Source organism: Notechis scutatus, chromosome Z (genome assembly GCF_049901735.1).
Source record: "Notechis scutatus isolate UNSWTSFEM ecotype Mainland chromosome Z, rNotScu1.2, whole genome shotgun sequence".
NCBI lineage: Eukaryota > Metazoa > Chordata > Lepidosauria > Squamata > Elapidae > Notechis > Notechis scutatus.
The window spans coordinates 41,662,608-41,764,202 of record NC_142025.1 but is presented as its reverse complement, the minus strand read 5'-3'; the positions used below and the strand labels follow the sequence as shown (position 1 = coordinate 41,764,202).

Below are 101,595 nucleotides of genomic sequence, written 5' to 3'. Positions count from 1 at the left end.
GAGAAAGCCCTAGTTTGTGAACTAATTGTTCAAAGGATAATCTTCAGATCAGTCTTGAATGTCATAATTAAGGTGATGACCAATCATTGTTTAAAAACTATTGCAAGTGCAACAATTTGAACTAGAGCTGTGATGTCACACAATATGCAGTGATGAATAACTAAACACAGAGTTTTTATTAGAGTAGAGGGGCACTTATTCCTACATTAACCTTTGGAATTGTATATAATAAATATTTTTATAGAAACTATAAAAGACCTTTAAAATAGAGGAGTTGAAGCCAGGGTCAAATAATTCTTTCTGGAACAATCTGCTCCTTGAGATCAGACAGGCATTTCCCTACTGAGTTTTAGAAAGCCAGTAAACCAATACTGTTCTTCTGAACCTTTGAAAATGAGCAGAAACACTCCATATGTTTATTTTTAATACATTTTCTAATATATTTTTGTATTACTGCAAATAATATACTAGTCAATCTTAAGGGCTCCAAGCAGTTTTATGATATTGCCTTAATTCTTGTATCTTTCTGGATACAAGATTTGCTATGAGGAATGAAATTATACAGAAAGACTTATCCACATATATAAATGAATTGGGATAAATGTAGTGTTTTCATTTCACTAAGGCAGTTCAACACTGGATGAAAAAACTTTATGCAATAAATATAGATCAAAGAAGGTTCAACACTTCATGTTTTTGGTTGTGTTTTGAAATTATCAGGTAACACTTAAAATAATGTGCAATCATCTCAGACTAAAATCATTTCATGTCATATACATTTTTCCTGCAAATGCAGGGTCTGCTTTTTAAATTTCTGATCATCCAATGTAACAGGAATTGACAGGTTTGTTATCCAAGCCTTACATCACAGGCTGAGAGTGTATGACTGGCCTAAAGTCAACCACCCAAACTAGACCGCACTCTCATCGCTTTCTACCAGTAACGTTTTTACCGTAAATCACCTAGGAGTCAATTGGATGAGATGGGCAGTGCAGAAATGTGATAAAATATTTTCGATTTGATTCTGTGTACTCTATCTAGTCATCATTTTGATTGTTTAAAGAATTAGCAAAGAAAATCGTATCAAAAAAGAATGACATCGGAAGTTGATGTCATTCGCTTGCTTCATTTCAGTTTCCTGGGCCATGTAGTCAAACTGCATTTCCTCTTTGATTCTTCAGCATTCCAACTTCCAATTTACAAGCTGCACATACCAGTTGCATGCAGTGTTATGGTGTTCTTATTTTAACTAATAAGCATTATATCTGCTAAGCAGACATAATTTCTTTGGACAATGAAAATGCTTTTTATATAGGTTATTGGAAATGTTTGATATGGTTTTTCTGTTTTTAGGTTTCCTGAAAGTTTATATTTTAGCTTAATATGATTTACACAACCTTTTAAATCTAGGTAATTATTAATGGAATGTCCTTTCTTTGATTAAATTTATATTAAGATTAACCAAAAATACCTCATTTCTCTCTTTCTTCTATTTTTTTTTAGAACTTGTGTGTATAATTTGAAAAACTGAAAACTTACTAGACATTAGGAGAACAGCATAATTTTTACTATATGTTGCCAATATCTTATGTTTTGCAGAAGGACATAGGGAAAATAGGAGGAGAAAGGGGTGTTAGGCTGCCTTGAGTCATTTATAAAATAAACAGAAATTTGTGTGCCAAATCTCATTTAGTTAATATACATCTAGGTGGTTACTTTACTAATTTAACAAGTAAGTCAGACTTGATATCGTTGGGCCATAGTAATGAGATTACAATGGAGCATGTAAATATTGCCTGTGATCTTGTCCTGTGATTTCCCTACCTAGAGGCTGATAAACACATTTGGGATACTGCTGAGCTGGAGCAGACAAGGGTTTTTCATAAACAGAAGGGGGAGTTGCGGGGTGGGGGGGAGAAGAAATTGGAAAACTCCCGCAGGAAAAGGAATATTGTTGTAGTTAGGGAACTAGAGAGAAGATTTTGGTTGATAAACAAAAGTGGATTTAGAAGATTTGGCTGGTGAAAATCTTCAGATTTGAAGATCACCAAAGAGTTCCTGGTGAAGGAAAAATCACTGAAGATGGAACAGGACTGGACTCTGAGGAACAAAAATATACCCAGCTATAGGAAGAGAAGATTCAAAGATTTCCATAGAAGACTGATTGAGCTGGAGTAGTAGTAATACTTCAATTACAATGTACAATAGCAAAAGCATTAGATTTGTAGACAGGGAGATAGTAAAGCTTGAAAAAGTAGAGCAATAAAGATCCATCAAGTTACTGCTTTCCAATCTATCTTCTAAAGTCTCTATAGGAAAAGAAGGAAGGGTATGTATTGGAATATCTGCTTAAATTTAATTAGCATTACAAAACTGAAACAAAAACCAACAAATCTTTATGTTATGTTAAGTCTTTGCATGACTGAGTTTCTCTGGTTGGATCCTGAGAATATTAAAACAGTGCAATATTATCTGTTGTAAGAATTTCCAGGAAACTTTCTAAACTGCATTTTGACTCTAAATATTTATTTTATTTTATTTGTCAAGCATGTATTAGATAACAGATATAAGTATATATTTTGTACAGTTGTATGCAAAAATGAATCCATTCATACATTCATACAATAAATGCCATTGCAAAAACCAATCCCAACCACAAAAAACTTCATTCAAGACCAGATTTATCCATACTGCAAAGAATCCGCTCCCGTGAACTCTGCACAGAACTCAAAAACCGTCTAGACAATGGAGAAAAGGACCTATACATCGACTATAGAACTGATTGCATCAAAAGAAAGTCACACAACCCACAACTCCGCATCCAACCCCACCCCATCCAATCCAACATCACCCAAAACTAGGCATGCATGCACCTAACTACCTCTATTCCAACCACAACTGGCCTTAAATGCAAGCTACTCAATGCAAGAAGCCTTGTAAATAAAATACCTGAATTTCTCCTCTTACTAAATACGGCTAAATTCGACATTATATTTGTCTGTGAAACATGGCTCAACACATCTCTCCCTGACTCCATTACCACAGTAAGAGACTATCATGTTTACCGATCAGATTGTGAAATCCGTAGAGGAGGTGGTGTTGCTATCTTCTATAAAAAGTCCTTACATCTAAAAAACATCCAAGTTACCCAGGAGCTTGCTCTTCCTGAGACCATCGTCTGTGAACTGTCCTTAAATATCACATTTTGGTTCTTACTATGTTACAGAGCCCCTGATTATGACATCGAACATGCAAACAAGCTAAATACACTACTAACATGGGCAGCATCCTGCCCACACGCTTTTATCTTTCTTGGTGACTTCAATCTACCTCATATTAACTGAACCCTTAACGAATGTACAACTGAACCCATACATGCAACCTTCTACAATGCAGTAACAAATCTGGGACTAGAACAACTAGTAACCAACAACACTAGACTTAACAACTGCCTCGATCTCATCTTCTGCAATAGTTTGAATTCAATTTACGGAATACAAATTAAAGAACCCTTTTCCAACAGTAACCACAACATGATTGACTTTTGTCTCAACATATGTCCACACACAACATCACAACGACGGAATCCCCAAATCATCACAATGACGGAATCCCCAATTATAACTTCAAAAAAGGCAACTATGATCTTATAAACAACGATCTCTCATCCCTTGATTGGCAATTTCTATTCTCTGCATGCAATACTGTAGAAGACCACTACAACGTATTTTTACTTGAAGTCAAAAGTGTCATCAAACTAGATGTACCATTAACAAGTCCAAAAACCAGAAAAAACAAGTTACCCAAACCAATATGGAAGCTTCAATCCAAAAAGAAATCACTTTGGCAGAAAAACAAATCTAGTCACGTTGCCAACTTCAAAAGCCAATACAAAAATTTATGCCACCAGATAAAAACTGAATGCATCAATTATCACATTAAACAAGAAGAAAATCTTCTATGCACCAATTCCACCTGCGCTTTCTACAATGTTATAAACAACAAATTAAAAGACTCAAGGTCCATCCCACTCCTGAAAGGACTGAATGGTAAAGACTACAACGATTGTTGTAATGACGAGGCAGTCGAGTTGTTTGATCATAAGCAACTGAATCATGATGATCTTTATTGGAGTATAGTCTTGTATTTATATACATTTTTAGTTATCCTCCATCATTGGTTAACTTTGGTTACTGCTTAACTTTAGTTACTGTTTAGTACAGTAATCCATACAATTAATTATCTCTAGTTAAAGTCTAACATATGTCTACTTCCCCTCTCTAATCCTCCTTTATCCATAGATTAGTGACTTTGTTTGCCTGAGTTGTATTTGCTTGGAAACATTCTTTATCTGAGGTTTGCCATCCGAGATTGGAACATTCCCGCAGTTACAACTCTACATATCCTCGTTTTTTATTTTAAATGGAGAATTCAAAGATTTATGAATGTATCGCAATTGAAGAGGATTAAGAGAGGGGGAAGCAGGATGAAACAATGCAAATAAATTTGGAATACATTGAATAAAACAACAGGTTGTAATTAGTACAATAATAATAATTATAGCATAAAAGAAAAACTGTCTGAGCGAAGACCAATCAGAGAGCCAATTGGTTAGCCACTCAAAAGGTGAGTAATGAGCATGGATATTATTTTGAATGTATGATTGTAAATTGGCAAGCTCATCCTCAATAGTTTTATTCAAAGAATGAAAATGCACAGCACATCCACGGCGTCCAACTAACGTACAGAACCCGCCTTGACGGGCTAAAAGATAGTCTATGGCAAAACGCTGCTGTAAGACATCTTGATTTAAGTCTTTTATTTCATGCTGCAAATCACGAATAATAGCAGCTGTAGCATTGATGGATTTTTCAAGTCTGCAGGTGAGATCAAGAATAGATTGTCTGTTTTCTTGAGCAATTATGCCAGGATAAGAGCCTAGAGTAAGGACTCCTGTAATGGCCCCTGCCAATGCATGGCCAAATGTAGAACCAGAAGACAACTGTGTGTCAATAATGATTTCATCATTATATGTAGGCCCCAGAGAGGAACGCCGCTGTCGAGTTGATGGGAGTGTACCTATTTGAACAGGTAGAGTAAAATAACCTATAGTTGCACATTGATAATTCTGAGGATGAACATTAGTAGCATATTTATCAAAAAAGAACCACATATTAGGATCCTTAAGCTGCCAACCAGCGCATATCGATCCTGTATTAGATTGATCAGAGGCATTAAAAATAGGAAAATTGTCAGGATACATATCAGGAGCTATATTAATTCCATGCAAAGAAGAATTAAAGGTACCTGACAACCAATAGTCAGAACAATAACTATAATTCCCTAGCTTTTTTAATATGTGCTGAGCAGCATCATAATCAGACCAATTATGAAGCCAAGTGTGTTTAGCATGACAACAGAAACACAGACCCCTTGTAAATTGACTAACTTAACGCCAACGGACAGAATTCAATTGCATAGGGAGTATAGAAAATAGCCAGGAGTGTGAAACGGATTGTAGTTGTGAGACAATAAATGTAGAAGACATGATCAAGTTAGGGGTAAAAGAAATTTGACCAAATGCCATTGGGGGCTCATAGTATATAGTAATATTTGTGCCATGGGTCATAAACATGTATTGGGCATGACGAACCCACAAATTAGGGTTAAGATGAACCATAGAAGTGTCATTTTGAGCAGAAACACCATTAACTATAAACAAGAAAATACAAAGTAAAATGGTAACAGAGTTAGCAGTAATAATAGCAAAAACAGCAGCAACAAGATTTTCAGGAGTCTGAGGTAATGAGGCCTGTTGCAGTTGTTGTTGAGCTTGATATGTAGATTTAACCTGGCCTCAAGTGATGGGTTGTGGGCGCGTCGACCTTGGAAGACGGACTTCCTTGTTCAGATGAAGATTGAAACCTGGAATCGGGTTGTGAAGGCCCTGATGCCATGCCATGATACAGACGAACACAGCGCACTGGAATCCACACTGCTTGTCGAGTAGAAGGATCTTCCACGGCGGCGTAACCGCGACCCCAGGTGATCAGCGGTGTAGGGTCTTTCCAGGTTGGATCTGGAGCTTGGCGATACTTTACCAAAGGCCTTGCTAAAGATTCAGTAATTCGAAAATGCAAATTAACAGGTGAGTCTGCAAGAGAATCTAAAAAGGTTAAATAATTCCAAGTATATAATGCTACAGCAATGAGATTTTGAATCTTTCGCAGATGGTAAGGGCCAGACTCAGTTTGTAATTGTTTCTGAAGCAATGCCTTAAAAGTACGATGAGCTCGCTCAACTATAGCTTGACTCTGAGAGTTGTAAGGAATTCCGTGCACTAAAGTAATATTCCATTTCTGACAAAAGGTTTGAAATTCCTTACTAATATAAGTGGAGCCATTGTCAGTTTTAAACTGAGAAGGCCGACCCATTACAGCAAAAGAGGATAAGCAATGAGAAATAACATCTGAAGTACGTTCATGTTTTGAAGCAATAACCCAAAGGAAGTGTGAATGAGTGTCAATAGACGTATGAAGATAACAGTATGGCTTAAAGGTTGAAAATTGAGTTACATCCATTTGCCAAATTTGATTAGCTTGGGTTCCTCGTAGGTTGACACCTACTGGAAAGGGAACTGCCAGTTGCTGACAAGCACGGACAATATCCCGGGCTTGAGATAATGAAATTTTAAATTGCTTTGCAAGCGATTTGGCATTTTGATGAAAATAAGAATGACTAGCAACAGGATCAGCAAACAAAGACGCAACATCCTTTAAGGATTCATCTGCCTTCCGATTTCCTTCAGTCAAGGCATTAGTAAAGGGAGTATGACTTCGAATGTGTTCTACATACAAAGAATACAAGCGAGTTTCCAAACTATTCTTTAAAGATAAAAACAAGGATAACAAATTCTTATCCAAAGACAGAGCACAATAAGAAAAGGGAAGAAATTGCATAGCTAAATACACATATTGAGTATCAATGATCAAGTTAATAGGTTGGTCATTGAACAATCGTAAAGCCAAAATCACAGCAGCCAGCTCAGCACGTTGAGCTGAAGTCTGTGTGGCAGTAAATTTAGAATACCATTGTTGTTGAATCTGCCAGACAACCACACCTCTTGTAGGTGATCCATCAGTAAAGACTGTAAGAGCTTTAGAAATAGGATTTCGCACAAAAATGGAAGAAAAGGCCGGATTTAAAGTAGTAGTAACCACTATTCTAGGATCCTTGGGTAAAGAATACAACAAGTTTCCCACATATTGAGAAAAGGCTATCTGATATGATTCTGAAATCATCATCAAATGCTCATGTTCAACTTTTGTACGAGTGAAAGCTATGCTAATGAGATCCTGTCCTGTAAGATGTAAGGCTCGTTTACGACCTTTAATAATCAACTCCTCTAATGCTGATTGATAAGGACAAATGTTTCTATGCGGAGTAGCTGACAAATTAATCCATTCATTAATGTTGACCGCTTGCGGGGATGCATTAGAATAAAGACATCCCGTGGGTAAGGGTGTAGTGGGAAGAATAGCTAAGCAAAGTCCTATTGTTAAGGATGTTATCCTGTCCACATATCGATGCTTAAACTTATTCAATATTTCTTGAAGGCATGTTCTTTGAGGATCAGTTAATACAACTAGATCTCCTGGTGATTGTGCTCCCTTCAAAGACTGAAATAAGGGCAACATATCACCAGTTGTAATGTAGAAGAATGGGCGTGCCCAATTAATAATGCCAAGTAATTTTTGCGATTGTACTAATGTATATGATTTCTGTACTTGTAATTCAGGAAGAATTGGAATGGAGGAATTGTGCAACATTCTATGTCCTAAATAGGTATAAGGTTCTACCTTTTGAATTTTGTCTGAGGCTATATACAATCCCTGTTGTGCCACAATATCCATTAACTCTTTTAACAACTTAGATTCATCAAAATCCGGGGCTGCTATCAATATATCATCCATATAATGATAGACTAAATAGGAAGGAAATTTATTCCAAAAGGGTTGAAGGGTATTATCCACGAAATATTGACAAAGTGTAGGGGAATTAAGCATTCCCTGAGGCAACACTCGCCAATGATATCATTTTGTGGGCATGCTATTATTAAAAACTGGGACAGTAAATGCAATTTTTTCTTTGTCTTGAGGCTGCTGTCCTTGGTGTCCTTTCTGAATAGCAGCTGCTAACATATGCATTTTATAAGTTTGTGATCCAATATCCTGGCAGACTCGCAGCATATCTGCCAGAGTGTAATGAGCAGTAGCCTTTAACGTCTGTAAAGCTCTTTTGCAATCTGCATTAGCATTTTCAATAGCTAACTGGCGAAGAAGTTCACCAGCAGCTTCCTGATGATCAAACTGCTGTCTAATTGCTTTGGACAGACGCTCAACAAAGTCAGCATAAGGCTCATTGGCATTCTGTCGAATGTTTGAAAAATTTGCTCTAGGTTCTCCAGCTTGGGGTACCTTAAGAAAAGCACAAAAGGCACATTCAGAAACAATAGTTAATGTAGCTGGAGGAAGAACAACTTGAGTAGGAATTGTACCAAATGGTCCAGAAATAAATAGCTGCTCAACTGTATATGCTCCTCCTCCTCCTAAAGCAGCAGCTTGAGCATGTCTCATATATTCACTCTCCCAAACCACATATTGCATGGATGTTAAAATCATGCGAAATATTTGCTTCCAATTTTCAGGGATCATTGTATAACCATTTATTATTCCTTCTACAAGTCCTCTTGTAAAATTACCACTAATCCCATAGTCTGTAACTGCCTTTTTTAAAAACTCTCTTAAGATCTGATAAGGCAGACCCTCCCATTCTGCTACTTGCAGTCCAAGCTGTGGCCCCTGACCAGGACGATATTGTACTGGACAAACAGACAGTAATTCTGCAAGTTCTGTTCCTGAGACAGAGGCATCCCTTTTACAAGTCTCTACCATTTTCTGAAAAGAAGACTGAACAAAAGAGTCAGGAGGCTTTTGCCCTATATCTGCAGGAGCTGAGGGAATTGAAGACATATATTCAGGTGAAGAAGGGGGACAAATGACAGCATTAGTATAATGTGAAGGTGGAGGTGTTAAAAGAGAAAATTCATTGTGACCAAATTTTTCAATTGCATGCCGACATAAATGCCACACATGCAAAACTTCTATTTTTGCTCGAGGTTCAGTATGCAATGTTTTCCCAATACGGTCCCAATCAGTTAATTTTAAAGACCCCTTTTCTGGGTACCATAGGCACTGAGCTGCAATCTCCTGGACCAGCCTTAAGAGATTTCTCTGTGGTACCTTAGCATTATTTTTCTTCAACAAATAGCCTAATTCATCTACATGCTTCCTTTGTTCCTCAGAAAGCGAAGACCCCATACTTACAGAAACCAAAAGGTTGAAGAAACCACAAAGGGTTGAAGGTGCACCAAATCCTTGCCGGACGAAGTAAGAGGGTCCCTGTTCATGCGCCACTTGTTGTAATGACGAGGCAGTTGAGTTGTTTGATCATGAACAACTGAATCATGATCTTTATTGGAGTATAGTCTTGTATTTATATACATTTTTAGTTATCCTCCATCATTGGTTAACTTTGGTTACTGCTTAACTTTCGTTACTGTTTAGTACAGTAATCCATACAATTAATTATCTCTAGTTAAAGTCTAACATATGTTTACTTCCCCTCTCTAATCCTCCTTTATCCATAGATTAGTGACTTTGTTTGCCTGAGTTGTATTTGCTTGGAAACATTCTTTATCTGAGGTTTGCCATCTGAGATTGGAACATTCCTGCAATTACAACTCTACAAATGATGACACTATTAAAGCCAACCTCTTTAACACATTCTTTGGCTCAGTATTTGTAAACAGCAATGGATCATGCCCAGTATTTCCTAACCAAACCATAGAAAACTACAATGATCTAATACATATTGATTTTACAGAAGACATTGTTGAAAAAGCACTGCGCAATCTAAAACCATCTCTGTCTATTGGATCGGATGGAATATGTGCTTACTTCTTAAAAAAGCTATCCACTGCCATAGCTGAACCTCTAAGCATAATCTTTGAAAAATCTTTCAGGACCAGCTCCTTGCCAAAACTATGGTCACAAGCCACAGTCATCCCCATCTTCAAAAAGGGAGACCCCAGCCTAGTTGAAAAGTACAGACCAATCTCTTTATGCTGCGTCACCTGTAAAGTCATGGAATCAATTATTAACCAATCCATCATCCTCCACTTAGAAACAAACAACCTACTCTCTAACAAATAATTTGGTTTTAGGAAAAAAACTATCATGTAATCTGCAACTCTTACACTGCAAAAACATATGGACTACACAACTCGATCAGGGCAAAGCAATAGATACAATCTACATAGACTTCTGTAAAGCCTTTGATTCTGTGGTACACGACAAACTACTCCTAAAACTAAAATCTTATGTTATCTCTGGACACCTGCATTACTGGATAGAAGCATTCCTGTCAAACAGACAACAAATGGTCAAAATTGGGAGTGTCTTATCAAATTCTGTACCTGTCAACAGTGGTGTCCCCCAAGGCAGTGTTCTAGGACCAACTCTTTTCATACTCTACATAAATGACCTCTGGGATCATATCAAGAGCAACTGCATTCTCTTCACTGATGATGTAAAGCTATTCAACACCACAGACAATACTGCTACCCTTCAAAAAGACTTTGACTATGTATCAGAATGGTCAAACAAATGGCAACTTAAAATCTCAACAAATAAATGCTCTGTCCTACATATTGGCAAAAAAAAACCCAGAAAATAAAATACAGGCTGAATAGTCAAGACCTTGTTGATGATCCAAACTCTGTCAAGGACCTTGGAATTCTCATCTCAAATGACCTAAGTGCTAGAGCCAAATGTAACTACATAGCTAAAAAGGCATTAAGAGTTGTTAACCTAATCTTATGTAGCTTTTTCTGTGGTAATATTACACTAATAACTAGAGCATACAAAACATTTGCTAGACCAATACTTGAATACAGCTCATCAGTCTGGAACCCACATTACGTATCTGATACTAACACAGTTGAGAAAGTCCAGAAATATTTCACAAGAAGAGTTCTCAACTCCTCTACTTGTTGCAGAATACCTTATGCCACCAGACTCGAAATTCTAGACCTAGAAAACCTAGAACTATGCTGCCTTCGGTCCGATCTAAATATAGTATATAAAATCATACATTGCAATCTCCTACCTGCAAATGAATACTTCAGCTTCAACCATAACAACACAAGAGCACACAATAGATACAAACTCAAGGTTAACCGTACCAAACTTGATTGCAGGAAATACGACTTCAGCAACAGAGTGGTCAATGTCTGGAATATTCTACCTGACTCTGTAGTTTTTTTCCCCAAACCCCAAAAACTTTAACCTTAGACTGTCTACTATTGACCTCATCCCTTTCCTAAGAGGTCTGTAGGGGGCGTACATGAGCGCACCAATGTGCCTACCATCCCTGTCCTATTGTTTCTTTTATTTTTTTTATTTTTCTTATATGTATCCATGTGTTCATAACTATGTTTTTATTTATACCTATTATCTTGTAAGCAATTGACAAATAAAAATAAATAAATGAACATGATTAATACATGAAATGGATAGGAATAAAAGGGAGCATAGACACTGTGTGGCTTATGATTTTTAAAAGAATACATAATTTTAAAAAAAGAAAGCTGACCAACCCCATAAAACCAGATGAATAACAAATTTAGACTGCCAAAAGATATGGACCTATTCTCAGGCATAGAGTTAGGATACTTATAATCCTAACTCTATGCCTTGGAATAGGTCCAGATCTTCAGCTAGGTCTTAAGGTCCTGGAACATTTGAAGGGTGGGAATTGAATGTATTCATGGGGAGTTCTTGTTTCAGAAGGCAGGTATTGGGGCAGAGAAGGCAGGTTTTCATGGCCCCACAACATTATGTATATCTATAGGGACCCCATCTGACCTACTCTGCCTTGTACTGGATGGACAGAAACAATTAGAGAAGAGAGATGAAAAAGAACCTCTTCTACAAAGATTAGTTTGCTAATTTGTTTGTATGCTTGCTTCTTTTCCATGACAGTCATCTGGCACCAGGTAGTTGGACACTATAATTAAATAAATGCCTGAGATAATTCATATTGATAATAACTCTTCTTTTTTTTGTTGAAAATTTTATTGATTTTTAAAAACAAACATAAACAAACAAAATGTAGAACATAAAAGCATAAAATGTCTTTTTTGAAAGCAGCCTAATCCCGGGTTACATCTGTTCGTGCAGACACAAATTTCAAATTCATGCTCATTTTTATATTCCATTCCATATCTTATTACCATTCTACATTTTCTATATAACTTCTCCCCTCTTTCAACTTTCTTAATCTTATTTTAATTATTTCATCTCAATTGAAATCATCATACTTATATTCTTTGTCTGTCTTATTTCAGCTGTCTATTATCTTTTCTCATTAAGCAAAATTTCTCGTGTGATCACTGATTGGAGTATGACGCCTTTATATCTTTCCCCTAAAATTATAACACTTAGTATAATACATAACTTCCGTTCGGATTCTGCTTGGTACTTTCTAAAACTACATACTGTATTTTAAAAAAAGAAAAAATTATAAATATATAACATAATTAAAACAAAAATCCATACCAATTCGATTCTATCATTAATATTAATATTCATTTAAATCTTAAACATTTTACACATTACTTTTCAAATAAGTGTCACATTTCTATAGAAACACTTATAAACTTTCCATAATTACTTCCCTCTCACTTCACTTATATTTTATAAAACGTTGAGTAGTTAAAATGTTCCCATTCCTTCCTAGTTCAAATCTCTAATTTATTTCATTTCGTTTATTTTGTTCACAAAAGTTTCACTAAATTACACTATTTTATTCCACTTTTTAATCATATGTTGTTTCCAATTTTCTAACATTATTTCTATTACAAATATAACAATGCAATCTTATGTACCTTTACAGAATCCCTTTTTCGGTTAAATTTTCACCCATTATCTCTGAATAAATCATGTTTCTTTACATCTTGCTCCAAACCTTTGTAGCTTCTCTTCCCTTCCTTTTTCCCTTTCTTCTCTCTCCCCTTTTTACCCCCCTGTCTCTCCACCTCCATTTCCCTCTTCTGTATTCCCCTTTTCTGTTGCTTTCCAACATTATATCCCCTTTTCACATTATTTTTCCCTTTTTTGGCTGTTTTTTTGGGTTGTAAATTCTCCATTCTCTTTCCCCCCCTTTCCCTTTTCTTCCCCAGGTAGAATTACTTGTTCATTAAAAATGGCTTCTTCTTTGTCCCAATCTTCTTGTTGCGCAGTCTTTTCTTGTTGTTTCTTGTAGACACCAATCGCCATTTCTAAGAATTGAAACATAGAGCCAAAGGAGCCCTTCCCTTCTTGTTCCTCTTCTTTATATTTTTAAAATTTGATTTTCAATTCATCCAGTTCATCCAGAGGTGATGCCATTGTAGTTTTTTTTTAAAAACAACAACAACAACAACCACCCAATTGTTTTTAGTCATTCAAATATGATTTCCAAAAGTCCCAAAATCACCAAGCAATCCAAATACACACAAGCTATTTCTTTTAACACTTTCTTCTTTTTTTCACTTTCTCTTCTTGGGGTTACTATTTAGTTGCAAAGTTCCAGTTAAAATGTATCCTTTAGAAGTCTTGTTAAGATTTAACTTTAAATTCTTTTGAATTCCAAGCAGTCTCCTCCTTCCAAGTCCTGCCCTTATTCTTTTCCTCTCCCTTCCCACTTATAGCAAAAAAAAAAAGGATTTTTTTAGTGTTCAGAAATCTTTATTGTCCCTTTGGCATTTAATTATAATTCCAGCTTAATTACCTGTTGGTGCCAAAGCGGATTTTTCCGATTTCTTTATTCAGATCTTCTCGTTATCAGCGTGAGGAAGGAGAGTGAAGAAAAAAAAACTTTCCCTTTTCACTTTTGTTCGCTGCTTCCGACTTTTTGGGAGCGATGTATCTTTTGCAAAATTTAAATTCCAGGGTACCTTGGTTGTTACTTTTTGTCCCGGTCAGCCAAAAACTTTCACTTCTTAACTTCCTCCTGCACTTTCTTTTCTGGCTGAGTGCTTCTTTGAGGCGGCCATTTCTGACCGCCGCACTTACCGCCTTTGGAAAAGGGAGTTTAGCCAGCTGGGGAGGAGAGGTGCGGCTCCCATCAAACCCTGCTGGGTCTCCCCCGTCTTCACCACCTCTACGGGGTGGTTTAGCCCCGAAGCCCTGCAAACCGGAACTCCTATAATAACTCTTCTCTTATGAGCTGCTATTTTTTCAACAATAAAATTAATTTTAAATTTCTGACCACAAGTGATAGTATTTCTATCATTTTAATTTTTTATGTTCCAATGGATAAAAAAGATCCTTTACACATACTTTTTGTCAAAACCATCTTTATTAAAGAAGAGTGTTACAACAGGCTTAAGAATATGGTTGTATGAAACCAGCTACAATGAAAAGAGCCTTATACAAGAAACGAAGATTATCATGAATGCACATGGTGGCAAAGGCAATAAAAATCTAGTCTCTTTTATAGCAGAAACTGCTGGCACAAAAGAACACTCTAAAAGTATGTAGTCTTGGCAGTGGATTTGAACTTATGCCATGCTATTTAATAATTTAAAATCAGAGAGTGAGCAGAAGATTCATACTCAACTATAATTTTCTTATGATTAGTCCCAAAGTATAGATTTTTCATTACTGATACTAAGAATAGAAATTTAGTTTATATTCTGCATTTATTACATATTATTCTCTTTCTGATTCAATCCATGCAACTTCCAATTATATGATTTTCTTTTCTGATTTAGGCAAAGAATAAATATACAAAAATAACCTTTCTTTTACATTTTACCTTTTTATTTACCATGTGACTGCTCTGTCAAGATAATCAAGTGACATCAAGTACACTAATCTACTTAGCAATTCTCTTTAAACCAAAATTTCGTTCAGTACATCTACTTACAAAAATGGGTGTAAACTGTTTATATAAACAAGAGCTAATAATTGTAACCTATAGAAAGGGAAAGGTCAATCCTGTGATTTTATTAGAATGGCACAAAACTGAGAAGTTGTACAACAATGCATTGGTTCAGTTTTAAATTTTCTTAAACCTCCAAGACAGTGTTAATGATTGGTGAATAGAGATTTACCATAGGTAGACAAGTCATGCATTGAGCAATTCATGTTCTTTATCTGTTTTCCCAACAGCATCTGGGTTGGACAAAGGGTCCAGATCAGCAAAGAGGCTAAACCAAGCTGTTAGATCTTTAGAAGAACTTCCAGCTTCTGCAAAAAAGAAAGCATAGACAATGTTGACCAAGTCAGTATTTGTGTTTGACTGCAGTTTTGAAGGATGACATATGAACAAATGGATTTAGGAGACATTACTCAAGAAAAGATTTTAGACACATCTAAGAACACTGTTTGCCACATGTGTACTTTTATGGTCAGAAAAGTATTCTGCATTTCTTTCTTTATATATTCAGTGTGTATGTAAATTTGAAGCCTGTCTTTCATGAGACTCTTCTCAAAAATAATTTACCACACAGTCAATGTAATTGCAAATACAACATTAGAATGGGCATGTGAAATCCAAATTATGTACATATTTGTACATGTATTCCAAGGATGATGAATACTTAGTCAGAGTATAGTAAAAATAAAATATAGCCTCAAAGGAAACTATTATTTGTAAATAGACCTGAGAGTATGCAAGATTCTGGAAAAGTCTGAGCTCAAAGGTAATATGTTTTAAAATTTATCTTTATCAGTTACCTTTCATTGGTGTCTTGTTGACATTTGGGTTGAAGGTGTTGGATTTCTGTCCTGTCTGCACTGCAGGTGATGGGTTAATGCTGCTGGCTGCCCAGCCTAAAATTCAATAAAAGAATTGCATTTCTATAAATCAATAGGAATTGCTTAACCATTTTAAATCATGCAAGGCAACAATACCCAAACCATTTTCTGAAAAACCAAACTCTTGACATGTTGTGAAATGCTGCTTTCATTTTGCTTTGTCATGTCATTGATTTAGGAGCTAAGGTTACCTTAAGCCTGTACATTTTTCTTTGTATTGTTTTAATGTTTCACAAGTTTTCTTGTGTATTTTAATTTTGCTTTCATATAGGATGGTTCTAAACCTAAGAAAGAGATCTAGCAACAGACTTGCAGTTCTTCTGGGATAAGCTGTTATTAACAAATTAGAACTAAATAGAGTTAAGAAAGCAAAAGCCTTTCTGTTAAGATAGCAATATGGGGAGGGGGAGGTGCGTGATGTCTCTGCAGTTAAAGGCACTGAGTTTGTCAACTGGAAAGCTGACACCCGGGGTTCAAGATCTAAGTGCTGTGCACTGGGCTGAGCTCATGTTCTTGCCCCAGCTCTTGCCCACCTAGCAGTTTGAAAGCATGCAAATGCAAATAGAATAGTAGGTATCATTTCTGTGGAAAGCATTCTCTGTGCCTTTTGGTGGTATAGTCATGCTGGTCACATGATCATGGAAAATGTCTTTGGACAACGCCCGCTCCCTTGGCCAAGAAACAGAGATGAGCATTGTGCCCTTGAATCAGACATGACTAGAGAGGGAAACTTTTAACTTTAGCAATACATGTAGTCCTCAACTTATCACCATTTAGTGACCATTCAAATGTGACTTACAATTTGTCCTTGAAGTTAGAACTGTCACAATGTCCCCATTGTCACATGATCCAACATGATTCAGACACTTGGCAACTGGCATGTATTTCTAACTATTAAAGTGTCCTGGGATCACCTGATTGCCACCTGCAACTTTCTTAGCCTGCTTCCAACAAGTAAAATCAATGGGGGAATCCAGATTTGCTTAACAACCTTGTCTTTACTTCACAACTGTGTTTGGTCCCAATTGAGATTGTAAGCAAATTGACTTTTTAAGAGGACGTATTTTAGTTTTATAGAAATGTGATATGATTACTCTCAGCTTCAGGTATGAAATGAGCTAAACAGCAAGCTGAAATTGGTTTTTAGTCCAGTGCATAGCTAGAGTGGATTAAAGTAGAATGCTTTATTAGTTTTATAGATTAATTTTTCAATTTGCAGAATTGTAGCAAAATGCTATTGTTCTCTGCCAATGAAATACATAATAAGAAATAATAGTTATTACAGTTAGCATTTCAGTCATGCAAATGGCATGTTGTGTGCATTTGCAACACTTCCTCAATTATTTAAGGAACATTGGGATCAGCCATGATACAATGAAACAAGTTCCCCCCAATTTAGGATTACTAAACAATATTGACGTAAAAAAGCAAGCAGAGATACCAAGTTTCATCTGAGAGGAAGGATGCTATCTTTGAATAAAAGGGATAACTTATTCTTTTACTGGCGTTTTGTTTTTTCAATCTATTTATCTTCAATTATGGAATATTAACTATTTTTTCACCATAAAATAACTATTATTTATAGGAAAGAGCAATGATTGTGCTGCAAACTAACCTTTTAAGAGACAAAGGTCTTTTAAAAGACTAAGGAATAGAAACCATAATTCTACCAAAGTGCTCAGGGACTTCAGAGTTTTGGAAAATATGAACATATGTTATAATATACTGCCACCCCGTGAAAAAAAGAGGCTACTGTCATTTTTTGATTAGCAGACACATTACATAAAGAAATAATCAACTATGCTTTCTATTAGACTAAACATGTGAAAACTGATTTAATACATTCAATTTTAAGGAAAGTTGACAAAGTTTATTGCTAACGTGGAATATATGGCAATATAGTAGTCCATCAGTAAAAACATTAGAGTGATGGAAAAAAAATAGAATCAAGGCAGGACTCCCCAGTAAGTACATTTATAGCAAATTTGGTACTTCTGTGACTACAGCGAGTGTTAAGAAACACTATGGAATTTCTAACATGGACATTTTAGTTTACTCTAAAATATGTTCATTACAATGATATATAAGTGGTTGTGCTTTGTTTAAATAAAACACCTGATAACAAATATTGGTGTTACAATGCAACAAAAATGAATTATTTCTGAAGAAATGTTTAGTTTAATTTATTGTCATTGCACCTCGTACAACGAAATCAAACACCATCTTCAGTGCACATCATGATCATGAAAATAAAAACATCCTTCACATTTCACACATTGAATTGAAAACCTCAGACACCTCACCAACAGTAGAATTCAACAGAGCTACTGCCCTGGGATAGAAGCTGTTTTTTAGCCTATTTGTCCTTGTTTTTATTATCCTGTTTTACCTATAATACCACTGGGCAATTTTCAATTCTGCTTTCTCCAATCTGCCAGCCCTTTTTCATTATTTCAGTAATTACTCAAAAGCAAGTCACATATTTTTGTTTGTTTTTTAAAATCCAAGCCACAAAAAATAAGGGAGGCAGAAAGGTAATCCACTGTTGAAAAAATTATCTGCCTCTGTTCAATAATAGAGTTGAATTGTTTATACACAAGCTGCTGAAACAAAGCAATTGTAAGAACATGTTTAATTGGATTGACTGATCTAATACTTTTATATTTATTCTTATTTAAGAATATTTGATTCTAATGTCAAGCTCCATTTTCCTATTAAATAATGTTGGGATCTTCATTACACTATCTTCTTTGATTCTAGTTCTCTACTTCAAAAGACCATGGAGACTATTAATGAGAGTTGACTGGATAAGTTCTTGAACTTTTATCAGTAAAAAGTAAAAAGGCCAAACACTAGTAAATCAGTAAAAAGGCCAAACACTATATTATATGTAACTCTAAACAGTTGCCCCCTTACTTTTCAATTTATATCTAAATCCAATAATTCAAATGCTTGTTGATCCAGCCCCATCATCTGGCCACTCTGTCTGTATGCCAATGTTATTATTATGTCTACCTCACAAATGAAAATGAGAAAAGCACTTAGGAAATTACTTTAGTCTGCAGGAAACAAAAACTATTAATAAAATATCAGAAAACCAAGGTTTTTTGCCTGACACTATCATAAAATCTTATAAAGTAAACAAACAGGACTCCAATCAAATAGGTGCACATCTGTAATTTTTTTGCAGTACAATTTCATACCTCCTTATCCTGGTATACTCATTTTTCTTACAGTACAAATTTTATACAAAATTTTATACATTTATATAAATGGGAAGATGGGAAGATTTTACCATTCAAAAGGAGTCCATTATGCTCCTGCAGCCTGCAAGATATTCCAAGTTAAGGCAGTCCTACGGTTTCTTGATGGCTCCCAAATATGCTCTCCTACAAAGCTACTTTAATGGGTCACTAAACAAATAGTTGTAAGTCGAAGACTACCTGTACAGTGTGTTTATGTTGTACATGTGCACACACAAACAGAAAGCCACATATTTATAGTGATTTTTTTTTCAGCAACCATATAAAATGTTCTATTATTTATTTCCATCACTGCAGCGAAATATATATCATTTATACCTCCCAGACAATTCAGCACTAATCATACTGCCTGAAAAATAATGGAATTTGAAATGCTTCTTCTTCCAAAAGTCTTTGTTAAACAGGTTACAGAAGGACATACATGTCTCCATCCTACAGCTTTTAATTTTAATTCTTACCTTCTGTCATTTAATTGCTGCTTCATGGAAAGCAGTCATCACTACGAGAAATGTTATATATATATTTCTTGCTATGTTGAGATCCTTTTGATTTTTTTAATACACTTATATATTAAATTTGTTTGCTGCCCATCACACGTCAAGGCATCTCCTATCCAGTATCAAGGTAAATCATACCAACTAAAATATTCTTGTCTTTAGCATTTTCCCAGTATTGAGAAAGCAGCTATTTTTCTATTCAGACTTATTAAGCCAAAGAATCTGGAATAAAACCACTGAAATTCTAATGACATATTGATATCATAGATCTGCCAATCCTAATAGTGTCCCTTTAAAAACACTCTTTTTATTGCTACTCCAAACTGTATTATTTCTTCTACCTGAGCAAAGTCAGAGGAATAATTTTCCCATCAACAAATGACAAGCAACCCAACCCACATTAACACCCTGGAGGAGTTAAGTACCCTTCACACATGTCATCCCTTCATTCTAAAAATAATATGACAATTTTTCCTTTCACCCTTTACGCCTCCCTCCCACAGCCACCATCTGCCCAAGAAACAGCAGAGAAATTAACAAAATGTTGGCAGCAGAGAAGATGTCCCACTGTATGGAGAGAACTTAAACAACAAGAATGGTGATTTAATAAAGCATGTTTTCTTTTAAATCTTGTCATAGAGATACATGTTTTTAAGTGTCACAATAATTAATCAATATTCAATGAGAGCAAAACTGGTTATGACTTTAACAAAATTTAAAAACCTATCGATAAAGTTAGAGTAATATAGGGAATGGAATCACCACTTCCTAGAAATTATATTTACAAACTTCCCAAGATATGTATTCATGTAATCACATTCAGGTAAAATGCGAGACAGTAGTTTTAAGTTTTGAAAGCAAACTTGATTTCCCTAATATTTCTTCCCTTGGCATTTATTTACTAAACAAACTTATATAGGCATCCATTTTCCAGAAGGAATTCTTGGCAACAAACAAAATTAAAACATAATACAATAAAGACCATTTGAAATAATAAACATAATTGAGACCATAGTAAAACTCAAATATATTCACCAATTGCCCCATACCATCAACTACCCAGTGCCTAAGAGAAAAGCCAAGTCTTCATTGGTCAGAAAATAAATCACTGCTGGTTCTGACCATCTGCAATTTCCTATTCCCATTATCTGAGCTGCAGCATCAATTGCATATTGCCCAAATAAGTATAGTGAATCCATATTGCTTGATAAAAAAATAGTTTAAAGTACATTTGTTAAATTCACATAAGATAGAAAACTATGACTATTTCAAGTAGATGTGGAAATTTAGAAAATGTTTCCTTCCAGTCGCTTCAATGGAAGAACATTGTTACATACTGTACTAGAATTTGGCACTAAACACCTACATTCATTCCTGTCTTACCTTCGGCCAAAATGATGTAACCAGAAACAACAACTACTAATGACTAATTTAGGATTATAATGGCAGGTATGAAAACAAGCTTACCTTGAAGAGAACGTTGCAAATTATTCATGTTTTGGTCTAAAAGCTGAGAAGGAAGGAAGCCTGATGGTGATTGACTGCTCTCAATTTCTCCCACAGAAGAGTTTGCCCCTGTGTCAGCAAGGGTAACTTCTCCAAAGACAGCTGCCCATTCCCTGCTGAATTCGCCATCATCCAAAGAAGATGCATTGAGAATCTCATTTAACAATACCATGTCATTCTTATCAGTAGGTTCAGGTTCTAGGGAGCTCACAAGCTGGTCCTTTGATACTGCTAAAAGAATAATATACAGATTGATAGATTAGTTAAAATAAGAACAAATGTAAGGAATAACCATCCACACCTATCCAAAGAGAATGAACACAAAAGTAGAGTACATATAAAACTGTCAGATAGGAATGAGAAAGGTTCCTGCCTGAAACCCTATAGAGTTGTCATCAACTAAATAGATAACCCTGGGCTATATGGATAGTTCCATCTACAGTGTGCACAATTATTTAAATTTAAATGAACTAAATAATCTTCTTAATATAGTTCTCCAGTTTTATATTATGGAATCATTATGTAGTCTGAAAATTTCTGATCTCTCATTTTTCAAATTAACCTTAACTATCTTAGTTTATGCAAGAAAGCATGTTCTGACTAATGTTAAAAAGAGACATTGTAGTAGTATCCTTCCCAATTTTTAAAAGGACCCCCAAAATTGCACCAAATACTGGAGATTTAGATAGTAACCATCTTGGAAAAGGTTAATTTAAAATGCATTTAATGTATTTATAAGGCTACATATTTCTAAGATGACTCTGTCTTAAACAATAAAAACAATTTTAAAAGAAGCAGAAAAGAGAAAATGTATCTGAAGGAGACAACTATCCAATGCAGCAAACGAACTGTTATGAAAAGCTCATCATCCACCAAAACCAAAGGGGTGGGGGTGGAGAGCCAAGGTTTTACTGTGCCTGAAGAAAGGTACAGTAGGTGCCACATAAATCTCTGAGAAAATTCTATTCCAGAAGGCAGGTGCAATAACAGAGAAGATATATTTTCTGGGTGCCATCAGATGACATTATTTGAACAATGGTGTTTAGAACATAGGAGTATTAAGCCAGTTTGGTGTAGTGATATGAGACCAAGGCTAGAAACGAGGGGAACATGAATTCTAGTTCCATTTTAGGCTTGAAGACAACTGTGTAACCTAGGGCCAGCCATTTTCCCTTGGCTGTAGGAAGCAGGTAGTGGCAAGTCACTTTTAAAATCTTATGAAGAAAAATGCACGGACTTGTCCATGCAGTTGCCAGGAGTCAAAAGCACACGCATGCGCACATGCACATGCGCACACACATATTACTGCAGATAATGTTGAAGATATAAATAGAGAAATAAAAGAATGAAATCTGGATTGTTAAATAAACCAGAAAATGAATTAACTAGCAAGTTATAAGGCTGTACAAAATCCTTAAAGCAATCAATTTCATGAAGGTTTTAAGAAAAGACTTCCTTCTTTGTGAAGCAATGTAATAATTTGAAACTAAAACTAAAGTGGAACTTGAGTTTCACCCACACTCCTGCCTGCATTTGCGCTGCAGCATCCACAGCACTTTGGTGCCATAATACCAAAACTAAACTAAACAACATGGAATTCCATGTAATACCAATACACTTTGGGTATTATGGCACCAAAGTGCTGTGGATGCTGCAGCGCAAGTGCAGGCAGGTGTGTGGGTGCTGCAGTGCAATGCAAATAGATGCCCCAGCATGGTGCATAGGGGGATGGGCAGGGGCTGCAGTGTAGCATAAATGTGGAAGTGTGATATGGGATGATAAATGTATTCGGTATTGTGGCCTGGTATGAATGCAGTTGGACGAGGATGGTACCTGTTACCACCTGGCACTATTGCATTCAGGTGGGCAGGGTCCCTTTGGAACAAAACAACTACTTGCTTTGCTGATATTTTGCTCTTTTTATTTTGGTAATTCTTCTTCCATATATTTATTTTTCCCTTGCCATATTGAACAGGAAACATCTATATTCATTTTCTCAAATTCATAAATTATTCTGCAAAGCAATCCAAAAAATATGGAAATTATGTATTATGATTAGAGTACCTTTTTTTTCCATTCAATGAAATTGCAGTGTTTGCAAATGAGAATGGCCATTGGTGAAATGTCTAAAGAACCTACAGCTTCAGCTTTTATGATTATTCATGCTATTGAATTGATAGCCATGTCAGTATGCATTGAGCTTCATGCAGCCTAAAGTTATGCATTCAGATTTTTTTTTCTTAAAACAATTATACATGTGATGTAAATTCACAGTTTCATTTACTAGGGACAAGTTGGATTAGATGATGCAAATGCAGGTAACAACAGGTGATATAGGAGGATCTAAGGAGAGCAAATATGAATATTAAACGTTAATACTTAATTTGAGTTAGCATGGCCATTTCCTATATATGTAGTTGCTTCTGGTAATTGATAAGTAATTTACTATTATCTTCTGAATTGTAAAATAATATTTTTGAATCTAACCTAAAACTCTGGTATTGGCCTGTTGTTTCCCATCCAAGTCTTAAATCAGTGTTAGATCAGTGTTTCCTAACCCTGGCAAATTGAAGGTGAGAATTCTCAGCAGTGGATATGCTGCCTATGGAATTCTAAGTGTTTAATCCATATTTTGGAAATTGACAAGTTTGGAAACTCTGAGTTACACTACTCAGCCTTCTGAAATCAATAGTCCTTGACCTAGATCACATTTAGAACCAGAATTTCTGTAAGTAAGCAAGAAAGTTGTTAAATGAGTTGTGCCTGAGATTATGACACTTTTTACTGCAGTTGTTAATTGCTGCAGTTGCCCAAATTCTGACCAAGTGACAGTGGGGATGACAGAGAGAGAGAAAGGGGAGAGAGAGGGAGAGGGAGGGAGGGAGGGAGAGGGAGGGAGAGAGGAAGAGGGAGGGGGGGAGGGAGAGGGAGAGAGATTAATAATCCCTGGCACTGAACATTTACCAAATAAATGTTCATTACAACTGTTTATGATTATTTATACTTTTATTCTGTTATTTACCAGTGATTTAGTTATCTGATTTTCTTTATGCTTCCTCATAAACATCCTTTGAAATTGACAGGGTTTGGAAACTCTGAGTTAGACACTACTCAGCCTTCTGAATTTTGAAAATCTATTTTCACTGATTGCTTATTTCTCAAGAGAAATAATTCACACTTTGGGTATTCACTGATATCAAATATTATTTTATAATTTGTGTTTTTATAACTTTCATTAGCTCTGAATAGCTATGGGATTTAACAAGATGCATATTTCTTAAAAATATTATAGGCTGCAAAAAGCTTAAAATATATTGTAGGCATGTACTACAATATATTTTTCACCATACATTGTATATTATGCTATTTCTTACAAATATAACATTTATAGGATAGGGTAACATTTATTCAGACAGAGAAAGTTGGAAAAATAGCGGTTATCTTAAATACTAGTCATTGTCTTGGGTCTGAATCAAGTGAAAATCAATATTCCAAAAAATAAAAGAATGTGAAATGAGCCAAAACCAAATATGATGAAGATAGACAACGATTTTATGATCAGGGACACATCTGAATTTGGAAAGCATGTGGTGGGTGTACTCAGAATGGGTAATTTGTACTCTTTACAAAATACTGTCATATTGGGCATGAATAGTTGTGGAATACCAGTTACCCGAAAGCAAACTACCAAGATTCTCCCTACTCAAATGCATCCAGAGATTCCAGTGTTGTTATCAAAATGACAATAACAGTATTGTACTGCTGAGATGCAAACACTGTCCTTTTGTACATGGATGGGACATCATATCACATATACAAGAAAGATAGAGCTTGCATAACGGCAGCATGACATTACTTGCAACATTTATTCCCCTGCCACATAGAGATGTATCTACCTCAAGAGTTTTATGATGCCAAAGCGCAATGCTTAAATAAATAATATATTAGAATATGATGTTTTACCCATTTCCAACTTTATATTTTATTTAAAATCATTTTAATTATCAAGATCAGGTAAGGTAGGAACCTTGTGGGACACCAAAACACTATCCAGAAATATAGCAAAGTTCAAGCAATTGAAGTCATCTACTGCTGAAATAGGAGAAACAAGCTTTGGATTTTACTAGTTAATACTGCAGAATAACACAGAATATAGAATAATAGAGTTGGAAGGGACCTTGGACCTTGTGTCTTCTAGTCCAATCTGCTGCTCAAGCAGGAAACCCTATATACTATATTATCCCTATATAATAGTCTCCCTATTCAGCAGATTACTATACTATACCTTATTCAAATGGATGTTGTTCTTAAAAGCCTTCAGTGATGAAGCACAGCTTTTGCAGGCAAAATGTTTCAATACTTGCCAGGATAAGTATGAAACAAACAAGCTTTCTACAAACTGTGTTATGTGGTCCACAAAACGTGCCTTGCGGAAAGCCCAATGGGAGAATAGCTAATGTATAAATGAAGTTTGACATCAGAGAAACAAGTGAATGTTCTTTTGTTAATACTTAAGCATTCGGCCAATGAGCACACTGAAAAGCACTTAGCATCTGTATAAAATTGATGTTCTAAATAAAACATTTACATACCATTTTCTCCATGCTTCATTTCTAATAAGTGATCCATAACTTCTAAAAAAGAGAAAACTTTTCTGTAAATTTCATACTTAGAACAAGTAATCCTATTGAAAATTATCTGGAAACAGCTTACACTGAACTCAGTGAAACTTACTTCTGAAATATTTATATAGTTGCAGTGCATTTCTAAAAAACATACCTGAATTTTCTCTGTGATTGAAGTTCTCTCCAAAAGTACTCAGCATGTCATTAGCATCTTCTGCTGTAATCAAAGTATTTTCTAGATAAAATCAAATCCAGCAAAGAAAAGAACAATACTGAAGATGGCCAGTGCCTCTTAGATTTTTCTATCTGATCATTTTACTACTGGGACTTTTCATTTAGCCTGAAATAGTTCTGAAGAAAGAGTTAATCAGTAAAAGGGGTTTTATTAACCAGAATATATTTTTGATAAATCTAGATTAATAGGTAATTAGTTAAAGTATAGAGAGCTTTAAAATGATCAACTTACAACAACTTAAGGGATTTCAAAATAATATATTCCATTAAAAAAAAACCATGCCACATTTGAAAAGGACACTGAATTACTACTATTTACTACATTATATATATTGTTGAAATTTACAGATGTTTAACAGTTTATAAACATCAACATTTAGCTGGGAGATCTACCATCCTCCCAATTAAACACTAATACAAACTGCAACATTGTGCTGTTGCAAAAATAAACAGTAGGCTCTTTCTTCTGGTAACTATGGATAAAATATCATTTTAGTTTTTTGTTCTTTGCTCTCTCTGCAACAGAACTCTGGTTTCTCTCTGAGAGATTTCAATTCAAATTAAGAGTGGGGCTACTACAAAATCATTTTAGGAGCACTGTTTAACTTCCACTTTGTAAGGCATTCTCTGTGGGTTAACAGTATGGATCCATACAGATTATATATGGAATGGGTTGATTTTGCTCCAGTGTTAAAGTAGTTACCAATTGTTTTATTGTTTTTGTTACTCAATTTATTTTATCAATTTTAACACAGCTCTTAAGCTAAACTTTTTACAACTGTTTTAATGTTTTTGTGCTATTAATATTCCATTATGTAGCTGTTGCTGGATTATATTTTTGATTACTGCACATTACTGTGGTAGTTTTTTTATAGAAAGACAGTACAGTATGGAAATATACTTATATAAATAGTTTAATTAAAATGTCCCAATAATTTAAGTTTTGTTGCTCTCATGCTTATAAAGAATAAATTTTCAACCAAGTCCAGATCAAATTACATGTATATTATTTACTGAGAAATAGCACACAGGAGATGTCTGATTCATTTGCAAAAGAACAACAGAGTATTCTAGCTGCTTTAGTAGACATTACCTTTTTTATTGGACTAACACTAGCCTTAGCACAATGCTATCTCTAGCTTGAAAAACAGTTGGTCATTTGAAGCATTAAGCTGAAATGCTGTAATAATTATTTTATGAGAAGACTTCATAATGGGTTAAATAAAATCTTAAATGAATTGCAAATATCTTATCTTAAAGAATTTCTGGTACTTTAAATGTTTAGAGTTGGGATGAAAGATCCTGAAATGACCCATGGTATTAATACTCTAAAGTAACCTGTTAGAACAAAATGTTCACAGCTTTTATTAAGACAAGTGGGAATTTGGAGCATGCCTGGCATTTGCAAAACATAATAAAAAATAATACCTGAGTTGGCTGTTTCGTTGGTGTTGCTTTCATCATCTAACGATATCAACCTTAAATTGAAAGGGGTGAAAAAGAGCTTACTTCCTCATTTTTAAGAAGAACGTTAAAAAGCTATGATATCCTTATGAATTTCATCAAGACCTTCTGAAGATCTGTTGCTAGCATTAGTATTCTTTTAACAAAAAAACCTCACTACATGCAAATGTATATATTTAAGAACCTAAATCTCAGATTTTATCGTGTGTTGTAGGAGTTAAGTTTTCTGACTCTGGCAAAATAATGTTTAGTATGATATGTTACTTAGTGTTACAGAGAAATAGAACTGATATTTCTGCCAGAAACTGTTGTAGTATTAGGGCTGTAGGAATAAGACTGCATTACACATGTTATGTGGACAGTAGGGTCTAGTATAGGATTGATATGGTACCCTTAATATTGCTATCTATGAATGGATTACATGTCTTGACATTGTTCAAAATAATTACTTCCATACTTTATTATCACCTTTTGATGTTATTGGACTTTCTCTCCTGTCTCATTAATTGCTGTTTAGAATCAGACATTCACAGAAAACTACAGGATGAACCACTGTGCCTCTCGTACTACTACTAATAGTTTTAACAATTAAGTCAGGACCAATTCTTGATAACTTTACAGGCAAATCTCTCCATGCTACCCTGTCAAACACAGCTTCTTTACAGTTGTTGCAGTGGTGGTATTCGACGGGTTCGGTCCGATTCTGGCAAGCCGGTAGGAGTGATTAGCAGCGGAGACCGAACCGGTTCTCTCTGTCGCTCTGCTATTGGGCCTGCCCACCCGCCCGGGCTCCCATACTCACTTTTATCTGCTGAATTTGAAGTGCAGCTGCTTTGCGCGGCACAGAATAGTGCCATGCGGCAGCTGCTGAAGTGACCGGGATCGTGCAGGCTTGCAGGAGATGAGTTAAAATGCCTCTGCGCCTGCACAAATGCCTCTGCGCCTGCACAAAATGCATTTTTGGCACGCACATGCACGCAAAGTGAGTGCACGCGTGCAAAGCGTGCCCACCAAGCCACACCCACTGAACTGGTGGCAACAATATTTGAATCCCACCACTGAGTTGTTGGAAGTTCATCCTTGTATCAGCTTTAATGGTGTCAAGCCAGCAAGTTCTTCTAGATCCACTAACCATTCCTAGCATCATCTATTTTCCAATTAATTTGATTGCATTACATGGCCAAAGCAGATCAGATGTAGTCTTATGATTCTGGCTTTTAGTGGTGTTTCTGGTTTTATACGATTCAGCAACTCTCTGATGGTTGTTCTGGCTGTCCATGTAATTCACAATAATTTATACCAGCACCATAGTTCAAAATGACAATTCTTCTTTAATTAGCCTTTCTTAGTATCAATCTCTCAAATCCATTTATCATTATAGGTATGGCCCTAACTAGCCTGCTTTTTGTATTTATATCAATATCTCTGCTTTTCCAGATCTTTTTCATGTTAATCATTGCAGTACGGTCTAAAGTTATCCTGCGCTTGATTTCATGTATAGAATTGCCATTTTAAACATTTTTTGATCCAAAGAAGATAAATTACTGAACTAATTCAGTTGCTTCCTTGTTGATTTTAAATGTAACTGTTGTCATTATTTTTATTTTCCTGAAGTTAAGACTCATTCTTATGCATCTCTACAACAGTGTTTCTCAACCTTGACAACTTTATGACTTGTGAATTTCAATTCTATGACTTGTGGATTTCAACTCCCAGAATTCCGCAGGCTCTTTGGGGAATTCTGGGAGTTGGTCCACCCACCATCAAATTGCCAAAGTTGAGAAACACTGTCCTACTATATACTTATATTTCAGACAGTAAAAATGCACACGAATGAATGAACCTTATGAATAGAAATGATTTTGAGGAATTCTCAGCATTTTAAAAAGTTTTTGTATAATTATTCCATAGAGTACACATATTTTTAGGTTTATGACAAACCTAAAAATATGGGAAATGTTTTTTTTCAGATTAAATGAAAAAGTAATACTGTGTCTGCCTACTAATATTGCTTCTGCTACTATATAGATTGTTATTATATGCAGCAGCATAATAAAAAGGAAGACGTTTATGTCTTCATTCATGCAATAATGAGACTGATAAGAGGCTGGCATCAGTCAAATCATTTGTCTCTTCTTTTAAAGGTTCTTTATGCTTGGTTTCAAGTGGTTTTGCTGACTATGTTGGGAAAGAAGCTAGAAGCTTTCTTTACAACAGCCATTCAAAATTGTTCTTATACAAATTAAAATGACTGTGTTTGCTAGAGAATTCCTAGGTTGCATCAGTGGTACATAACAGATGATTCAATGTGAACATGAAAATAATAGCTTAAAAGATACTTCTCAATAATACACTCTCTCTGAAGCTACTAAATAATACATACTTTTAAGAGTCCAGAATAAAGGAAGTTTTAAAAAATAATTTCTGAAAGAATAGAAATAATTTCATCAAGATTTTTGGGGAAAAATTCAAATAAAATCAAACAGCCAGCTCTAAAAGCTTTTTTTTTCCTGGTGTATTAATAATTTGTTTCCACTGACTTGAAACAGATGACAATAAGATTTTTGCCTTTCTGACTGTTTCCACAAGCCATCTATTACTGCAATATGGATGAATCAGACAAGATGGTGCTCTAAGGTGAATAAAATACATCCACCTGAGTTTCAAGTGTTGCCTCAGTCTAGATCCAAAAATGGAAGGGTAGAGAAGTACTTGTTTATCAGGAGAGCCCTGTTCCACAGATGACTGGATGCAAGGCCATCTTTGAGCAATTGGGCCACTGGGAAAAGCTAGAAATGTTTCTCTTGTGTCTTATATTCAAATGCAAATTGGCATTCCTGCTGAGGCTGGTAGTTTGTATGTTTAGGCTGCTGATTCTAGGTTGATACTACCAACTTACACTGTGGTTGTAAAAATGATGAAGCCACTTCTCTATTCTCACTGAAGCTGTAAAATGCCACCTGGTAACAATTTTTAAAGTGTCCTAGTGAAAGACAAATAAAAAATTGCAAACAGGCTGCCATATAGTGCTGTGGATAAAATTACTTGCATTCTTTTGGAGTTGCAAGCTAGCTGCACTTCAAAGTCTGAATACATGCCAAATATGATCTCTTGTAAAGTTACCTGGAAAGAGATTGAACCCATTGATTTGGAGGAAGTGGAAGTGCTTTTAAAATGAGTTTGTGTCTATCTGTTACATTCCTACTTGTATGGGCAAATCTGGATGTGGACAGGAATTAGAGTCTGGGCCATTGTGAGGGCAAAAATGGGAAGATAGCAATCCCATTAGTTTTCTTGGAACCATCAGCGCTATTTAATTCTGTAGAACATAGTATCTTTTCAAACTGTCTGCATGTGTTATGAGCTAGGGTGCTATTTTATAGTGATTCCATTCTTTTCTGAATATATGTTTCCAATTGGGTATGCTTAGATAGCCCTAGGCCTAGGGCATTCTAATATGGGGTGCTCTGGGGTAGACTCATTCCCCATTTAGCATATATATATCGAACCACTTAGATAAGACTCTTCAACAATATGTGACATAATATCATCAGTACAAATAATCTTCAACTTATGATTGTATTGCTTTAATTTATGAATAATGTAAGACTTACTGACTCTCTTGATCATCCTCTGATTTGGTATGGTGCAGTTCCTCCTCCTTTTCTTCATTTTCCATTAATTTATTTACAGGTTCTTGTAAGTTCTAAGCCAGCCATTAACACAAACGCAAAACAATATACAAAGTCAGTAATAAAGAATGCTAATATTTTTAAATGTTTAATCAAATTGTGTAAAACAAAAATATAGTAACTACTTTGATCAAAATGAGAGAAAAACATTGCACTTAAGAGATCAGTAGCTAAATTTTATTATAAGTATTATAACAAAAAGAAACAGAATGCTTGTTGGCACAAGTAGTACAATAATTTGGCAAAGCAAAAACTAAATGTGAAAGCTTAGGAAAAAGCAAAAATGTTTTATTTTGTATCACAAATTCATTAGACAGAAGCAATATTAATTGCTTAGTTGTTGGAACATAATTAAGTTGTGAGGTGTCCCAGAACAATCACAAGATATTTCATCCCTTCTTTTATGTGTAATCACATTACACTAATGATTATACTGGCTCTCATTATATAGAATTAGATACATTGGTCCAATTCAAAGTCCCGATTTTAACCATTAAGACTACAATGCCTTAAATAATTTGGAAGTAGCATGTCAGAAAATGGCCTTTCACATTACACACACAGTACCTTAAACTGACAATTCTTTATAAAAATCTAGCCCTGATCTGATGCAATAATGACTATTTGAGAAAAAGGCACCCTCCTTTTATTCCCTGGTTATAAATGGTGACTTCTTGATTCTCTTATTCACCATCATTGTGGCAACACAACAAATACGTACTTTTTAATTCTTCCAGAATCTTTAAATCCTAGTTTTAGTATTTTGAGTTCCTGAATATTATATTTTAGTCAATTCTAAACGCTGTAATGATATTTTAACAATACTATTTTTGTTTCTACAAATTATATTTTGTGTATAGAAAATACATAATATAATGCAGTAAAATTTGCAGTACTGCTGCATTATGATCTTAATGATTCTCAGAACATAAATATTAATTATGCTGGGGGACATTTCAAGTATCATCTTTGTTCCAAAAACATTCATGTATATAGTCTAATAAACTGTGCCACTGATTTAACTATAGCCCAGTATTATAGCGGGCTAAATCAAAGTTAAATCAATGGCACAATTTATCACATTATACATAGCGTCTCAGAACTCTAACACTGTCTTTGAAAATAAATGTATAGTTTAAACCCTTGTGGAATATAAAATCACCTAGTGACTGCTATTCTATGGACCAAACAGTTAGCATTATTGTGGGAACATCATTTATTCATTTTTGGAAGAGTTATTTATTTTTAATATAAATTTATACAGTTATTTAACTATTCAGCTTATCTTTGACTTTGATAGAATCATGCTCCCATAAAAAGGCACATTGCATTTTCAATCTACATGAATAGTGTTCTCTTTTAACTCCCCTTTTAACTTTTTGCTTTTTAATTCTTAAAAACAGTTTACTCATTTAGTTATTCCTAGTCTGATTCTGTAGTCCAAAAATCTGGTTTATAGGTAGCAGGTCTCCCATCAATATTTATTTGCATCAACCACAGCAACACACAAAAGAACAGAGCCAAATATTTGTGTTATTTTTCTCATAGAGAAGGGGTTTGGGACAATATGCCTCTCTAGTTTGTGGAAATTTACAATTCTATTCCACAGCTGAAGAACCCAGAAGAAAAAAAGATCTTAAAATTAGAAACCTAGTAGGAGCTCTTCCGGGTTGAGCCCTCCTTGCTGACGGACCATAGGTCACGACTGTCCATGGCTATGGCCCGTACTCTTTTGTTGGAAAGCCGCGATCATCGCGATTAGGGGCTGAAGCTGCCTTGGAGGGGCGGTGGAGTAAGGGGAAGCTGCCAGCCAGGTTGAGGGGAGCCGCATCTCCCCTACTGGGCTTGGTCTTTTTCCCCTGAAGACGACTGAAGCGGTGGTCCAAAATGGCCACCCCGAAGAGGAGGACTCAGCTGGACTAAGATTTGTGCAGGAGGGAAGAAAGAGGTGGATAACATTTGAGCCGGGACAATTGGGCGAAACAACTAAACAAAAAGTACCCCAGGATTAAGGTAACATTGAACTCTTAAGAAAAGAAAAGTGAGTGGCAAAAATACAAAGGGACAGGAAAAAAAAACCACAAGAAAATAATTTTGACAGCTAAGAGGGGCTTCGAACCAGGAAAGGAAGAAGCCGGAATTAAAGACTTAATTAAATTGGATTAAAATATTTTGGCTACAAATAGGCATAAAATAAAGCTGGACTTAAGATTGTCAAAAAATAATAATAATAAAATTTACAAATTGGAGACTGGACTGCTCTGGAATACTGAGGTTCGAAAAACCCTAAATAATAAAATAGGGGGAAAAGGTGAAGACTTTGTATAATGGAGAGTGCCATCTTCTGGATAAAAACTTAAACTCAAACAAAAGGGAAATCAGCCTGTTTCTGTATGAACTTGTGTTGATATAATGTTAAAGAAATATTGAAACAAAGTAAGAATCTTAGAAATGGAAAGCTGAACCAGAATAAAGAAAGAAGCAAGGAAAGACTGACTGTGGGATTGATTGATGTTTTTGGTATAGACCCTGGGTTGAGACAATTGAGAACTTTAGAAAACTTGAAGAAGAAAGAAGGAAAGTAAAAGTGTTTTTTGTGGACTTTAATGATTATAAAATATAAGAGTGTCTAATGATGATATCTCTTTGGGAATTAAAAATGGAACTTAAAAATATGAGAGAATTACTACAGGAAAGAGGCGAATCACTTTGTTCTGTGTTGGAAGAAATGGAAATGGCGATTGAACAAAAAGAAAGAACTTCAGAGGAGGAGGAGTCGGCTCAAGGAGAAGCCATCTTAAATAGACAATTAACACAAAGAACACTCCAAAGACAGGGGAAAGAAGGAAGGTTAAAAAGTTGAGAGTTAAGAAGGTAATCAAAAAATCAGGAAGGTAGAAAGGTGCAGCAGAATAGGGGAAAGGAAGATATCAAGAAAAAGAGGGATATAAACTGGAATGAGAAAAGATATGGGAAAAAGAGGGGAAGGAGAGGCAGTAAGAAACAGGGGCAGGAAATAAAGAAACACGGAAATAGTAAAGTGATGAAAAGAAATTGTATTTTTAGAGATAATGGTTGATGAATTAAAAAGGGGATTCTGCAGGGTGACAAGGGGTAACAAGAATATATTTGCAATTAAAAAATACTTAGAAAATAGGGTAATATAGATTATTAAAGGAGGTAGATACTGATAACTCTTATTAGATGAATATACATTTTTATTTTTATCTTTAAAAGAAAAGTTAGGTTTATTGAAGAAATTGTAATAATTGAAATGAATGTGAAGATGTTTAAAAATGAGGTCAATATCAGTAACCAGGAATTTAATAGTCAATTTTTCCCTTTGACCCTTTTGGAATTAGAAATAAAATTAAGGGGGGGGGAAATATATTGCGGAATCCAAATGAAAAGATGTAATGGTTATTATTGTAACTACTTAAAAATAAAGGTTTATTGGGAATTAAGATGAGGGAATAAAGGTATATTTTAACCACTGAGGTGTCACACTCAAAGCAGTAAAAGGGGGGGAAACCTAAGTTTGTTTCTTTTTCTCTTGTGTTAAAACTTGTATTAATCTAGAATTTATAGAAAGAATGTATGATGAAAAGAAAATATGACAGATTAAAGAACTATTTAAATTAATAAGCTAATACAGACTATTAAAAGGAAGGAGAGACATTGGTAACCTTTTTTTTCTTTATTAGGCAAACATATATTGTTATTTTTACTCTTAAAAAATATTAAAGGATTATATTTGAAATAATTGAAATGAAATGAAAGGATGTTTGGGTTGAGATTAATGTAAGAGATTTGGATTAATTTGTTTGTTTTTCTCTTTTCTGAAAATTTGGAATGGAAAAGGTAATAATAGAATTAAGTTTGCATATATTAATGTATAATTATTGTCATATTTGTATGTAAAATACGTTGTCCACTAAAAAGAGCCTTTTGTTTTTATGTGAAAAATTGAATAAAACTTGTTTAAAATTTTTTTAGAAACCTAGCTTTGCCCACAGAACCTGGCATGCCATACAAAGCATGGTGTTGTTTTCAAGCTAATGGACATTATACAACCATTTTAGTACTATATTTCTGATTAAAATGCTTTTAAAAGAACTTGTTTTGCCATTGTAATAATGGCATAATATATAATAATAATATATAGAATTTCTATTTTTTGGAAAGACAATTACAATGTTACCTTATTTTTCTTCTTAAATGCTGTTATCAAGTTCACAGCAATCAAAGTAACAGACAGTAAAATTCTATTTCACACATCCTAGCTATCACAGGACTTTTTATTTGCATTGTGCAAAATTAAAGACAAATCTTTTTTATACGGTACATTCTCAGCTTTTCTGTTCCTATATAGTTTAGTGGACTAATTTAATAGTGGAGACGGAGCAGTCTTGCAAATTTAATTTTGTTTTTTGTTTTGCTAACACGCTTGTATTTACATTACCCTTGATATTTTTAAATAGATTTGGTTAACAAATTTGCTATTTTATTTTCTAACCATTGCACTGAGTCTTCCTTGAAATACTGACATAAATTACAAGCCTAACATATGCATGTTTCCCTAAAAATAACAATTATCATAACTGGCAAAGTAAACACAGGTTTAGATCTAGAATTTAAGAAAAAAAGGATTTCTTATTATTTAGAATTATATTAGAATCACATTTTGCCTTTCCTCTGGAAACTTAAGACAATTTAGATGGTCTTTCTTTATTTAAATCCACAAATTATTTGGTTATAGTCGTGCTAATTCTATGCAATTCATCTCTGACATATGGTTCACGTTATCAAAGTTTATGCTGTTTACATATTAGGATTATTTTGAAAAATTGCTGTGTTTAATTGTCTTAGTATCCTTGCTGCATCTGAAGAAGTTGATTATAACCTGCAAGGTTTATGCTAAATTAAAAGTTAGTCTAAAATTTATTGAATTTATTCTTTAAAGCAATACATGTTCAAGCATATGAAGAAAAATCCATCAAAATAATTCAGGAAGCAGCAAGGTCACAATGATATTCATTACTCTCTAAATGTAGGAAATGAGTTAAGTCTAAAATTAAATGGAAATTATTCCAAGTAGAACAAAAAGGTATTGTAATGATCATGCAAACAACGTAATATAAACATGTATAATACACTGTATTTCTTCATTTCTGCAATTTAGAGAGGAATTAGCTGATCATAAATATGGTTTATTATAAATTAAGCATATATGAGTAGCAATAACAGGTGGTAACTGTCATATAATATAAAATCCACAGAAACAGATTTTTTAAAAAAACAACAGGCATTATAATTAAAAAAAGTTCTAAAGACAAAAACATTTCTCAGAGACTTTGTAGCTGGTATTATGTCTAATCTTACTTTGTTAAAGTCATTTAATATATCATTTTTTTGCAAGGTATATAACAATATCAATTGTCAAACACAACTCTTCCAATTCCCCTTTCCATTTTTGGAAAAAAAATGGTGAGGACAGCATAAATCATAATTACCAACGTTAGCATTTGTTCAAAGTTTTCAGATTGATAACTTTCATGAAAAATCATCCACTAGAATAATTAAAATATCCAGCATAGAATAAGCAGTCTCCCTCACTTAGCTTGTATCAATAAACCAGAATATGTTCTCCTAGGCAGCTCTGTTGAAGAAGGAGATGTCAAAAATGTCAAGAAGGCACCACAACCATGTGTGATTGAGGTCAACTGTTTTGATCCACTTCCCTACCTCCCCCTGCCCGATGGCTCTGCTTCCAGATTCTATTCTCTGATTTTCAGGATTTGTGTTCTGGTCCCCTTCTTTCAGCACTTAAAATATTCTATCTTATTTCTATCTTTCTCCAATATTCCTTAGTATTTGACTGCTCTTTACTAGATAAATAGAGGAATAGAGGAAAAGACTTCAGAAGTCTAGAAGGGCAAAAGTAAGAAGGCACAAAGATCACTGACAAAGAAAAAGTTTACAGTATTGAGAAATCTGTTCATATGTCTATTCTGCTTTGTTTCTCAGTTGTATTTTCATTCCCTGCTGTTAATTTAGTTTTGCAACACTAGCAGCAAATTAATGTTTCTACAGGATACATTTTAAGTAATTCTTTTTCATTTTAAAGAAAGTAAAATAATTAATATTTTCAAAGCACTGGATAACCCCAACGAAACAATCCTTTTCTCAACAGGATTCCATGATTTGCTAATGCATTCAAAATATTATTTCAAATATAAACTTGACTATGAGGAAAAACAGCTACAATTACATTACTTCCACAATATACCCTGAAGTAAAGAAAATAATCTTTTATTAGACTGTTTATTAACAGACATTAGCAAAGAAGATACCCCTCTAAAACAATATTTTATTTCCAAATAAATCCAAAACACAGGAACCTTACAGATCTGGATGTAATATTTTCCCATGAATAAATCACCAGTTCTTAACGATGTTTTCTTTAAGTAATATTATTAACTAAAATAGAAGAGTGGAAATAAACCTGTATTTCATTAAAGGCTACATGATTAATTTAGATTTTAGACAGTACAACATAACCCAACCCTTTGAGTTGCAGTGAGCGAGTAGGTGGCAATATAAAATTTCCAAACAAACAAACAAATAAAAAATATTAAGTGTTTCTTAAAGAACAAGGGAAGGGGAAGAATATACTGTACAGAAAAATTTAGATCTTATATAAACTAGTATCAGAGTTCAATATTTATCTTTTCAAAAAAGGAACAGACTTCACCAAAGCTAGTATGGCATAAGAAATATATTGGAAAAGAGGCAAATTGGGAGACTCCAAAGACTGCAACACATCATCTCTCATTCCTGGCAGGATTCGCTTATTACTAATAATATCAGACATAATTCTTATTCATATTTTTTATTCAAAGACATAATCAATGAAGCTCAAGGCTAAACTAGATAATTTATGCTGCTTTCCTTTGTTTTTTAAAAGACTGGCATTTAAGAAATAAGTTAATTCAGAAGCATGCCACAACTATATTAGGCTTTTTGCTTCTAAATTATTTTATTTATTTATTTATTTAATTTATATTGCCACCTATTTGCCCATGGCGACTCAAGGTGGCTTACAGAATGTAAAACCATATTTAAAATTTAAAAAATAAAAATAAAAACTAACAAAAAGAATCAAAAACATTAATAAAGTACAATAGAACAAAATCTGGGAAAAATAAATAAATCATCCACCACCTCCCACCCCAACGACAGCAGATCACACGAGCCATTTGATGGGCTCCATCCTACTCTGGGTTCCCTAGGCCTGCTGGCAGAACCAGGTCTTCAGTGCCTTCCAGAAGAGTGCTAGAGTGGGGGCCATTCTAATCTCTGGGGAATGATATTCCAGAGAGGGGGAACCACTTCAGAGAAGGCCCTTCTTCTGGGTCCCACCAAGTGTATCTCCCTTAGGGATGGGACCCGCAATATTTCTTGCCTCTCCATTCTATTGGGTTGGGTAGATGTGACCGGCAAGAGACGTTCCCTCAGATAACTTGGTCCAAAACCATGAAGGGCCGTAAAGGCAGAATTTCCTGTTATGTTTCAATTGGGGAATTACAATTTAGTTGTTACTGGGATTAGAAAGAAAAAATGAACCTACTCTCTCGGTATACTGTGGTCCTAATAAAAATCTTAACCAATCACATCTCTTTGTTGTTGTTTTGTTCTTTTTGCATTTTACTAATGAATGTAGGTTAACCTCCATACTGAATAAGCAGCATCCAACGTTTCTGTGAGCAGGCAGAACAAATGATGGTCTTGCTACATACCAAAATTCCAAGTTAGAATGAGACTTCACACTCCATAGCAAAGAAAGTGAAGCAGTTTAATTTGTGAATTTTGATAGATTAATAACTAGGTTCTATGAAAGATAATTAAAGAAATGCTGCCAAAATAGTTTATTTTCTTCTACTTTTCCAGTTAGGATAATACTGCCATGGTAGGAAGAGGGAGACAAAAGGAAGCTTAGAGCCCAAATTTGCTTTCTTTGCAATGCCAATGTGAGGTGATTCCCAGTGATTGATACTTACCTATACTGGTAATACAATGACTGTCATACATAATAACCAATATTTCTAATATGCCACTATAAAAATCAATGTGAATTTTTATTAGAAAATTATGGTACATACTTTTACAGAAAAAGGAACAAAATAATTAGTGCCACTTCCTTATAATATCACAGCTTTACGGTAAGCCAATGTCTGATTGCAGAATTATAAAAGCAAGCAATAACATAATTTAGAATGCATATATAGGGACCACCACAGCAACTGTATTTTACAATAGATTTCATTTGTTAAGATCACACTATTAAAATAGTACTATATAAGCTTAGGCAACTTTTCTTTACCTTCAACATAGTGAATTGGTATGGCTGATAACCTTTGAAACTTTCATGGATAGCTGCCATGGTATGAGATGTTTTTTCCCAAAAATGAAGAAGAGTTGTCTGTAATGGAAAGAAATATAATTCTTCAAATGACATCTAATAGTTAACATTTCCATTTTTGTTGGACAACAAAAATGATCCAGTTGCAGATATTTTATTACATAAAGTTTACCTCTCTGTCACATAAAAACTACATGATTCCATACCTAAAAATAGCCCCTAAGTTTTATAGATCCTTTCATTATTAATACCTGGTATGTTGTAAGGATGTGAGACAGAAGATTACATCTACTTGCTCCAAGAAGATCCACTTTCTGACAGACATCAGTTTTCAATTTGTCAAAATTCAATTTTGTATGACGGACTTGTGCTTGAACCTATCAATATAAAGGTTACTTGAAAGAATAAGAAATTCTAAAATATCAGACCATCCAGAATGCTTCCCTTGGTTCCAAAATAACATTTAATTATATTAATTATATTTAAGTAATCATTATTTTATCATTATTTTATATTATACACCTATTTTAATTTTAATATACTTATGACATCCTTTAATAAAAAGTTTTCACAGACGTTTCCTGGACTTATTAGGAAATAAATATAACATGTTGAGAAACAGTGTACAGTTCACTTAGTTCTTAACTTCTTTATTCTTGGTAAAAAGAGATAAAATCAGAATGTTCAAGAATCTGATGACTCTTAAGGGTGTGCCTTGCTGGCTAACTGAGGACTCTTTTCTATAAACACTGTGAAGTTATTTTTCCAGTAAAAAGCAAGGAGTAGAACTCAGGGAGGAAGTGAGAATTAAAATCAAAGGCTTCAAAATTGCTGGGAGAAAAATAATCAATAAGATAAATTTGGCAAGCAATTCAGCAAAGAACCCATGATTTCATCCTTGAGGGATCTGTTACTTTTTTTCAGTGCTGCTTTGTTCTGTTTGGGATAATTTTATATAGTATATATTACTAATCTCTCTCTTTTCGTTATGATTACTTCTGTTAACATGCATATTTCAGCCTATTAAGTTGAAGCAGCTAACATAGGTCTTTTACTTTGATATCTCCCTGAGTATAATCATATTTGGAAGGATAATATGGCAGGCTTGCACTAATATTTGTGTGACACAGATACTCACTTCCTCCTTGCTACAGATGCATAATTGTAATACCAGTAGACCCATTGGTTATATATATGCTACTTGGGTAGAAATGGCCTGGCGAAAAATCTATAAAAGGCAAGGCATGTAAGTAGTTTCTTTCCAGACCATTTGCATCATTTCTGAAGCTAAACAGGAAAGAGGCATGATACTTGTTTGAAATATATTTATTTTCCTCTCAACCTATTAGGAACATATTTCAAATGAAACATTTTCACATAAGCCACTTTCAACTAAACTGAATGATTCTCAAATGTTCTCCATTTAGACACTCCTGATTCTTTGGTGATCTTGATAACATCAATCAGAGAACAAGCATCTACTGCAGTAAAAAATATGGAATATGATCATTTGGAAAATGCTTCTCTTCAGATTGAACAAAATATCTATAATGTGTATAGTTAGTGGGTCAACAAAAATATTATGTGATAAAATGAATGACAGATGAATTGAACAGTGGGAAAAAGGGAAAATTAAAAAAACGAATGAAAAAAAATAAAAAGAAATACACTTGTTGGGGGTATACTATTTTCTTCTAAACAGAGTGTTAAGACTGTCACTGTTACATGTCAAACAGCCCTTATTTAAATAGACTTTACTTTCAAGAAGTTGAATTAGACACTGCAGCTTAAATACTTTAGAGTTTTAAGAACTTATGGTCCAATTCAAAGGTTATCAGTTTAAAGGGAGATGTTGCAATTGTTCTCCTTTCTATAATCCACAATTTCTACCTCTGGCTGTATCCTAATTTCAGAAAATCCCAAGAGAATTCACAGTAAAGGACAAATATGGACAGTGTGGGTAGCTTTTTGGATATGAAAGATCTAATTAAAGAGCCTTCCCAGCCTACTCAAATGCTCCAGATTCATGAGCAAATTTAGAATAACCACTTGATAGTTCTAAATGATTCATTTATGGTTGCTTGCAGTGGAAAAACAATAGTAAAACAAAACAAAATAGGAAGTGAATGAAAGATATGGCAACAATTTTAAAAAGACAGAGTGTGCCAATATTATATTACTCTAACTTTCAAATAGGATTGTTCTCCATTCTTAAAACCAAGCTGAGTAATTTGCAATCTAATACTAAAAACCTATCTACAAACAAAAAATAGAAAAGCAATACTTCTGGGGGAACTCTACCGCCAAAGAAACAGGACATAGAGTTCGGGAGCATAGGTAGGGATGCTACTCCATTGCAAGAAGAAGAGAAGTGAGCAGCATCAGAAATAACAACAGCCACTAATCCTGCCCAGAAATCACAGCTAGCGTTACATACAAAACCAGGAAGAACATATTTCAGAAAGAGCAGATGCATCCCCTGCCCAATGTCAAATCAGGTTTCAGAAACTAAGGCTTGGTCAACCCTCTCATCCATGATAAGGTCATGGATGAAGGTTGAACTAGCATTAAGTATCATGCAGTAGCAGGTGTCCAAAGCTGCTGAGGTTCTAGAAACCATGTCATGGAGCTGAGTACCAGGCGCCAGAGTGCACTATGAATATAGAAGTAATAGACTCCTATATAAACATGCAGAAAAGGGATACTGATGGAGAAATCGACTCAATCATTCTTTATGTCATTTTTTAATTTTAAAATGCCAGTTTATTATATAAGAATAAAAATAATGAACATTGTGACATTCAATATAAAGATGATGGTTTGTTTAACTATACATTTATATCACATCTTAAAACTTTGTCCAACTTATTTTTTGAACTAGAATTAATCTATAACTGTCCAATCTAATCCAATCGTTGGAAGAGCTTTATAGCTCCTGCTGCCTTAAGAAAGTTCAAAACACTTTTAAAGACCCATCTCATCCTGGGCACCCTTTTTTTGAATTATTACCATCTGGCAGATGGTACAGAATAATAAAAACAAGGACAAACAGGCTCTAGAACAGCTTATATCCCAGAGCAGTAACTATATTCTACTGTATTATTAATGCAATATCGGGTTTTCGATTCAATTGTATAGAATGTGAAGGATGTGTTTTATTTTTATAGTTATAATGTACACTGAAGATGGCATTTAATTTTATTGTATGAGGTGCAATGACAACAAAGTAAACTAAAATTAAATTTAGTAATGGTTTTAATATAAAATGTATATGGAGATTCTCAGTCATCCAGTTCATAGTTGTCCCAAAGATTTTTGAAGATGTTTCGCTTCTCATTCAAGAAGCTTCTTTGGCTCTGAAGCTTCTTGGATGAGAAGCAAAACATCTTCAGAGAAAAAATAGAAAGTCCTGTTTAAATGTAAACATTTAAGAAGGTGAAGAAAAGTATAATAAAATAAGCTGATTATTAAATATAAATTGACCTAAAAGAACTATATATGTATCCCTCACCAAAGCTTATATAGATGAACATTCCAACTGACTCTTTAATTGTCCCTGGAAGGCTACATGACACATCAATAAGGAAACAATTGTTTCTAATCAATCAGAATTCAGAGAAAGAACTCATATTGAGATTTTCTGAGAGTCTGCTGCCTGAAAGTTTTGTTATCATCTGGTTAGGACCCTAAATGAATGAAAATTGCAGCAATAGACTATATATAATAGAAATAAAACCACTGCAGGAAATTTGTATAACATCCACAATCCCTCTGTAAGGGAGTTGGGAGGTTTTAAAATTTGGTAGCTAGCTACCATAAATGTCCTTTAATAGGGTGTTTTAAATGTTCTTTAGGTATTGCCTACTGTTTATTTGAAAAAAAGTATAATAAACTAAATGATCTTGTACAAATATATTATTATGTAATATATGTAAATATATAAATACAAATTAAAGACCCTAAACAAATGTACAACTGAACCCATACATGCAACCTTCTACAATGCTGTAACAAATCTGGGACTGGAACAATTAGTAACCAACAATACTAGACTTAACAACTGATCTCATCTTCTGCAATAGTTTGAATTCAATTTACGGAATACAAATTAAAGAACCCTTTTCCAACAGTGATCACAACATGATTGACTTTTGTCTCAATATACATCCACACAAAATCATCACAACAACAAAATCCCCAATTATAATAACTTCAAAAAAGGCAACTATGATCTTATAATCAACGATCTCTGTTCCCTTGATTGGCAATTTCTATTCACTGGATGCAATAATGTTGAAGACCATTACAACATATTCTTACTAGAAATCAAAAGAGCCATCAAAGTATACGTACCGATAACAACTCCCAAAACCAGGAAAAACAGATTATCCATAACAATAAGGAAGCTTCAATACAAAAAGAGATCACTTTGGCGAAAAAACAAATCTGGTCACGTTGCCAACTTCAAAAGCTGTACACAACAAACTACTACTGAAACTAAAATCTTATGGTATCTCTGGACACCTACATAACTGGATAGAAGCATTCCTGTCAAACAGACAACAAATCGTCAAAATTGGGAGCGTCCTTTCAAATTCTGTACCTGTCAACAGTGGTGTCCCCCAAGGCAGTGTTTTAGGACCAACCCTCTTCATACTCTACATAAATGACCTCTGTGATCATATTAGGAGCAACTGATGATGTAAAGCTATTCAACACCACAGACAATACTAATACTACTACCCTCCAAAAAGACCTTGACTATGTAACAGAATGGTCAATCAAATGGCAACTTCAAATCTCAACAAATAAATGCACTGTCTTACATATTGGCAGAAAAAAATCAGAAAACAAAATGCAAGCTAAATAATGAAGACCTTGTTGAGGATCCAAACTTTGTCAAGGACCTTGGAGTACTAGAGGCCACTGTAACTACATAGCCAAAAAGGCGTTAAGAGTTGTTAACCTAATCTTATGTAGCTTTTTCGCTGGTAATATTACACTAATAACTAGAGCATACAAAACATTTGCTAGACCAATACTCGAATACAGCTCATCAGTCTGGAACCCACATTACGTATCTGATATTAGCACAGTTGAGAAAGTCCATAAATATTTCACACGAAGAGTTCTCCGCTCCTCTACTCATTGCAGAATACCTTATGCCACTAGACTTGAAACTCTAGACCTAGAAAACCTAGAACTACGCCGCCTCCGGTCCGATCTAAATATGGTATATAAAATCATACATTGCAATCTCCTACCTGCAAATGAATACTTCAGCTTCAAACATAACAATACAAGAGCACACAATAGATCCAAACTCAAGGTTAACTGCACCAAACTTGACTGCAGAAAATACGACTTCAGCAACAGAGTGGTCAATGTTTGGAATATTCTACCTGACTCTGTGGTTTTTCCCCCAAACCCCAAAAACCTTAACCTTAGACTGTCTACTATTGACCTCACCCCCTTCCTAAAAGGCCTGTAGGGGCCGTGCATAAGCGCACCATCGTGCCTACCGTCCCTGTCCTATTGTTTTTTTATTTTTCTTATAAGTTTCTATCTCATGTATTCAAAACTATATTTATTCTTATACCTGTATTTTGTAAGCGATTGACAAATCAAATAAATACTAAAAATATATATATTTTATGTGACCTGAAATTTTGTGTTCCATTTTATTTATACAGTATTTGTACATATATTTGTACAGGAGCATTTAGTTTATTATACTTTTTAAAATAAACTAGACAGTACCTAAGAAAACATTTAAAACACCCATTTAAGGGTATATATGCCTGTATTATATCCTTCCTCCCTCCCTCCCTCCCTCTTTCTTTCTTTGTTTCTTTCTCCCCCCCCTCCTTTTCTTTTCTTGCATCAATTTTGGAAATTTCTGTTTGTAAACCTGAGACCGAAACAGATAAATTCCAGGCCTGAGCTTTTAAACAGATTCTTGACATGGTTATATTTCACAAACATTATCCAATTAAAACATTTCACCGTATCACAGTATTTTAATGTCAGTAAGGAATGAAAGAAATGAAAAGAAGTGTAACGTAACAGTAATAAAGTAATGAAATAGAATAAACAGTGAAAAAAAAACAAGAATATAGCAGATATGAGAATAAAAGATTGGAAAGTGGGGAATTTGGGAGAAAGCAGGGAGGTGGGGCTTGCTATCAACCTAGTAGTGTCCTCCAGTATGGTACTCCCCCATTGGGTTCCCAGGCTGAACTGCAGAGCCAGGTCTTCAGGCTCTTACTGAAGGATAGAAAGGTGGAGGCAGATCTCCCTTTGAAGGATAGGGTGTTCCAAAGGGCCAGCCTTACCATTCATTCCTGCATTTTCGTTGAAATCTGAAGTTAATTCTGAAGGATTGGCAGCATAACTGGCCACCTCACAGGTGGAGGAGGGGAAGAATCACAAGTCATTTGCCATCTTGAATCATTCATAAAAATAATAAAGATGGGATAAATAAATCTAAAATATCATCTGCAGCTAGAAGAAGATTGGGGTTGGAAAAGAAGACTTATGGAACAGCTTATTTATTAAGACAGTAAAGATAACTACTAATTGAAATGGCTTTAATCCTTTCATAAAAGGAATGAAGAATTTACTGTTAAAAAGAGTGTGACAGGGATAAATGTGGTTTTATTTAAAAGCTATTTTTACAAGAAACTTCAGATGGTTTTATTGGAAGGCAAGTTAGATTCTCATAACTGCCTGTTTTATTTACTGATTCTATTTATACATATGTTTCTTCCTTCTTATTTTAACCCTACCATCACTTTGTAAGGTAAGATAACCTACACCTACAGAGTGTCATGGATAAACAAAGACTTGAATTCAAACATAATCAAAAACTTAAATCACTGTATCTTACTTAAATAATACATAGGAACTACCATATCAAAACAAAATGCTTTCTTTATATATTTTAAAGAAAACCATAGTATATGTTTTTCTATTGCTGAAGAAAAAAGATAGCAGGTTTATCCTTGGAAGTTAATATGTCATTGGTACCTTTTATTCTACAGTTTATATTGATATACTGTTAAAGATGTAGATAATTGCTCTTGATCATTAATAAGAAGGTCAATTCAGGCAATGCAAACCAGTGTAGAAATCATTACCTGACTAGGGGTGAGAGTTCTTTCCTCTCTATAACAGACTACATTATCTCTAAATAGCATGTGACCTTATGGCAAGGAAGACTTTTTACATAGACATATTTCTGGAACTTCTCATTGCTACCAAATTAAGCAATTTAAAATTGCTCTACACTGTGAATTTTATTTAAGGCATTAAGGGAATATTGGTGGTCCTCAACTTATAACCACTGCTGGGACTGAAAAATTATTGTTAAACAGTGATGCTGTGATGGTCAAAACTGAGGACATTAGTTTTTTTGTACTGAAATAACATTGTATAACTTGCATATATTTTGCAGGTTTGCATATATTTTAATAATTCTGCTTATTCTAATACGTGGCATGATGAAGTATTACAGAAGACTCCAAAGGCCCACACCTCATCAATATTCATCCTTCTGGCAGCACCTGAGATATTTTTTCACCAAGCCTTTTCTATCCTACATAATCTTCAAGAATAAACTTTAGATTTTTACTAGTAGTATCAAAACTAGCAATAGTTCAATATAAATAAATAATACATAAATAATAAATATACATAAATAATAAACAAGCATAAAAAACTATTATGCAGTGCTCCCAATTTTATCTTCACAATCTCAAGAATGATGGTATTGAAATTGTTAGGATGATGAAATATATGTCAAAAATTAGTTTAATACTCGCACAGAACAATGGAGCAATAGTTTTGGGTCTTGTTATCAATGTGAAATGTCTACTAGGACACCACTCAAACATTTCATCAGCTTATTAACAAAATGGCTGCCTGAAAGATACAGGAAAGAAAAAAGTATATTTCACAAATATATATAAAAAAAAACAGCTTAAGACTTTCATTTTTACTCTGTAAACATAGCTGATGGCAGCTCGATTCAAACAACAAATTTCCATCTGCCAGCTTTACTCAACTGACAGGTAGCATAATCTAAATTGATGATGGTAAGTAAAATCAGGAACAAACAGAGCAAAGAATTTTACCCACTGATGTACATAAAAACAGACATGCACAACGTATTTTCCAAAATAAAGATGCTAGATTTTCTAGTTAATTACAAATTCTAATCACCTGAATGCTCCCTGTTCAGTAACACTTATATATTTATTGGCCAATTGTTGTTACATTTAGAAGTAGATATTCTTTGTGTCAAAAAAGAGAATAAGCAGGGAACATATAGACACATCTCTAAGAACAACAAAAAGATCATTAAAATGTACTACATATGATATATAGGCAATCCTCAACTTACAACAGTTCATTTAGTAACTTCAAAGTTACAAGGGCATTGAAAAAAGTGACTAATGACTGTTTTTCATACTTATGACCGTTGCAACTTCCCTATGATCATGTGATTGGATGCTTGACAATTGACTGACATATATGACGGTCGTAGTGCCCCAGGGTCCTGGGATCACCTTTTGCAACCTTCTGACAAGCAAAGTCAATGGGGAAACCAGATTCACTTAACAACCATGTTACTAATTTAACAACTGCAGTGATTCAGTTGATAAAAGGGGCAAGAAAAGTGATAAAATGGGGCAAAACTCATTTAACAAATTTCTCACTTAGCAAGATAAATGTTGGGCTCAATTGTGGTCATAAGTCGAGGACTACTTGTATTACTACTGAGAACAAATAGACAAAAGAATAAATTATACCTTTTTGGTATTTATCCTAATCTGACACAATGTAGACAAGGAAAGCAGAGGCTCTTTAAGTATTTTCCACCATTCAGCTACAACCCAGAAGGTGAAAATATTTGATTACCTATATGCAACTTCCTTTCCTCACATATCCAAATGTACAAAATAAATAATATCTAATTTTCAATTTTCCAAAAAGCTTAACAGTAAAAATTGCATTGGCATAGACATGTTCATCATCATCTTAAACTTCAAATAGAAAAACTGTACAGGATAAAAGCTGAGAATTCTTAATCTGATGATGGAGGTTCCTTCTCTGAGCTTGTAGGTAGGTTTCAGAACTATTTGTTACCAGGCTAGGTAGGTAACATTGTGTGATCAGTGGGTCTTCTGATGGGACACATCAGGTGAAGGTCATATCTGGTGAAGATTTTGTGATGGGTCAGATATGGATCATGTCAGGCGAGGATCTTGTGATAAGTCTTGTGATGGGGATGTCACATCAGATGAGGGTCCTTAGACGGTGATGCTGGGGGGTGGGGTGTTGCATGGGTTATTAGTTGAGGGTTAGTGCTGTCTCTGGTTGGCTGTGTGTTTGTGCTGAATTCTGGAGGGTTTTTAGGCTGCTTGTGGGTCAATGTGTTTGTTGATGGAATTACTTGTGGAGTCTGGTCTTCAATAAACTCACGAGTAAGGCTGGTGGTAGCCTGACCAATGATTCTTGTATTGAATTGGTGTTGTTTGGTGTCTGGGTGGGTAGAGATTAGGGATTTGGGATCATGGCGACTGACTGCCAGCTGGTGTCAATGGATACTGATTTTCAATTACATAAAGATAATGAAATGTTCGGAAACCAACCCAGAAGCTCAGAGAACGAACTTCCACCCTTACCTTATACCTGAGCTACAGATATTCACCACTATAGCAATTCTTAATCCTGACACTTTTATTAATAGATAACAAACTGGAGATAAAATGTTTCTAACATAATACCTGGACTGTGGAATATATGGAGTACCGAACATAAAGTAAATAGCACTTCTCAAAAAAAAAAAAGTCTCATTCCATGAAAATTCTAATGCTGACTTACAAGTTCCAAAACATTTTTCAGTAGATAATTATTAATCTTTATATAGCTTATGATAAATGCATATGTATCACTGCATTCAGATATTCATTTGTAAACAATAATTTCATATCCAGAACCTCATTCATAAATAATAATTTCGCAGCACATAGTTAAATATGTTTAAATCTAGATCCACCTTTCTATGTTAGATTATGTCACAGATTTACAATAATTTGTGTAACAAATTTGTGTATACTAGCTAGCCTTTATATTACTAAATGTCCTAAATATAATAAATATTTACAATATTAAAAAAATGAAATGGTCACAAAGACACCAGTACTAAAATATTCTATAAATATAATGCTATACAAATTCTACTTACTGTCACATATTCATTATATCCCCATCATATCATAAAGATAATTTCAACATGGTTAATCAATTTTAGACAGTGCTATATAAATTTACAGATGTTTTCCTTTGTTTGATAAAAAAGGTTTATACGTCTGTTTCTTGGATTTAAAAAAATCCTCAATTTATATTGTAGTCAGTAAAATACTACCATACAGTGGCAGCATTTAGAATTGCTTCATTTCTTGTAATATTATCTACAAGTATATAATTAAATATACACTTCCTAATATTTTCAGTATTGATCTGTCAAAGGATCTCACAAAAAAGCATCATAAATCTATTATAGAAATATTCTATATTTAACATATATAATTACCAAACTTGAATGTTTTCACCAATTAATATTTAATCAAACATTTGAACACAGGTGTTCAATATAGTTGTCCACATATGATAGCAATGGAACCTGCCCATTACGGTCACATTGTATGTCAGGGGTATGTTAAGTGAAACTACTTAAGTATTAAGTGAAAACCACCCTGGCTTTATATGAATGCATGGGTCATTAAATGCACATGGGGTACCTCAGAGATGCCTACTTTGGACCACTCAGGCCTTCCCCCACCATTATGCAATATGAGCATAAATGTTTATCAACATTCCAAGACCAAGACCTCCCTAGTTTCTGAAAAGAATATTGCATGCTTTCCAATCATTTTAACTTTCCATAAAGCAAACTATGATGAACTGTCTGATAGATATCTTGAATATAAAGTGGCACAATTGTTACTTTTTCACTGCTAAAGACCACAAAAACAGATTCTTAAAAACATATAGAAGTCTTCACTGGATTGTTACTTGTTAAAAAAGAAGTTATTGAATTAAATAGAATAGAAAAAGAAACTAATGTAAAAATCTCTCTATATCAAACATCCACATCTGCCTATTCCAGGTACTTAAGAAGGACTTGATAAGCAGATAAAAATGCCAAATTCAATCTGAACATCTGTCTGACAGTACAACAAATTTATAATGAAATATGATCATCCTTCATTAAAATTATCTATGCATGTCTTCAATAACTGAGTGGTTGGTAGAACCTGAAAAACTATCTTTAGAAATGGCCAATTTATACATGTAGGCAACACTGGTAATTTTTATTATCTTGATAGAATCTAGTTAAAATATTTATATCATCCTTTCCTTTAAATAACCAAGTAGCTGATCTAGCATCATTACATAGATACCTATTAATGAGATAATAATATATTTACACAAGCATACACATTGTATATAATTCAAGTAGGTATAACAATATATTTGTTGTCAAACCTTTTAGCAAGGAAAAATATATTCTTAGCCAGAACTGCTCTGATACATAGAAAATAATAAGTAGAATTATACATTTCTCAGAAAAATTAAATCCATTATCATCGACTATTATTTAGTAAATTGTGGAAACTTCATACCTTCCTAAATTTTTCCATCTGCTTATAAAGATCAGGATCCAGTTCTTGAGAAACATCTTTCATCCATAACAGAGCTCCTCGGTATTCAGTCCGACATTGTTCCATTCGGTTGACTGTCAACCATGTATCAGAAATAGCTCTGTATCTAAATGTCTCCACTTCTTGGTACAGTCTGCACAAAGGAGTGCGCAATGCCATTCTGTAACAAAAAGATACAAAAGTGAGCTTAGGAGAGCTGTCTCAGAATTATTTTTTTGAAGTTGATTACCAAGCTCATAAAATATGAGAACTATATTTTTAATATAAGAAACATATTCAAGGTAATTAGAACAGCTGTAGATCTTCAAGTCTCATTTCAAAACACAGTATAGAAAACAGAATTTTCACAATAAAAACACAATCCCACAACTACTTGCAATGCTTTCAGGGTTGCTGCCTTTAATTAAGTACATTTAATTGTAACACACTAATTATAAAGGATTTAAAATTACATTAAAAGTGAGTTTCTGATTGTTCAATCTCAGAATTCTTAAAAATTGACCTTGAAAGGTAAACTGCCAAACACAACACACGTTTCTTTATTTGCAGTGAATAAAATACCATCTTTAAAGTATTTTGGCTCTAGAATGAATATACTATGGATTTTCTCTAAACAATATAAATCAGATGTAAGTAGTATTGACTAAGTGAACACACAATTGCTACAGGTAGTCCTTGACTTATGACTACAACAGACATTTCTGTTGCTAAGTGAATTTTGTCCAATTTTTTTTTAACCTTTCTTGCCACATTTGTTAAGCGAATCACTGCAATTGTTAAGTTAGTATCGGTAACACATTGTGTTAATTAATCTTGCTTTCCCACTGATTTTGCTTATTAGGAGGTCAGAAAAGGTGATTAGATGACTCAGGGACACTGCAACTGTCATAAATATGAATCAATTGCCAGGCATCTGAATTTTGATCATGTGACCATGGAGATGCTGCAGCAGTCATAAGCATGAAAACGGTCATGTCATCTTTTTCAGCTCTGTTTTAAGTTTTCTGGTCACCAAATTAACTGTTATAAGTTGAGGACTACCTGTATTTGTAAACAGTAGATTTTGCTTAATATTGGTAGTTTTAAAGCATTTCAATTCAAGTATTAACAGAAATATCAAACTGGTTTGAGCCTTTTGTGCTACAAGAATATTTTTGTAATCATTATTTTATTAATATTATTTAAATGTTATTTTTAATAAATTGTATTAACCATCTCTATTATTTCATTAATCATTACAGTTTTTTAAGTTGAACCTTTCTTTCATCAGGACAGAAAATGGGAGATAATGAAACCCTGCCTTAGCCATGAAAGCCAGGTGGGTAATTTTGGGCCAGTCACTCTCTCAGCCCACTAACCTCACAGGGTTCTTGTTGTGGGGGAAAAAGGAGGAAGGTGTGTTGGATACATTCGTCACCTTGAGATATTTGTAAAAATAATAAAGGCAAGATACAAATAAATAAATGTATTGATGTATTAATTACAGTATAGTGACATTTCTACCTAGATCAAAATTGAGATCGATTTCCAGTTAAGTAATAGATGGATACTAAATATAGCATTTAGGATACCAGTGAATATATCATTGAATTTATCTAGTAGGTTAATGATAACAGTATATCATTGGGGACCTTGGAACTCTTCTAATCCAAACCCTTGCTCAAGCAGGAAACCCTATATCATTTTAGACAAATAGGTATCCAATCTCTTCTTAAAAACCTCTAGTAATAGAGCACAACTTCTGATGGCAAGCCATTCCATTTGTTAACTGTTCTCACTATCAGAAAATTTCTTCTTAGTTTTAGTTTGCTTCTTTCCTTGATATGTTTCCATCCATTGCTTCTTGTCTTGCCTTCTGGTGCTTCGAAAATAGGTTGACCCCCAACTTCTTTGTGGCGGCCCCTCAAATACTGGAACACTGTTATCATGTCATCCCTAGTTCTTCTTTTCACTAGACTAGACATACCAATTCCTGCAATCGTTCTTCGTATGTTTTAGCCTCCAATCCCCTAACCATCTTCCTTGTTTTCTCCTTTGCACTCTTTCCAGAGTCTCAACATCTTTTTATATTGTGGTGACCAAAACTGGATGCAATATTCCAAGTAGGGCTTACTAAGGCATTACAAAGTGATACCAACACTTCACATAATCTTTATTCTGTCCCTCTGTTAATGTAGCCTAGGATTGCATTGGTTTTTTTGGTGGCTGCAGAACACTGCTGGCCCATATTTAAGTGATTGTCCACTAGACTCCAAGATCCCTCTAATATTGATCCAAGTTTCACATATTCTGTACATGTACGTTTGGTTTTCTTGCCTAAATGTAAAACCTTACTTTTCTTTCTGTTGAATTTCATTTCATTAGATAGGGCCAAGGATTCAGCCTGTTGAGATCCTTCTGGATTCTTGATTCATCTGGGATATTGCGCTATCCTGTCAGCTTGGTGTTATCTGCAAATTTGATGAGTTTCCTTTCTATTTCCTCATCTAAATTATTTATGAAGATATTGAAGAGTACTGGACCTAAGACAGAAGGCCCAGTATTCTTCAATTTGGGGTAGCCTACTGCTTGCTGCCCTCCATGTAAATATTTCCATTAATGACAAAATGTTAAATATGGTTTGTCAGCCAGTTATGAATCCATTGGATGGTGTTGCTGTTTATCCCACATTTTCTTTAATTTACCAAGAAATAGATTGGGGTCTACTTTGTCAAATACCTTACCGAAATCCAAATATACTATGTCCACAGCATTTTGCTAGTCAATCTATTTTTAATAAACCCATGTTGGCTTCTCGTTATAACTTTGCTTGCTTTTAGGTGTAAGTAATCAGATCTGTTGTTTGATTACCTTTTCCAAGATCTCTCCAGATATTGATATTGGGCTGATTGGTCTGTAGTCCTGGATCTGTTTCCTCCATCCTATTTTGAAGATGGTTATCCCATCATCTCTTTTCCAGTTCTCTGATAATTCTCTAGTGCTCCAGGATCTTTGAAAGATATAATTAAATGGTTGTGAGATAAGGTCTGCCAGCTCCTTCAAAATTTTGGGATCTAATCCATCTGGTCCTGCTGATTTAAACTATCTAGCATAGACAGGTGTTCTTTTACCATTTTCTGTTGTTCTGTGGTTCTGTTTTTTTTGGGGGGGGATAGGTTGGGCTATTTTTTCTTTCTGCATGAAGACAGATGCAAAGAATGAATTAAACAGCTCTGCGTTCTCCCTGCTGCATGTCACTTCTTTGCCATCTTCTCCCGTTAGTGGAACAATTGTTTCCTTGTCTTTTTTGTTTTTTACATGTTGAAAGAAACCTTTAAAAATATTTTTGACATTTGTTGCAAGTCTTAGTTCATTCTCACCCTTAGCTTCCCTGACTTATCCTTTTTGTCTTACAGTTCTTTATGCAACCATGCTGGTTTCTTCTTGGAATTTTTCTTTTTCGATAGTAGTGTGCTGGACTGGACTTTTATAATCATATTTTTCAAAGTTTCCCAAGCTTGAGTTGTTCTTCAATTGTTTTCACCTTTAAGATTTTCACTCATTTTCATCCTTTCTGATTTTGCTGAAATCAGCTCTTTTAAAATCTAAGACACTAGCTTAATTATGTTCCACTGCATTATATTAAATTCCAATATGACGTGATCACTCTCATTATAATTCTTGCAACTTCAATTCCCTCTATGATTTCTTCTTGGTTAGTTAAGAATTTATGAAATTGTAATGCCATTTAGCCTCTTAGAGCTATTGAGTAAAAAATTTTAAAAGCATTAAAGGAAATGATATAAATATAAGGACAATGCAAAGAACAGAAAAATCAAAGAGAAAATTAAATCAGAAATACAAACAAGAATTTTGTTGATAAAGTGACCTAAGTCACTTTATATTTCTTTTAAAATGGACTGCTAGAAAACAAAGAGTAGAAATCAGAGTTAATGGTCTATTCATACATGAAATATGAATAATAAGAGAAGCCCATCTGGCCAAGCATACCTTTGCTGAGAAGAAAAACAGAGTGCCTTTCCGGTAGCTTGCATCATCTTGCCTGCTCTTGTTTTATCCTGAGAACCCTGAGATCGGAGAAATTTTCCCAATTCATTTTCTTCCTGAGATAGAACTAAAGAAAATGAAAAACTAAAGTGATTAGATATAGGGGAATGTGATTTATTTCCATCTTTTTTAGAAAGAACATGTTGCAAGAAATGCCCTTCACATATCTGTACAATTCCTAATTAACCTTCATGCATCTTATGTACTTATTAAAAAGTCAGATTTACCAATCTTACCTCCCATTTCCCCACTCTTGGTGTAAAAATTATATTGATATTGTTCTTACAAGAATAAGAATAGTTAAATGACCTTTATCTAGAATAGGGGTCGCCAACCTTTTGGACCTCAGGGACTACCAAACTCATAATTTTAGATCCCAGGGACCACTAACCGGTTCTGTGGGTGTGGCCTAATTTGTGGGTGTGGCTTGGTGGTCATGTGACTGGCTGGGCATGGCTTGTATGTAAATATTATAAATATTTATATAAATATTGAATTTTTTATTTAAAAAAAGAGCAACTTTTACCCAAAATCAGGCAAAGCAGGCAGGCAGATTGAGTTGCTCACAGAATCATTCAGTGATCTATCTATCTGCCATTGGCTAACTCAGTCTCTCAAATTTGCTTGCTGTGAGTCTGCACTGAATTTGCTTGCAAGCAAACCTTCAGTCCTAAGGGAGGTTTGGCTGTACTGAGCCGAAGATCTAAAGACTAGCTAGAAAGCAAGAAATCCAACCATTTCCTGCTTCCTAGCTAAACTAAATCTCCCGGCACAGCAGAACAGATGATGGTCGGAAAAAGGAAAAATAGCAATTTAGCAGGCAAGTTTACTGGGTAAGGAGTGAGTGGGCGGGGAGGGTTCCTGCGGGCCATGTGGGCGGCGCAGTCTTGTGTTTCTGCACAGCCTGGATTAATTGCTTTGTGGGGGTGCTCTGGGGGTGAGATTTCTCTATGGCCCACCAAAATTTTCTCATGGCCCACCAGTGGGCTGCGGCCCACCGGTTGGTGACCGCTGATCTAGAAGATGTAACAACAGAACTATCTGTTTTTGGTGGAACAAACACAGAAACTTGTTGGGACCAGATAAAGGAGATGGTTGTGGTCTGGCCACAATACTTAGAATTTCCTTTGGTTGTTTCAGTATCCTCTTCAACTTCTTGAGCCATGTGAAGTGACAGTTCATTATTCATACTCTGATATATTGAATATGGTTAATTTTAAAATCTAGGTTCGTAGTTTCAATGCCAATTTAAACCCTTGGTAAATATTGAAGATTTATTTATTTATTTATTTATTTATTTTATTTGATTTGCCAATTGTTTACAAGATAATAAGTATAAGTGTATACATAGTTGTGAATACATGAAATGGGTACATATAAGAAAAATAAAAGAAGAATAAGAGAAACAATAGGACAGGGATGGTAGGCACGTTGGTGCGCTTATGCACGCCCCCTACAGACCTCTTAGGAAAGGGATGAGGTCAATAGTAGACAGTCTAAGGTTAAAGTTTTTGGGGTTTGGGGAAGAAACTACAGAGTCGGGTAGAGTATTCCATACATTGACCACTCTATTGCTGAAGTCATATTTCCTGCAATCAAGTTTGGTGCAGTTAACATTGAGTTTGTATCTATTGTGTGCTCTTGTGTTGTTATGGTTGAAGCTGAAGTGTTCATTGACAGGTAGGACATTGCAATGTATGATTTTATATACCATGCTTAAATCAGACCGAAGACGGCGTAATTCAAGGTTTTCTAGTTCTAGAATTTCAAGTCTGGTGGCATAAGGTATTCTACAACGAGTAGAGGAGTGGAGAACTCTTCTTGTGAAATATTTCTGGACTTTCTCAATTGTGCTAATATCAGATATGTAATGTGGGTTCCAGACTGATGAACTGTATTCGAGTATTGGTCTAGCAAATGTTTTGTATGCTCTGGTTAGTAGTGTGATATTACCAGAGAAAAAGCTACGAGGATTAGGTTAACAACTCTTAATGCCTTTTTGGCTATGTAGTTGCAGTGGGCTCTAGCACTTAGATCATTAGAGGTGAGTATTCCAAGGTCCTTTACAGAGCTTGGGTCATCAACAAGATCTTGACTATTCAGCTTGTATTTTATTTTCTGATTTTTTTGCCAATATGTAAGACAGAGCATTTATTTGTTGAGATTTGAAGTTGCCATTTGTTTGACCATTCTGATACATAGTCAAGATCTTTTGTAGGGTAGCAGTATTGTCTGTGGTATTGAACAGCTTTACATCATCAGCGAAAAGAACGCAATTGCTCTTAATATGATCACAGAGGTCATTTATGTAGAGTATGAAGAGAGTTGGTCCTAGAACACTGCCTTGGGGGACACCACTATTGACAGGTACTGGATTTGATAGGGACGCTCCCAATTTTGACCATTTGTTGTCTGTTTGCCAGGAATGCTTCTATCCAGTTATTCAGTTGTCCAGAGATACCACAGGATTTTATTTTTAGGAGTAGTTTGTCGTGTACCACTGAATCGAAGGCTTTACAGAAGTCTATGTAGATTGCGTCTATTGCTTTGCCCTGGTCGAGTTGTGTCGTCCATATGTTTTTGCAGTGTAAGAGTTGCAGATTACAGGATAGTTTTTTTCTGAAACCAAATTGTTTATTGGAGAGTAGGTTGTTTGTCTCTAAGTGGAGGATGATGGATTGGTTAATAATAGATTGCTTCAGTACTATCTTCAGTTGTTATTATAATGACTACATGTATATGTGGGTGCATAGTTAACTAAATATAGTAGGATTTTTTACTGAACATGCACAGAATTTGCACTAAACTGAAAAAGGAGTATACTTGATACTTACAACAAATCCTTTTTTGATAATGTTCAATTGCTTTAAGTAAATCCATACAAGTTCTCTGAATTGAATGAAATAGCTAAAAATAAATATAAAATGCAAAGTAAATAAAATATTCTTTGAAAGAATAGAGACAAATAAGGCATTTTCCTTAATGCAGCATTTAAACAAGCACTTTTCAAACATCTTGGGCTTTCCTTGCATTATGACTATGAAATAATATTTTGCAATAATGGAATAAAACACATAGATCTTAGATAAACATTTTAGTATGTATGATAGTATAATGAAACCATATGTATTTAGGCTCATTTTATCTAATAGGACAATTAAAAAACTTCTTTTAACTATATTCTCTTTTGAAAGCATTTATCTTTTGCAATAGAGATTAAAATCTTAAATCAACAAAAATCCATTAAGTTATTTTATCATTCACAGGATAGCAAAATTTCAAGGACAGGTAAATAAATGTTTTAACATAAGCTACACAAAAGAGTTTTTATATTACCTACATTAAAATCTTGGGTCTTAAATTTTCCCATAGCAAAATTTTAATAAAACATAATGAAAACTTATTTAGCAAAAAAAAAAAAAGGGGGGGGGTCATTGTTGCCTAACTCAGAGGTAAGCAATTCTTGTTGCACCAAATTAAAGGCCACAAGAAAACTGGGGGGAAAGGAACAATGAAATTTATACAAATATAGCTTGTATAGCTTGTAAAAATGTGAAAGTTCCTAAAGAAGCATTTTAGGATTATTTTACATAAAAAATCAAATTACCTCTGCGTTTTTTCCTCTGCCATATAAATTTAGATATACATTTGTTTAATTCTACAAAATTCTATTTTTGAAACTATAAAAGCAGCAAATATTGTATGCTTCAGATCTGGTTTATAGAACCAACATGAGAACAATATTTCTGCAAATGGATGAACTCAAAAGGCCCCATCTGAATTTAACAGATATTTCACTTTAACCACCCCTCTTTTCTCTGTGTTCATTAAATCAAGGTTTTACTAAATTATGTATTTTCAATAACTAAGTGATCAATGATTAATATGTGAAATCTGCCTTTATACTTGGGGATAGAACTTTGTTTTCACAGAGTCATATAATTGGCAGGAATAATTAAATCCAAACCTCTGTTCAGTGAAAAATATCCAAATTAAATCATCTCTTGGATGGCTCTTTAGCCTTTTGTATACATCCAGCAAATGAAAATTGACCTCTGTCTATGTAATTGGTTTTACTATTAACTATTCTTAGTTAGGATTTTTAATATCCAGTTAGAATTTGAAATGGGAACCCATAATGAATGAATTCAAACATCCATTATATTTTCCTGTTAGTTAAATTAACAGGAAAAGCAAATTAGATATTCTTTTCCATCTAGCTTGAAAATTGAGAATACAGATTAACTTCAATTGTGTATAAGATCTGCACTGTGCAAAGAGAAAGTATTTTGTGCTTTTATTCAAAGTATCAAAATGAAATCAAATGACCATCATGTTATTCAAATAATGTCCTTGACTTTTAATTCAGTCAGTCAGCAACCATAAAAATTATGATAGTGTTGAATGAAGGAACTCATGGCTCTTGCCTGAAGTTCTGACTGTTGCAGTGCCTCTCAGAGTCACGTGATCAAAATTTGGGCCTGCCCTCATGACAGCTACAATTCTATCCTCCATCATTGGAAGGGAAACTTTGGCTGGCTAAGTCCACTGGCATGTGGAAATTCGCCTCAGTCCTGAAATCCACAGCCAGCTAGGCCAAGAGATATGCAGGCCTTTTCTGCTCCCCCCACCCCCGCCACTTCAAAGAGGCCTGCGTTTCTCCCTGTCTCTCATCAGACCTGAAAAACTTCAGCTCTGGGCTAGGCCCAGAGATGTGTGGGCCTCTTTCCTCTCTCCCTCCCCAATCACTCCTGAGAGGTCTGGCCTTTTTCCTGCCCCACAAGGCCTGATTTCACTTATCTTTTCTTTCACTGTGGCTGTTAATAAGTGCACCCAGCCAATACAAGGCTCAGTTAGAAAGGCAATCTTCCTCTAGATAGGCAGGTTTATGCTGGACCTCCCAAGGCCTTTTCTGTTGAATTCTGGGTTCAGAATTGTGGTCATAAGAACTACTTGCATTTCTGAGATCTATGTTTAGTAAGTAGTACTGAACTCAGTTAACATATGAATAAATGTATCTGTTTTTAGCTATTTATATGTTTGCCCATTTTCTAAAAGTGACGCTAGATGGCATATGAGAGTTAAAACAACAAGTAAACCAGATCTGTCCATAATTTTTTTTAAAACAATTATGACTAGCTTCATGCAATATTTTAAAAGCAAACAAACCACGTTATGGTTTAGCCATATGTGTAAATATACAAAGGAATACGTGCTATCTTGGAAATAATCTAAGGAAAAATTCTGCAGAGGATTGTTAAGAACATGTGCTAGATGAAATCTTCGGCATATAGTTTAAGTTAATGACTAACTAGCTATCTCTCAAAAACTCTTCAGAAAAGCAACAAACATCCTTTGTTGCTCCCCCTCCCACTACCTAACCCATTAAGTTACTGTCAATCTTCTGAATTATCTATCCCACTGTCAACTAATTTGAGTGATGAAGCTCATTTCACATATTGCTAAGGGTCCTATTAAATGGAGATTATGGGAACTGAATTTAGTACTGCACTTTTAAATGGTAAATTATGAGGTTTATGGCTGAATTAGAGTTCTATCTGGAAAACATTGCACATTACTGAAGATATATTTGCAAAATCCTGTAGAATTACATTAAAGGATCCTTAAAGTTACCTTAGTCCTATTTATATCTTTCTTCCCATTGTTGGGATTCTTATGCTGAGATCAAAGTGACAAAAAAACTACTTTGTAGCATGACAATGCAATCTTGTTTTCCTAAACTCAGATGCTTTGATTTTGAATTGGTTATTAACAAGGATGACTTCAGAACAAAGGACTCATAATATGCTTTTATATCAATATTTAGGCTTACATGTGTATAATTGTTATTGCAGGTAAATTTTGACTTCATTCACACAAACACCACATATCAATTATTACAGGACTTCTAGTGGCGTTTTTGTCAAAGGCAGATTGGAGACCGTGATCATGCGTTCCTTTGATCCGTGCTCTACTTGTCAGAGGGTCCCAAATGGAACCGGATCCACCCTGAAGGGATGGTGAAAGAGGGGGAGATTGCCAGTTGGGCCAAGGGAAGCCACATCTTCCCTCCCTGGTTACGTATACTCCGCTTGAAGACAGGCAGTAGTGGCAGTCTTTAATGGCTGCCCTGAAGATGGGAAGCTACCCGGGAAATAAGTTTGTGCTGTAGCAGTGAAGAAGCAGACAGTGTGGAGACATAAAGATACCCTGGAATCAAGGTATAAAGAATTTCTTAAGAAGAATTCAAAGCGGCGACGGAGAGAGAGAAAAGAAAGATGGAAATAAATGTAAGAGGATTTGAATTTTTATAGGAGCTAAATTGAAGGAGGAAGCTAGAAGAAAATTTGGATAAACATATGATTTTGGCACTAAATAGGCTTAACTAGATGATGAACTTGAATGTGATAAAAAAGAAATAATTAATAATTTGGACTTATTGAACTATTGAAACTTAAAAGCCTTAAACATAGGGAGAAAAAGTGGAAAGAGAGGATGTAATAGAGAGTGCCACCTAATGGTAAAGGAAAATAATAGTGACCTCTTTAAAAAAGTACTTGGTTCTTTCAAAATTGGACGATACAAAATAAGAGAAACTCTGTTACAATAAAATAGAAACATTGAAAAGTGAAAAGTGAAAACATAGAATATTAAGATAAAAGAAAGAAACATGAAGAAATTACCTTGGGATTGTTTGGTGATTTTGGCACAAATTTAAACTTATAGATATTGAATTATCTGATGACTTTGGAAAAAACTTGAAGAGGAATTAATAGAAGCTGATCATTGGAAATAAACAAAGACTCTGGTTGAATTAAATTACTGGACAATTGGTTTGGACTTAAATATTAAAGAAAGGGATAAAGAAAATCTAAAGGAAGTGTATAAAAATGGCAGAACTTTTCTTGGGATTAAAAATGGAACTAAGAAACATAAAGGAAATGTTACATGAAAGAAATGAATCATGCCGTATTATCTTACAATTAATAGAAATGGCGATTCTGGAGAACAAAGAACAACAAGGAGTGCCAAAAGGGGAGGAGTTGATTAAAAAAGAAACCAGCTTTAACGAACAAATGGAATAACGAACATTAAAATGAAGGAAAAAAAGAATGGAAATTAAAACTTGGAGGTTTGAGGAGATAATTAAAAAGGGAAATGTCTGGAAAGCCAAACAAAGAAAAAGGTAACAGCAGAAAAGGGAATTATAGAAGAAAGTTTTAAAGAGGAAGGGGGATTAAAAACTGGAGTAAGAAATGAAGGGAAAAAATGAAGGAAAAAGAGGTAATAAGAGAAAGAACCAGAAAATAAGGAGATATGGAAACCAGACAAAAATGAAAAGAAATTGTTTAGTTAGGAGACATAGAGATAATGGGTAGATAAAGATTAAAGAAAAGGGATTCTGTAAGGTAAGGTGTTGTGATACATAAGAATGTAGTTTTTAAAAGCTAATGGAGCTGATATTTCTTTTTTACTTGGCTTTTTAAAGGACTATTGTTACATGGATTATATTGTTACATGTTATACATGGATATAATTGAAATAAATGTGAAAATTGGAAGTTATGATAAGAAGATGAATTATACTTAATAAAACAAAGAATACAGTTAAAATGATGAGGATTCTAATGAAAAGATGTCAGTTTCTATAATTAATTGAATAGATTAATATATTTGAAACAATAAATGATTTAGAAAGTAATTGAGGGAAAGAATACCTCAAGGAATCTAGCTTAATATATATATGCGTATGTGATATATAGTAGTTAAGAGATTATTGTTATTAAACCAGAATGTGATCATTATAAAGTGATTATATTATGATAAATTTTAATCATGTTAAAGAGGAACAAATTAAGGGATGTATAAGACAAAGGGTGGCACACTCTAATTGGTAATTAAAGGGGGAAACTTTTGGAATTATTAGATTTCAGATGAAATTTAGTGAATAATGAAACAAAAATTGCAAATGTGACAGATAAAAGCTTAAAGGTATAATGAATCTAGAATAAAAAATAAGAATGTTAGATTATAAAACAAGATGAGAATATTCAAAGAAAAAGGAATTAAGTTAAGATATAAATTGAAAATGGATTTAATAAGTGTAAAGAAAATAAAAATATTGGAGAAAATTTATGGGAAAATGGAAGTAATGATATGATATAGAATTGAATGTGAAAGATTGTTAAGATATGTTAAGATCATGTTTGTATTGAAGTGTTAAAACTTGGAACCACATTGTTCACTGAAAGATGTTTTTAAAATGTAAAAATAAAAAAATTATTACAAAAAACCCCATATCAATTACAGAACAGTAATAATCAGAAAATGTTTTTTTTGTCAGACAACTTTGAAACTTTACTGAATGACATGCCTTCTATTACTGAAGTACAGCTATGTTTACAACTTATTTGGAGGCCATTCTGTACAGTGAATATGACAGCAAAGTTTTTTAACAGGTATTTCTAAAGCCATGTGCTAAATGCAAAGTTACTTCACCGATAACACACCGAAGTTACTTTAGTGATGAAAGTAATATATATGGTTGATAAATATTTAAAATGTCATTCTCAAACTGGAACTAAATAAAATTACCAGTATTTTTTTAAAAGCCAATTAATTGTACTTTATGTTTTAAAAGCTCAATAACTGAATAACCCCAATAACTACTACATACCAGATATATCTGTACTATGGTGTATCTCAATACACTTTAAAACAGTTGTTTTCACTTGCTTTTGAAAGAAAAAGCATTAATATTGGCACATCTGCGGGAGGAGAAAATTAAAATAAAGGCCCCCCTCTGCGTAGTCTGCTCTTGTATAACTGTTGATATTTTCTTTCCATCAGTAAATGTAGGTATAAGAGAAGAGAGTGAAAAAAAGGAAACTGCAAAAGGAAAATTAGAACTGAAAGGTACTTGGAACATTAAGGTCTTACATACTTCCAGTTTAGCATCCAGATCTGCATCTGAGGCCACTACATGCTCATCCTCTTTTTTTCCAGTAACTTTGATAAGGGTTTGTTTTGTTTTCCAGTATTTCTGCTGCATTTTATTTACCACAGATTTATCTTGGCCTTGAGCATATCGATCATAAAATTCCCTTGAATAACTGCTAGAAAGCAAAAGATATGAAAATTATACATTGTAACGGATTATTTATATTTGATATCTACATATCCATATTAGCATTTCTTGGGCTTAGGTTCATACTATTTTTTCACTGGTTTATGAAACACTTTGTACTATTACTCTTCCAATGTCTGCCCTGTCAAATACTGATTCTACTTGAAATATAAATTAGATTTCAGTAAAGTAAAGCCTCAACTTTGCTGGTAGCACAAAATTACTAGTTGTCCTTCACTTATGAGAACAACTGCACCCAGAATCTTAGTTATAGAGTAGTTAAATCAGATGCTTTGTGGCTACTTTGCACAATGATCAGTTATGGTAGCTAAGTAACTGTGCAGGTTGTTAAATGGAGCATCAGGGTGTGGGCCTCCTGTCTACAGTGAGAGACCCAGGCCCTCTCCCATCACACCGGGGAGAATGATTGCAAGAACAATGGGATAGTGGGACAATGTTTTTCAATAGCCAAAAGTGCTTTATAGATCATAAAGCATCTGTTCTGAATTATTGTTAAGTGACTAGTTATAAATTCAGGACTATTTATACATATATGCATACACACAAGCACACAAACATACTTACTATTTATGGCTGTCCATGTTTTTAAAATATTTTTCAAATGCTATGAATTAAGAAAAATAAATGATTATTCTCATTATGTATTTCTAGCCTTATAAGTAGTAGAGCTAAAACTTAAACAAAATTAAAAACAATGTGAAAAAGCAACATCATTTTAACTTTTATTCAGTTAAATATAACTGTAACAGAGAAACGGAGAAATATAACACAGCAGAGAAAACTGTAACATTTGTGCATTTAAATTATTCCAGTAAATTTCAGTTATTTAACAAAAAAAAATCCTATATAGTCAAAGACCATAATTAAAAGTCAAACATAACAGAATAGAATACAAAGGTGGAAGAAACCTTGGAGGTCTTTTACTCTAACCCCTGCTTAGGCAACAAACACTATACCATTTCAAACAAATTGTTATCCAATCTTTCTTAAAAACTTCCAGTGTTGAAGCATCCACAACTCCTGGAGGCATGCCATTCCACTGATTAATTGTTCTGCCGTTCCACTGATTAATTGTTCTAACTTCCAGGAACTTTCTTCCAGAAAGTCAGAAACATCCATCTTCCTTCCAGGCCACAGGCGGCCACTACTATTACTTATATACATAAGATTGAAGACATTTTAAAAATCCAATACCCAAATAGGTGACAGCATACGGCTGACCTTAACTGACATCAAAAAGTTAAACAGTATTAGATTTACTTAATCCTTTGATGGAAAAACACCACAAAATAACAAGGCTGTGGGGCTAGATTGGGAAGATGAAGACTGTTTCCTAAGTAGCAATGGCAAATTACTTGTATTGTTGCAACAACTTTATGCAGATAATTATTGTTCAGCAATATATTCCAGCAAAATGGTCCTTAAGGAGAGAGAGAGAGAGAGAGAGAGAGAGAGAGAGAGAGAGAATGAGAATGATAGTAATAGCCTTTATGGCCATTGTACATCATGTATACAACGAAATTGGTTTAACCTCTACTGGTGCAATTCATAACAGAAAATACAACACAACATGAATAGTATAGAAAATAATCCTTATACAAGCAAGGGTGAGGGGGAGAAAATTAGTCATAACGGAAAATACAAAACAACATGGATAGGATAGAGAATAATTCCTATACAAACAATTGGGGGAAAAAAACCAAGTCAAACGTTTCCATATGTATGTGGATGATTTTGATTGTTTTTTAGGAGTCTGACAGCCCATGGGTAGAAGCTGTTTTTAAACCTGTTTGTCCAGCTGGCTATACTTCTGTGTCAGGGTGGGCTTCAAAAAATTTAACAACCAGTTTTCTGCCCAGTTGCTGGGTGGGCATGGCCTAGTTGGCTTCCTGCACCATAGCTTGGGGGGGGGCATTTTCACTCTCCCCGTGCTCCAGAGGCTTTCCTCGAGCTTCTGGGAGGGTGAAAATGATTTCCCCAGGCTCCAGAGGCCCTCCAAAGGCTGGAAATGGGCCCAAAACCCTTCCAGAACTTCCAGGAGGCCTGTTTTTCACCCTCCCAAGGCTCTGGAGGTTTTCAAGCCTCTGGGAGGGAGAAAAACTATCTCCCTGAAAAACGGGCCCATTTTCGGCCTTCTGAAGCCTCCGGGAGGCCCATTTCCGTCTTCCTTGGCCTTCGAGGGCCTCTGGAAGGTCCATTTTTCACCCTCCCCAAGCCTCCATGCAGGACCTGCACTTACCTGGGATCCATAATAGGCTATGTGGAGACTCCTGGGAGGGGTGGGCTGGGCTGGGCTGGGCCAGCCAGTTGTTGCAACTACCGGTTCGGTGAACCACAGGTAAAATTAACATCCAGTTTGCCCAAAACAGTGCGAACTGGTAGCAGCCCATCCCTGTTCTATGTCTTCTGCCCGATGGTAAAAGTGAAAAGAGACACTGGTTAGGGTGTGAGTCATCCCTAAGTATCTTCCTTAATCTGCTGAAACAGTGAGACCTGCCAATGTCATCCAGTCGTGTCTAATTTAATGAAAAGAAGGACTAAGGATCACATGATAGCAGTGTTCCAATATCTAAGGGACGGCCACAAAGAAGAGGGAGTCAACCTATTTATCAAAGCACCAGAAGGCAGGATGTTGTAATGACGAGGCAGTCGAGTTGTTTGATCATGAATAACTGAATCATGATGATCTTTATTGGATTTATACACATTTTTAGTTATCCTCCATCATTGGTTAACTTTGGTTACTGCTTAATTTTCGTTACTGTTTAGCGCAGTAATCCATACAATTAATTATCTCTAGTTAAAGTCTAACATATGTTTACTTCCTCTCTCTAATCCTCCTTTAGATTAGTGACTTTGTTTACCTGAGTTGTATTTGCTTGGAAACATTCTTTATCTGAGGTTTGCCATTCAAGATTGGAACATTCCTGCAATTACAACTCTACAGCAGGACAAGAAGCAATAGGTGCAAACGAAATCAATGAGAGATCCAGCCTAGAAATAAGAGAAATGCCCTGACAGAACAATTAATCAGTGGAACAACTTGCCTGCAGGAGAGATTGGACAAAAAGAGAATGGGCAACCATTTGTCTGAAATAATAAAGAGTTTCTGCTTGAGTTGCGGGTTGGACTAGAAGACCTCCAAGGTCCCTTCCAACTCTGTAGAAGCACCTCTATCTGCATAACAGTTCCTACTAGATTAACTCCATTTAGAAAAGAGAGATCTCCCCACTGCTCTGGAGCATTAACATCTTCATTTCTTCATCTTCAGTGTAGGAATATCCATTCTTCAATACCATACATTATTTCTTGGTTATTACTGATGCAATAGTTTTGTCATGTGACCACTATTTATTTCATTTCTCTCTAGTGATCCACCCCCAGTGGACTATTTTACAATATATATTTTCTATTCAAACATTTGCTGAGGAAGAGTCAAGTAAAATCTTTTTGTAAATTTGCATTGATAAATCTTTTAAAAGCCAAGTTTACTTTGATAATGGTAGCGTTTTGTGGAAATAATAGTGTCAAAAAATTGATGCAGACCCTCACCCTTTCTAAACACATCAACATCTTTTGACAGGCAAGATAGGAGGGAATTACAGATGAAGATGGTGAACTGAGAACATGTAAATCAAAGACTAGGTCCTCCTAGTCTCAATGAATATGAGCATGCTGCGTCTAACACCAATTTATTTCTTATTCTATAGAAAATGTAATGCAGGAATTAAGCAAAGTTAAAGGGATTCTTGATTATTGTTAATAGGGAGTACACAATGATCAAAGCATAAAGGAATGGGTTGTGAGCTTTAGAATAAACCACAAATAATTCCCACTAATAGTTAGTGGTTTATTGGAGGACCAACAAGGAAGATGTATTTGAGTACAATGGAAGTTTCAGTGAAGTTGTTGGTAAATGCCTATAGTTATGGTATGTTTTTTTAGATTTTCTGAATCTGTAACATAACAAGAATGACTCAGTGATAGTGTATTATATTGCACATCTAGGCAGTACCTAATTTCTGAGTATTCTAAACTCAGAGTCTTTATAGCTGGAACCATTTTATTTTCTGATACACGAGAGCTAAAGCTTTTCAGGCAGTTCTTTCAAAGTTCCTACTTCCTCAACCTAGCTGATATTTGGAAAGGCAGGTGCTTGGCAGAACATTCATGTACAAAGTGGCCAAGTTCTCCATAATTTAAACACAGGTCTTGCATGTGAGCTCAGCCTTAAAAGAGGAGTGTTCTGTTAGTGTGAATTATGTGGGCTCAACTTCCAAAATCTCTGAAATGAGGCGAGGGGAGAGATGAGGCAGGATCAAGAGAATATTTTTTTTCCTTTTCTGCCTATACACACTATAATTTAAGTCTTCCATCAATATAGATAGTCCTCAACTTACAATCACAATTGAGGCCAAAATTTCTGTTGCTGAGACATTTGTTAAGTCAATTTTGCCCCATTTTATGATCTTTGTTGCCATAGCTGTTAAATGAATTACTGCAGCTGTTAAGCTAGTGACACACTTCCCTGCTGACTTTGCTTGTTAGAAGGTTGCAAAAAGTGATCACATGACCCCAGGATACAACAACCATCCTAAATAGAAGCTAGTTGCTAAGCGTCTGGATTTTGATCACATGACCGTGGGAATGCTGCAATGGCCATAAGTGTAAAAATGGACATTTTCAGTGTCGTTGCAACTTTGAATGGTCACTAAATGAACCACTGTAAATCAAGGACTACCTATACTTAAGAAAAATTAAAGTGACAAGATCTTTGGGATGACCTGCTGCCCAGTCTGTCCTATATTTCATGATAATCCCACTTCAACAATTATGCTGTTTCATTCCAGTTTATATACTGAACTATCAACTGTAGATCAACAGCACACACCTACATAGAGCACCTACCTTAGCAATGGATTTTATACTTGGCAGTTTCCTATTTCAAGGGTCCCCAACCACCGGTCCGCGGACCGGTACTGGTCCATGGAACAAGTCCTACCGGGCCGCTGGTTTGCTGGGCGCCGCCATCTTTTTTTGACGAAAAGTGCTTCCGGTGAGCTTTTCGGGTAGAAAGCTCACCGGAAGCACTTTTTCATCAAAAAGATGGCGGCGCCCAGCTAATGCCGGTACCGGACGCGCCATAAAAAGGTTGGGGATACCGGGCCGCGGCATAAGAAAGGTTGGGGATCACTGTCCTATTTGACAGACGTAATGAGAATAATGTTCAAAAACTGACGCAGTTGTCCAAGTCTGGACAGCTCTGTATCAGGAGATGTGCCTATCTGCAGCTTTCTCAGTCATTAAATTGCTTATACTTCTTACACAAGATCAGTTTGGGTGAAGTGGACATCCCAGTTCATTAGATTCTACAGTACTGAGAACAGCAAAAAATTACTGCTTTGACTTGAGTTTTCTTTAAACACATCAATTTCTAGAATGCCCCAACTAGCTGTACCTGAAATTGACTTCAAGCCCCTGCTCAGCTTTGGGCCAATCACTGCTTCACAGGACCCTGGGAGGAAGATAGGACAAAGTGCTGTAATTAATCATTTTGTTAAGGTCCACCCCCCCATACACAAACCAAATCACAAAAAATAGCCTATTTTCCAGCCAGACGCAACAGCTGCTCATCTTGACTTTTCAATTCAAAACAGTACACTCCCTAGAGGAGGATTCGATTTTTATTATTTCTAAAAAGCAGCCGGTATATACAGTAAAAAAGCCATGTGGACAGAAGCAGTTCAAGTTAACTACAGGAAATCACGCAGCTAATGGCCTTTCTCATCCCCCTCCCCGCCGGGAGTGGTGGGGGGCGGGGGTCTGCACCTGCTGGGATAATATCTCTTGAAATGATGAGTCTGGGGAAACGAGCAGGCAAAGGGAAGAGGTGCCATTTTGGAAGCACATTATTCCCCAGATGAGGAGAAACTGGGGCTCGGGTCTCATTTTGCTCTCTCCGAATTACAAGCTCTTCATCCACCCCATCCTCTCCCTTTCTCTCTTCCCCATCCTCTCCCTTTCTCACCAGAGCAGTTCACCTGTCCTCCTTCTTCTCCCTTCTCCTCCTCCGGAGAGAAAGAAGCCAGGTATTCCTCCACCCCCACCCCCCACAATCGCTGCTGAGGCGGCAGGGGTTATTATTTTAGGTGGCTCCTGACCAGCATGCGCAGCCCCGCCCTGCGGCGGTGGCGACAACCGTAACCGCTGCCTCAGGAAGAACCTGTTTTTCCAGCCGCGGGGACCGAGGCTGAACCTGAGCAGGGCCTGGGCCAGAGCTTCTCCCGTGCGGACCACCTACCTCGTCCGCGGTTCTGCGGGGAAGAGGATAAGCCGTGGCGGTTGCGCGCGTCCCGCTCCGACGCCGGTGGCTCCTATTCACCGGGGTGCCTTCATGTCGCTCGATCGCCCCTTGCGATCCTCCCTCTGAGAGCCCACTGCCGAGACGCCACAGATTTCCCTGCCGTAGAGTGTCGTCGCGTCGCTCGCTGGCCACAGCGGTGGCTCCAGGTGTTCCAGCGCGGCGAGCGTCACAAAGCCTCCGCCTGACAGGAGAACGGCCTTGAGCAAATTGGGGCGGAGCTTTGGCCGCCGCCGCCACCACCACCAGAGGCCCTTTTTCTTTTTGCCTTCGGGAGGCGAGCGGGCTCGAGGGACGTTCTCCGCCCTGACTCAGGCGCGCGAGCGGGGCTTCCCTTCCTCCCGCCGCTCAGGGTTGCCTGGCGCGGCCGGGCTTCCTGCTTTTGTTCTTTCTGTGCCCTCAGAGCAGCAGGCGGCGGGGTGACATTGGCGCTTGGAACACCCCATCGCCCCCGCCCCCATTCTGCATAACCTTAACGATTTTTTTAAAAATCTTTAAAAGCCTTAAATAAGAGAACGGCGTTTTCCTTCCTTCCTTCCTTTGCCATAGACATCACGACTGTAGCAATAAGCAGGTGAAGTGCTTTCTATGATTGCCAATGAATTCAGATTCAGCATATTTTCCCATTCTACTCCTTCCCCCGTTAAAGGATAAGAGTTCGGCCATAGAAAAGGGGTTTTCTTCTTTTCTGTAAGAAGCAGAATTGCGGCGTCAAAACGGATTTTGTAATTCCGTTGTTTCTGGTTTGAGTTGTGGGGGAGTGAGGAAGGAAACGGATTCCAGTGGTGTGAGTTAAAGCAAGTTACACAAAAGTTTGTCTTTTTATCTAACCAGCATCTATTAAAGTAACGCGAACATACACGTTTTTGAACCGTTTTTTTAATGGCTTAAAGCACAATTGCGTGTAACTGGAAATATATGAGTTGATCTGCTAGATTGAATTTTCCACTTCTGACTCACATTGTGGCAAGACCTTGCAGCGATAAAATACTGTATTTTATCTTAATTTTATATTCTTTGCTATTGCTGTGAGAACTTCCACGTTTTAGCATCTCCTTGGATGACACAAACTTTATATTTCGTTTTTAATAGTTTTGATAAGTAATATATGTACAATTAATAATAAAAATGTAGTTACTATGTTTTTGTTTGACCCTGAATTGAAATCCAATTACATGTGTTTGTATTATGAAAATCTTAATTGTATACACTAAGGTTATTCCTTCTATCAAACTGGAATAATTTGTAGGCCCCTATCATTTATTTTAATATATGCTTCCCTCTCCTGTACGTGATTCTTTAAAAAATCATATAACCATTTAAATTAGCCTAGTGAAATTAGAACTCTTGTTGTGGAAAAAAAACTAAAAGATCCTTAAGTGTCGACACTGACATGATGGCACATAATCAGATTCAGAACTCAATCAAGATAATTAGTTGAGTAATTTTGTAAGCAATTTCCACATTTAATGTTTTTAATATCATTGTATCTTCTACATATAGGATGTATCATCACTATGAATTAGCATGATAGCAAAGAATAACATTTGATTCCTTTATTCCTCAAAAATTCCTAAATACAATTACTTTATTTTGTCTGAATAGTAATGTAAACCTTAAGTAGAAAGCAATTTTTTAAAAAATATTGTGCTTAGCAAATAATATATTGTCTTAATGGTATTTTTAAATTACCATTTAAAATAGAATATTTAAAATACAGTTATTGATTAATATGTTGATTCTGATATAACAAGATTCAGGATCATTCTTTTTCTCTACTCCTGTTTGCTTCAAGGGAAACCAAAATTGGTCTGAAAACTGTTTTCACCAAACTACTGAATCAGTGGTATATGTGAAAATAAGTCACTATGATCAAGCATTAGCAGGAAAAATGTTTTGTTGTGATAATGGAACTATCGCCTAAAGTTGCATGGCATTTGTTCTGAATTGTTCTTGCTATGATAATAGTATTTTGGTAGGAAACACAATACTACTTTTAATCTTATTTGCTTTTTATATTTATAGATCATAAAGAAAGCAAGAGATTCCTATTTTGTTTTAGCAATCCAATTGCAATTATCCAAAGCAATTATATATTTCATTTAAGAGGAAAATAATATACCTGTGTTCAATACCAGGGTAATATTCAATATAAAATTATTTAAATATACAATTCAGATGGAAGATATTGTTGACTAGAGATACTTAAAATGTCTGCTCTGAGCTTTTTTCCTAGGCCATATCAATTCTACACTCAGATAACAAGTTTTAAGACTTGAGAAAACTAGAGAAAAATAGTTCTTTCTAGTCCTTCTGAACAGGTATTCACTTTCTAGACAAGTCCAAACTCAGAATTTCCTCAAAGCAGATATATTACTTTATCCTCAGTTCACATCTACTGAGGGTTTTTTTGTTCTAGGACAGGGGTGTCAAACTGGATTTCTTCAAGGGCTGGATAATTCTCTGTGGGCTGGTGGCAGGGTGGGGGGCGGAGTGCAGCAGGATGAATGCCTCCTGCAGCACCCTGCCGGCCAAAATGGGATGTCGGGGGTCAGCATGAGTCCCCCCCCCACACCTCGTTTTTGCTCTTCATGGCCTTCTGCAACGCACTACTGGCCAAAATGGGTGGCATGGCCCATTTTTGGGCTGTTATTTAGGAAGTTTGGGGCCTGTTTTTCAGCCTGGTTTTGACCCATTTTTCAGCCCATTTTTTGGCCATTTTTGACCCATTTTCTGGCCTGTATTGGGTCCAGTTTTGGTTCTGGTTTCAACCCAGTTTCAGCAAACAGAGTGCTGCAGGAGGCCATGGAGGGTGAAAATGAGGTGCGGGGGCGCATGCGATCCATTTTAGCCACTAGAGGCACTGCAGGCCAGTCTTTTGATATTTCCAGGCCGGCTCCATGGGCAGGATTTAAGCACTCTGCGGGCTGGATCCGGCCTGTGAGCCTTGAGTTTGACACCCCTGTTCTAGGATAAGGAAAGGGAGAATAATAGAATGCTTCAACTTCCAAAGGACTGAAAGAAAAATGTTATATACAGAACAATTTTAAAAACTCATTTAAAAATAATTAACTTTAGTATTTACAGTCACCTACTTCTTTTTCCTAGACCTAGACTTTTTGGGAGGGTGAGGAGAATCTGGATCAGAGCATGTCATTGAAAATGTAAGTGTGGCCTTCACTCTCCCCCCCCCTCATGTGTGTGTATTTACATATAGCTACCTGTAATCAAACTGGTTTGCCCTAGTTCTGAGGCCAGTTCCCAAAAAAATATTTTAAGAATAATATCTGCGTAATGAAACAGTAGAGTTACATTGGATTAAAAGTGGAAAATAGGTGGGCCTTTTTTAAATTTTAGAAAAATAACATTTCTAAATAAAACTGGTAGCTTCAAATAATACATGATATATCAGACTCAATCAAATACTCCTATAGTATAAGCTATTATCACTATGTTCTGACAATGTATCATTTGAAATGCTCTAGTCAAACAAGATAGCACATTTAGGTTACTTCTTATGCACCAACTTACTTAAGTATTACAATAAAAAAATAACTAGCAATGCAATTGCTAAATTTATGTTAGCCCCATAGTGAGCAGAATTGTAGGTTATATCCGCCTTTCCCTTTCTCATGTTTTATACCTTTATGTATTGGGGAGTGGCAATTGTCAAAAACTATATCAATCTTAGATTTCATCTAAGTGTCTAGTGGCAATAAAAAAGCAACAAAAACATATTAATCGTCATTTGACATATTTTAATAGGAAAAGTTAATTTTGCTGTGTTCATCATTGAGTGGATATACTGTAGCTGTTCGCACAATAGCAATAGCTCTTAGACTTATACGTTTAACAATGCTTTACAGCTAAGCAGTTTACAGAACTAGCATATTTCCTCCAACAATCTATGTCCTTATTTTACTGACCTCTGAATGATCAAAGGCTGAATCAACCTTGAGCCTGGTGACATTCGAACTGCTGAGCTGCTGAACTGCTGGCAGACAGCAGTTGAAGCTTGTAGTACGTTCGACTTTTCTTGTTTCTGCACGCAGCTAAATATTTCCCAAGATTTTTTCAAGGTTTCCCCTTAAGCCCTAAAATGTATACTTACCTCTCATTTCTATAACTGACATCAATTGCATTTTTTGACATTTTTCAACAGTGGTAAAATTGTTTTATCTTCTCAAGAAATTTACCATCAATGTAATTCACTTCCAAGACATCTTGATGAAATAATCTGATTCTATAAGAAAATTACTAAAACATGCTTGAAAATAGATATAATAAACGTTTTTGAAATTCTTCAACATTTTCTCTGAAATTTTTGTGGCTTCCAAAATACTATAGTACCATTGCCTTTACATGTCTAACAATAAAGTTTAAACTTAGTAATTTTTTTCATTCTGAATTTTTCTTCTTTTATTTGAAATACAGTAATTGGTATGTTTTAATCAGAAATTTGCATGAGAAGAAGCACAGAGAATTAGGAATTATCCTAATAAATTAATGCTAGTAGCTAGTACATGTACACATATATTATATGCACAAGTACTGTAGTCGTTTCACTTATATAGCTGCAATGTCCCTATGGCATTGTGATCAAAATTCAGGCACTTGGCAACTGGCATGGCATGTACTGTATTTACAATGGTTGAAGTGTCCTAGAGGGTATGTGATTATCATTTGGGACCTTCTCAGCCAGACCTTCTTTGCTTAAGTCAACAGGAAGCCAGATTTGTGATTCACTTAACAACTTACAGCTGTGTGATTCACTTAACAACTGAAATGATTTGCTTAAGAACTGTGGCAAAAAAAATCATAAAATTGGGCATGACTCAATCACTTTGCTTAGCAATTGAAATTTCTATCCCAATTGTGGACATAAGTTCATGGCACTTGTAATATACATTAGTATTCTGTATATTGCTTAAAACAGTCTGGTGATAATATATGAAGAACTTTTTAAATGAATGAACACAGTATATATTTAAAAAACCTAATGTGAATTTGTGGAAGAAACTACACAGCAAAATTCTAGGGACCTATGCTATGTTTCTCTCCCTACTATTTGAGCCTTTCAGTCTTTTCCCCACTATTAGCACAGCAAATTGATCAATAAAGCTGCAACCTTGAAACAGGTGTGAGAGGACTTTGAAGCCACCAGCAAACAATATATAATAACAGAATAAAAGGTATTTTTTTCTTCAGAAGTAGCAGATGGTCCAAAAGGCAGGAAAATAAAGCACAGTGGCATAGCAAGATAAAGGATAATGTAAAAAAATGCAAGAGCTCCACATGCTGGCCATTAACAGGAAAAAGAAGAGAGGGATGGGATTTGAGAGTTAAGAAAGAAATGTTGATGCATAGTAGTAATAGTGTATAGCAGGGGTCCCCAACCACCGGTCCGCGGACCGGTACCGGTCCGTGAAACAAGTCCTACCGGGCGCTGGCTTGCTGGCGCCGCCATCTTGTTTTGATGAAAAAGTGCTTCCGGTGAGCTTTTCCGGTAGAAAGCTCACCGGAAGCACTTTTTCATCAAAACAAGATGGCGGCATCAGCTGATGTCGGTACCGGCCGCTATAAAAAGGTTGGGGATACCGGGCCGTGGCGTAAAAAAGGTTGGGGATCACTGGTGTATAGTAGAGATTTTTGTTTGTTTAATCATGTCCAGTTCTTGGAGATACCTTGATTCTTGGAGACTGCCTGGACAATCTCTGCAATTTTCTTGGAAATGTTTTTTGGAAGTGGCTTGCCATTGTCTCCTTCCTTGGACTGAGAGACAAAAGGTCACCCTGTTGGCTTTGTATTCAAGATAGATCTAGATTCTAGAACCAATAATCTTCCAGTTTCTAGACTAAACTACTACACTAATCTGGCTCTCTGTAATAGTGTGTAGTATAGAATATAGATAATAATAATAGAAAATCATATAGGTTAAAATATATTGAATAGTAATAATATAGTATAGAATATAATATAAACATTGCCATAATGTATTGTAATAGTAAGTATATAATAGTATTGAAATAGCAAATAAATACAATTTTGGAAGCATTCAGAAACTATGTTTTTACAAACTAAACATCTCCCCAACAAACATCTCTTCCCTTATAAGGAGATATAAAGGAACCACCTGTACAGGAACCAGTGCGTTTGTCTCTTAAATCTCAGTTGATCTAGAATCCATGAGAGTGTCACAATGAGTATTTTTTGCTATAGATCAATTACCCCAAACACAATGGAACTTTCTTTAGAAAGATGCTGACAAAACACCAGTAACATAGATCCCATCAATAAATTCAAACCAAGTTAAAAGTCACTGCTTCCATGTGGTCATTTCTATAGAGATGCATAGTACAGAGGAATATGAAATTAAAGTGTTGGTTTAATTATAATCCATATAGATCTAATTTTATAAAAAGCTATATCATTTTTCGGACATAACTACAGCAAGTACCTGGTCTCTTTGATTCTTAGTTCTTAATTGGCTCATAATTTTATCAGAATCACTTGTTAATGAACTTAGAATAACATAGAATAACAGAATTGGAAAGGACTTTGGAGGTCATCTGGTCCACCTCCTGCTCAAGCAGGATAATCTATTCCAAATATTAGGCAGGGAACACATTTTTAAACAAATAATTCCCTCAACACTGTTCAACTATTATGAGTCTGCACTACTATTACTGTTAATCTTCTCATCACTCCTTATCACCCATCCCCTTCCACTTGTGATTATGACTGTAACTTTGTCGCTTGTATCCTTACGATCTATATTGACTATTTCCTAGTATGATTTGATTGATTATTGTACCCTATGATTATCATTAAGTATTGTACCTTATGATTCTTGAATCTTGACGAATGTATCTTTTCTTTTATGTACACTGAGAGTATTCACACCAAGACAAATTCCTTGTGTTTCCAACCACACTTGGCCACTAAAAGAATTCTATCTTCTATCTTCTATCCTATCTACTTAGGATCGAACTCACAGCCTCTTGATTGTGAGGCAACAGCTCTACTTCTAGGCCAAATGCTGGGCCTAGATTAATACAATATAAATATGTTTGCAATACAATATAAATATGTTTTAGTTCATTTTACTTAATCTTTGTATGAATATATTTTTCTTTTAGGACACTAGAGTTTATCATTAATGCACACCTGGCTGAATATGATCACTTCTAGAGTGATACTGTTTTTTCTCCATCTTACAGCCCAGATCAGGTGAGCTAATGTTTTTCTTTTTGTACATATTAATTCCTCTAGACTTTATAAGTGATAATCAGCACCTTGAATTGCATTGGGAAGCCTACTGAGAGCCAGTGCAATTAGCAAACTAGAAGTGAGTATATTGAGGCATGCCCATAATTACTATGCCTCTGCATTCTGGTCCACTTGCAGCTTCCAGGTGGCCTTTGTGGAAAGCCCAATGTGGAGCACATTGTGATAGTCTAACTGACGTAACTGATGACCATGAGCAGTTCTTCCCAGTGCAGGTAAAGGTACATTTGATAGAATTGTGAAAAGTTCCTCCTGGCCATGGGTGTCATCTGCTCTTCAAGCGGAAGCTGTGAATCAAAGAGTACTCCCAGTTGCACAGAATAAGAAAATGCAACACATGGCAAAAGATGGAAATATTCCAGTTCTGGGATAAGGAGACTCACAATCATTTAGATTTGTTAAGATTGAATCAAAACCTTTTCTTTCAAAAAATTATGCCAAATCACAGTAGCGTCCAGACACTGGAACAGAATATTTACAACAGTGCTTCAATGTGAAGATGGGAGAGACAAAATTGAGTATCATTAGCATACTGATAATAATCTATCCCATGCTTCTTGTGAGTGCAAGTATAATTGTATAATATCTATTTAATTAAAGTTTGGGATAAACTTGTTGGAATAAACTTTGTGGTTTGAACTTATACCAAACTCTGAGTGGCAATCAATCTGAGCATTTCTATACCAATGTGAGCCAATTATTCCTTAACTATATTAACTCAACCTGTTAAGTATTAGACTTCTAAAGTTCATAAATATTAACAATTGTGTTGCAAATAGATGCTTGCTTTGGTTTGGGTTTGGTTTGGGTGTGGGTTTTAGTATTTTAAGAGCCAGTTTTCTAGAGAGTTTATCTGTGGGGTAGCAGTCTCTAAATAACTTAGACTTATTTATTATCTTTGACATGCTTAATTGTTTTGTTCTATGGAAACCAAATAACAAGAATATAAAGTCAATGCTCATTATTCTCAGATTGCAAATTTTCTTTCTTACTAAAATTTATATGTCACCCCCAAATTAACATGGTGCTGCTTTCATGCACATTTGTAGACATGCCCAATGCCATCATTCCGAGTTAATTAGTGGTGAATTTGAGTAGGCTGACATGCACATTCCAGCTGAAGGTCAGACAAGATGACGCTCTACTTTCTTGTTTTAGTTTTCCTCCTGTGAACAAGCATTCTGTATTTCCCCTAGGAACAATGATTCAGTATTTGCAGCAATTTTAGAGAACATAACTAGAGCAAAATCGGAAAATCAATTGGATTTCAAATCACAGGTGACTTGATTGATTTAAATAACTATGGCCCATTAATAGAGTTTATATTTACAATTTTTGGTTAAGTGTAGAACTATTAACTTTATCTGTTTTTGTATGCTTTTCATAAAAATTGTTTATGTTCTATATTTTAAGTAGGAAAATCAAATGTTAAGCATTAGGAGTCTAAGTCAAAAGCACATTTCTCCATTTTTGAGCATGGAATTGTTTAGTACAGGAAATGATAGATATTAAAAATAATACAGACTTCTAAAACAATGTTTGTATTAACATATATTGGAAGTTTTTTTTCCAATATTTTTTTTTTAATAATATGCACTTTTATTCTAACTAGTTAAAGGAATATGATTGATCAAAATTTTTAAGTAGGCTGACAGCCACAAAATCTATGTAGCCATGTATTATGACTAATTGTGCTATTTGGTAAAAATATCCTTTTACTTCTGTCTCAAGACAGGAAGTTATTTGGTGGGTTGCTAAGTATCAATTTGGAAGTCTCTTATCTGCTGACAGCTGCACTCTCTATCTGTCAAGGAATATACTCGCTTAAAGAAGAAAAACGATGGTTTGTCTTCTAAAAAACTATCAGTTGGTATAGAAAATAGTCTTTGTAAATCAATTTCTAAATACGAGTATTGCTTGATATCTTGTGCACCTTTGCTGAATTGGGAAAAGTGGCTGCAATTTAATCTGACTCTGGTAAAATTTCATTTCTTCAAAATGTGTATCAATCTGCTACGTATTTCCAAGGACAATTTCTGTCTTTTAAAGTGCAGAGATCACCTGCCACAAAAGAATCTGAACTCTGATAGGGGTTGTCTCGTGCATCATGTAGAATATTTATTACTTTCTCCTCTAATGACTTGGATTTTTCTCATTCTCTACTTTTCTGAATTTTAAAAAGAGGACAGATGATCTATTTTAGAAAGCTGTATCTACTACTCTGTATGAGACATGTGGCATCATATAAAGTATTCCTGTATTCAATATTTAACCCAGAAACAAAGAGATGGAGAGAGAATAATGTGTCACTTTTCTACAAATTTCACAGAAATAATGCATAACAGAAGATTTAAACTAGTGGCATGTAAACTTATTTGTCCTTGGGCCAGAATTTCCCCCTTGAATGATATGTCAAAGCCCATATTTTAAGTGGTAGAGTGAGGATACAAATTAAAATTGATTTAATAGCATTTTATTATAGATTATCTATAATATGTTTCAATCAGTGGCCAAGTGCTAGAATTAGAATTCTCATGATGTTCTGAAGATGAAGTGAAGGATTCAAGAGAGGAAGAAAATGAGAACATAGATATTTTCTTAGCTTTATTGTTGTTTTATTAGTCTCTTCCCACCAGAAAACCCCAAGTTCTTCTCTTCTGTGGCTGGTGGAACTTCGGTTATTTGCTTATTTCTTGCATTTATATGACATTTCAGAAAAAGTGACTGGACAGTGTGGATACTATCTTGATACTATCATAATACCAATAATCAAACTGGAATAACCAGTAAAAATATAGCTAGTGTTTGTAACTAGTACGGATAGAAAAGGCAGAATTTTTGTAACTTAGCTAACAAGCCATAGCTGTATTTGCATATAGGCTAAGCCACGTTTTAAATATGATTTGTTGAAGAAACCACAATAACTGGATTCATACCACAAGAAAAATAAAAAAGTGAAAAATTGCTTTATACACAGGGTATCTGTTATATATAATAGAGAGGAAAAATTACATTATGCTCAGTGCAAGAATTAAACCATATCTGTGTCAATACATTCAACATAAATCTGCTGTATTTGTTTCTATATTACAAATTTGTCCTCCGTTCATAGATTTCCAACAATCTTAATAAGCAACACTGGCTTATTAAGTTTGCCAGGAAATGGATGCCAACCAGGGCTCATTCTAAACAGCAATCATTAAGGCATTTTTCCTTAATTATAGTTTTGTACAACTCTCTAAGTCTAAAAATAACTTGACTCGAGCTATGGAGTGACTGTAGCCTATCTGCACAAATAGCATAGAGTTAATTTTCATGTATTAGTTTCAGATACTATCTGAACACAATTTCCCATACTGATTTCTGGTTCTCTCTTTTTATTTTATAAAGAAGTCCGAATATCTGAGTATTTGAGATGACTAATCATTTTTAAAACTAAAAACTTGCACTGGTTCTCAACATTGAGATTGGCTGCTGGGAACATGAAACTGAAGAAAAATGCCTGATTTGAACTGAACGTTTATTATAAAAATTTCTTCCAAATATTTGAATTTGCCTTTATCTTTATTTACTAAAAAGCTTGTAGAGTTTTTGGATTGCTGCAATCCTTACAGGTAGTCCTTGACTTATGACCACAAGTGAGTCCAACATTTCTGTTGTTAAGTAAGACATTTGTTAAAAGAATTTTGTCCCACTTTATGACCTTTCTTGCCACAGTTGTTGAGTGAATCACTATGGTTTGTAAGTTAGTAACTTACAATTGTTAAGTGAATCTGATTTCCCTATTGACTTTGCTTGTCAGAAGGACAAAAAAGGTGGTTACATGACCTTGGGACACAGCAATGGTCATAAATATTGTGCAAAGGTCGTAACTCTGAAAAATAGTCATGTCACATTTTTTCAGTGCCGTTGTAACTTTGGTCACTAAATGAACTGTTGTAAGTCGAGGACTACTTGTACTATTGATATGTATCTAACCAAATTTTAAATTCCTCTGGATTTTTTTTTGTTTAAAATTTGTGTAAGAAAGGCCACTCCAAATTGTCAAAAGATTTTTCTCCATCTAGGAATATTATTGCCACTTTTTTTTGTTATGGTTCGTTCATTTTACTGCTTTTATCATAAAACTGCTGTTTTCATTTATCTTCTAGAGAATATAATCTCAGCAACAGTAGATCATCCAAATTCAGTTAAATTTATTCTTAATAATTAAAAATTATGTAAGATTATTTCCCAAATTCATGGATTCCTATTTAATTCTTTATCTGAAACCATCAGGAACATACCTATTGAAAATCCTTGGACTAAGAACATGGCTCCATGGTTGTATTACTCATTTCCACTGGAGTGCTTATAACAGACTATATAAAAAGAAATATAGTCTATAAATACTATAACATAAATTTCATTTGGCATAAAGTATATGTACATCATATATCCTTCTGTTTTCATCTGTTCTTGTATTATCAAAGACCCATGGCAGCTTGCATTTATGGATATTCTCTTACATCAATGAAAAGTTTATATATATTATGCAGCCCAATCCCATTAAGTGCGATACAATGTATGTATTAGGCCATTATTTTAGTTATAGTCGCTTCATAGACATTTCCAAATAAATTATTATAAATTATCAGCTTGCAGGGTTGGCTGAATTTCATTATTTAATCTGAATAATTTCATTATATAATAAATGGACACAAATATATATTGATTCATAAACAGTAGTAGTAGTTTAAACATGTCCTTTTGCATTTGGTAGAATCTTAATCCTTGTATGTTTTAAATTAGTTTGTGAAACATAAAATTCAAGGTAGGAAGCTCTCTGTGTTTTAAGTGAATTAATCACAAAGCCTGTAAAATGTAATTTGTATGCAGCAACAGTGACATCTGGTGGTTCTTTGTACCCACTACAATTCTGCAGGATACACAAAATATGTTAAACCATTATAGAAATTGTGTTGGCAGTTCTATATGAGGACTGTGCACCAGTTCAAAAGCAATTTTTGATCTCTATGATCTCATGGTGTCCACTGATTTTTGACAGCCAAGCCAATTTATTTTGAGGTCAGTTGCAATGCAACCCAAATAAAAGTTCCATTTTTGTAGCTCTGGAAAGCGTAGAGGAAGTTCATTTGCTCACTGAAGGAACTCATAATCTACTCCTTTTGCTGGCTCCTTGGAGGTTCAGCTGCTTATTCAGGTTTCTTAAAGGGAATAGCATAAAAGCAGAAATAGAAGACTTTGATCCAATGGGCTTAGAGTCAAGTAGCATGTGGAGGACCACAGATTCCCAACCCAATATTAAATGAGGGCTTTAAAGTATTTTCGCTATTGACTGTAGTATATAGATATGCTGGATATGTTAATTCCAGTTAATACAATAATGTCTTTTATCCTGTATCAAAAAGCATCTCAAATCATTAAAATGAATATATTCTTTAGAAAAAGCTCTACATCAGGGGTGTCAAACTCACATCATTATGCCAGTGTCATGTGATGTACTGGGACTTTCCCCCCCCTTTGCTAAACCGGTTATGGGTGTGGCCAGCACATGACACATCCGGCCCGTGGCCCGGGAGTTTGACAGTCCTACTCTACATGATGCAATATAAAGAATTTCTGTCTCAATAGTCAAGCTGAAACAGATGCTTGTGTAACTTTTGAAAAATAGTTGTACAAATTATTTTTGGGGGCACAACACTGAACTACATTCACACTTGTCAATTTCATAAGAATATATCAACTAAGGCTTTAAATTAATTGGCTTATCACAAAAAGGAAATAAAGGAAAAACATGGAGATAACCAGAAGCCAAACCGCCCCCACAATATCAATATTTTGTTCTGTTTGTCAGCAAGGCAGATCTTGCAAGCAGAGTGAAAAGTGACAGAACCCAGGAAGTGGCATGAAGCTGCTAATTTCTGATTTTCTAGTGAAGAAGAACATAGTGCTACTGGCAGTCATAAATGTTTGTCATTACTTAAAAGATAGCAAGTCACTGCAGCCTTCTCTATCCTAATATTTTCCAAATGAAGTCATAATTCTCATAATCTAGAACTAGCATGAGCAAATGAACACTCAAGTGTGACATAAAATAGAGCCAAAGTAAAACAACATCACAGTGATATTTGAAATATATAGAATAAACTCTGTTTCAGAGTTTGTTTCCTTAGCTGTTGATGAGCATTTAGGCAGGACCTCCACCAACTGCATTGTTTTTTCAGTTTTGTTCCGCTATTCTTTCCATATTAGTAATTGCCATTCATGATTTGAATCATGAATGTTCACTAATAACAATTGTGCATCTTGAGTTAGTTTGTACCTTATACTGAAGTGCTTAATTTCATAAGTACATTGTTATTTCATGCTGTAGCTGGTATTGAAAGATATACATTGACTTTGCAATGCTTAATGCAAAGATTAATATATTGTGCAAATAATGGAGATGTCAAAGTAAGTGTATCTAGTGGTCATTGATATAAATAGAATATCAATAAAATATTCTTATACCAAAATGAGGGACAATGGGTTCATTATCAGAAGGGTGGAATTATCTAAAACAGGGGTCGCCAACCTTTTGGATCTCAGGGACCACAAACTCATACTTTTAAATCCTGAGGACCAGCAATATGATTTTTAAAAAAAAGATAATATATTTAATATAAAAATTTATTTTTATATTAAATATAAATACTATTTAAAATTATATGTGTGTGTGTGTGTGTGTGTGTGTATGTGTATGTGTATGTATGTATGTATGGCATTCGGCTTTGTTCGGGTATTTTCCCACGTCATTGTAGTTGTTCTTTTAAAGTTGTAGCAACGTTTCAGCAGAATCTCATCTGCCATCATCAGGCTTCTGTATAGTGTTCGTCTGTGAGTCAGATTTTTACAGTGGTTTCAGATTTAAATTTGGGGCAGCCTATTGCTAGAAAACCCTAGCCACAGAATCATCAGAGAAGCCATAGAGATTGAAAAAAGACCAGAAAGCATGAATAGAAGAGATGATTCCACCAGGCTGTCAATCATTTGGAAGCCTGCACTCACAAACAAAAAAATCTCCACACCACAAGCCAGGCAAACACCTGGGCACAAACAGATCCCCCCTGATACCTCCAGCTCAAACACACCCCAACCAGGCACCCAGATGAAACCCAGCTTCCTAACTAATGATAGCCGTCCATTTACCCGAAGCCAAGCTGCACTAAAGGTCTCCAATAAAGTAACACAATGCTGCCAGCCAATCAAGATACAAAAAGAGCCAAAAACAAACAGAAGATATTAGAGACACCAATCAAGCAGAACACAGCAAACTCCGAGACCAATAAACACAGACCAAGACTCCCAACCAATCAGGATGAAGAAAAACCATTCTGGCACAGCAATAGGCTGCCCCAAATTTAAATCTGAAACCATTGTAAAAGTCTGACTCACAGGCGAACACTATACAGAAGCCTGATGATGGCAGATGAGATTCTGCTGAAACATTGCTACAACTTTAAAAGAACAACTACAATGACGTGGGAAAATACCCGAACAAAGCCGAATGCCATACATGTAAGTACCCACGAAAACGTAAGAATGAATATATATATATATATATGCTTATTTAATTATAACAAAAAATATAACAAGAAAAGCAGAACACCCCCAAATCTGGTCTTCTATCATTTCATATCTCCCCAAGTCAGAGGAAACCTCTCCCTCTGCCAGGTGTGGCTGCCTGGAGTTGGGGGAGGGAAAGAGAGCCAGGCTGAAAGCCTCCCCCCACTGGAAGCTTCCCCCCACCCTGGGTGTTTAACACCTGGCTTCCTCTCCTCCTCCTCCTCCTCCTCCTCCTCCTCCTCCTCCTCCTCCTCCTCCTCCTCCTCCTCCTCCTCCTCCTCCTCCTCCTCCTCCTCCTCCTCCTCCTGCGCCTTAGATTCTTCAGGTAGGGCGATTATGAACTAATCGAGTTGTTACACTGATACCCCAGCTGCTTTCTTTCCCGTGGTAAGACTTGGCATGTAGAGAAAGGAGCTAGCAGTTGCTATTTGGTGGTCTTGCAGGTGAGGTGAAATCATCCCGGTCCCAGTTAAGACATACCAGTCACAAACCCAGAGTCGAAGCCGAGAGGGGTTGTTTCCCCTTGGCGGGAAGAACGGCGGGCGCGGGTGTGAGAGCGCACAGTTCAGCACAGTGGGCAACCTCCACTTTGGGCTGATGAGCCACGTGCTGAAGACCAGATGGCTATCGGGAAGGTGGGGCAACAGGTGATACTGGTGGCAGATGGACTCATACACACAGGAGATTGTGGCATAGGCCTGGCCTGTGAGGGGGTGGGAGTGGGGGGGGGGGAAAGAAACCTCTGAACTGGTGTTACCTCCTGCCTCTTGCCTCCGCTCATCAAGGAGGTTGAGTGGCTGCCAGCGATGCCCTCAGGGGAAGATGTTGCAAGGGGGAGGCTCGAAACCCACCCGGAGCTTCTCTTCTTCCTCGCCAGAAGTGCTCACATGCAAAGCGCTCACCGCCCCTCTGGCCCCTGACAAGCCTCCTCTTTCCTGCTGAGTGTGTGAACACTTCTGGTGAGGAGGAAGAGAAGCTCCTGAGGGCAGGGGTATGGGAGATCGTGGCATCGGACCCCTTCCCGGGTGTTTCCTGGCTGGAGCTTCTCTTCCTCCTCACCAGAAGCGCTCACAAGCAAAGTGCTCACCGCCCCTCTGGCCCCCCGACAAACCTCCTCCTCCCCGCTGAGCATGTGAACGCTTCTGGCAAGGAGGAAGAGGGGGTCGAGCCTCCCCCTCTTCACCTGAGGGCAGCTACTTCCTGCAGCTCAGGAGGTCTGCACTCTTCCAGCTGCTGCTCGGTCTTTTTGATGCACTGAGGCAGGAGGCAGCAGCCACGACATGGGTTTGCTTAAGGAGACTGTAGGATTTCCCCACCTCCTCGCCTCAACATGTTGCGGCCCACCAGTGGGCTGTGGCGGTTGGCGACCGCTGCTCTAAAGATATTAACTTTATTTTTTTTTAAAAAAGAAAGCATGTATAATACTGGTGCCAGTAATTTTAATATAGCAAATGTATTAAAGGATACTTTCCAGCCTCTATCAAAACTCATCCTGATTGGTGTGATGTCCATTATTGCTGAAAAGATGGAGAACAGCAAGTATCAGGATTTGTCTGCTGGGGCCCATGTTCCTGAATTATTACATCAGACACTTCCACTTGCTCACTCATCTGCTTAGTTTGCAGTTAGTGGAAGTAAAATTACAATCTGGAAGATATGGCTCTCAGTTTGCTAGAAAAGTGGATATTTTGTTGAGTTTCACAGCCATGAATGGAATTAGTATTCCAATATCCATTAGTTAATAGAATTTTTTCCTCCAATTCTCTGAAGAGTTTTTTTCCTCAACATCTTTACTTGACCTCACAAAAAAGGAGCAATTGCTTCAAAGATATTTGAAAGGAAAGCATATATTAAGCTGCATATAGGACCCAAACGATCATTAGTTGACTTTGCTTTGTTTCTAGTGCAAAAATGTGGAATTAAGGGTCCGCGGGAATACTGTAGGCCTGAGTTCATCAAAACTCATTCCAGTTAGGAGCTCCCTTGGTATTTGAGCTCAAGCAATTAGTATTATGAGCTTTGATTAAACTAGTTCATTGCTGCATTCATCGTTAACCATTCAGGGTAAATAATTACAAACTTTTTCAATGGCCTCAAAGCCATAACTCTCTATTACATTTATATTATTAGAAAAGTTTACAAGATAAAGCTGTCCTATTTGGGTTGCAAAAACTGGATAACCATGAAATGGCAGATACATTTGTTGCCATCTCAGGGTTGTCTGCATTTTTGCAGCTCAGGGCCATAGATAAGCCTTCTCCTTCTTCCCCTTCCCTCTAAATGAAATACGTCTTACTCCAGACAGGGCACCAAAGGCAAGTAGAAAACCAAGAGCTTTCTGAATCATAGCTCATCACTTTATCTCCAGACTTACCTAGTTTCCTGAACAACTTTTCTTTCATGCGGTTGGCCACAAATACATATCTTCAAAGTGATTTGGCAAAACCTCTCCCTAGAGAAGTTTGTTTTAGTTTGTTTTAAAATAAATATCATTAGATAATAAACATAATCTAAACGCAAAGGGCAATAGAAATTTTCCTTACAGAGAAAATAATCATGTGCAATCACAAAAATGATCAAAACATCATTAGATTGTTAAAATGTATGTATTGTATTACATTCATACAATAATTTGCCTTGTATTACTGTTGCATCTCTTCCTGGTTGGATTCAATTAGTTGTTTTGCAATTAAATCAAAGATGAATATTCTTTTCTAGTATTTTACTTTTTTTATTTGCTTCTGGTAATGTTTTGGTGGCAATTTATTGAAAGTTCTCAACTTATGATCATAATTAAACCCAATATTCCATCCAAAATTCTGAATATGTATATCAATGTAATTAAGATCCATCTATGTTAAATATTCAGAATATAGCTTACAGTATTAAATATTTTAGTTTGGTCTAGTGGTTAAGTCACCAAGCTGGAAACAAACAAACTGTGAGGTCTAGTCCTGCCTTAGGTATGAAAGTCAGCTAGGCATTACTTCACAGGGTTGTTGTGAGGAAAATAGGAGAAGGAAGGAGTATTGGGGATGTTCACTGCCTTAAGTTATTTGTAAACATAATAAAAGCAGGATTAAAAAACTTTAAAAGGAGGTGTGGTTAGCATGAACAATTCTGTATCACCTCACTTATTCATTTAATCCTGTTGGCAGTTTTTTCAAGATATTTTAAGATGAACCAATAAAGAAGCATTACACAATAGCCTGGACTTTAGATAACAATCCTATATACATACCATATAAGTATGTTTCATATTTTTTACAGACGCTTTCTAAAATCCCAGATCATTTATTATGTGTCAGGATGATTGAAAAATTAAAACTTGGTTCTACAAAATAAGATGACAATTGCTATATTTTGGAGTGTCACACCCAATTCCCCTCCCCCAAAGCCCAATAGTTTAGTTGTGTTAAAACTTTGACTCATTTTAACAAGATTGTTTTTCAGAAGTTGAAAAAGTATATAAGAACATACTGGAGATCATTGTCTGTAACACCCAAGACAATATAGTAATCAAATGGCAATATCACTTTTAAAAACACATTGCATTTCCCTCTGAATGAAGATGTTGAAAGGGCATCATTCACCAAATTCTGAATATAGATAGATATGGCAGGGAATAACAGAAAATTTGATTGCAAGCTAGAATCATTGGTAGCTACAGCATGACTGCTACAGAATTGACTAATCAATGCCCACTCTGGCTTTTTCATGCCATTTCCATAATTTTAGAATAGAATAGATGAATAATAATATATGAATTTTAGAATATATGATAGAATACAATTCAATTCATATTATTTCTTTCAGTCCCATCTGTCTGCCTTGATTATTTTGATAGTATTTTTACAACTGTGAATTAATGATATTGGTAGACAAACTCACAGATTTAGTTCAGATGGATTCCCATAAATTGAACTATTTTTTCCCAAAGTGGAAAATACCTTAAATCTAAATAAAACCTAATAAAAGTTCCCAATTGGAGAAAATACATTTTATAGGGTAGACCAGATCAGAAAATCAACTCCATAGGAAAGTTAAAACTTATTTTGCTGAAAGTGACTATAATAACAGATGTTATTGCAAATGTAACATTGGTTATAAGATTGGTTGTTCTAACTCCTTCCTCTTTTTCTGCTTCTGTGAATCAGAGAAGTGTCTGGCTGACTCAAAATATTTGTTGTCTGTTATTGATTGAATATGTTTGTTCTCTTATAACCTATATATATCCAAGATCATCTTCCTTATTTTACACATTTTCCTAGTCACTTACATTTGGTACATTTCATTAATATCTGACTATTAATATCCAACCAGATGGTGAGAAGATAGAGATAAAACTGCTGTATTTTCCCAAGCTTATCTGAACCAGGAAACCAAGATTCTGCTCTGATGCCTCTTCTAACAATTACTCTCAGGCAGGGGTGGGATTCAAATTTCTTAACAACCAGTTCTGTGGGCATGGCCTAATTTGTGGGTGTGGCTTGGTTGTCATGTGACTGGGTGGGTGTAGTTTGTAAATATTGTAAATATTTATGTAAATATTGAATATATAGAGAGCAACTTTTATCCCATATCAGGCAAATCAGATTGAGTTGCTTGCAGAATCACAGATTCACTCACAGATCTACCTTTCTGCAATCTGCTGCCTGAGTCTGCACTGAAAAATAGAAGCTTCAGTTCTAAGGAAGGTTCAGCTCTGCTCTGAGGCCACTTCTCCCCCGACTGGGCCTCAGGGAAGCCTCCTGGGCGAAGGCAAAGCAGTACAACAGCGATTTAGATTAGCTAGAAAGCAGAAATCTGACAGGAGGGGAGGGGCCAGCCAGTGGCGTGATTTGCCAGTTCTCCAAACTGCACAGAATTGTAACAATTGGTTCTATAGAACTGGTCCGAACTGGTAGAATCCCACCCCTGCTCTCAGGTAATTTCATAGTCTAAAGAAAGTATGTCTAATTTTTGGCTTGGTTACTGAGTTACTTTGGGTTTTCTCCACTACAAGTCTCCTCTGAAAAACATAATTCATGTATATAGAGGAAAACTATCAGGGGACATGAGGACTGTAGGCTATATTGGGAAACTAGACAACAGTTCAGAAAGCAATGGCAAACCAGAAAAATACATCTTTGTGTCCTTTTAATAGCCGTGAAAATGTGTCTTTTTAAAAATACATATGAATATATATATATATGCCTATATATCTTCATTGCCAACAATAGAATATATGCATGCATAGTTAATACAATGTATATTTTAAAAGTTTATTTGATATAGAGGAAAAAGAGGAAGAAAAGTTATATCTCAGGTGGGCAGAAGAAATTTCTTACTGCTGCCAAAGGTTTGTATTTATAAATTACAACTACCATCCATTTTTTTCTGTTATTTATATGTATACATATTAAATATATATGTATTCATACATATTCAAGCATGCATAAAGATTGCTTATTTTCAATCCCAAGCCAATAAGACCAAAATGAAGAAGGGGTTTAGTTATCTGGGTCATAAGAAATATCCCTGAAGAGCAGCATGCCCCATATTTGATGGCTGCTAAAATTCTTGGTAATTCAGTTGGGTTGAATACCATCAGTTTGTTCAGATGTTTCCTACATCGTATCATTTTACATTTTGCATATCCATTTGGATGATGTATTGTCATGAATATTTTTCTATAAAAGTAAAAAGTATTAAACTTGGAGCTTTTTAAATTCTATATTATTTAGCTCTAAAACATTAAATTTTATTTTTGTCTGCCTGCATTTAAATAATATATATTTTAATGTCCACTTAACCTTCTGCTAACCTGTTCCATTAAAATTCTTCAGACACACTGTAGTGATGCTCATAATCTCTAGTTCATTATCTTAATTAGATCTGTCCTATATTGTCCCACTCTTCATTCTCATTAGTTTAAAGGTGATCAGCCTTCAAAAGGCGGGTGGACAGAATTCACTATTGTGGCCATCCAGCATTCGCCTTCTTTTGAATCTTTCAGGTGTAATAATGATGCCACTACCTGGTAGATTTAATTAAAAGTTGCTCTCAAATGATGTGAAGAGTCATTTTGGAAAATGAAGACAAAATTAATTCATGGATGTAAAATGCCTACACTATAATAGATCTGAACTGAACTGGGTTCCTTATTAAAATGTAAATGACACATTAAAAGTGGCATGAAAATTAATGTCCCTGATCCAAGAAGCACTTTTAAAAACCTTTCCTAGACCAAGAATATTTATTCAAGTAGGAATACTAACAACAGTATCTAAGTATTATTGTTTCAGAATACTAACAATAGTATCTAAATATTATTGTTTCAGAATTCCATTAAAAAATTCTTCCTTCAAAGAACTTACCAAATTCTAATTTAAACAAATCTAGATGTACCATCATTTAACTATTGGAATATTTTAGTTTGTATCTCCAGCACCAACTTTTCATACAATACACCCATTCTTGCCAGATGAGAACAGGACCCTAAAGTCTTTTTTCCACCTATACAAGTTCATTTTCATAGCCATCTAAAACAAGAAAATTTGGAAACTGTGCCCCCTCCCTCCCTCCCCTTCTCTGCTGGGTGCGCTACAATGCCTATGTGGAAACCACCTCAGGGATTAAGTGCAGTCCAACATTTCCTCTAATAGGGTCAGTTTTGAAGATACCCTAGGACCCAGCTATTTCCCATTCAGCCTGAGGGATGCTTGCGGATACTCTACCTCCTTGATTGCAATGCCCTCCTCACTCAGTCCAGCTTCTAGAGCCTTCCCACTCCTGCAGGGGCCTGTTGCTCTTGAACCATGCATTAGTACACTGCCCACAGTGCCTGGTGAATGCCCTCAGACTCTGGGTTACTTTCCAGGACAAGAGATAGGAACAGTCACCAGACTAGATTGGTATTTGTCCCCACAATCAGGAATTTCAGATTGTTTGGGGGGGAACAAATACATAAATGCCCAAGGTGTAAACAGTTTTGGATTGCCCCACTACCAGTGGGCCAAACATTAACAGGATGGGGAAGTAACTGCTGTAAGGAAATCTCTCAGTTCCAGTGCCCCAAATCTCCAAATTGTCCAGCTTCTGTAGGTACAAGTGTTTCAGGAGCCTGTCATAGAAGTGCCTGTACAATAATGTCACTTGCACACCAGCACTATGGGGGGCAGAATCTATTAGTTTGCCAGGGACTCTGCCAGCCAGGACCACTCTTTGGCTTGTGGAGGCTTTTGTGCAATGTCTTGTTGCTTGATCTTAGATGCTTTTCTTAGCTTATGGTACCCGTTGCTGACTTTCATCAGTCTCTTCTGGGTAAAGATCTGACACGGAATAAAGTATTCCCATTGATTATGTGGCAAAACTTTGATGAGGCTTCACTTGCCAGTTTTGGTGCCCTTTTCTGTCATCTGCCATTCTTAAAGCTAAATCTAGTTGGTGTAGGTGGGCATCCAATTGGCTCTTTCACTGGGCCACTTGGGTCTGACTTCCTGGTCTGGCAGCCTCATGCAAGTAAGTCTATTATTGCTTTCATCCCCACAATTATAACAAATAATTGGACTCAATAAATTATTGGCTGGAGCAGTGGAAGGTGCCCCTCCTTTAATACCGTGTTTCTCCAACAATACGGCCTCTACCAATAGGAAGGCCAGCATGATTTCTAGGCATGAGGTGAAATTAAGCCTCACCCCCAAAATTTAGGCCTATTTAATCCATGCATTTCCCCGCCATTTCTCACATCATTCGTTAGAACTACACGAGGTGAAGAGAAATGGGGGGAAGGGCGGGGGTGGGTGGGGAGAAAACTTGCCACTAGGAGTACCCTGCAGGTAGCCTAGGCTAGAATACTCTGATCTACTGATAGAACATCAGCCGATAGAAGCTCCTCAAAGGCAGAGTCCCCAGCCGCTTCAGGGCGAGGCATGGCTGCCCGTGTCCCCTCGCCATTAGGCAGTGTCTTTCAGGCGATGGAAGCTCCCCAAGGGCAGTCATCAGCCACTTCGATCGGCCAGTAGAAGCAGCCTCAGGGCGAGCGCACACACACACTCCCCTCGCCGCGAGGCCACTTCTATCAGCCGACTAAAGCTCCCTTGAAGGCAGAGTCCCCAGCCGCTTCAGGGCGAGGCGTGGCTACCCGTGTCCCCTCGCCATTAGGCAGTGTCTTTCGGGTGATGGAAGCTCCCCAAGGGCAGTCACCAGCCACTTCGATTGGCCGGTAGAAGCGGCCTTGGGGCAAGCGCGCACACACACTCCCCTCGCCGTGAGGCCACTTCTATCAGCCGACGAAAGCTCCCCGAAGGCAGAGTCCCCAGCCGCTTCGGGGCGAGGCGTGGCTGCCCGTGTCCCCTCGCCATTAGGCAGTGTCTTTTGGGCGATGGAAGCTCCCCAAGGGCAGTCACCAGCCACTTCGATCAGCTGGTAGAAGCGGCCTCGGGGCGAACGCAGATGCACACTCCCCTCGCCGCTAGGCCGTTTCTATCGGCCGATTGAAGTGGCTGGTGACTGCCTTTGGGGAGCTTCCATTGCCTGAAAGACACTGCCTAATGACCTTCTACCACTGCACCATAGAGAGCATTTTAACATACTGCACCTCTGTATGATTTGCCAATTGCACAGTGGCAGATAGGAAAGCACTCCAGAGGGTTAATGTCATTGCCCAGAAGATTGGTTGCACTCTCCCCTCTTCGCAAGAGCTTTACAGCTCCCACTGCCTTAAGAAAGCTCAAAACATTCTCAAAGACCCATCTCATCCTGGGAACCCTTTTTCTGAACTATTACCATATGGCAGACAGTACAGAATAATAAAAACAAGGACAAATAGGCTGAAAAACAGCTTCTATCCCAGGGCAGTAGCTCTTTTGAATTCTGCTGTATAGTGCAGTGTTGGCGTGGTGTCGGGGGTTTCCGGTTCAATGTGTAAAGAGTGAAGGATGTGTGTTTGTGTTTATTTTCATGGTCATGGTCATGATGTGCACTGAAGATGGTGTTTGATTTCATTATATGATGTGCTAAACTAAACTAAACTAAACTAAACTAAACTAAACTAAAACTAATGAGCTCACCACTTTCATCAGTTGGGATATTTGTGTCTCTAAATGGCAAATTTTGCATTAACATCTACAGCGCTCATCATCCCAATGCCTAAGAGACAATTCTGATGGCATGTTGGTTGCAGCTCCCTTATCATCCTCCATCTTCTTTTCTTCTCTCACCATCTTTATAATTGTACCCAGACCAGGCCCATGTACAGAGCACTTCACAAAATCTGCTACATCCTAGTCTGATCTACCTCTGTGGACTCCATTCCCTTCCTCAACACAATTTGACAAAGCAACTCGTTCAGGCGCCTGATATAGCCAGAGAATTGTTAACTCTTTTGTTGGTACATGTGCTCAGACTGGTAAATCAGGCAAGAAGTTATCTTTGTTGTTCAAACACTTCCTGCAATATGGTGAGGTAGTCATATGCCATACATGACTCCTGACTAAATGTTAAATTTCTAATAGCTTCTGCAGTGAGATTTTTCAGGCTCTCTGTGATTCTCTGTTTCTTCTGTGTATCTGGGACAACCCATTCCTCTACTGCCTGCACTGAGCTCTATGCCCATTTGAGTTTCATACTTCTCCTCCCCTGCAAGCACAGGCTGCATCCCTAATATGCAGTTTCCTGTACTCAAACCCCAATGATCGTTGCTTGCACCTGGCCATAAGATTTCCCATTGCTTTGAGAAGCCTTGTCCCTGATGTGGCAGAGTTGTGTGTTTCCTCAGACAATATAGTAAAATCACCCCCACTTCCCCCAGCGACAGCAGGTCACACGAGCCATCTGATGGGCTCCATTCCTCTCTGGGTTCCCCAGGCCCGCTGGCAAAGCCAAGTCTTCAGTGCCTTCTGAAAGACTGCTTGAGTGGGGGCCATTCTGATCTCTGGGGAGATGATATTCCAGAGAGAGAGCCACCATGGAGAAGGCCCTTCTTCTGGGTCCTACCAGGTGTATCTTCCCAGGGCTGGGACCCACAACATTCCCTGCCTCCTTGCTCTAATGGGTCAGGTAGATGTGACTGGCAAGAGATGTTCCCTCAGATAATCTGGACCCAAGCCATGAAGGGCTTTAATGGTGACAACTAGCACCTTGAATTGCACCCGGAAGCAAATTGGCAGCAATGCAGCTCCTGCAGGAGAAGTGATACATGTGCACACCGGGGTCTGCACAAAACCGTGCGGGCCGCTGCATTTTGCACCAACTGGAGCCTCCGGATTTTCTTCAAGGGCAGCCCCATGTAGAGCGTGTTACAATAGTCAAGATAGAAAGTGACTAAGGCATGAGTGACTGTGAGTAGGGATTGGGACCTTTTGCCTCTACTCTAACAATGCATAAAAATGGGAGGTGTCTCAGTCCACTTTCATGTCCACAATAAAATACCCTCTGATTTGGAGATAGGACCCTCACCACTTGCAGAATTTGCTGTTCTGGTCAGATATCTGCTTAACTATGCCTGGGTATTTTGTTCCTTGCACTACTTATTAAAGGTGTCGGGGTTTATTTTACCTACTTAGCTCATGTCTCTGGAATGATCACCTTTCCTGCAAAAAAAGGCTAGAAGTAATTATGGATAATTACTTCTAGCGCCCCCCCCACTCTCAGTCCTATCCTTTGCATGTATCACTCACCTGGCATATCAACATCTCTTCCGCTCTCCTCCCTCTTTATCTAGGATCATTGTCTTGTCTCTGCTCTGCCCCAGTTGCTCAACTCTCTCTCCTCATTCCTTCTTTGTTATTTTGTCTTTTTGCCCCCTTTTTCCTGTTCCTATCCTGTTCCTGACCTCTAACCCCCCCCCATTTCTTCTGCTTTAGTTTCAGTCATTATCTCCTTGCTTGCTGACCATCCCAGCAGCTCTTCCTGACCATTCTTCTTCTTCTCCATAGTAGTTTCCCCTTCACTTTTCACTCTCATTATCCACAGCTCACGTATCATTCTTTCTCCCCCCTCTCCTTCCCTCTTTTGTTCTCTTTTTCTCTTTCCCCTTCTTTGTTATCTCACTCTTTCCCCTTTCACCCTATTTCCCATCAAATTCTATCCTTTTAAACCTCTCTCTGTCCCTGCCTCCCCTTCCTCTCAAATTTCTGAATGAACTCACCACCTGCTGGCCATCCCAGAATGCTCATATTTGACTGCTGGCAGACCACTGTTCTCCGGTGTTGGCAACACTGGTGACTCTAGTGTAATAGATTATTATTTCCATAATACTCCTATAAGCCTCTGGTCAAAACAACTCTACTTGCTAGGCCTATAGGATGGAAATCCAACTTTTTTCAAGGGCATGTTAGTCCTTGCATTATAGAAAACTGTCTATTTAGGGCAAACACATTCTAAAAGAGATTTGCTCCCAAGCTACAGATTGTCTGAAAAGATGTATAATATTATAGCAGTTGTTCCCAAAGAGAATTTACACTGAATTTTCATATTCTGAGTATATGTTTCCACAGAGACCAGATTGCCCATTATCTTACAGATAATGGTATCTAATTTAATAAAATAGAATAAGAAAGACAATTGTGATTATGCTCTTTGGTCTGCTCTCTCTTTAATGGATACACATTGTTTTATTTTTTGAATCTGAAATTGGTGGAGTTTGATTCTATTGGCAATATTAAGAGACCTCACTATCTTTTTAAAAATAATACCTGTTTTTTTCTAATATGAAGCCTGTAAAAAAAAAAACCCAAGTTCTGCAGCTAGATGGTGATGTTTCTTCTTAGCAATTGTGAATAAAATATAAGATAGGTTCTTTGGGAATATTGTTTCTTTTTAGTGCTTCCTACTCCATGCAGGATCAAACAATAACAGAATTTAAAGGGTGCAGTGATCGTCTAATTGGAACAAATTCTTTGCCACAGATTATAGTATCTTCCTGCATTTGGCTGTTCAAGATTTTAGAAGCACTGTCCAGATTTTGGTGTAGGAATGTGATGGAGAAAAATACTTCAACAAAAAAGTTTTCTTCTTGAGATATAATAAATATTAAGTTCTTCAATATCTCAGATTTCTGTAATTTGGTTCTGGAGTAAGGAAGAAATTTCTCAGTGCTATTTCTCTAATAAAAATCTTCATGAAGCCATTGTAAAATAATATATGATATTTAATATTATACCTGTATGTTTTGATCTGCAGGAAGAATAACATCTTTAATTAGGGAATTGATGAAAGAATTCAGAATTAATTATCTTCTTGCAGTATTATTTCCTAGAAGGTAGTATTCTTCTACCAGAGCAATGTGTAGCAAGCAAGACAACTTGCATTCAAGTAAACCTGATATTTGTTACCATAAGACAGCAAAACCACTCAGTAGCTACATCTGGAAGTAATAATTTTAATATTTTATAATACTTTTGCTTGACACCATATTGAAAAATATTATGAGACGTTACCGTGGTGGTCAATAACTAGTGCAGATTAGAGGATACCCACTGTTGTTCTGCTTGGGTAGGTATTTATGGGTTTAAAAGGGCAGTGTTCTGCTTTAGACATCTGAAATAATAAGGTCTCAATGATTTTTGCATGGAACCTAAGATATCAAAATAATTCTAATACAGTGTAATCAGTTTTGGGGAAATGTGTGTGTGAGAAAGAAAGAGAGAGAGAGAAAGAGAATATGTCTGTATGACTTTGATCATTTGAGTTTTCTTTTTATATCAAGTCATCTCATCCTTATCCTATAGGGGGCCCTCCAGATGTTTCAGGATTGCAGCCTTCAGTATTCCATAATCCAACATAACTAGTGGTTACCAGATCTCTGTCATTTCTCTCTGTAAATATGTAACTGGTTATAATAAGGGGAGATAAGAAAGAGGTAAGAGCAGCAGATGATTCAACCAATCCATCAGTTCTTTTGCCTGGGATTTGCAGAGTTTGGAGTAGAGGATCAGTAAAGTCAGGTGAGCAACCTGATAAGGAAATTGAAGCCCTGCCCCTTTAAAATATATTTTGCACATTAAAAAGGGATAGACGTTGATTGCAGAGCCATAGCTGCCATCTTGACTTTTCTGAACCCCCTACAGATGCCTCAGCATATATAACAGTTATATTTTTAAGGATAGAAAAGAAAAAGCACCGTATATTCACTGAAACACATTATTCAAGGATAGAAAAGGAGAAAATGTGATAGTTGTGCAAGGAAAATATTGAGATGGATAGAATGAACATTAAATGCTTGTTTCCAAAGAATAATGAAAATGGCTTGCATTCATAATATTTCTGTCTTCAGGTCTCATTACAGTCATTTTCTCAATGAATGCATGCAGAGTATACCATTTCCTTTTTTTCATCACTATCTTTGTTATAGAAAAGAAGCTATCAGAATCCTAATGACTTAGTTATTTCAGCAACTTCTTATTCTTTATATTTTGAACAACCTCTCTGTTTCACTTCTCCACAGGTTTTTAATGCTAAGAGTGGGAATTGCTATCAAATTGCCGAACAATGAAAAGGCCAAAGTATCAAAAATTGCTATTATCTCTGCAACAAAGATTATATGACATATGCGAAGAAAAAGACAGAATGAATTCGGTGTATGTCTCCTGAAGGCAAATGATATTAACAAATAAAATAAAAAGCAGTGGCAGTAAACAGAAAGTATGTTCAGTTCCTTCTCTGCAGACGAGATTTGACATTTGTATTCTCTGAGGGCCTCATTTTCGTGAACAATGGGGAAGTTCCAGGGAAGCATTTATTTCATTTTGGTTTTTTTGAGAAGGAAAGTTGGCTGGAAGCATCCTTTCTGCAATATCTTAATATATTTATAAATACCCATTGCATGTATGATAGAAAGGAACAACTTAACAGCAACAATGGCAATATTTGCTTTCCAGATCACTGATCCTCAGAAATGAACCCTCTTATTCATCGTAAGTAGCTAAACAGATGCCCTTGCCTTCCCTCAATCTGTGCATTTCACTCCCTTATCCCACTGGTTTCTGTAACCTTCCTCTTTTTGTGCTACTAAAGAATTTGTTCATACAGTATTGCTTTTTGTGGAGAGAATTATACAAAGATCGTCCAGTAAGGATGCCTGTAGAGAGGTCAAAAAGTAAACATGGTAATTGCAATTGCATGATCAAAGCCCTGCTATTTTTTAACATGAAATATTTAAGAGGCTGAGCAACCACCATATTCCCCTTGCCCATGGGCAGTGCTTTTTTTTTTACTTTTCACTGGGATCATCATCCATTTCTTAATCACTGTGAAACACTGACTTCTAATTTTGTTAATGAACTTTGGTTATTTGGTCTGCTGATACAATGGCCATTTATCCTACTTTGTTAAAACGGACAGGCTGTTCTGTTTGAAAAATTCCCTAGTCCAAGCTCAAGATTAAAATCAAGATCATAAAAATTGTCCAACTTCAATTAGCACTCAGACAATTGGCTGCAATAGGTCTCAAACTGAAATGTTCCCCATTTCTATTTAACTGGAGTAAGAGTTTCATAATGTTCATCTAGTTTTTATAAATGAACGTATTCCCATTTTATGTAAATATGGCTGATCAGTGGCAAACATTCTTTTATTTTATTCTCTTCTATTCAATACTCCCTACTCTTCCTCCCAATGTTCATTAGTATATAGCGTACAGACTAGGGTTTTAGCATTTGTGACATCTCCCTCTCCATTGTGTGCCCTTTTAAATTACTTACTGCAGGAAATGGTCAATCCCTTGCTGATGTGATTGCTTTGGTCTAAATTTAGTTGACAACTAACAAATCTCACTGTTCAATTGCTTTACATGGAGAGTTGGAGTTTACATTTGATCTAGCTATTTTTAAATACCTTTTTTAGGATGAAGAGTCTAAGATAGAGGGGACCACTAAAAATCCAAGGGCACCATGTGTCCTTTGAGTTTCCAGGGAAAATTGTTTCCTAATTACTAATTTGCATATGACAGAAAGAAAAACGTAGTAATTATTAGCTAGAGAGTTATATTGATTATATTGAATGACATTGAACTTTAGGTTTGGTCCTGGTCACACCCTCTCTTTTTTAAAAGTGTAACCACATAAGGCGAGTCTAGTCTTTTTCCAAGAAGTTGTGCAGCTTTTTGATTGAAGGTTAGCTAATTTTCAAAAAGCAGGTGAGTGACTCAGATACAGTAGTGTGCATACTGCCCATAAAACAGGAAGGGTTTAATAATAGAGAAATTTGTGCCAGAGTGATCCCTGTTGACAGGTAGGCATATTTCATTGTTTAGTTTTTTTGGTTTTTTTTTCTGTGCACTTTCTTTGCACATTCTACTTAAGGAAAGTAAATGTAGAAAATAATAGTTATAATGGTTGTTGTTGATTTTATCACTGTGCAGTGATTTGTATGAGAAATGAAGGTGTTTCAGAATACACTTGGTGTACACATAAGCACCTCTTGGCAACTACTTAAACCTCATACATCTTTTCCTGAGACTGCACTGCAAGAAAACAATTATATGATCCTGTAAAGTTTGTTGCTGCTTTAGGGAGTTGATAAATGTTATATTATGAGCCATGGTGGTGCAGTGGTTAGCGTGCAGTACTGCAGGATATTTTTGCTGACTGCCGGCTGCCTGCAATTTGGCAATTCAAATCTCATCAGGCTCAAGATTGACTCAGCTTTCCAGCCTTCCAAAATGGGTAAAATGAAGACTCAAATTGTTGGGGGCAATATGCTGCTCTGTAAACTGCTTAGGGAGGGCCTGTAATGCACTGTAAATCAATATATAAGTGCTATTGCTATATGAGCACCTATGCATGGTCCAAAGCATCTTTTT

General features: G+C 35.9%; 1 protein-coding gene and 1 long non-coding RNA gene across 29 annotated transcripts; one reads left to right on the top strand and one right to left on the bottom strand.

The window, feature by feature from the left end:
• Nucleotides 1-14,444: 14,444 nt before the first annotated feature.
• ICA1 (islet cell autoantigen 1) lies at nt 14,445-71,063 on the bottom strand. Of its 28 annotated transcripts, none has more exons than XM_087945905.1 (16): nt 70,857-71,063; nt 70,014-70,070; nt 65,120-65,159; nt 64,352-64,523; nt 58,243-58,315; nt 55,352-55,475; nt 51,323-51,521; nt 39,881-40,006; nt 39,591-39,689; nt 31,130-31,221; nt 27,480-27,529; nt 25,972-26,052; nt 25,785-25,826; nt 21,154-21,423; nt 15,846-15,941; nt 14,445-15,356 (listed from the first exon to the last, which is right to left on the bottom strand). In XM_087945905.1, exons 3-16 carry the CDS (start codon nt 65,134-65,136, stop codon nt 15,235-15,237), a joined length of 1,563 nt encoding a protein of 520 aa, XP_087802031.1. In that variant the 5' UTR covers nt 65,137-65,159; nt 70,014-70,070; nt 70,857-71,063; the 3' UTR covers nt 14,445-15,234. The 28 variants fall into 28 exon arrangements, with proteins under 28 accessions (XP_087802031.1, XP_087802038.1, XP_026533565.1 ...); XM_087945912.1 differs by having other exon boundaries at nt 25,972-26,034; XM_026677780.2 differs by having other exon boundaries at nt 25,972-26,031.
• A 136-nt stretch (nt 71,064-71,199) lies between these two features.
• Nucleotides 71,200-99,360, top strand: LOC148128832 (uncharacterized). The gene is made up of 4 exons (XR_015745730.1): nt 71,200-71,490; nt 74,025-74,080; nt 78,056-78,146; nt 99,241-99,360. It is a non-coding gene; the product is annotated as an uncharacterized LOC148128832 (long non-coding RNA).
• The last annotated feature ends 2,235 nt before the right edge of the window (nt 99,361-101,595 follow it).

Coding starts and splice junctions, on each gene's coding strand:
- ICA1 (XM_087945905.1), bottom strand. Junction 55,476..58,242: donor TTATCAAAAAAGGATTTGTT/GTAAGTATCAAG, acceptor CATTTTCTTTAG/TTCTATCTCAGGAAGAAAAT. Junction 15,357..15,845: donor CAACAAGACACCAATGAAAG/GTAACTGATAAA, acceptor TCTTTTTTGCAG/AAGCTGGAAGTTCTTCTAAA.